This window comes from Choloepus didactylus, chromosome 14 (genome assembly GCF_015220235.1).
Source record: "Choloepus didactylus isolate mChoDid1 chromosome 14, mChoDid1.pri, whole genome shotgun sequence".
In the NCBI taxonomy this organism is placed as follows: Eukaryota; Metazoa; Chordata; class Mammalia; order Pilosa; family Megalonychidae; genus Choloepus; species Choloepus didactylus.
In genome coordinates, this window is record NC_051320.1 from 66,390,675 (window position 1) to 66,534,853 (window position 144,179).

The window sequence follows — 144,179 nt, forward strand, 5'->3', positions numbered from 1 at the left end:
CTCTAAGAATGTATAACTCAGGTTTTAAAAATTTCTTTACATGTCTATTAATTGATATATTGACCACAATTATGGCTTGTCTACATGTTTATAATTAAACATAGACTTCAATAAACAGAAACTCCTGAAATTCAAAAAGAAAAATATAAGAAATCCAATGAGAAAATATACAAGAGATATAAATTGGCAAGTAAAGGAAGGAGACATTTGTATGATTAACCAGTATATGATAAAATTAATATTAAGTCTCATACACAGAATTGAAAATGAAAAAGTAATAAACCCAAATAAAGAAACAGAAGATTAACTTTTCTGGGGGTGGGTGGGGGTGGGTGGGAGGGGAGTGTAGGGCAAAAACTATGACTTTTGCTAGTTCAATTGAAATGCTCTACCCTGGCGCTTGCACTTACTAGGATCGATAATTTTTTTAAAGGCATATTGGTTGTTCTCACTCTGAATCAGAAAGAAGTAGCCCCATTTTTTCTTTGCTGTTTTCATGTCAACTTTTCTTTTTCTTAACTTTAAACATTCCTCTCCTATTTTGCCTGTTACTATAAACTGGTTTCTGTAAATGGCTGCATCCTGGGGGGTATATTTTTCTCATAGAGTCTCAACTTTAGAACTGTTGAAGAAGGAAACCTCAGTCTAGCCCATTACTATTAGCCATTGCAACACATGGCTCAATATCTCATGGGCAAGTTTTGGAATTTAAATGGTGTTGATCTCCAAAGCCAGTTTGACTCAATACACATTAATAGATATTGTGCTATAATTTCTCATAATTTTCTCCTTTAATCATAACAATAGCCCTTAAAATATCTATTGTTTTCTCTGATTTGCAACTCCTGAACTAAGTCTCAGAAATGTTTTGGTTTGAGAAATGAATTGAAATTAATTCAATTAATTAATTAAATTTTAGAAGAACACTGATATCGTCAACAACTCAACACAAAGTATGAGCTGAAATCTTCCTTACATTTACTATATGAGAAGAGAGTAACATTGATCTGTATCTTCTCTTGGGGTTTACTTGCTTTGCTTTTCTTAAAATTCGGTGCATCTCTTGAAACCATTTCCTAATAGATTGATTTAATGCAGCACCTTTTTTTAAATATAGGATTTTATTGGTCCATGTATTCTGTGAATGTTCAACAAAACATTTACCTACCTGTAATTTAGTATGAATATCATGTATAATAATTACATGTCCAGCTGGCTCCATTTAGGACTAGAAAATAGATTCATTCTTCTCACAATTTTATGTAATATGCAAAACCAGTAAATAAAAGGACTAAACTTCTACACTCAAGAAAATATCCCTATATGATTAACTTAAATTGACAAAAATTAATGGTGATATTATTCTGGCTGCCACTCTATCCTTATTACAACTTATGGCTAGCAAGATTAGAGAAACAGGTTATGTTACATAAAATTTCTAATACAATCCTCAGGAATGTTAAAAACTAGCCTAGATGAAACATTACAAAGTATATTGAAGAGAATAATTTTACAGAGGCAGGAAGATTTATTTAGATCTAATTCATCTTTTTTTTTCCTACCACTGCTCCTGGCTTTTAAAAGGCAATTTTACAAATCATAATGTGCCTATCCTTTTCATAATTTACATGTTTTCTAGTTATCCGGAACTGCATATTTATAGGAGTGAGAGAAGGGTGGTGTGGGATACATACTCTGAGAATGGACTACTTATTTCCAAAATAGTTTCCTTAACAATTCTTAGCTCTCGACCTTATACCCTCTGCTCTCTGCCCTCTCCCCAACCCAACCCATCCAAACAGAACCTAAAGGGAAGTGGGTACTTTCTAACCCAAGAAGTAAGGTCTACATTACTAAGGGAGTTTATGTGGAAGATGCAAAGGAGGGAGACACACAGCAGACTCTTAAAAGTGCATACTGGGTTTCCTTGCTTTGTGTGGTGGTCCAGAACCATGAACACGACTGTGGAAGCTGAAACAGTGTGAAACAATCTTAATAATTACTGAGAAAAATTTTGAGTGTCCACTACTTTTTTTTTATTGAGATTGTTCACAAACCATACAATTATTGAGATTGTTCACAAACCATACAATTATCCAAAGATGCCCGTGGTACCATCATACAGCTGTGCATCCATAACCACAATTAATTTTTTTTCATTACTCCAGAAAAGAAATAAAGACAAAAAAGGAAACTCAAATACTCCCATACCCCTAACCACATACCCTCCATTATTGATTCATAGGATTGGTATTGTACATTTGTTACTGTTGATGAAGGAATGTTAAAATACTACTAACTGTAATATATAGTTTGCAATAGGTATATATTTTTTCCTATATGCCCCTCTATTATTAACTTCTAGTTGAAGTGTCATACATTTGCTCTAGTTCATGAGAGAGATTTCTAATAGTTGTACAGTTAATCTCAGATATTGTGCACCACAAGATTCACTGTTTTATATATTCCCATATTTAACCTCTAACTTTCCTTCTGGTGACATATGTGACTCTGAGCTTCCCATTTCTATGACATTCACATACTATTCAGCACTGTTAGTTATTTTCACAATGTGCTCCCATCAACTCTGTCCACTTCCAGGCATTTAAGTTCACCCTAGTTGAACATTTGCTCATAACAAGCAATGGCTCCCCATTCTTTAGCCTCGTTCTATATTCTGGTAACATATTTCATGTCTATGAGTTTACATATTATAACTAGTTCATATCAGTGAGACCCTGCAATATTTGTCCTTATGTGTCTGTCTTATTTCACTCAATATAGTGCCCAATTTCTTCATCAACCCATTTTTTTAAGACGTTTTGGTTCACACACTGTACATTCCATCCTAAGTAAATAATCAATGGTTCCCTGTATAGTCACGTATTTATGTATTCAACACCATCATCATTATCTATATAAGAATGTCTCCATTTCTTCCACAAAGGAGGAGGAGGAGTCAAAGAAGGTATAGAGAAAAAAGAAAAAAAAGAAAGAGAAAAAAAACCACACACACACGACATCTAGGAAGCGACAAAAGGAAAGATAGCATTAAACCAAACTAGAATAAAGAGTCAGACAACATCACCAATGCCAAGAGTCCCATACCCTACCCCTGTGTTGCCTCCCCCCCCATATGTGTTTAACTTTGGTGTATTGCCTTTGTTACATTAAAGGAAAGATAATACAATGTTTCTGTTAATTATAGTCTCTAGTTTGCATTGATTGTATTTTCCCCCCAATCCCACCCTATTTTTAACACCTTGCAATGTTGGCATTCATTTGTTCTCCCTCATGTAAAAACATATTTGTACCTTTTATCACAATTGTTGAGCACTCTAGGTTTCACTGAGTTATACAGTCCCAGTCTTAATCCTTTGTCTTTTGTTCTGGTGTCCCACATGGTCCTAACCTTCCTCTTTCAGCCATACTCACAGTCATCTTTGTTCAGAGTACTTACATTGTTGTGCTATTATCTTCCAAAATTGTTTTCCAAACCTCTCACTCCTGTCTTTTCCTTTCTGTCGGTAGTGCTCCCTTCAGTGTTCCCGTAGAGCAGGTATCTTGTTCACAAACTCTGTCATTGTCTGTTTGTCAGAGAATATTTTAAGCTCTCCCTCATATTTGAAGGACAGTTTTGCTGGATATAGGATTCTTGGTTGGTGGTTTTTCTTTTTCAGTATCTTAACTATATCTCCCCACTTCCTTCTTGCCTCCATGGTTTCTGCTGAGAAATCCGCACATAGTCTTATCAAGCTTCCTTTGTATGTGATGGATCACTTTTCTCTTGCTGCTTTCAGGATTCTCTCTTTATCTTTGAGGTTTGATAATCTGATTATTAAGTGTCTTGGCATAGGCCTATTCAGATCTGTTCTGTTTGGGGTACCCTGTGCTTCTTGGATCTGTAATTTTATGTCTTTCATAAGAGATGGGAAATTTTCATTGATTATTTCCTCTATTATTGCTTCTGCCCCCTTTCCCTTCTCTTCTACTTCTGGGACATCTATGACACATACATTCCTGTGTTTCATGTTGTCATTCAATTCCTGGAGACGTTGCTCATATTTTTCCGTTCTTTTCTTTATCTGTTCTTTTGTGTGTAGGCTTTCAGGTGCCTTCTTCTCTAGTTCCTGAGTGTATTATTCTGCCTATTGAGATCTGCTGCTGTATGTCTCTATTGTGTCTTTCATCTCTTGTGTTGTGCCTTTCATTTCCTTAGATTCTGCCAGTTGTTTTTTCGAACTTTCGATTTCTACCTATGTACACCCAGTGTTTTCATTATACGCTTTATCTCTTTTGCCATATCTTCCCTAAACTTTTTGAATTGATTTAGAATTAGTTGCTTAAATTCCTGTATCTCAGTTGAAGTGTAAGTTTGTTCCTTTGACTCTGCCATAACTTCATTTTTCTTAGTGAGTTCCTTTAATATGAAGTTTTTTTGCCAGTGTCACTATCTCTTGGACATCATCCTTTTCGTCTCAATCAGTTTTCTCATTTATGTTGACAAGTTGGCCTTCACTGTAGGCACTGTAGGCTCTCTGGCTTCATTTATGAAGTCTTTTGAATGGCAGCAATGTCAGCATTCCCAAGGTCAGCTGTTTCTTTGGTAACTATGTTTATGTTTGATTTCATATTTTACTTTTGGTGTTATCAATTTTTGTTTCCTTACTGCACTTTCGTCTTTGTTGACCAATTCCCTCTTTGGACTTTATTTTTGTGTAATGTCATGTGGGTTTATCTCTAGGAGACAAGGAGCTAACACATCTATACACTTTATTGTCTGTGCATGGTATGAATAACAGCTATATAGTGACCATGACCAACAGATGCTGAAAGAAGTGATGTGATTGGTCACTGATCATTCTGCACATATATTATTTGTGTGGTGATTTGTGGACTAAAGAGCTAGCAGTGAAGTTTGTATTTTATGCAGTTACTCACAGTTATTATACTATGGGTGATAGAAAAGTATGTTGCTGAGGAACAGTGTTATTTAGCTAAACAGTGGTAATGGAAGTTCATACATATTAGAGCTATGAACATCAAGGGAACTATCAAGTGTGCTGCTTCTAGGCTTGATATTACCACTGCTACCTTTATTCTTGCCACTCTTAACTGCCTTTTATTGATTGCCTATTATGTGCTAGACATTGCTTGGCTCTATCCAAAATTTATTCCTGTTAGTCCTCATGTGAAACCTAAGTGATATTATCATCTCTATTTTGCTGATGAGGAAACTAAGATATGATTACTTAAGAGACTTTTCCAATGCTACCTCAATAAGTGGCACAGCCAGAACCAAGATGATCAGATACCAAAGCCTATAGTAGTCTTGGATTTCACTTTATTAACTCTTTTTAATTGGGTCCTATAAACAAAGATTTCTTAAAACTGTCTATACTTCCGATCAGGGCTAATGAGATAATTCTTGGGATAAGAAGCTTCATGTATTTACAACTTGTCTTGTGAAGAAGTATAGGAGAACACATCATAACTGATATCATTTATTAAGGTGCAATTATAACTACATTTTATTTAATACTGCTCATTTTGATACTCCAGATCAATGCTACGAAGAAACTTTATATTGTATTTTATTTCACAAAACATCTAACTTGAACTTCTAAAAATAACTCTCTAGGATTTGGAGTCCATTGATGTTAAATTATTTTATTCTGTGCACTGCCAGTGTAGTACATAGAATAGTACTGAATTTTGTGAAGTCAGACGAGCTTTGTTTTAATCAAAGTGCAGAGTCACAATGATGATTCTGTCCTAAAAAAAGCTTTCCCAGACAGGATTTTTAATAATAGTCTTACTAATTTGGCCAAGGAAATAGAGGATCAGAATTAATAATTATCACACTTCTACTTCCTTTCCCACTGTTTGTCTTTTTGCTTTGGTTCAACATTTAGAAACTATATATTTGTGTGTGTGTTTTGTTTTTTGTTTTTTTTTTTACAATTCTGAATTAAACTAGAAGTAGCTAGAATAAGCATTTTTGTATCTCATGGGATGCTTAATTTAGATTATTTATATGGTTTTTTTTAGTAAATTCTGTTTCAATTTTAATTTTCTTTTGAAATGATAAGAAAATGCTAAATATATGATGATCTGAGAGCAATCTGGGATTTTTTTCCTGAAATCTAAGATTTAAAAAAATCCATCTTCCCTTAGTGCAGTTGCTTTTTCTAGTAGTGAATTGATTTTTTTGTGGCTTAATTTGACTCACTGAAGCTGGAAGCCCCCAGAACACTGTGGGACCTAACGAGCATCCTTGTCTTCCAGCCAGTCCCTCAGGACACTGAGTGTGTTATGGTTAATGACAGTCCCAGAGAGAGCTGCCTCAGATTAAGTTTATGGAGTTGGTAGATGGATTTTGTTTCCAGGGTCATTGTCCTTGATGAGGTTATTTTTGCAGGTCTTGTATAGGAAGTAAGATTCAGCAAAGAGAAAACATGGGAATGCTTTAAAATACTCAAAATCTCTTAGCAATTTAAGAGAAAACTAATCAATGTCTATAAAATGATTATATCACTGTGTGGGGATTAATTTGCCCTTAATATTCTCAGTTTTGTACTTATGGTATTATGTTCAACTCTTTGCTAACACCTATCTTTTAGTATTTACCATCTCATTTATAGAACAACGTAGTCATATGTTACCAAACTGATGTGATCTTTGATTATATGTTCTATCATTTCAGAAGTCCCATATATTATATGTTCTTGTGATAAAACTGGTTTCTTTAATATAATTATACTTATTTTTAGTTTTATTATAAGCCAACTTATTTTGAAACACCATGCTTACAAGGAATGAGGTGCTAGAGTTGTTGGTTTGAGTCCTTAATAGAGTCTCTTTATCTGGGTGTACATGAATGGAGAGGTCTGTAGTTGCATTTCAGGGCAGCTGTGATCTCCCTGAGACTGAATACAAAATTGTCCGTGGCTGTATGCATGTTTTCTGGGGAGAGCTTTCACCTAGTTACCAAAAAAACTAAGAAAGACTGTTTCTACCAGGTCTCGATTTTATTCTTTACCTTATCATATTTTTTTACTTTAAGTAGGGTAGTTCCCTACCCTACTTTAGTAGTTCCCAACTGCCTCGGTTGGTTTTCCATAATCAGCGCTATCCACCACAGTCCACCATGGACCTATTCCATCAGTGAACATTTGCAGACTCTGCCCCACAAGTGCTGGCTCATTCTTGCCTGTGTTCAGTAGCTGTCAAACTGGATCTGTTTCTACCTCTCTCTCCACATTTGGCAGATTTTTCCTTGCATGTAGCTTGCCCTAACCTGGATCTAGGCATCAGTTCTGCCTTGGTACAGGTAAATAAAAAGATAGGAACTTTGCTATGTCAGCCTTAAGTTTTACCTAGTTTGGCTACCTTTAGTGTTTTTTTTTTTACCAACAGTTTATTTTGTATTTATATTTTAAACTCCTCAAAATACTCAAGCTCTTTAAAGGAAAATTTAAAAGAAGAAATCTAAAAAGGGAGAAAATAGAAATCTTCAAGCTTGAACAAAAGTATGTGCGGTATATTCTACAGGGGAAATACTCCTACTGGATATAATAGGTATTTCTATTCTTCTATTGTGACACCAAGATAAAACTATAAATCCTACCCAGGTACCCTATTCCCTACAACAAAAAACCCAGCATAGTGGATTCTTGTTACTTATCTCTTCAGCACCCCTCAATTTCCAAGAAGAAACTCTCCTTCCCTACTCTTCATCCACATGACTTGAGTGAGGTAAGCCCATCAGTATACCCACCTCTCGTCACAATGTGACTCAATTTAGGACAAAACAAGGACTTTTTTTCACTTACTAGAAGGTAGAAACTCTCTCTATCCAAGGCAAGGAGATGTGGTCTGGAACTGCTACTCACATGTTGAAACTTGAGGAGGGAAAAGTTGATTTGAGAAAGTAACCAACACATGGGAAGATCAGGTCTAAGTAGAGAGAAAAAGCCTCTATATCAAAGCACACTTGAACCTAGAGTTATTCATGGCTTAGTGAGTTAGGTGATCCAGATATATCTTGCTTTGATTCTTCAGCCAATTTAAGGTGAGTTTATTGTGTACTGTAGATGAATCCTAGCTGATGTACAAGGTCTGGATTTAGGTCAGATGTGACCTGAGAGATTCTTGCATGGTAGTGCCTCACTCTTGCACTCCTTCACTGCCCCCTCAGCACCCCTGCTCTCAGGTTGCCCCCCAAAATCCAGAGCCCACATAGTGTTGACTTTATGGGCCTGCTTTTCAGGCTATGTTGAAGTATCCAGAACTTACTTGAGCCTCTTGTCTGTAACCTCTCTGTTAACCAGTACCTTTATGTCACATCCTTACTTGCTGACTAGATCATGTGACACATTAATTTATGTCACAGGGTTAATAGTGGATAATATCTTAATATAGTCTCTTATGCAAAAATCATTTTACGCTTCAAAAGGAGGCCCTGTGTCTTAATCCAAAATATGTGAGCTCTCTAGTCTTTGTGGTAAATAAACAATGGAAAAATCTATTTGATTTAGAAAGTCTTTTCGGTTTCCAGTCATTCTACTTACATGACTGCTAACGTGACTGAAAGAATTTTGAGGAATGTGCCCCTGATTTATTTGTCTTTACTGCTCAGTACTGATATTTCACAGCAATGGAATAAAATTTGAACTACAGACATCTCTCTAATTTTAAGATATTTGAGTAAATTACTGTTTTTTCAGTGCTATTTGAGAACGTACCTCAGCCTGACTTAGGGAATTCAATCCAAAATGGAGTGAGCCAGAGTCAGAAAACCTACAACTGTGGTCCAATTGCATAGTCTATCTCTTATTCTCCAGAGCTGGTATTGGTCTGTGGTAGAAACCAAGGCATAGACATGGAAGAAAGAAACTTCTTGTCAGCTGGGGACAGACCTGGGCACTGCTCCAGGTGTCTCTGCATGATCCTGCCCCTTGCAGAATCTGAGCAAGCACCGGTGGGATGCTCATTCTCTGTTATTTCATGTGAATAAAACTGGTCCTTCTATTGATCAGCAGACATGTGAATGAAACTGGTCCTTTCTTCTATTGATCAGCAGAGAGGGCAAGTTATGAGTTAGTGATGGAGAGGAGACGGGAACCGTCAAATCTTTTCTGTTTAAATGCCTCTTCCTGAAGCTGAAGCTAGAACTGGTAAGAACTCTTTACATTTCTTTCCCTGGTAGTAGCTTTTCTCTCAGAGCATTAGATATTTTCTTCAATCACTTTCTTTAACTATGTTACATATTCAAAATCTCAGGCTGCAAATTTTCAAAACTGCTCTCCCCACTGAGTTGCTCTCTGTGTAAAGGCCTAGTCCTTTGCATTTTCAAGAATGCAATTGTTTTGCAGTCAGATTGGTCAAAGTGAAGTGATTTCAGTTTGCTAAATTACCTTTGTTGATTGGCTTCTTGTTTGAACATAACTTCTCATTCCTTTGGAAACAATGGGCCCCGACTAGAGTCCTTGTTCAGCCTCTCAGCTATCTGAGAGAAACTGCTGTGTTCTTCTAGATAACCAATCAGTGGGATGTCACTGCTATATCCTAGCACGGGAAATTAGTTGATCTATTCTGCCCTTTTCATTTTACAGTTTGTGGAATATTTGGAAGGATCAAATAAATTAATTTTCTAGTTCAAACAAGAAATTTCAAAGCTACCTTGTTGAGAAATAAAAGAAGGTATTTTAAAATGTCATTATCAAGCCCATCAAAATCGAACATTCAGAACAAATTAATAGCTGTTTTCTCCATCTTTAAAAGCCTACAACCTTACAGAGAGAAAGCCATCTATTTTTAACATAGGTATTTGTCTTGGTTATTCTCCCAGTATTGTGAACTGTGTGCCTTTGAAAATGTTGATCCTTCTCTGTGAGTAGGTGATTTTTAAATGTAAATTTTCCTTCCATCCAATTGTGCCATTTTCTTACTTAAGGAAAAGAAAGAAGTTCCATCCCTTAACTATACTGACTTGTTGATTCTATTATTGTTTTATTAATGGGAAAACTGCAATTATTTGGTTAACTACCATAATATTTGTGTCTAGAGTTTTATGTAATACTTAATGGAGAAGAAAAAATGAAGTAGAAACATGATACTGGGTCTTTTGGCCATTTTTTTGTAAATGATAAATTATTCTAATGGCTACCATTTTATTTGGGACTATAGAGTAATAAATAACATTATCTGTTTTTAAAGTTTTCCCACTTGCCAGAAGGGACTTTCTAATAGTATCTTTCAGCCATCTTCTTTAACACAGCTTGTTGTAGGCTGAATTATGCACCCCCCCCCCCAAAAAAAAAACACATGTTCTTGGTCTTAGTCTGTATTCCTGTGGGCTGAGCCCACTGTAAATGGGATCATTGAAGATGTTGTTTTAGTTAGGGTGTGGCCCAACTCAGTGAGGATGAGCCTTAATCAGATTACTGTAGCCCTTTATAAGCAGAAGAAATTCAGACATAGTTGTAGAAAGCTATGGGGGGGAGCCAGAAGCCAGTAGTCAATGGAAAACCATGTGAAGAGAAAGCCAGGGAACCCAAGGGTTGCCAATCAGTCAGAATGCTACCACCCCTGTGAGGAAGCAAGCATTCTAGCCTCTGTAAGTGTGAGTCAATAAATTCCTGCTGTTTAAGCCAACCCATTGCGTATTTGTCATAGCAGCCTGGAAAACTGAGACAGCTGTTTTTACTCTGCTAGGCTGCCAAAATGCAATATACCAGAAATGGGCTGGCTTTTAACAATGGGGATTTATTAGTTTACAAGCGTACAGTTCTGAGGCCTTGAAAATGTTTAAATCTAGGCATCATCAAGGCAATACCTTCTTCCTGAAGACTGGATGCCGACAATCTTGGACTCCTCTGTCACGTGGCAAGGCACATGGTGGCATCTGCTGGTCTCTCCTTTTTCTTTCAGATTTCATTGCTTTCAGCTTCTGGTTTCCATGGCCTTCTCTCTCAACTTCTCTGGTTTTCTTTTTCAGCTTCTGTGTCTTTCTCTGTAGTTCATCCTCTTGAATAGGATTCCAGTAAGAGGATTAACACCCACCCTGAATGAGGTAGGTCACATCTTAAGATCCTACTCACCAAAGATCCTACTTACAATGGGTCCACATCCACAGGAATGGATTAATGTTGAGAACATGCCTTTCTGGGGGTACATACAGCCTCAAACCTTTACAACAGCTTTAAGGTTTTCATTATTGGGAAAGGCAGTAGAGTTATAGAATTGAATTCTCATATTTTACTATTATTCTTTTTAAATCTTAAATTTGCAGTGTAAATAGTGGGTGTTTAAATGTTTGGGTTTGGGGTAGTTGCAGAAACTTTATCAACATTGCTTTACATGGAACCTAGTAAGCCAAATGTTTCCTAGCTTTTATCATCTTTTTAAATAGACTCATGGAGTTCAAACCAAAAGTGACTTTAAAGATCATCTCAATTTTTCTCACTTTAAAAATAGAAAAACCAAATTCCCATGAGGACATGGTCTATGCTGTATTGTTGAAAGTTAGCAATCTAACAGTAGCAGAACCAGTTAGGGTAATTTACACCAAACAGTTTTCGTTTTGACACAGATGCTTAATTTTAATACATGGGTATAACCCTGCTTCTAATAATTACAAAAAAAGTAATTTTGCTTGTAAAATGCTACTTAATATTGAAAACATCTACTTTTATGATAATAGTTATAAAACCACAGCTATTATGTTTAATAATTATTAAGCCCACATGGTATATCTGATGTTGTCTTCATCCCCTTTCATATAATCACTTACAGTTACTCTATGAAGCAGGTACTATTATTAAACCTGATTTACAGATGAGAAAACTGAGCAAGAGCAACTAACTTCCTCAAGGTCAATATGCTTAGGGAGGCTGATATAGGATTCAAACCTAAGGTAGTTATTAGAGCTCACTCTCTTAGCCACTATGATAATGAAGAGAGTTCATCGGTCCTTTGAGAACATCTGTGCAATCTTAAAAAATTGCCACTGTTTTGGCCTCATCTCTGGAGATTTTTCTCCATTTGGTCTGTTGTGGAGCCCAGGCATTAGTATTTTTAAAAACCTTTAGGTGAGTTTGATATACAGCCAGGATTGTGGACCCTTAATGGGAAAACTTTTCTTTTTTTAGTACTAAGCCCACCATAGTGTGTTTGCTTTCCAGTTTCCTTGTTTTGCGTTCTCTTACTTGATTCTGCACAACCAAATACATTCTATACTTGTGCTAATATATTTTTATTTTAACTCTGGTAGATATTTTGGAATCAAAGATTGTAACCAAATTATTGTTGCCTTGCCTTCCTAACATTTGTAAATTTGTAACCCTAAAACCAGTATTTGAGCATTCTTTTATAGTCTATACTTCCTGTGGTGGTTTGAATGTATTAGGTCCCCCAAAATGCCATGTTCTTTGATGCGGTCTTGTGTGGGCAGAGATATTTAGTCTTGATGAGGCTGGAACCTTTGATTAGATTATTTCCATGGAGGTGTGGACCCACTCATTCAGCATGGGTCTTGATTAGTTTACCAGAGCCCTATAAAAGCTTAGACAGAAGGAGCTCACTTCTGCAGCTTAGAGAGTCATTTTGAAGACTGCCATTGAAAGCTGATGCTGATGTTTTGGAAAATGCCATTTTGAAACACAACTTAGGAGCAAGCAGATGCCAGCCACGTGCCTTCCCAGCTAACAGGTTTTCCAGATGCCATTGGTGTTCTTCAGTGAAGGTACCCTATTGTTGATGCCTTACCTTGGACACTTTATGGCCTTAAGACTGTAATTTTGTAACCAAATAAACCCCCTTTATAAAAGCCAATCCATTTCTGGTGTTTTGCATAATGGCAGCATTAGCAAACTGGAGCACTTCCTGAGTACTTTTTGTTAAATGTCTTATGGCATAATAAAGCAAAATTAATGATGATATAAGGAAAATGCATGTTTGAAGTTAAACTCAGAAAATGAGAACAAGAACATTTTAAGTGTTTGAAAAATTTCATGAAAACAATTAGTACTATTCACCCCCTTTTCTAACTTCTTGAAGGCAATTCTGTCAATTGCTGTATAGTTCATTAATTTTGATTCTGTAGTAAATGTACAAATTTGCCCATTACTGGCTCATATAGAAAAAAGATTTTCTGCTCCTTTAAAATTTTTTTTTTCCAAAGGAAATAATACTGAGTGTTAAGATAAATGAGTCTGAGAACAGTTCCATGTCTGTAGTGCTATGATAATGTGCAGCTCAAAACCCCTTGCCAAATTTTGCTGCTGCTATTGTATAGTAGGAGCAAAGTGAAAATCATTTTGTTCTTTAAATATTTTCAAGCTCAAGCTCTTTCAAAAACTGAATCACTTTTCTACATGCAGCCAATAGTCACTTCATTTTACTTAGCACAGGAAATGAAACCATCTAATGATATTTGAAACCCCATAAAAAGAAACACATTTTTCTAAGAAACTTACTGTTTTGGCCATTATGAAAAAAATCCCTTTTTTTTCTATGGGAGAGAAAAAAAATACTCTTTTCTTTCCAGGGGGGATTGTTTGATGATTCTTGTTAATTCATAAGTTGGCTCAGAAATTTGTGGCTCTCTTTAAATTTTAGTGTTCATGTGCTTTTGATATTTCACAGGTATCTGAAACCTTTATGCAACATTTATAAAGGGATTTTTTCGTATATAAAATTTTCACAGATGACAAGAATATTTTTGCTATGCTGCTTCAGGGGAAAAATGGGGGTGCTACTTATTCTGTTGTATTTGGAGTACACTCTATATTGAAGAAAAAGTAGTTAATATTAAAACATCAAAATAAAAGCTGATTTGGTTTTCATTTTTAATTAATGCCTTTATTTCATTGGTGTAATCTGTGTTGCTTGCTCCAGGTTTGGTAATTTTCCAATTTAATGGCTACAATCATGGAAAAAATTAGTCCATGGTAGGTTTTTTTTTTTTTTTTCTCATGCATAATAAGGTCATGTAGTTTCAAAGGTATGTTCGTGGGTTGAGAGCAATTTAGGAAATGATTGTAGTTTGTTGAAATATGTAGCTTTTTGACAATATCTATGATGTTGGATAAAAGTTGGGTTTAATCCTCTCATCCCAATATATGCTAAATATAAAAGGAAACAGTAAAAAATTATTGAGAACCATCATTACCATATCAAGTGAAGTGTGAATCCTTTGAGTATACAGGTTTAGCCCACCATTTTATGGCTTATTATGGTGAATGATTGCTTTTGTGCAATCATCCATTGAGAATAAAATTCTCTTGTGATTTTTATTAGTGATTTATGGCTAGCAATTTGTTTATTTTATCAGTGATTTTTTTAATTAGTGATTGGTTTATATCTATATAGTTATATTTACTTGATTATTGCAGGGAGAGAGTGTTCCAAACTGACAAGTAGTGAATTCAGTGAATATATAGACCACATTCTTTACTTGGGACTGTTTTACCACATTCTTTACTTGTGATATTTGGTAAATTGAAAGAATTCTTCATTTCCCATACAGTTGTTTTAGAGAAAGTATGACATAAAGGTAATAGTGAATAGTGAACATTTGATTGTACAACCTACTTATTGAATCATTTGATTTATTTCCGAGGAGTTGAGTGAACAATGGCACTCCTTCCTTGCCTGAAATATAATTTTAAGCAGCCATTAGGTAATATGTATTGGTACAATGTGTTAAAACTTATAATGTTAGTTATATGTTAATTATATAATATATATTATAACATTAGTTATGTAATATATTATTATGTTAATTATAATATATGAGTATATTAATATTTATCAATCATCCTAAATAATTAGCATTTACTTTGAGGTATAATACCCACTTTAATAGCTTTAAAAATTTATGTAAATTGTAAGCAAAATGAATAAAATAAATTGTATTTTGAAATGGTTGATTCATAATACTGGTTCTTTTAATAATATTTCTCAAATCTATTTAGAGTGTTAGATTAGCAGTTCTCAAGAATGAAGTCTTCTACTGTTACTAGAAAATGAATGAAATCTACCAGGGAGTATGGCACTTACATCAAGGTTTTCTCTGAGGTCACCGAGGTGAGATTTAAAATTATAGGAGTTTGTTCAGTTTTTATCAGCTCTGAAAAATCTGATCTCTAATTGTGTGGTTTGGACCTCTGATCCCACCTGAATCTAAATACCAGCAAGAATATATGAGATAACTAGTAGCAATTCATTTTTCTTGTCTGAGAGAAAATGACTAATTGTTAGTATGGATAGAATACTTATTGTAATCTTTACTCAATATAAAATTTATGATCATCTAAAAATTTTTAAAATTGATTTACTTTTAATTAAATAATTTTAAATTCACATCTCTATCATTTGTTTTACTTCATATTTAAATTTGTTTTCTTGATATTTTTATTATTTCCTGCCATTTCTTTTAATACAAAAGAAACCAGTCAAAAAGTTAAAAAAAATTATTGAGACTAATGCCTTTCATTTTTCTAATGTGGGCAGAGTAAACAGTGGGAACTTTAATTTTACAAATCTGTTTTTAGGGACATATGCAATTAAGTAGTTCCAAAGATGCAAAAGATGTGATGATCTACTGCCACAGACCATCAGAGTTATAATGCAAACATGTCAGTTTGTCTTTACCCTATTTATTTAATCTTTATATGCTGTTTCACATAGAATTGGAACTTGACAATATAGATATGAGGAATTACATCTTTTTAAACGCAGTAGTTTTTCTTGAAACATGAATATCCCACCGATTAGAACTCACTTGTCTATAAAATGTATCCAGTGATGGATTTTATGTTTCCTAAGGTTGGCCACATAGATGGTTGGCTCTGCAGAGTTTGCCTGCATCTCTTTTCTTCTCCTGTTTGTTATTTGTTGTTGTTCATGTTGTTTCTGTATTTTTAGTCCTTGTCTATTGATCATTCTTAAATCCATTCAAGGTCTCAGAGGCAAAGGCCATGTGTTATTTCTCCTTATTCCTTTATTGTCAGGAATGGTAAATACTTGATACATCCTTTGTGAAGGCATGGGGAATATATTATCTTAGGAATTTATTAGTAATGTTATTATTATTTATGGTAAATGGGTACAAATCCAATGTCAGTGAAGAAACTGTTTTTGTACAAGTATCCTTTTTTATTGTTAGGAAACAAAAGGTCTGAGTGACGTAATCTAATTAAGAGTATATTGTAGATAGAAAGGGTATTATGGTAAACTAACTCCCAAGTAATTTATAGTCAAGTTGCATGTGTCTGCTGTTTCTGTGCATGCTTATAATCTAAGGTTTATGACAGGGGCACTCCAAATCAACTTATCTTGACATTAAAACAAATGGCTGAGATCCAAAATAATAAATAATAGTAACCAGAAAAAGAATAATAGTAAATATTAATCAGTACTCACACAAGATGAGAAGATGATATTAATATCACATGACTAAATTTGTAGCCAATAAGTTAGAATCAGAGGTAGAGGGCATTTAGAAATTATTGGTCTCTTTTTATAGAACAAAAAACCAAGTTTAAGTGCTTGCTGATGTTCATTTGTGGTAGATCTATGACTGATCTTCTAGATCTCTCATCACACCATCTTGTTAACATCCCACACATTTCCCTTAAGTGATTATGTTTGTTAACTTTGTGTAGAACAAATACATGTTACTGCACATTATGAAAAAAACATGCTTTGTTGCGCAGTAGTGTGTGTGTGTGTGTGTGTAAATGTAGCAAATATTACAGTATTGTCAATAATATAGTTTGGTGAGTTATTTTTACTGTGGTAGTCATATATTTTATTTTCCCATTCAGGTTTCCTTAGTTAGTATTCAATATCCCCAATAGCCAATTTACAATATGGATGGCCAGAATTAGGAGTACAATGCCAGTTTACGTCACAGAACTAATTCATCTGGTCCATAAAGCAAAGATGTCAGTAATATTGAAGTCATTAGCACCAGATTGTAACTGGCTAAATTGACCAGGTTTGGAAATACCAGAAAAGGCCAGCACTAGTGGATTTAAATTCTTTCCCATTGAATAATTTGTGGCTGTGACTCTTATAGACAGAAACTGGGTGGGAGCAAAGTAAGTGGAAGGGGGAAAGCTACTTGAACTTTGCACCTTACTGAGTGCCTATATTCAACTTTTGAAAAGGACAAGTTATTCAAATGTGTAGCATATATCAAAATTAAAGGGAAATATGCATAATTAAGGGCAGAATTTGTTTCTAATTGTGCAAATTATAAAGAAGTCTGGCACACAATTTTGCATAATTTAAAAAGTTGATGAGGAAAATACCCATTAGGGTACATCATCAATTCACTTAATTTTGTAGGATTATTACCTAAGGTATATTCTTGAGTGTTTTAATTTGTCTAATTTTACATCACCCAAATGACTATTTTTTTTTAGTGATTTCAAACAACACTGAAGATTACCTAATACTTCTTTCCTTTCTTGGCTTCCCTGTATTTCATGTCCTCTGGCACTCAACAGCTATAATTAAAGTGAAGTTAGAGAGGACTCTTCAGCTCTCCATTGTTATCTGCCCTTATTTAGAGTCCTATTACCCGTTATGAGGCTGATAGGAGGGAGGGATTGGGCTGTGACTTTTCAAGCTGTGAGAGCAAGAGTGTTGCTTCTTTTTATATCAGTTTGTTACATTAGACCATCAAATTTAAAGAGTATGACTTGATTATAGTCCTTCTCATATATATTTGGGTTAATTTTCTAATATAGATGAAAAGCATGAAGAAGGTGGTACACAGACAATAAAGAGCTGAAACGTTATTGTCACACAATGCTGCATATTGGAAATCAAATTTTGTCACCCAGGTATCCATTTGAGATTTTCATTAGAAGAAATGAAAGTAACTGTAATTAAAGCTGAGGTATCTTAAAAACATCACACCCTGCAGAACATCAAACTGAAAACATATCAAAGAAAGGACATTGAGGAAAGGAGCCTTCCAACATGGCTCTCATTAACTAATGAAAATTAATTACTTTAAATGAAGCTCAATCTTAAAATGCCCCATGTCACTGACAGTATGAAATCATATTCTTTTTTTTTAATTTTGTTAATGTTTTATATTTTTATTGCTCTTTAAGAAACCAAAAGTTGGAGATGATGACCCATGCTTTTGAGGCATGGTAGCTGCAAAAGAGTAGTGCACAATTCAAAACAGGGAATTCACTCTCAAAGAATAGGCCTTCAGTCTGCATCAAAGGAGGTGAAACAATGTGCAGTTATATAATTTAAGTGTAAAAAAAAAAAACCACAAACTTAACCCACCAACTGCTACACTTGGATCACCTCGATTAAGGGGCTTCTACTATGTGGATAGGGTTTTCTTTCTTTCTTTTTTTTTTTTTAGTGGCTTAAAACAACACAAATTTTATTATCTTATAGCTTTGGAAGTCAGAAGTCTGAAATGGGTCTCAATGGGCTAAAATCAAAGTGTTGGCAAGGCTGCACATCTTTCTGGAGGCTCTGAGGGAGAATCTATTTCTTTGTGTTTTCTGGCTTCCAGAAGCTGATTGCATTCCTTGGCTCATGGCAACTTCTTCATCTTCAAAGACAGCAATGCCAGGTCAAGTCCTTCTTGTGCTGCCACCTCTTTGCTTCTCCCTCTTCCATTTATAAGAAACTTTGTGATTACGTTGGGCCCCCTAAAGTACTCCAGGACAAGCTCCCTATTTTAAGGTCAGTTGGTTAGCAACCTTGTGAAATCATATTCTTTTAGCATTTCCCCAGTTGTTTAGAATTTAATCCTCATAAGTGCATTCTACTAACCTGATCCACCTTTACTCATATTTTCAATACGTATTAGGTAAACTTGATACAATGGGTTTACCTCAAACAAACAAACAAACAAATAAATAAATACAAACTCTGTTCTAAAATTACACTACTCAGGATTAATTTAAGCAAAGTTTTGATGTGAAATCAATAACTTGATCGTGGTCTTTATCTGAGGTTGGGAGGGACCATAGGGAGATGAATTTTGTAGAAGAGAAAACAGCTATCAAATAGGTAAATATTAGGATAATTAGAAATCTTATTCATTTTCTTTTTATCTGAATCCTATCTCTACTTCATTGTTCTGGCTCTTTGGCATAGAAACTGGTCTTCCCAAATGAAAAAATGACTCATTTTGTTTGTTTTTTAATTGTCTAATATTTTGGAAAATCTTTCCTGGACCTTATAGTCACATAATGTAAAAATCTGAGTTGATCCTATGGCTTTACATCCTTATTTCTTCAAATGAGTATTCCATCCTACCACTACTATTCATATGTAAAGGATTTCTACAACATCATGTGAATAACTTTTCATAGAAATTCCAGAACCACAGGTTGATTTAATGATTTGGAGAAAGACCCAGGGTTTATTTTTCTTCCATCAGTAAGCACACCTACCACGTAAAAAATTTGTCACTATTCCATGTGAGAAATGATAAATTTCCTTTATTTGAGGAACAACATTTAAATGACTTTCATTAATTTAAAGGAACTGTTGTTAGGTCATAAAATATAAAAATAAGGAAATAAAGATAGCAATGTTTGTTAATTCTGTATTTCTACCCTTAGACCTTTCTTAAGGATGGACAAGGACACTCTACCAGTAAACAGAAATTTAAATACAGGTGGTTTTAACTCATAAACTGTGTAGGTTCTAAGGTTTAACCCTACTTATAACAAGTCAGTCTGCTACAACTTATATACAGTATGAATATATATGAATATATACATATATGTGAATACACACATACCCTCTCTGGCAGGGAACACATGGCCTTTGGGTCAGGGAAAAAGACAGTTAATTACAGTAAAAGCAGGAGCGAGAATATGTGTTGTATCAGTTCCCAGAGTTCCAATTCACACAAGGTGAGGTGGTTAAGAGTCAGAAGAACCTGCACGTAAAGTGGGGTACATTATAGGAGAGGAACCCAGAAATTTAAAAAAATGAAAAAAGAACAGAAACAATTCCTTCTGATTTTATTTAGCGCTGCTGGTGACCTGCCCGTCTTCCTCTCCCCAAAGAATGTGTGTTTGTGTGTGTGTGTGTGTTTGTGTGTGTGTGTTTACTTGGTGGTGAGTGTGGGTGTGGGTGTGGGGGTTGATGTTGCTGAGCTTTACTATCCTGGAATGTTGCTTTATATAAACATTTGTTAATGGGTTGTAAATGCCTTTGCTCACAGGACTCAGTCTGTCTACAGAAATGTGAGATGTCCATGGAGAATTGTCTGTATCTCTCAACAGCTGGTCTTGGTGTTTTCTAAGTTCTTCATTAGTGTGTCTTTCTCTTCGGTGATGCTTCTGCTTTGGTTGGCATCTGTCAGAGGGTCCGGGAGCCTGATATTCAGATTAAATCCAGATCTGTGCTTGTTTCCCTTTCCAAATTCAAGACCCCAAAGTCTCTTAAGAGTGAATTTCTTTTTCTTTTCTCAGTGTCACTCATTTCGTGTTTGACTCTGTTGCTGAAAGAATGCCATGCTTAGGAGTAGATTGTCTCCCTTTCTAGTTCAGCAGGAGTTTTTTTTTTTAAACTTTGTGTCTTCTTTTTAATTAGCAAATGGACTATAATTTGAATCCAAAATAAATGCATTCCTTTTTTATTCACTTTTTTTTATTAGCAACCACTCTGTGCCAGGTATCATAGTTATTGCCATTGACAGCATGCAGGGTAATGTAATGAATACCTTACAATCTCTCCCTTAAAAAGGGTTATAGTCTAGTAGAAAAAGACAAACTTGCAAAATATTGAAATATGTTAAGCATATATGCTAAAAACTGTAAAAGTTTAATCAAGTGAGATGAATTCAATTCTACCATATGTGTTAGGAAGGCTTCAGAGTGGATATTAACCTTGAAAGATGAAAGGTGTTGGCTATTTGGAAGGAAGCTGAAAATGGTGAAGGGAAAAGTATTCCAGGCAGAGGAACAGTGTGAGCCAAAATATGGAGGCAAAACTAAATGCAACATTTGGAGAAGCTTGACTAACTGAACACACAGGAGAGTAGGGTTTGAAGGGAATTTAGGGAAGGGATAGTGCTAAAGACAAAGATATATATCAGATCTTGGAGGCTCCTAAGTGCCATACTAAGGAGTATCTATTTTGTTCATTGGCCAATAGTTATTTAACATATTTTCTCAACAGGAAAATTCTTCTGTGTAGATTGTTACAATTAAAGATTTAAAACTACTGCTGAAGATAATACGATGCTGAAAGTGATGGTGGTGGGGAGCATTTAAAAAGTTTAGTCTAAGTACAAAGTATAGATTGAAGGAGTGTAAAACTGGAGGGAGAGGCACTAGTTAGGAGACAATTGGAGTAGTTCAGGTTAGAAATGGAGAGGGGCTGGCTTAAGGCAATATTTGTGGGGATAGAAAATATGAATATAAAAAGTATTAAGGATAACTAATTGGATATGGGGGGACAGACATTAGGGGACTACATGACTGTTAATACTATCCACTGAGACAAGTTTGATTCTGGATTTACTGAAATGACTGTGGTAGACATAAAAATCATACCTATCTCTCAGAGTTCTGATGAAGATTAACTAACACATGGTTAAGTAATACATGATTAGTAGCTATCATTGTTGTGATGATGCTGTAATTATATTCAAATAGAGATCTACATTTGGTAAATGAATAACTGTGTCTGGGACTGAAAGAGTGATTTTGTTTGTCCATAAGAATTTGAAATAATCTACATATGTTGAATATGGTCTTCCCAATTCCCTCTAACTAGATCTTATTGCTTCTTTTTATTTCCTATAGCAACTACTTCTCTAAGTCATTCATCTTAAGTTATTTTTGAATGAAACTCTTTGCTAGCAATGGTTGTGGCTAACTCACTTGTACACATATGTGCATTGCATAAATTGCACATCTTATTATACAGTTGAAAACATTTTAAGGTAGTTTGTTGAAGGATGGGAAAGGGAAAGAATTTTGTAATTGGTAGGAACATGTTGTGGTACAAAGAGCTCAGAGTCAGGCATAAACATACCTAGATTCCACCCCAGCTTAGTTACTAACCAGCAAATAATGGTCATAGGATGATGTTTGTTGACACTTTTTTTTTTAATTTTTATTTTTTTTTACCATTTTAAGGGAGGTAGACCATATCATGTTTAAGGTTTCTTCCAACACAATCTAAAAAGCATAGTAGGAGGATTAATCCTTTTATAAATTGAGGTATGCAAGAGTAATGGTTTAAGGGTAAGTGGAATGATGAATGACATGTCAGAATAGTAGAGGGGAATGGGCTGATTGCAACATATTCAAGTAAGGACACTGGGTGAGCACCTCCACAACAGTGACTTCGACTCTAAAGTTGAAGTTAATACAAGAAGGATCAAGTTTACAATGTGTAGAACATTCCCAAAATTTAACATAGACACTAGGCTTTCTTTAATTTCGGGGGACAGTTAAGGCCTTGCAGAATGAATGGGACTGTGGAGTTTTTTTTTGGTATTTTCTCAACAGACTCTTAAGGACACTGAAGCCTTAGAAACATCTTGTTTTTGAAAAGTGATTTTTTTTCTTGAATTTGAGTATTAACAAGTCATAGCAAGGAGGATTACACTCTAATGCTCTGATTTGAAAAGTAAAGTCAGAACTAGGGTAAAGACATGAGTTGATTTAGTGAAAATGGAAGGAGATAAGAAACATCAACCATATGTTTTTGGAAATCAAATCAAAACACTTTAGGTAAAGGACCTTTCATTTCTATCTCTTCTGCTGCTTTTTATAGGAGATGCAGATTGAGATACAATACTTAGCTCTTTCTTAAAAATGCTGATAAAAGAAAATAATTTTCTTTCTTTAAATATACTAATTTAATTTTTTTATAATTAAAATTTTAATTATCATTTTTATAATTTTTTAATATAAAGTCATGTTCAATTTTTGGAACTTCATAATGGAAACTCATTTGTTTTTCATTGAAAAGCATTTGGGATTCCTTTCTTGTGCCTTTTTGTTATTTCATAATGCCCTAAAATATATTTGTTTTTTAGTGTTTGGTAAGTTTTTGTCAATTTCAATAAAAAATGTCAATTTAGAAATTTGAGTTTCTCTATCTTATCTTGTTGCTCTGATCTCTCTTAGGATGACAGTGCTCTCAAGAAACCAAGCCATTTGAGCACATTTGGAACTTCTCCTGGCCTCAAAACTGTGAGCCAATAAATTACCATTGTTTAAGGCAACCCATGGCATGGCATTTACTTTTGCAGCCAGGAAACTAAAACAGACTCCTAAACTGTATCATTTGGGCTTTTTGGAATGTCTTCTTTTGAATTCACTTTTCCTCTTTGAATTGCTTCTCTGTTCTAGAGTTCTATGTAAACTAAGAATGTTTTAGGTTTCCCTTGCCATTAGGTAGAGTAAGGCATAAATGCACATTATACAGTTCACTTTGATGTCAAGTCTATGTAAAAGACATCCTCACAGCCTGCTCACCAGAAGATGACAGGGGGTTTGGAGTCAAAGGACAAATGAATAATGTTTGTTTTATGTGCAGTGTTTCATTCTACTGCCTATGTCTGCCTGTAGCAGCAACAGGTGGCTGGTTATGGATTCAAAGTTTAGGGATGCCAACTAACCAGTTTTCTGCCTCATCATAATTAATTTACAATGTTTACAGACCATAAAATATTTATAGAAATATAGTATGTTTAAGTGTAATAAGAGATCTTGATGCTTACACTGGTCCCGATGCCAGGATAAACCAAGTTTTCACATTTTGATCCTTAATCCAATTTACTCAACACCTCCATACTAGATGGATACTGTGCATCAGGTATAATACTGCTGCTGCAGCTGCTCTTGCAACTGCTACTGAATTTAATGCAGACTTCCCATGTGCTGGGCATAGCTTTATGCACGTTATCTCCTTTATGGCTTCAACCAACTGTATGAGGTAGGTCTTATTGTTTCCTTTTTGTCGACCAGAAATCTGAGGCCCAGAAACATTAACCAACATGCCTTACCACACAGCCAATAAGTTGCAGAATCAAAAATTTAAATCAGGGCCTCCGAAGATCAGAGATCAGGTTCTTGACTAGAATGCTCTACTCCTGGGTTTTGGAGAGAAAAATAAAAATATTATAGAGGTCCTGTCCTCAAGAAGTGTATGTTCAAGTGAAGAGAGACTTACATAAATACCTATGTTTGATAAAGTATTATATATGATTTGATTAAAATCTGTTTGAGTATATTAGCAACACTAAATAAGTGTTAAGGAATTGACATATTGGAACATTTGGACAGGGGCTTATCTAATTCACCATTACTCCTTTTGTCACTGTCTGGCAGTGCAGCTTTGTTTTCTGTATATGTAGAATAGACATGTATAATACTTAATGGTGCATCAGGCTTTTAAGAGTTTCTGGAAATAACTTAGTTTTGTATAACAAATCCCTGGATGAGCTAAATATATTATACTTAGAACTGAAATGTCTAAAAACCAGAGTCATATGTGGGATATATAAGACAAATTCTCTGTTTTATCATTATTGATTTCAGCTATCATGCAAATGTTAATCTGTCTTTGCATTTAAGCTAGATATTTACAAATAAGATGAACAAATCATCACAACATATTGAATTTATGCAGCATTTTTCTTTCGAGGGGCTTATGCATGGACTTACCTAATCCAACTGGGTAGGCAATTTTCAGATGGTTTGTTTCTTACAGATAAATGAGTTTCAGTGCTTTTCCCCCAGATAGAGAAATTGGAGTTAGCAAGATAGTAATTGCCAACAGGATTAAGTTAGTTCAGAAGATACTACTTTCTGTAGATGGTGGGCCCACACAGTGTAATTTTTTAGGACACTGATAAACAATAATTTTTGGAAGAAAATATAGGACTTTGTCCAATTTTCCCATCTATTTTATGAAAACTGTTTTATCCATACCTCTCCAGTCGTTCCCCAGAATTGCCCCAAGTTGTTCTCTTTGGTCATTTGGCCAAAAAGAGCAGGAGAAAATATTCTGCTGGCCACATGAATCTGCCAGTTCATAGGACTGTCAAATGATTTTCAAAGTGTTTTTAAAAATGCATGTTCCTAAGTTCTTCCTGGACATATGAAATCAGAATTTCTGTAGGTAATTCAAGAGAATTTTCATTTTAAATAAACACCACAATTAATTATATACGGTACCCCAAATGTTGAGAATGAATGATGCTGTGATTTAGTTCTGCTGTTCGTGCTCTCTCTGCATGTAGTCGTTTGATGGCTGAGCTGCCCTTCTGCTGCAATAAAATCAGGTTAACTAGAAGAACATGACTATTTCCTCACCTAGTTTTGGCTGTTTTGTGCTTTTAATATATATTCCATATCCTGGGACAGGTATTTTTGTGTTCCCTGGCCTCCTCATGCCTAGGTTTTTTTAAGTTATTTGGGTTTGTTTTTTTTTTCCCCATGACGCCTGACCCCAAGGCACTGACAACAGAGGTTTCATTTGCTCTGACCATAATCTTCTTTCTCATGCCAGTCCTATCAACCCAGTGTTCTAGAAGTTGTGTACTGTGATATTGTTGGAGGGGTTATCCTTGGTTATGAATCAACCATGAGTCAGGCATTTGGAGAATGAAAACCTATGTTTTTATTTAAAAAGCTGAGGTAGACAATGAAGTTTAAATATACAGCCAAGTGGGCTTCTGCATATTATACCTGAGAGTTAAAACTACTCACTCGGTCAAAGGGTGGAAATGGGCAGCCCTCTCCTTGGAGGGCCAACCCTGTGATAGAGACCATATATTCTTCCTACTGGAAGGCTGGCTTCCCAACAAAGAAAGGAGGTGAATGGACTATTCCAGTATATTTTTACAGACTCCTCAGTCAATAAGACCATCTTGCTCTCACAGGTAGGAATGATTAGATAGGGTGGGGAGAGAAGCCAACAATGTTACATTAGGGCAGTCTATCCATTTCAAAACACGAAGAGCAGAAAATGAATGTAACTCCTTACGTGTTGTTCTGAGTTCCCCAGTCTGGTTGTGAGTCAGTTGTCTTTTTGTCCCTCATTTCTAAAGTCACATTCCATGCTGTCTCTTGATTGAAAGTCCTTAGGTAGCTCTTGTTTAACTAGTTATTGAGTGCCTCCTGTGTTCCAGGACCTGTTCTAAACACTTTACATCTATTTTCTCATTTACTTCTCACAGAAAATCCATAATATTGGAATTGTACACAAATAATGTTACTTTACAGATTTTCCAGACATGGAACTGGCACATAAAATTGTTAAACAATTTGCTTAAGGCCAAAATCTAGTCCATATCAGAGTCAAAGTTTAAACCTCAGCAGTCTGACTCTTGCATTTCATTCTTAAACACTATTGAAAATGTTAATCATCCCCTATTTGTACTTTATCTATTTTTGTGATTGTCTGACCCTTTCTAGTGCTACACTTTTGCATATTTTTCCCAATATTCCCATTAACTCCCCCTACTCCCTCTTTACATACCCTTTTGACTCTCAGTATGCTATATGACAAGGGTTCCATGGTTGTTATTAGAAAACTCTTGACCAAAACAAAAACAAATATCAATAACAACAATAAAAACCCTTGAAGAGAATGAATTTAACAAACGAAGTTTAAGAATTATACACTGAAAATTACGAACCCCTGATGAGAGAAATTGAGGATCTAAATAAAAGGAGACAGTTCCATGTTTGTATAAAATACTTGATACTGTAAAGATGACAATTCTCCCCAAATTGATCTTTAAATTCAACACACTCCCTGTAAAAATTCCAGCAGTTTTGTTGTGGTGGTGTTTTAGTTTGTTTGTTTTTTGCAAAAATTGACAAGCAGATCCTAAAATTTATGTGGAAATGCAAAACACCTTTGCAGTTGTTGCCAAAACCATTTCAGAAAACAAAAACAGAATTGGAGTAACTTGACTACTCAATTTCGAAACTTACAATAAAGTTAAGCATTTTCAGGACAAGCGTAGTATCAGCATAAGCCATATATAGCAATCAATGGAACAGAATTGAGAGTATAAAAATAAATCCTTATAATTATAGTCAACTGATTTTTAACAAAGATACCATTTGAGTAAGGATAGTCTGGTAAATGGTACAGGAAGAATTGGTTATTCACATTCAAAAAAGATGAATTTAGACCCTCATCTCCCATCCTGTGCATAAGTTAATCCAAAATTGATCATAGTCTTAATTATAAAAGGTAAAACAATAAAACTTTAAGAAGCAAAAATAGGAGACCTTTAGGACTTCGGGTTAAGGAAACCTTTTATGGATACAGCACAGAAAGTACAGCCCATAAAAGATAAAAGTGATGAATTGGACCTCATCAAAATTAAAAACTTTTGTCCTTCAAAAGTACCATCAAAAATTGAAAGGATAAGCAACAAACAAAGAGATAATAGTTGTAAAACACATATCAGATAAAGGACTTGTATCCAGGATTTCCAAAGATTTCTCACAATTCAATAATATGATGAATAGCCCAACCAACAAATGGGCAAGAGATAGGAATAGACAATCACCTGAGAAAATACATGAATTGCTAAAAAGCACATGAAAAGATGCTCAACAGCATTAGTAATTAGGAATATGCAAATTAAAACCACAATGAAATACCATTCCAGTCCCACTAGAATGTCTGTAATCAATAAGATGGGTAAAAACAAATGTTGGCAAGGATGTGGGAATCCTCATTTATTGCTGATGAGGACACAAAATGTTGAAAATGCTTTGGAAAGGAGGTTAGTAATTTCTCAAAAAGTTAAGTATAAAACTACCATATGACCCAGAAATTCAACTTTTAGGTATCATTCAAGGGAAATAAACCATATGTCCACACAAAGACTTGCATATAAATGTTCATAGCAACATTGTATTCATAATAGCCCTAAACTAGAATCAACTTAATTGGACACCAGCTGCTGAATGGATAGACTGAATGTGGTCCCCATAATTAGTATATTATTCAGCAACGAAAAAGCAATGAAAATGACATCCTACCTCATGGATGAAACTCAAAAACATTATGCTAAGTGAAATAAGCCAAACACAAGAGACAACATATTTTATGGTTCTAATTATATGCAGTGTGCCGAAAGGTAGGTTTGTAGAGTTAGAAAGTAGATTAGCAGTTACCTGAGATTGGGGATGGAATGAAGATTACCTGTAAATAAGTATGAGGATCTTCCTGGTGTGAATGAAAATATTTTAAAATTTAGTTAGGGTGCTGGTTGTACCACTCAGTAAACTTACTAAAAATCCTTGAATTGTACACTTGAAATGGGTGAATTTTATAATATATAAAGTATACTTTAATAAGGCAGTTAAAAAAATAAAAACAAAAACTGACAAAACTATGAGGAATTCTACCTTAGATTGTAGGAAGCTTGCTCTCTGGCTTGTGCCCATGATAATTAGGTTGTTTTAACCTCCCTTGAGTGTGACTAAGTTTGATTACATATAGTTCAGATTTGCTAAAGAGTAACTTAATGTCACATCTGAGATAAGACTGGTATTTCAGGGTTCTGACCAAATTACTCTGCCTTATTAATGATTTTGTCAATTGAGAATATCAGACTTTCAGATTTTCTCTAGGGATCTACTTCACTTTGTAAATCTGAATTTGTATAACTTTTTTTCCCCAGTTGGTTTATTTATATGCATTCTCTATTTGAATAAAGGTATTTGAAAATTTTAAAATAAACTTTAGATATTTGTAAAATAAGTAGCTTTACAATATAATCTAAAGTGGGTCCCTTGGGAGGAAACCCAATAATGATAATATATTATTGTCATTCACTTACTACTGGATCTCCGGCTAATGAACGAGGTCATTTTTACTAAAAGGAGATTTGGGAAATTTTGTGTTTCTAGGAACATGCATAAAATTGATTGTGTGAAAAGATACTGGAAATCCTCAAAAACAATGTGGCCTGTTTTCTTTCCTTTTTGGTATAGTAAGTGATAATAACATTTTGGTGCTACATGAGTTTCTTTTACCCCTCTATAGTCTGTACTAGATATCAATTTGTTAATTATTTCGAGAGGTTAAATAATAATACTCAATTTTCCAGTTGACTTTTCCTGAATAAATGAAAACTGTGATTCTTTATATCTCATTCTTTCAACATAATTTTTGTGGAGAGAATCTCAAGAGAATAATACATGGAAATAATCAGAATGGAAAGAAAATCATCTAACTCATATCAAATAAAAATGAAAGTGAGGCAAAAGTAGTGTATAACATACAACAATCAGCATACTTGGAACATGTAAGGTGATTTCTGGAAAAGATATCTTAAAAGAGATAGGTTTCCTCTCTTCACAGATCTTCTCTCTGTGTTTCTGAGGCATAGTTATGTGACCCAGTGGTATGGTGATAGAATGGCTGTCAAGCTGCCTGTAATTACTGGGTTACTAGGGTTTTAGCAGGCTCTGGGGATTAGAAAGTTCCAGTAGGACACTCAGTTGCAGATGACGGAACTGTTGAGATACCAAGGCTAAGAGGGATGTGTCATAGAATAGCTTCATAGCTATTGTGAAGTGTATAAAGTACCTTTCAACAATCCTTTATTACGAAAGATCTGCTTGACTTCCTCCTCAGCCCCTCGTGCCAGAATCCGACAGCCTGGAACCCTCCTAAAGCATCTGCCAGGGATTACATAGTTCCTAACCAGAGAAGGCTAAAACATATGAATAGTGAATTTCAGTAGCCAAAGGAAAGTACAGGAATGACATAAATATAAATTTAGCAGCTGTCTGAAAGGAAATATCCCTGTGTATCTCCTTAGTTGTAGAGGGAGAAAGAGAGTGAAAAAGAATTTTATTGTTTCTTTATTTACAACTCTTAGTGAAGAAACATTGAATTTGATTGAAGTAGCCATACTACAAATATAATTGAAAGGAAAATCAAACCAGCAGAGTAATAACACAGTAAAATGAAAGTAAATGATGATATGGGTGAGCAATATAAATTAGGCTCATATAGTACTCCTTTGGCCTCCTAAACCTTCTGTACCTCAATTTGTTAATCTGAGAAATAAGGATATCTTAATTTGACAATTCAGATGATTGCCTATGTTGGTAATCATTTGTCATTTTTCATTTTACATTTAAATTTGTAAAATATGTACATACTTAATTCATATTTTATGCACAGAGGATATTGCGGAGGAAATGTTCAGAACAATGAAAAAATGTCAGAGATACATTAGTTTTCTATTGGGTAGCATGAAGTATATTTTACAGAATTCTCACTTTTTTTCCCTTTAGTTAGCAGACATTTATGTCCCTTTACTAGATATTTGGAGAAAATAAAGAACTGTTAAAGAGTATAACTGAAATCCTGGAGTAAAATATTTATTTCGTGAGAGTAGAGATGTGACAAATTCAAGTGGTAAGTGTTTGTTGGTTCTGAGGCCAAAGGCTAAAAGCCCTGAGGTCTTGAGGATAAAAGCCAAAGACAATAAAAATATAACATCATTGCATAGTATTTTTTCAGCATCTATAGACTAAAATGAGATAATCTAAGTCTGGTTCATCAATGGTGTTCAGGAAATGGTAATTCCCTTCCATCAAAAGACAGCTTTAAAGTTATTTTTGGTATTTATTGGTTACAGGGACCAAGAAACAGCTACTAATGTGACTCATCTATCCTCTTCCCATCTTTCTGCCCTTCTTCCCCTGACAAGATGGAAGGAGGAGGAGGAAATGGAGGTCAGGAGACTTTGGGTTTTAGCCTTGCTTCATCTATTAGGCATGATGTGATACCTTTAAACCACAGATTCTTTCTTTCTTAACCAAAGACCCAAGATGTTAATAAGTTATACAGTGTTTTTTTTTGCTTCGCATACTTTAAGCACCAGTTTGAATGTACCTTGTGAAACCTTCCTTGTCTCCTTCCTCACAGATCTAATCACTCCCATCTTTGTGGTCTTCCTGAGTTTTGTTCATTCCAATAGACTAGCAGGGATCATGAAACTAGTTGTTGCTTTCTCCTCCAGCCCAGAGAAAATGACTTCTTTATTTCTGTATTCTCAGACTTTTCTGTGCTATTCCTATACTATCCTAAAAATATTTGGTAGGCTGCATGGATGTATAGGAAAAGGAATTTATTCCTATGTAAATAAACTTCATTAACCTTGTTTCCAAGTTCCTGTTCTTATCTTCCCCCCTTCTGGAGTAAGGATGAGAATCAAAAAATGATGGATGTAATAGAGAGTCACAGATTTTCTTGTTGACAAGGGCTCTTAAAGCAAGGAAATGTGGCATAGAGAGGTAATTATCTTGCCATTTCAGGTTAATTCAACTTATTATTCTCTATTTTTTGTCTGAATTTTTGAGTTGGGTATCTTCAGGATCCTACTATAACATCAAACAAGTCAAAACACACAGTACTTGCATTCCACCTTTCACTTCAGTATGAAGCAATGGCTTTAAAACATTCCAATGTAACAAATGGGATTGCTGTGGTGTGTGGTTTTAGTTGTTTTTACCAAGTATTCTCTTTTTCTAGGTTTTAAGCAGACATCAATTTTTTTTTAAATCTTCATTTTATTGAGATATATTCACATACCACGCAGTCATACAAAACAAATCGTACATTTGATTGTTCACAGTACCATTACATAGTTGTACATTCATCACCTAAATCAATCCCTGACACCTTCATTAGCACACACACAAAAATAACAAGAATAATAATTAAAGTGAAAAAGAGCAATTGAAGTAAAAAAGAACACTGGGTACCTTTGTCTGTTTGTTTATTTGTTTCCTTCCCCTATTTTTCTACTCACCCATCCATAAACTAGACAAAGTGCAGTGTGGTCCTTATGGCTTTCCCAATCCCATTGTCACCCCTCATAAGCTACATTTTTATACAATTGTCTTCGAGATTCATGGGTTCTGGGTTGTAGTTTGATAGTTTCAGGTATCCACCAGCAGCTACCCCAATTCTTTAGAACCTAAAAAGGGTTGTCTAAAGTGTGCGTTAAGAGTGCCCGCCAGAGTGACCTCTCGGCTCCTTTTGGAATCTCTCTGCTACTGAAGCTTATTTCATTTCCTTTCACATCCCCCTTTTGGTCTAGAAGATGTTCTCCGTCCCACGATGCCAGGTCTACATTCCTCCCCGGGAGTCATATTCCACGTTGGCAGGGAGATTCACTCCCCTGGGGCAGACATCAATTTTTGTTTGCTATAAATCCAACATGGGAAATCCAAAACAAATAAGTAATTCTGTTTCCCTCCCTCCCTCCCTTCTTCTTTCCTTTCCCTCCCTCCCTCCCTCCCTCCCTTCCTTCCCTCCTTCCTTCCTTCCTTCCTTCCTTCCTTCCTTCCCTATTTTCTTATACTAGTCATTCATTAAACATTTATATGTCTGGCAGGAAAAAGGCATTTCTCATATATTTGTTAAATGAATAAAGGAATAAGTTTAATCCTTAAGACAATCTTAAATGATAGGTATTAATATCTCCATTTTGTAGGCATAGAAACCAGGGCATTTATAAGTTAAGTAAGCCAAAATTCACAAAGCTATCAGAGACAGAATCTGCATTTAAATCCAGCTCTTATCACTCTCTTAAACCTGCGCTCTTTCCAGTTTGTTCCATCATATCACTATCTCCTCCAAAGATGCATAAAACAAGTTGTTTTTGCCTTCAAAGAAGTCACTTTCTAGAGGATTTCATTGTCATTATTTCCTGGTTAACAGTCTGCAATTTTCTTATCCTAAGTGATATTAGTAGACATTTGACTTTAAGACTTTGAAATCTAAATTTACAACTACTAAGACAGTTTGAAAATTATAATTTCAACTTGGGTGTGTAGTACCACACAAACACACACAGGCACAAACACACCCCTGCTGGTTGATTTTGGTCTTCTTAATATGCAGTGTTGGCCTCTAGATCCCAATCTACCAATCTTAAGTGTCCTTTCTGAGAAAAAGGAGGACAAACTTATGCACCCCAAAATAAAGTGTCCTTGGTTACCTTCTGAAGTGACTCTAGCAAAAGAAGAAGGTAACATGGGCTGATGAGTCACTCTTATAGTTTTGAGAAGTTCTAGTTCATTGTTAAATAAGTCTTATAAATATACAAATGTTTATTAGAGAATGAGTTAGAAATAACAAATTGTGAAATTTAATTTAAATATGCTATGTTTAAATGATTATTTTAAAATTCTTATATTTTATGCAGAATTATCATAGGAAGACTGTTTACCTCATGTGTTCATTCTAGGCATCACAATCTTGACTCGAGTTGTTATTTGGAATCATGGGCTCACATCAATAACCACTGAAGGAATTAGTTTTATTGAGAATTTATGTCAAGAAAAGATTTTTTAATAATGATTCAACTCATCAAATGAAATATCTTTTATACAGAAGCAGTTAATATTAAAGTAGTATATAGAGAGCAATGTACAAGTTTGGGTTTATTAGCATATTGTTGAAATTCTTAGCCAGTACATTAATTAGAACTCTTGGTTGCAAACTTCATAAACCTATCTCTATTACCATAAACAAAACATGGAGAAAAAACAAAAAATTGAACAAAACCATGATATATTGGAACCTAAGGAGGAATATAGATAGGCACTAAGAACAACTGAAATTAACTTGAATATAGTCAAGATTCTCTTTGTCCTTCTTTCACCTGAACTCACTTACTAATATCTTCTTCCTTCTCTCTCTGCTCTTGCCCTTATGCTCCTTCCAGGCTAGCTAGCCTACTTATTTGCTCCTTGCAGTAGTGGAATAGTGGCCAAGAATTGCTGACACCCCTGTTTTATCTCTATCAGTTTTGGTTTCAAATTAGGGAAGAGTTTTGTTGCTTAGATCTTGGTCATGCACTCACCCTTGGACTAAACTGTGCCCACAGTCACATTGTTAATATTCATTTTGTTATCACCCACATCAATTTTCAATATAGAGCAACTTGGAGAGTGTGTGTGTGTGTGTGTGTGTGTGTGTGTGTGTGTGTGCATGTGTGGAGGGTGAATTCCTAAGTCTCCAAAAATATAGATAGGAGCCAGGTACGCTTGGCAGACAAAAAAGAAAGGATGTCCACTATATCCGGGACTTGTTAGATAAATGTTTCTTTACTGGAAAATCATTGTCCAGTTTTGCTTTTGGTATTTTTTGTTGTTACTATTTGAAAAATAATGTTATTATTGTGAGAAAATGACTTTATTTTACTTCCTGTGTTGCACTATCCTCATTCTCTGGCATCCCCATTCTTAATCTCATCAGAGTTGCTAATACTTGAGCTTTTACTTCCTCACAGTATCATGTCCAGTACATCTAGACACTTCATTCTCTTGGTCTTCCTAAAAATCTTAGATAGCAAATTGTTTCAATAGGGGCATTGATTCAGTTGAACATTTGTGTGTCTGTTAAACTCTTTTCTCAGATATTTATATTCTCTTTGCTCAAATAATATGATATTCACTTGAGTATGCAGGTGAATATCTTATATGGCTCACTGAAGTTGTTTCCCCTAGGGTCTGACTCTTACTTCCTAGAAAATTGACCCCTCTTATTTCACTGCTGGGAGCGCTATTAGCAGTGACTCTAGCAGGTGGGTGGCAGGTGGTTGCTCTAATGTTTGCCAGCTCTAATTGTGGCCAGCTGTGGTAAGAGCGGCCCAGGTGCCCGCACAGCTGGTATATGCCAACCGTGACACAATGGATATTTATACCATTTATACAACAATGGATATACATATCTCCAAATCTCTCTCTCTCTCCCCTCCTCCCTTCCTCCCTCCCCCACCCCCACATATATGTATCTCCAAATATACAGTAACTGCTTTATATCAATTTAGGCATAATAGAAGAGTTACTCAGAAATTCTGCACTAGGTGTTATGTGACAGATACATGTTTACCATTTTAAGAAAGGCGTACATTTTAGCTTTTTTTAAGACATTGATCTAGGTGGCAGAGGCTGATTATATAGCAACTAGGCTTATTCTCTCCAAAGAAAGCTAATCTGACAGAACTTTTCATATTGTGTTCTGGATCAGCACACACAGTGAACAAGTTTCCTAGCTCCCTTCCTTTTCTCACCAAAATGACATCAACTGTAAGATAAATGTGTCAGTGGAAATTACGGTGGTTTTATAGAAACCTCAGGAAACTACTCCCATGAATATTGAATCTGATGGTGGAAGCCTAAACCTCTATTTCTTAATAGAAAGAGGAATTGTTTGAAAATAAGTGCTATTTGATGCTTTGTAAATTGTGGGCACTTAAAATGGCAAATCTCCTCAGAAGCTCTTTTCCTGAGGCTATCACATAAAACTTTCTTTCTTTTTGATAACAGGCAGAGCTGAATTCCAGGCTTTAATTTTACATGATCATGTTGGCTTATATGATGCAATGTTGCAAATAAAATATCTCTCAATTTGGCAGCACTTAGGCAATCAGTTCTAGAAAGATTTGTTATTTTCATTTCTACTGTGACTCTAAAAAGAGTAAAAATGAGCTAGAACTTCATCTGTAATTATGTGAATAAAATAATTGGTATAAAAACATGTTTCACTTTGGAAAGATAAAAGAAAGGCTTTCTCAGAGATGTTAATAGGCAAAATACATATGGAAGAAAACCCTGCTATTAACCGTAGGAAAACAGAAGGTGAAACATTGGCAGTAAGAAAAATAGTAATTACGTATTTTATAATGCAAGCAGTTCCTTCCTTTGATCACAGGAGAGCACTGTTCATCTATGAAACATTTTGTTTAAAGGGGATAACTGGAGACTTTATGATCCAGAGAAAGTTTGATGTGGCAAATTATATAGCCCTTACTATTGAATCATTGCTATAAAAAAGAATACATTCCTCTCATGGACAAATAGATATATATGTACAAGATTTTGTGAGCTGTCAGTGTGCTAGTCTTGAAAATCAATTGGCAAAAACATATATATATATATATATACACACACGTTTTATATGAATCTTTCTAGTGTAAAGATGGAGAAATCTGGAAACCCATAACATGCAAGATATATTTCCTCCAAGAAAGAAAGTTAAGTCATGTTTTGTAATTTAAGTGTTTCATTTAAGAATGAATCTCAACTAAGGTCAAACTAGTAACATTTAACATAAATATTCAATTAATAATATAAGTACCCAGAACAACCTATGAAACTCTCTGTGGATGTGGTGTGCATAGGTTTTAGTCAAGTATCATATTATGAGAGTGGTATTTCAAACTATATTTTTCCTTTACAAGAGTCAGGGAGATTTAGAAAGATGTGGTTATTTCATATGAGGCTATTTAATAAGTGATTTGGTCATTTCTCATAAGAACCATGAACAGGGAATATTATCCTGAGGATTATGTACATCAGTTATATAAGGAAGTTATAGTATTTCTAAATCATTTAACTTGCAGAATGGCAATTCAAGCGGGGGTTTCTTTTACTGCTTTAAACTTACAGTATCAAAACTTCTAGGCAGAAGTTAAGTTGGAGAGTTTGAACTGTTTTACTTAATCAGTTGAAGAGTTTAAGCTGTTTTACTTTATCAGTTTCTAAATTTAAATCTGAAGTTATCCTTTGTGATTGGAAGCTTCAGAGCCACATAATCAGAAGATGGTCTGAAGAGTAGCTTGGTATTACTTATTCCATCTTTCCTTCTCCACTTATTAGTCTTTGACCTCCCTCTATGCTTCCTATACTCCCTAGTCTAGATTTCAAGCATTCCATAGTTGCACAGTTGGATTTTTCTGTACTTAAAATACAGTCACTGATACTTTGGCTGATGAGAGTCCATTCTGCTCCATCTCTGTGAGTAGCTGCCCAGGAGCATGAGAAGAGTATTTCCTAGAATTCTCTGGAGTACACCCTGCTTTATTTTGAAAAATAAAACTTTGAAGGATAAAATACCCTTACTAAAATTCTCAGTTTCAGTAAGTAGAAAAAAATTTATATTTAATGAGATAGTTCTAGGTTCTAAGTTAAGTTTACTTTAAATCTAAGCCTTAAACATGCATAAAGAGTAGTTTTTTTTAATGTATGATTTGTGATATTTAAATGTTCCTTCACCGAGGCCTATAGCAATATAGACTAGAAACAAAAATAACAAATTGTACGATAGGGTGACTAATCAATATATATATATATTTTTTAGGGGTTACAGTTCCACAGTTTCAGTTATTTCCTTATTGTGAATTATAACATATATACAAAAAAATACTATCTTTCAAAGTATGATTTGACGAGTAGTTATATAGGAAATTTCCAAGGTTGGTATGAGTTACAGTACCATAGTTTCAGTTATTTCCATATTGTGAAATATAACCTATATACCAAAAGGTAATAGCTTTCAAATTACAATTTAATAAGTAGCTATAGATCAAATTTCAAAGGATGCTATGGGTTTGGTCATAAGCTGTTAAATAAACCATTATTGAAAATGACTTCAGCTTTTATAAAGCACAATATTGAATTAAATTGGAGAGATTTGGATGGTAACATATATGTCTCCTCGTGAGACATGCTTTGTTGCTGAGTTGAGATAGTCCTTCACATAAGGGAATAGTTATTACTGGAAATTGTGAACTGAGGAGCACTAGGAAGGCTGCAATTCTTGAAAATTATCTCTCCTACCCAGTGCCTCAGTTATTCAGAAATCACTGCTCCCAAATTCTTTTTTTTTTTTTTTTGGTATGCATTATTCTTTCCTGTCAGTTGACAAAGAAATAAAAGCCTTCGGCAAAGAATAATATTGTGACTCACTAATTCAGTAGATTGGATTAGTTTATCAGACAGTATTTCTCCTGAAAGGAAGCAATAAGATTAATATGAATGGTTGATGGATGTTGGGCAGTGGGAGACAGTAGGAAAAAAAAAAAAAAAGCAAAGAAGGTAAAGGGATTATAGTAAACTTGGAGTCTATTAAACTTTTGCTTACTAATGACCCTGATGATGCCATCTGGAATTCAGCTTTTACTGCAAATAGTTTCAACTTGTCATGTCATATCATTAATGCCTCAGGAGTAAATCCATTGCTTTTTTCACCATTGGCATCTCATCAATGACATGGCAGTCATTGTGGTTGCTGTTGATACCCATTCTACCATATGCTATAGGAATAGCATCCCCAGTTTTTGACTGGGCTCATGGCTGCTCATTCATGATTCACACTGTAGCTACGAGTGGCCACGTAGTTAAGTGCTGGCCAAGTAGATAAGAGCAGATATATACCCTCCTTCTTCTTTTCTCTTTCTCACTGGCTGGGATATTGATATAGTAGTATGAGCTATCTCAAACCATGAAAGCTAGCACGACACTCTGGTGGAACAAAAAGATAAAAGGATGCTGGATACCTAGTACCACTGATGACCATATTAGCCATGGACTCCCTACACCCTGAGGGAAACCTATCCTGTCTTGTTTAAACCACTGATATTCTAGGTATCTATTATAGTAGTCACTATATTGTGACTTAAGTCATCTTCCTTTTTAGCTATTGATTTTCTGTTTTGGCATAAGCATGGCTTGCTTTAAGGAGTCTGTGATCTTTTCAATTTGCTAATGCTAATTTCTGGTTCCAATTCACCAAACATTCCCTTTCTAAAGTGAAATCAGGAATATGTATATGAGAGAGAGAGAGAGAGAGAGAGAGAGGAGAGAGAGATACTCATTTGCTATGGAAATGGCTTAAAATTGTCATTATGCCATTATCCAAGAGATGCAGAAAGTGGAATTTATTTATGTGTTGCCATCATTCAAATTAAGTGACAAGTACACAGAAACAGATGGTCTGGATGCTAAAATAAAAAATGCATCCTTTAAGTCCATATATTTTATGGTCTTAATAAAAAAGTTAATGTTAATAACATAAATAAAGAAATGGCATCCTAAATTTTATTGCTGCTTCTCAGAACTATTTCCTCAGATGCTTACATGATGTTTCACCAGGAGAATAGAAAATGCATTAATCAGCACATTTTCTTCCTAGTTTTAAATCATGTGCTAATAGTTGGTTAGAAAATGAAAAAATAGCAATATCTCTAGAACTAAAATATCTTTATTCCTAATCTAGATTCTTTTCTGAAAGTGCTAGGGTTTAGAGACAGTAATATGCCTTTGAGGAATATTTAATTTTCTTCATGTTTTCCCATACTAGCTTTGTGACACCTGATGACTTTAAGTGCTTTGTAGCTGCTCTGAAATCACTTTTTAAATATTGAATTAGACAGTTTGGGGGTGAATTAGTAAGATTTAAACATCAAGATTTTTAAAAATTTAATATTTGTATGTGATTTAATTAAAATTTACTCATTCATTCAATTATCTATGGAGTACCAATGACTTACAGCTTGATCCTATGAATAAAGAGCTCATATTTTCCAAGTCCTTGTGAAACTGCTTCAGAATTCTGCAATGGCTCTTCCATCACTCTAAATAAAAATGTTGACTGCTGGGCATAGCATAGCATTGTCCCTGCCTATATGTGCAGTCTTTTCTTTAGGCACCTCCTCTGATGTTTTACGTTTCAGAAATATCATACCAATTTTAGTTTCTTAGAGATGAAATGGTTCCTCTTGCCTTTGTACCTTTGTACATAGTGCTCCTCACTTACACTGGCTGCAGGGTCACTTTTTCTCTGGTCTTCTGTAACTCTCACAGAGGACTTAGGAACTCTGAGCTTCCTATTGCCACTTCACCTTCCAGTTATTAAAATGCTCATTACAGCATCTTGTAATTGTCTGTTTGTACACATTTGTCTCTCCAATAAGTGGTAAGTTCTGTGAGGGGAGGGGTCATACTTTCACATACATTTTCATTATTTTAATCATTTGCATCAAAAAGACTAATTTGCATTAACTTTATAAAGCTTGTCCAACATGGTCAACATACCATTAATTTGATGCATTAAATAATGAAATACGTTTTGTTAATAATGTTCAAATGGTGTTTTATCTTAAGATTTAACTATGGATTCTAATACCCTACCAACTAAAAAAAATTAAAAAATAAAAAATGTTATATAAAGAAAAAAAAGATTTAACTATGGAGCATAAAACGAAATAAGGAATCTTTTATTATGAGTCTGTTTAATTAAACAAAATTTTTGAAAAGTTTAAAAATAACTTCTTTTCATTAAGTGCCCATGTTGCTAGGCATCAAGCTACAGCGTTATGTTTCCTGGGTCATGGGCTCCAGTAACGTCTGGCCAATCTGAGTCTCCACTGAAGTTTAAATTCTCATTGGATTATTGGTTCAACTTAGCCTGGGTCAGGCAAGTATCTATGGACACTAGGGTAGGGGTGAAAACACTCTTGAGTTACCACCTGTCCTCTCTTAGAGAAGAGGAAATCTCTATGAGCCAGGAAGCCACCTTAATTGGTTTCTATTCTCCCAATATATAATGTACTTTTCAGTTGAACTGAAATAAGGAGCTTAGCTGAACCACATAGAAATGAAAAGAAATTGCCAGGTGTCTCACTCCTCACTCCCCTCTCCTTAATTTTACTTGCTTACGTTTTAAAGCAGCGTCTAGTGACATATTCAAGAGAAATGAGACCCGTGTGATGCAGATGAAATTCTTAGTTTTGACGGTGAACAATCAGATTAACTAAACTTCTCAGTTCCATATAGGATATCCACTATGTGACACTTGTTCAAAATTATGAGGTGAACTAAATTAGAAAACTAATTTATTCCCTTGGCTTGGGTATTTCACAATCATGTCATTGGTCACCAATGCCAGAAAGTTCATCACTAGATAGTAAGTGAAGAGAAATATTTCCGTTTATAAAAGCAAGTTGAAAGTTAAGTATATACTGCTGAAAAACACTCAGGAATTTTATGCATTTGCTAATCATTGTGAGGAAAACAATGGATCATCTCCAAGGTTGAAGATTTGTTTTCTTATTTTGAAGAAGAACTATAGTGGCATCTTACTAATGCCACAAGTAATGGAAATCATTTTCAAACTTGGGGGAGGTCAAATGTAGTTTGTAGTAAGTAAACTGCATTTGCTGAATCAAGCTTTTCAATTTAATTAGTTTAAAGGATCTGAGTACACCTTATGACCTTTGGAACAGTTATCTGTTTGAAAAGTTTTTTCCCTCTAGACCTCTGTGAACTCTCTTCAGTACCTGACAAATTTAATATATAAAATCTTTCCAGACTTGGTTTTTTATTAAAGTTCTGGCCAAAAAAAAAAAAAAAAAATAACACTTAGGTTTGGAAGACAATAGTTAACCTGAGAAAGCAGCCTGAGTTTTGCACATATTACTGCATTTTAAAATTTATTACCTAATGAGCAAAAGCAAGTCAAGATCATGGATCAGACATTGGAAAAGAGACTCAAAAATCTGTATTTCCAAGCTCCATGTGCTCCAGAATTTCTGTTCTGCCAAACCTTTTCTACAAAACTGCCGAGTATAAAAACTGATAAAGCATCAGAAATGCCATTCCATCATTTTCTCTCAGAATCTAACATATTCCAGTGCTTTGAACCAATGCTCTGGAGAAGAACTATGAATTTATAATTTTACTCTGGGCAGAATTATGTGTAAATTCTTTGACTTTATAAATTTGGTGGAGTAGAGTGTATCAGTCAACTATTTAAAACTCTTGACAATAATCAGAAAACTGTTTGAAATGAAGTGATTTATGGTGAAAAAACCTAATGTTGTCTTGGCCTCATTGGAAGTGACTACATAAAGAAAATATATTGTTATATCTGCTTCCAGTCATTGTATGTGTGTGTGTGTGTGCATGTTTGCATGTGCGTGTGCATGTAGATGCTTCAAATGTGTGACTTTCCTTGCTACAAGAGACAAGGATAAAAATTACAGCTATGTGACCATGGCAAATTTGGTTATAACCAAGTGACATAGTCATATATGTCTACATATATGTAGACACAATAACATTTAATATGTGTGAAATTTATGAAGCATTACACATTTCACCCTAGTCTTTTCCCTCTAATATTATTTCATCATATTCTAAACTATACTTATTATTTACCACTCCTTCCTTGTAACCCTTCCAAATTTTTTTTCTTCCTGTGTCTGAAATCTTGGTGAATGATTCTGTCACCTATCAAGTAACCCAATTAGAAAATCTCAATCACTGAGATTAAAATCACAAAGACATCTAAACAAAACCCAGCTACTAGAGGAGCTTCACCTTCTGGCAATAATATAGGTTAGTGCTCCTGAAAACAACGTCTTTGAAATATGGACAAAATATAAAAGCAACTGATGGAAACATAGCAGCCAAGGCAGCCAGAACTGAGGGACTAAAATCAAGGGTAAAGGAAAGCACATTGAGGTAAGGCTCACATGTGCCACCACTTTCCCCACAGGGTATTTACTTATATTTGGTACAGACAAAAGAAGCTAAAGCAAGCAGCCTGAAACTTTCAGCAATATAATTGGGCAAGATATTCAGGATTTGAAGTGTTGACCTAGAGAATAGGGAACTGGAGATAAGTGAGCCCAACCTTTCTCTCACAATTTCCCTCCAAGGTCAACTCCTTAGGTACTCTTACATGGGCAAGACTCCAAGAAGCAAAGTAGAAGGTAGATATTGAGAAGCTTAAGAACTAAGCAGAGTTTTCAGCAATTATGAGATGTTGAGGAGATGGAGGCTCAGTGTTCACAAAATGGCTTTCAATAGAAATCGCTGAAAAACTGTACCCTATGTAGCAAGGTAAGGATATTCCAACTAAGAATGGGTAGATTTCCATGTTTTTTTTAACAATGTGGGGATATCTTAGTTCCTGTTCATTCTCAACTCAAGTGTGTCAATTTTCATCAATTCTGTGAGTCTCTAATAACCTTCCAATAATTGTCTCTATTATTTCTAAATTCAGTCATAATTTTTTATTGTTGTTGTTGTTGTTTTATGGAATCAGGAAGCCCACTGAAAAATAAATTGGTCCCAGAGCATGGATCTTTGGTCAAAGACCCTCAGACAAATTTGGGTAATTTCTGATTCGTTACGCTGTTGAGGTGAAGCATAGGATGGTGAAACTACCATTTGTATTTTGGATAAGATTCTGACAGCTTCTTTCTCTGTGGGTAAAAAAATAAATGTGTTATCACTTCTGATCACCTATAGCTGTTTCCATTGAAGGTAGATCTCTCTGGTAGCACATGGCTTCCATTGACAATGTTTTGAATGCTATGGAGAATTCAGGAACTGGAGGGTGTGTGGCAGCCTCTGATGGCACTGAATGGACCAAAGGAAGACACTAATAAACTTTGAACTCTAAATTTGTACAGTACACACAGACTGAAGAAAGATACTTTTACTAACTCTGCTTAAAGAATCCCTATTTGTTTTGAGTCACAGTACTAAAGATAGTATAAAACCAAAGTCAGTGCTAGGAAGAGAAGGATAAGCTTGTTTTTAGTTTTATTGGAGATAATTTCACTTTGTCAGGTGGGAGCATATTTGAAAGTAGGGAGTATAAGGAAGGATTCTGGGAAGCAAAAGAGTTAGGGCTGTAGTGAATGTTTGTAATATTTGGTGTCTTAGCATCCATGTCTACTTAGTAATAGCACATTGATTTCTGTTTGGTGAAATCACTCCTTCTCTTTCCCAATAGTGTATAATCTTGGTGGAAAGGTCCATCCTTTATGCATCTCCCACAAGAGAAGAAGAAGGGGGTAAGAAACTTCCTCAGTTTCTCCAGTACTGCCTTGGAGAGGGTGCATGGCTTGTGATTGGCCAATCGGATAGTCTATTCTGAGACTGTTAGTCCTTGGGGGAGTGATGTATGGATGAAGGGAATTATTGGAGGTCATTTGCTGCAGCAGTAGTAGTGGCAAAATGATGTCCTTAGCAGACTTTTCTGAACATGTAAAAATTTCTAGCTTTCTGCCTTCTCAGACCCAAGTACCCTTGGTTTCTTTCTGCTGCCAGTCTTGGTGGTCCTCCAGGCTCCTGATAAATCTGAGAGGATCCCAAAGCCTTTTATTGTATATCTTTTTGCTTAATTAGGCAGAGTTAGTTTTTATTGCTTGTGTCCAAGATACCTAATTGATACTGTATACTTTATGGTGTTGTGAGGATAATCATGTGAAATATTACACAAAAATTCTTAGCACATGGAAAGCACTCACTGAATGTGAGTTATCAATTTTGAAGGTAAATAGATAATTAGATCTTTCTTATGTTCAGGACAATTTATGTATTTTCACATAGTAGAAACATAAATCATTATCTTTAAACCCAGTTAGTGTTCCAACATATACTTAATTCAAGAAGTCTAATTTGATTTAGTCTTTCAGTGACTTTTCCATTGTCCAATAAACCCTTTTCAAATTGGCACTAGACCAGAAGGATATAAGCCTAAAAACTTGTGAGTATGTGAAGGAATACAATCTATCCTTAAGTAACTGACAGCTGCGTATGCTGACTGAGTTATTCTTATTAGTCAGCCACACTGCTGAACTTGTCTCCATCTTTCGAGTTTGAAACTAAAAGGCAACTCTGGTAGATGAACTGCTTTCTTGTAAACCATGAGAACTTTGAGTCAATTGGAAACCCTTTTAAGATAGTTTGGGTTCTACTTTTGTTCACTATTGCCTCTTCTCTTTAGATATGTCTCAGCTTGCCCAAAACATTACCAGTTCTGATTGAATATTTCTCACTATTCCCAGGGAAGTGGGACTCTCCAATATAATCTGTAGTTTAGGATATTCTGGACACCTGTGGTTTAAAAACCTTATACCCATTATGATTGAGCATAATTTTATAATGCTTTTTGAAAAAGTATTTCCAATGCATGTCTCATTTCCTATTAATGAGATTTTAATATTCTGGAAGGTGGGGAGCATCATTTATATTCTTAAATGAAAACTAACCATATTTCTCCACCTTTCAAAGAAATATACATTTTCAATGTACACTACCTCCCCAGTACCTTTTCCAGCCCCATCTAAATCTCTATCGTCTTGCTAAAGGAGAGGAATTGGATTCCTGCAGAATGAAATGTTAGAGAAGTAAAATGGGGGCTTATCAAGTAAATCACAGCCCCTGCTCTGAAGTATTTAATATGCTAATATGAGTGACACTCATATAAACCAATCATTAAGAATAATAAGTACAAAGTATAGGTATGTCCAAAGTGTTATAAAAGAACAAAGGAGAAAGTGATCAGTTCTTTCTGGGAGGGGGCTAGAAGGAAAAGCCTTTCTAGAGAGTTGAAGTCTCAGCTGGGCCTTGATAATTAATAGGTGATTGCTTAGATGAGGGTGATTCCAAGTCTTAAAAGCAGCACATTAAACAGCATGAGGTCATGAAAGGGAATGAATAATGTGGTTATGGAACTAGTCAAGTATAGCTGAAGTGGTCAGGGTTCAATGGTGGGGCAGGCTGTGATGTGGATAAAGATAATAAAGAGATGGAGAGGATTCTTAAGTCATGGTAAAGAATTTAAGCTTGTCTTAAAGGTAGAGTTGTACAAGTAAGGTAGCAACATTCTTACTGCCCTCCAGAATTGCACAATAAGTCAACCCTGCTTTAAGATAACTGAGAATCTATTCTATAGTATTAATACAGGGAATGATACAATTCAATTTGTATCTTTAAAAGATGGTTCCAGCAACAAAATAGAGGAGAATTGGAACTGTGCTGTCTAGTAGAAATAGAATGTGGGCCACACGTGTACTTTAAACAGTTTTTTAAAGGTAAAAAGAAACAAATAGACTTAATGTTTTATTTAATCCAATAATGTTAATGTTTTTATTTAACCCCAGATTTTTGACGTTACCAATATAAAAATTATCAATGTATTACTTTATAATTTTTTTCATACTACATCTTCAAAATCCAGTATGTATGTTACCAATTGCAGAATATCTTTGGACTAACATGAAATTTCAAGTGCTCAATAGCCACATGCAGTTAGTGGCTTCTATTCTGGTTAGTGTGGGAAAAGTGATTAAAGGCTTGAGTGATGAGGGTTAAACTAGAGTGGTGTCAGTGGAAAGAGAAGTGAACCAATTTGAGAGATAATCAGAAAAATCAACAGAACTTGGTCATGGTTTGGATATTGAGGGTGAAGAAGTGTTATAAAACAAATATCTGAGGTTTTACTTTGGATGACTGTTACAAAGCATTAGGTTTGGTAGAAAAGACAATGAGTTTTGTTTGGCATACTGAAATGAAGACCATTTAAGAATTTGCAAATAATATATGTGCAACTATTGATTTGAAAGAGGAGGTTAATCCACATGAATAAATCAAGTCATTCAGTAACACAGAGGAACACCAAGGCTGGAGCACTTGGGAATATGCACATATCTAATATTTAAGGATTTTTTTCATAAGAAGAGCAAACAAAAAGAAACAAAGAAAGTATTGTCGGGGATGTAGAATGAGAAACAGAAGGGAATGTACATAAAGGAAGAAGCAATTTTATAGAAAGAAATGGGGTTAAAGGGGAAATTGAATTTAGTGATTAGGAGATCATTGGTTGTGTTTTCAAAAGATACTTATACTTAAGATTTGCATATGTGTATTCCCATTGAAAAGGAAGGGATCTACATTAAGGAGGCCCTAGTGTATGTGAAGTGGTGAGCTAGACTCTCCAATCCTGGCACATTTAACCTTCCCAGCAAATCGGTGAGGGCATCGTTGGCCACTTTAATGATGAGGCTTAATGAGGTCCAGTGGCCTGCAGAGGTCACACTGCCATTAAATGTCAGAGCTGGGATAAAGCCCATTTCTGTCCTCAAAAATCCTGTGTTTTTCCTCTGACACCAAGTTGTATTCTGCAAATTGTGAGACTGCTGGGATTCATTCCCATAATTGCCCTTCTCTGTTATTACAATCTTTTATATCTTGTTATCTGAAGAAATTCTGAGCAATAGAAGCTGTGGGAAATAAGATTGCCACAGAATGGAACCCTTAATACTGAGCTGAGCAACAAAGGTTAAGGAAAATACACCTCTCTAGAATCCATCAGCAGGGTTACTTACTCACTGGCTCTATGTTTTGAATGCAGTATGCAAGGCTGCACCTTCCAACTTTCTTGAGGTCACCATGGTCTGCTAGTGCTTCCCTCTTGAATAATGTATGTTTATCCCAGAAAATGACCTTACCTGCTTGTTAGCATCTTTTATGTTGAAAAGTTTATAGTACTCAAGTCAATCTGAAGAATTTTTTTGTTAAACACTTGCTTTTCAGTTTTGTTTACTAAATGCCATGTTTATTCAAGCATATTTAATGTACCATTTTAATAGTTAGGATTGTGGAGATATTATCAACACGGGTCTAGATAGCTGATATGTTGTTTCAATTTTTGAATTGTATCAATTTAGTCTTGGATTTTTCAAAATATGTGGGTAAATATTTAATGGGATGTTGGACTTGTTGTCCCTGCTGTGTCAAGATCAGGGCTCCCTGCCAGTGCGGGTACAACCTGCTTAGGTTTCCAATGATAGTAAGTAAGTAGATGGTTCAATAATATCATTGATTTAATTTGAAGGAACCTCCTAAAGAGGAGATTGAGAGAGACAACCTGAACTCTGTTAACAACTCTAACCAGGTTTTTATTGGGAATTGAACAGTTACAGAGTGTATGGCTTTATGTTGCTAAAGAAAAGAAAGAGATTGTGACATCTGGCTGAAAACATGGAAAGGTGTTATAAATTGCATTTCTAGACGTTGAAATCCAACCCTTCTGTTATGTAGAGCATTAAATGCCATTACCTCCTTAAAACTGTCCCTTATCCCTCTGACTATATGTGATCTTTTCCTATTCCTCTGAATAGAAAATATTGAGAGCATTTTGTAATTATCTATGGCATTTATCATATTCAGTCTTTTATTGGAGAGCTTGGTGTTCTTCTGCTTTTATGTGCTCCCTTAGGTTAATTTCCTTAAAAGCTACCAACATTCTCTGTTTATTATGCAATGTGCTATGATGTCTAGCGTCTGTCTCTTACATACTCAGTGTATGCTTAATAAATGCTTTTGTTTATTTTTGAAAGAAAGGTATAAATTGGTGTTGCCTTGCTTTATAGGGGAATGCAGATCAATGAGTACTGAACTCTATATCTCTCCTTATGTTTATGTATGTGTTTGTGTGGCGGTGGGGTGGGAGGGGGACAGAGCATGCACAAGAACTCCTCTGTAGAGATGGAGGGAGATGAAAACTAAGATATGTAGCAAAAAAAAAAAAAAGGTTATTTTTATTCCAAGTGTCAACTTGGCTGGACCATGCCCAGTTGGTTGATCAAATACAAGTCTATATGTCACTGTGAAGGTTATTTTGTTGTTGGGATCAATATCTAAAATCAGTTGACTTTAAGTAAAGGAGAGTCCTTCAATAATGTGGATGGGTCACATCCAATCAATTGAAGGTCTTCACAGCAAAATCTGAAGTTTCCAAGAGAAGAAGAAACTCTGCCTTATGATTGCAGCATAAAAATCCTGCCTGAGTTTTCAGCCTGTGGTCCTGCCATAAAGATTTCCCCTTCCCAGCTCCCACAATCAAATGAGCCAATTCCTTAAAATAAATCTCTCTTTATGTATATATATATATATATATATATATATATATATATATATATATATATATCTCCTATTGGTTCTGTTTCTCTGGAGAACCATGTAAGTAATAATAGCTAAAAGTTATATAGTGCTGACCTTTTTCCTAATACCAAGTGCTTTAAAGGTGAACTTATTTGATTCTCATTGCAACCTGATGGCTTAGCTCCTATTTTTATTTCCATTTTATAGATAAAAAAATGAGGGCAGGGAAGTCAGCTAATTTCCCCTGGTTCATACTGCCTGAAGTAGCACTATGCAAGGCACACCCGTGCCAGAGTCCATCCCTGGCTGAAGGCTCATGCCCACTTAAGCTATGCCGACCCCTGAGATTCTGAGAAGGGTACTGGCTGGAATGAGTCCAATTTGACCCATATAGACAAAGCCTCATTCAATTTCACTCCATGTTTTCTTTTGTTCAAGACAGAAATCCTCTAAATTATGCAAACTTTTGACCAGGCCTGGCAAAAGTCTTTAGCTTTTGTTTGTGATAAAACAGTAAAATAAACAAACTGCATACATGGATATGTGAATGTTAACCAATTCTTTAACCTGCCGTAAGTATTTTTAGACAATTTCTTTATTAATCTATTATTTTTTTTAGAAAATTCTTTCTAAAACATCCAGCAAAGAAACTTTATATTCAGTTTTAAAATATGTAGACATCTTGACATCTATTTAGTAAAAAAATATTTCTAAGAATTTATATAAGTTTTTTGTTTGTTTGCTTTTATTTGTTTTGTTTTAGTATTAAGGGCATGCACTACTTGGTAAATATTTCCATAAGTCAGTTTCTTAAAGTATTAGAGAATTCTCAGGAAGAATCAGTCATTAAATAGCTGATAAAATTTATAAAAAATTTTAAACTGCCTACTTTAATACCTTTTCTAGGAAACCAAGCTGTCTTTAGCAGAACTAAAAATTTTATTTAGCTGATAGAATCAGGTAAAATACTTTGAAATATTTTATTCTACTTGTGAAAACTGATTTTGTCATTGCATAGATATCAGTGAAAGCACTTTTACTACCTTTTCAACAGCCTCACTGAATGTTTTGGCTTGGTAACTTTCTGAAATGTGTACATATTTCTTTTACATCTCTATTATGTACCCTTAATATGCCATCCATTTTTTAAAATAATGATAATGATTATAATAAAATATAAATAGATCAATTAATGTTTGGTGACTGAGAGATATCTAAATTACTCCTCTGCATCATGTGATTTGCTAATTCAGCTTATTCACTATATTTAGATTTGTTTTGAACTTTCCTAGATGCCAAAATCTCTATAAATTATTTTCAATTGAGTTAGAAACATTAGTTCTAGCTCAATTATTGTGATCAGTTATTTTCATGATTAAGTTTTCCTTAATTCTCTTGTTTCCCTGTAATTAATTTTTCATTGACTCCCAAGTGATCGGGTTTCTTCCTTACTCCAAAAATAAATAAATAAATAAATAAATAAATAAATAAATAAATAAATACCAATTCCCTCCAATTTTTAATCAAAATGTCCAAACTTCTTATTATAGTATACATTGTCTGGATCCCAATTTCCCGTCTAGCTTCAGCTCCCAACAGTTTTCCTTGTACTTGATTATTTGGCAGAATTAAATCACATTGTCTCTAAAAACTCTTTGTCTTTGTCTTTGCACGTGTTCCTGCTTCCTGTTATATCTTAATTCAGTTGGTTGTCGTGTTGAACATTACTTATTCTCTAAAGTCCGGATCAAAGGACCCCTCTTCAAAAACCCATTGCTAATTTCCTTAGAAACATTTAGACACTGTTATGGGTTGAATTGTGTCTCCAAAGAGATATATTGATGTCCTAACCCATGGTGCCTGAGAATGTGACCTTATGTGGAAATAGTCTTTGCAGATGTAATCAGTTGAAGACCAAGTGATACTGAATTAGGGTACGTCCGAATCCAACATGACCGATGTCTTTATAAGAAGAGAAGACAGAAACAGGCACAGGGAGAAGATGGGCATGTGACGACAGATTGGAGACTGAAGTTATGCCTCTACAAGCCATGGAAAACCCAGGATTGCCTGCCACCAACACAAGTGAGGAAGGGACAAAGAAGGTTATTCCCTAGACTCTTCAGAGAGGCTGCTGACACCTTGATCTTGGACTTGTAGCCTCCAGAACTGTAGGGAAAAAAGTTCTGGTGTTTAACCAACTGAGTTTGTGGTCCTTTGTTTTGGCAGCCCTAGGAAACTGGGCAGCCACTCCCTGCTCTTTCACTGCTCTGCCTTTTATAAACTTCTATTTTAGGAATTGCCACCTACTAGACAGCAAGCTTATTGTAGTATGGACCATATTTCATTCATTTCTAGTTTTTTAGGAATTAATATAGTTCCTGGTATGTCTTCCTCATTGTAATAATAAATAGTTCAAATTTAATAGCTCTTCCTGTAGGCCAGTAAATATACTATGCTGTTTATATGATTGATTTCATTTAAATAGCTGCATTATGAAATGAGTATTATGACTTCCATTTTACTGATGAAAAAAAAAAAAAAAATGAGCCAGAGAGGTGTGCTGATTTGTCCGTGGTCATAGTCTAGTGAATTCATTTGAACCCAGATCTTATGGCTTTTGAGTCTGTCTCTTTACCCACCACGTCATAAGTCCTACCAAGAAAATAGTGGGTCATTGGGGTTATAAGGCAAACCACTAGAGATAAACCTAAGATCTAGTATATTAAAAATTAAGAAACTTACTGAACAGGTACAAAAATCAAGACTATAAGATTAAGGCAGTGAAAAGGAAAACAATTAGGTGTTTTTGTTGTTTATTTATAAACCTCTTAATATGGATAGTTGTTTGCCATTCTAAAAAATACCTATGCTTTATGTGATGTTGGATTTGGAGAATGAATGTTGTTGAATTTGATTCTCAAGGTATAGTAGCAAAAGAAAGGCCTTTGGAGTTTGATAGAATTGATTTGCGCTTAGTTCTGCAACTTAAGACTTGTTTGATCTGGAATGTGTTTTAGTGGCAATGCCTGTCTCAAATGTTCAGTAAGTACTCTCCACTAAGCACCCAGAAGCTTAACACCAGCCATTCTAAGTGCCTGAGCATGAAATCGGAGAAATTATTCCTTTCCTCAGTCCAAGGGAATTTGGAGAACATAGATGTGTTATTTACCTAAAATTCTTTGCTGTTTATCATTTTCAATATCTTTAATTCCTTGCCTTTTTGTGATACACATGGACATTGCCAATGACAGCAACCTATTCCCACCGTTTCCTGTATCCTGAATTGTAGGTTCTACCATCACCATCTTTTCTTGATAGCAATAGGTTGAGCATTTTATAAAATATTCATACTGACCAATGAAACAGTGTTCAGAGGTCATTGTGCATAAGTACGACGAGATTCTGTCGTGAAGGAGGTTGCTATATGGTGTGTTGTGAGCACATGTGCTCAGGCACAGCAAAGATGTTCCATAAATGACTGCTTTATTAGTTATACAGCAAAAAGGGTCCAGAAGAGCAGGGTAAGAGACCCCATCATGGCTGGTCTCCTGGGGAATCTAACTGTTGTGGTCAGGGTTTGTGGATGGCAGCTCTGCGTGTCCTGCTTATTATTGTGGAGGAGGACAGACAAATCTGTGCTGCCTGAGGGCAAGGTATTTATATAGCCAGGAGAGAGGCCCTGCCACTGAGCGTTCCCTGCCCTTATAAGCAGCTGGGATTGCTTGTTCTGTTTGGAGGTTTGAGGTAGAGTCAGGACTTTTCATTAGAACTTACATCTCCCCAGGGCTACGGGCTGCGGAATGAAAACACACTGAAACATCTGCACACAATAGAAAAGGAAAAGGTGGGGTGGGGAGGGCAGGGCTGCGAGATGGCTGCTAGGCTTGTCCATGACATCCCCTGCATCTGTAGATTCTATAAATCTGCCTCATAAAAAGAAACAGTTGTAGGTAACAATGTGGGGGATTATTAACTCTAAATTAATTCAAATGGCTGGAATATGTGACATAATTGAGACATTGATGATCTGACACAATCAGATGCTGGGATCCATAAAGTATTCCTGCTGTAATGAGTAACTAATTCATTAAATATAATAAATATCCTCTTGTTTAAGTAATAAGTGGCTGAGATGTTTATGGTTAATGCCAATAAGAGGAAAATTAAAACTTTGTGGAAAATAGAGGCAATATTATACAAATATTAAGATTTATCCTGATCTATGAGTTGAAGCATCAAAAAAAAGATGAGTCATTTCTTTGAATTTTAGATTACTCATCTTTAAAACTGGAACGGTAATACTTCTCTTTCAGAGTTGTAAAGAGTAAACTGAAAAATGCATAAAATGCTCCTTAGCACAGTTCCTATTACATTGCTGGAACTCAAAACTTCAGTCTCTTTTCCTCTTAATCAATTTAAGCAGTCAACATTGCAATGAAAGATGTTAACAGAAATTTTTTTTTCAGCTTTGGAAATTAGCTAAATGCCTTTAGCTGTGTTCTCTTAACAGGAAAATCTTTTGTTAAGTCCAGGACTTACCTTTGTAAGTCCTGCAAGTTCTTCTTCTATGTGTTTTTCCCAGGACTCAACAGAGTGTCTGATAAATAATGTACTCTAAAAGTAAATCCTTGAAATATGTAATCCTCTAATGCATAGGCTTTATTTTTCATTTATACTTTTGGTTTTCATAGTTATGGAAAATAACTAAATGAAATGATAGGAGTGTGAAGAGCAAAATATAAGTATTTCAGCTATATTATACCATAGGTAACTTGTATAATATTTTGTGAATTCATACTACTGCTTAAAGAGAAAGATATAATTGGCATGTAGCAATTCTTATTCTGTTCTCTGTATGTCATTAAAATATGTAATAAGAAAACTGTAAAGATAAAGAACAGCATTTTTCTTGCCAGGAATTAGGGATGGGAGGAATGAAGGGGAGGGTATGATTATAAAAGGGTAGCAGGAGACAGCCTTATGGTGATGGTTTAGTTAAGTATTGACTGTAGTGGTCATTACAGGGAGATTTACATGTGAATAAATTATATAAAGCTACATACATACACACACACACACACAGAGTACATATATAACTGAAAGAATCTGGATAAGATCTGTGAATTGTTCAAATATCAGTTTCCAGGTATTGATACTGTACTATAATGATATAAGATATTAACATCAGAGGAGGCTGGGTAAAGGATGCATGGAACTTGCCTATATTTCTTTGCAACTTCCTGTAGATCTATAATAATTTCAAACCAAAAAGTTAAAAAATCTAATAACTATAATATTGGGGGATTTATTATTTGTCAGGCATGTGGTAAGTACCATATAAGCATTATCATTTTTAATCTGCACAATTCCAATTTGCATTGGAAACTATTACTATATCCCTTTTACAAATGGGGAAAATAAGATGTAGAAAGGTTAACTTTCTGAGACCCATATAGCCAAAAAGAAGAACCAGCATAAGTATTTCTATTTTGTCCCACATTTTTAAGGAAATGAATATTTGTAGCTGAATATAGAATCCCAGAATAGATGCCAACCCTTGCTTCTCATAAATCAGCCATCCTGTCATACAGATGGCTAGTCTTATCAATGACCAATATGATATCTTTTGACATGTAGCAGTAGTTAATATAATGCAAAATCTCAACTGGTTTTATTTACTGCAGTTGATTCCTCAAAGGTTATTTGCTGAGCTTGATAGTGGGTTAGAGCTTTTTACATAAAGGTATTAAATGATATTTACCAACAGAAAGCATTAGTGTGGTTTTCTTTCAAATTAATATTTGTCTGATTCTGTTCTTATTAAATATGTAGGAAACATTCCATTGAAATAGGTAATGGTTATTAGAGCCTCCTGGACCCAACAGATCCAAAATTTGAGAAAAATGTTGACTGTAGGAAAGAGGAAAATAATTCCCAGTATGAAGAGATGATGAGCTATGTCAATGCAAATTATTATCTTTTTTTCCCATTTATGGCCAGTTCATTCTAGGTAATTTTACATGAGATAATTATTATGGTTTACATGAGAAAATAATTTATTCTTGGATATGTACCCAAAACACGGATTAAAAGATTTTGCTGGAAATAAAATAGGTTTATAAAAGGGGAAAACAGCTGTTCTTTCTTTGTATCCAGTCTGAACTGGGGGTGGGGGGTGGTGGGGTGGTCAGTGGCTAATTTAGCTTTGTGGGGTTTCCTCTATTGTCATTTACCTCTCAAAATTTGCTGTGCAGAGTGATGAATGTGATTGATAATTAAGATTCAACATAAATTTCTGTTAATTTTACCAAAAATATAGCAGCTCTTTTAATGATAAACTGTGGGTTGGTGAGCGAGGAGACATTGTGTAGAGTAGGCAGGGTGTCACTGTTAATTGTGGTCACCCTTATATACAAAGGAGTTTAAGTTAAAGTAAAATGACACTGGTTATAATAGAATCATTTTGGAATACTTACCATTTACCACAGACTATATTAAGTACTTTCCAGACATGAACTTAGTTAGTGCTCACAGAAACCTTAAGAGGTAGCTGCAATTATTGTCTCCATTTTAAACATGGAGAAACTATATAGGGGAATAATGTAAATTTTCCATTGTTACTGTGCTGGTTTGTATATTTATGTCCCCCAGAAAAAGCCGTATTCTTTAATGACATATTAGTGTGGATTGGGTTGGAACCTATTGGTTCAGTGTCCATGGAGATGTGACCCATCCAACTGTAGGTGATAACTCTGATTGGATAATTTCCATGGAGGCGTGGCCCCGCCCATTCAGCATGGGCCTTGTTTAGTTTACTGGAGCACCATATAAGCTCAGACAGAAGGAGCTCATAGCTTGCTGGAGCTGAGACAGACAGATTGAAGACAGCCGTTGGAAGCTGATGCAACATTTTGGAGAGCGCCATTTTGAAACGCCACCTGGGAGCAAGCAGATGCCAGCCACGTGCCTTCCCAGCTAACAGAGGTTTTCCGGATGCCAATGGCCTTTCTCCAGTGAAGGTACCCTTTGTTGATGGACACTTTATGGCCTTAACACTGTAACTGTGGAACCACTTCTGGTGTTTTGCATTCTGGCAGCATTAGCAGACTAGAACAGTTACTTTAATAATCAAGATACTGATGAGACTTATGTAACAAAAGCTATAATAACAAAAATCCAAGGCGGATGATGTAACAGTGCCCACAGTACAGTGGGCCCTACTTAAGGTTCTTTCTTTATACATCCAACCTGTAGTATAAAATAGTACCTTCAGCATCTACCACTGTGTTCAAATTTCATCAACGGGAAGAGGATAGAAGGGAATGGAATCACTCTCCTTTCTTTTTAAGGGCCTACCAGGCATTTTCTTACATTCAATTCACTCACACTTCATTGCCCAGAACTAGAAATATGGTCATGCCTAATTGCAAGGAAGGCTCGAAAAAAACTCTTTAGCTGGGTGGCTATGCTTTTGGCCAAAATGGTTAAGTTCATGTGTCAACTCGGCTAGGTTATGGTGTCCAGTTGTTTGGTGAAGTAAGCACTGGCCTGATTGTTATTGTGAGGATATTTTGTGGATGTAAAGTTGATTTACATTAAGTTGATTGCATCTGTGACTGATTGCATTTATAATCAACTGAGGAGGCTGCCTTCAACAATAGGAGAAGTGTCATCAAATCAGTTGAAAGCTTTAAAAGGAGAAGTGATGATTCTGACAGTCAGAAGAGAGAATCTCATCTCTACTTCAGCCAGCCAGCTTCTCTTGGGGAATTCATTGAAAACTTTCATCGGAGTTCCCAGCTTGTGGCCTGCCCTATGGAATGTGGACTTGCCCATCCCCACAGTCACATGAGACAATTCTTACAGAAATCTCATAATATTTACATTATAATTCTGTAGGCTCTGTTTCCCTAAAGAACTCAACTAATAGAAGTAGAATTGAAGAAGTGGATAACATATCCTGGGGGTGTCCGACCATCTCTTCTAAAGCAGACTGCTGTTACTGGCCAATTGCATAGGCACTTTTTTCCTCCAAACACAGAACATACTCACCCATTCTCCAAGAGACAATCCCAAATACTCTCATTATCATATCTAATTCAAAGCCCAGGAAGGAGATGTCATTCTTTCCATTATGTCTGGATATGGATCCTCATAGGCTGACTCCATGAAATAAAATATACATTATATGCTGTTCCCCTTCCACAACCAGCATACAGTCAGTTTAGAATGACAGAGTAAAAAGAGGACAGCTGCCATAAAACTGCCATTGAGAAGTGGAAAGAATGGGAAACAGACATTATTCACTAGTTCATAGTAGTCAATAAGTCCCAATGAACAGAACTTACGAAAATTCTCTGCCCTATCTGCTCAGGAAGTAGAGTTACAGCCTCATGTGCCTGCGTGGCTGTTCCTAGACCTGTATTCAGGGGGTTGGGAGAGGACTCCCTCATCTGTTGTCCTCCGGGCCTTGTTTCACACTCTGAAAGGTTGTTTTACAATCTCTTGTACATGTCCATTGGTGAGAATTCACTTCTTGGAGACTGTAGAGTTTTTACTTTGCTTCCTGTTGGTGCAGTTGTAGGACTGGGGTTGTTTGAAAATAGTCACAGGCTTGTGATTCCACTGACATTACAGTGACCTCCAAAAGTTGGTAGGCTTCTCAGGCATACATTTCTAGATAGTTCCATATGTACAAAAGTGTTCTTACCCATGAAACGTTCCCTAGAGCTCCTTCAAAATCCTCCTGCTCTTATGTAAAAACTGAGTGTGGGTACAGAAAAGCTGACAGCACACTCTGGAAGTGGGTGTGGTTCTTCCTTGATTGTGAAAGGCTAATGACTTTGTGATATCTTTATTTTCATCTCTTATCTACTTACTTCCCCAGTCTACAGTCTCTCTTAATTGATCCTAACCACTTTGTGTGATCTTCCTTAGACATTTTCTTCTTCAGGTCATTGAGAAAGTATCTGAGGCGCCTGTTACTCTCCTGGCACGGGGTTAACCACTCAGGATACAATGATGAAATGAAATGATTTCTACTCCTATGGAGCTTTTTGTTTGGTGAGGGAGGCAGACAGTAAACAAAAGACTATTCTGACTTCAAATATTATTTTAATACAGGCTACAATTAAAAAGTGTAGTGTATGCATGTACTTAAATCTTTTAACATGCTTCCACCTATGGTTTTTTTTTTTTTTTTGGTAATCTTTAACCTTTTAAAGAATCAATTCTCTACCTTTGTACTTTCTAGATTCCCCTGATAATGTAGCTGGTCTTGTTCATAATGTTCATGTGGTTAGTTTGGTGTGCTGTTAATTATTCTCAGTCAGTTTCTCTAGTTTCTCATGCATAGTAGGTCACTTGGGAGAGAATTTTAGATTCCTTAAAGGTGGAGGTTCATAATTATTTGAGGGACAAAAGGATATTGATAAGAATCTGGTTATAAAACTAAGGTGCTTTTAAACACCGTGTGAGTGCACTCACACTTGTGTGCCCAGAAGCACACTTTAAGGTTGGTATCGGAGACCGAGAAAATGAATTACAATAGATTTCACTGGGACCACTATGTAATCAATAATGCTGTTTGATTATTGATTAAAGACAGCAATATTTTTTAAAAGAAATTTAACAAATTAAGTTCTACATGCTTTCCATTAAAGTCCTACTACTATACTCAGAGACTACTATTTTCAGTAAAAAGACTTTTTCCCCCTTTAATCTTTGGGGCTACCCACTAAAATTTATACCTTCACCAGTTATCTCCCTAAGAACTAGGATTACTGTCAAACACTATTGTGAACCATATTCACACCTGTACTTCATTTTGACTATTACGAATATGTTTTTTGTTATGCACTGTATATTCACTTGGTGATTTTACATCTTAAGTGCATTTTTCTCTTCACTGCCACATGCAGTTTCTATGGTTACAAGCTCATTCTATTTCTATTTTTGCCTTTAAGAGGCCCTATCGCTCCACATGGAAACAAAAGCCAAGGAACAAGCAACTTAGCCCTAATGTTCCTTCTTCGGAATTTGTTTTTAATGTAACCATCCTTAGTACACAATTAACTTCATGTTAATGGATCTGTGAATTATTATGAAAAAAAATCCTTTGTACTGTAAGTGCAGAATACGTTCTTCCTGTTTTCTGTTTCAGTATGGCTTGAACACTGCTTTCATGGTAGGGCCTATTTAGTCAATAACCAAGTTTCTAGTGTCTTAGATAATAAATTTCCAGATAAACCATCATCTGAAAGCTAAGTATGATTTCTAATAGCACATTTCCTTTGTTCTGTCAATCTATTGCTTTCTACTTTCAGAAGAAAAATCAAAAGCCATTTTACCACATTATGTTCCTTCTAACCCCAACCATCCTATTCCCAAATAATTGGAAGCTATTATCTGAGGGACACAATTCTAGTTGCAGGGGATTAAAGTTAGTGAATACACTACAAATCCTGCTTTTGCAGGGCCTGTAGTTCAGATTAATAACAATTAAAGTGCGTCAAGTTGGTGACATGGATCCCATTCAAAAGAAATGACCAATTAGGGAGGAGGTCATTTTGGAAAACTTAGCAGAGGCAGTGGGATGGAAACACCTTTATAATTAAACAAAAGCTGCTGGTGACTAGATGTGGCAGCCTTATAATGGGGTTGATTTAATAGTTAAAACTGCATCTGGCCACGTGCAGAATAAATGGCCATGGAGGATAGATTGCTGCCAATGGGCTATCAGTTTAATTGAAGTGGTTTTCCCAAACTGGCCTCCCATTCTCTTCCATCTTTTGATTTATTTCATTATCTTAAAGAACTTAACATAATTTTAGTATTATAAATTTTTTATTTTGTATCTGTTTGATGTTAGATCATTTTTAATTGATGCAAAATTATTCCTTGAGTACATATTCTGTCCTGGGCACCCTCTTAAGAGCCAGGGCTACAATAATACACATTCCAGTTATGTTTTTTTGTTGTCCCTTATGTGTAAAATAAATATTATAATTCCTGCCTTTGCCTCCTTTTAAGGCTGTTGTAACTTGCATGTGAGAGAGCTTAGTGTTATCTAAATACCTTCATTTTTATCATACCTTCATTCAAACTGTATTATTATTTATAAAAGTTTACTTTAAATCAATTTATTTCAGCAAGAAAATTTGTATCATTACTGTTATACTGCATATCTATATATTTATGCAAAATATATAACTTTTAAAGTTTTTCTAAATTTCTAGTTTTATGTTTTCTAAATTATCTTGAAGACCGGTGGAACACCCATCACACTTCAGGCAACTAAATCATAGCATATTCAGAACATACATTAGCACAAAGCTGCTGTAGTTAGAGTATTTTCTCTTTTTTCATTTGGTAATCCTTTCTGAACATGAACTGATTTTGAAGCTGGGGAAAATGTTTTATAATTTGATTGCCAGAAATGAAGAAATGTTAGGAAACCTAGCACATATTAACTTTTAATGGATGGCTATAGGATTTTGGCTAAGAAAATATTATCAATATTTAGTAAACTGTGGTCAAGATAGATAAATATTCTAGGAACAAAAGCCATGTTCCTTAAGGCAATCTTGTCAGGGGCAATCTTATTAGTTTTTTTTATTAGGGTGGAACCTTTTGATTGTTTCCATGGAGATGTGACTCATCTAACTGTGGGTGAGATCTTTGATTAAATTATTTCCATGGAGATGTGAGCCCACCCATTCTGGGTGGGTTTTATTTAGATCACTGGAGTCCTTTAAAGAGAGCTCACACAGAGAGCAGAGAAGACAAAACACTTGCAAGAACAAGCACAGATGCCGAGAAGCTAAGACAGACATTTCAGAGAGAAGCTAAGATGTGTAATCCAGAGTTTGCCTCCAGGAGAAGCTAAGAGCCAACACAGAGCCAGATGCTTGGAAATGCTGGGAGATACAGACAGAAGGATGTTTGGAGATGCTAAGCTAAGAGACAATGCCTAGAGTTTGCCCCAAAGAAGATAAGAGAGGACCCCTAGACACCTAGAGAGAAATGCCCTGGGAGAACAAGCAAGGGTGAAGGATGCACAGAGGCTGGGAAACAGAGGCTAAGAGAGACAGAAGCCCAGAGACATTTTGAGAAAACCATTTTGATACCAGACTCTGGGGGCAAAGGACAAGCAGATGCCAGCCATGTGCTTTCCCAGCTGACAGAGGTGTTCCAGATGCCATTGGCCTTTCTTTAGTGAAGGTGTCCTCTTGTTGATACCTTAGTTTGGACACTTTTATGGCCTTAGAACTGTAAATTTGTAACCTAATAAATTCCTTTTACACTGGAACAGAAGTATAGAAGATTTGGGGGAACAATTTAGAAGAATCATTAAAACCAAACAGATGATTAATAATCTGCTTGGTAACCTCAAATTCTCTCAATCCCAAGACTCAGTTTCAAAGTGAAAATGGCATGATGCTCAAAAATTTTCTCAGGAAATATTTAGAACAATATAGACTTTATATTTTATTTTGGACTGACATGTTTGGATGACAGTCTGTAGAGGAGAATCTCAGTGGAAAAGTTCATAATAACTTCCTATGTCATAACAAGGTTTCTTGGAAGAAGTGTGTCCTATTAGAAACAGCCATATTTTCTTGTAAAAACAAACATACAATTCAAATTCAAAGGAGAGGTTGTTTATATTTTTCATGTACAAACAGCATTTGCAGAAGTCCTGCAGCAGGAAAGAAGCTGGCACTTTTGAGGCACTGAGAGGAAGCTGAGGTGGCTGGAGCACAGTGTATGAGGTAGAGAGTAGCACAAAATGAAGCTAGAGAGATCAGTAAGGCCAGCTGTTTTTAGGTCCTAATAAATCATGGTAAAGAGGTTGCATTTTATTGTATGTGCAATAGGAAGCCATTGAAGGTTTTATTCAGGGGAATAACATAATATAATGATATTCTAATAATCTTTTAGTGATGAATTCAAAAAGGCAGGATATGAAATTTTTATTTAGAGTACAAACTTAACCAAGTTAATGCATGCTAAGATTAAGATTACTCTTTCTTTTAAATTTTTCTGCTAGTCTGACTGATATGAGAAGAATAGCAGGGAGAGGGTAAGTATGGAGTTAAGAAGACATGGTATAAGACTGTAGCAGATGCTAGAATAGGGATATAGATATCTTGGACTTGGATGGCTTTAGTGGGCATGGAGGCACAAGCTCGGACCTGAGCTACATTGTGCAAGTAGAGACAACAGGCTTGCTGGTAGTTTAATTGGGGGATTTGATGAAGAGGGTTTCTAACCTGAGCAACTGAGTAGGTAGTTCAGAAATGAGAAAGAGTTTGGGAACAACAAAATATTTTAGTTCGTTCTGTTTTGAATGTGTTAGGGTCCTGGTGCCTTTGAAACATCCAAGCTGTAAAATCAGGAAGGCAGCTAAATCTAAGAACTGGATACCTGAAGAGTGATCATATAAATATGGGATTCTTCAGAGTATGTAGAATGGGTCTGGAGTCCCAAAGGAATGTGGAATTACAATTTTAGGTGGGTAGATAAGTAGGTAAGCCATGCACAATAGCTATGATCAGACTGCATGAATGTATTCAATTCTAAGATAAATTGTGACTACAGTTGGAAGGTGATGGGGGGTTATTGAATGTTTTTTGTAGGAACTATCTTATAAAAGCAATAATTAATAAATACTAATCACAGAATGCTGGAGAGGTTGAAAGGGAATACTGAAGTGAGGGATATGAAATATAAAACAGTTTTATTATTATTGAATTAATAAAGATTAAAAAGAAGGTGCCACCCAGTACATGTGAGAGTAAAGCAAAATGCATATGGCTGCTGAGAATGGATATTGCTGCAAACTTTTTGGGAAGAAATTTACTAAAAATGTGTATAATATGCAAGCACTTTTTCTTTGTCTCTGAAATACCAATTCAGGGAATTTTTGTTAAGGAAACAAAAAAGCTTCAAAAATCCTCCAAACAGAAAAACTCTTGTGCACAATTATTGCAGTATTCTTTAAATAATTAAAACAGAAGAATTGGTTAAATAAAATTCTAGTGTGTGCTCATAAAACAGTACTATAAAGCCATCAGAACAATGTTTATTCAGTTATTTAATAATGAGGAAAATGCCATAATTATATTGCTAAGTAAAAATGTAGATTATATAATGCAATTTACAGTAAAACTAAACTATGTAAAATATGCATAGAAAAATGATATTCATGTACTTTCTTTTCCTTTTCTACATTTTCCATTGTTGAGATAATGATCATGGGGAAGAAAGAAATTAGTGTAAAGAAAAAACAATTGCAGATATTTAGACTTGAGGTAATAAAGGGATGAATCAGTGCGTTGATTGAAATGGAAATTAAAGAACAAGGCTTAGGAAAACTTATTACAAATTCCAATATTCAGTACTTATTGTGACTGACATTTTGTTAAGAAGGACTTCATTATTAATGCATACTTGCTTGGAACCTAATCCCATTGCTCCCCAGTGAAGGAGTTTTGGTCAAACCATCTGTTTAACTTCTCTTGACACTGTGCCCAGCACTGATGCCATTCCTTTACCTTGTGTGGTTCCCTCTTTCTGAGATGCCCCTTTACCCTGGGAACCCAGCTGAGTTTTAACACCTCTCTGATCCCTTGGCTTGAAGATTTCCCAGGAAACATTAGTGCATATTGGTTTAAACTTGGTGTTCTTAAGAGGCTGTGATGTGGAGTTAATAGTCAAGATAATTCTAGCTTAGATGTATGTAATTCTAACACTACTGAGCAGTTAGACTGGGATTCAATCAATCCATGAAATGGAAAGGGAAAATTTGGTTGCATACATAACCAAAACTCTTCTGTTCAAGGTCCTTGCTGTGAAGGACCCTGAGCAGAAAAAGAAAAAAAAAAAACACAAAAAAACAGAAGTATACTCTTGTGATATATTTATTAGATGCCAAATTGAAAAGCAGAGATACTACTAATTAATAAAATGCACTGATTTCCAAATCTTTCAATCAGTCAGGTTTTTCCATGTTGCATTAACTTTGGGAGAGAAAAATGGAATCTTTTTTACCATTCTCAGTTTACATGACATGTTGGTTTTTGGCATTTACTTTTCAGGTTAAACTCTTCCAGCTTGAGTCTCTTCAGCGTAAATACACTGAACAGCAGAAGTTAGGAAACACTGTTAAAAAGTCACTGTCCTGTGATGTTCAGAGCATCCCCTCCTTCATTCACCAGCCATTACTTAAGGCCAACTAGAATATCTATGTCCTTGATCAGTAATGAAAAAACTCCCTTAACCAGGATTCATCTGAAAGGGCAGAATTAATTGCCACAGGTATTACTTACTTATGTTATGTGAGGCAGATGTGCCCATTTTATTAGCCACTGAATCGAAAAGCAGAGACACTAATAATAAAGTGCATTGATTTCCAAATCTTTTAAATGCTAGTGAGCATATCATGAAACCTTTCATTTCCAAACTTTGTTCTGCTGTTAATTAAGCTTGGACAAATAAGAAGGTTTGTAAATGTAATTGGATAATAAGTTCTAGACTCACCAGATATATGTATGCTTTTTATGGATATAACTTGCTTGTTAGGGACTTGATCTATTAAAAGTTGAGATATACCATAGACAGAGAGCATTTAAAAATATATAATAGACTTGGAGGGAAGATGGCGGCATAGAGAGGAGTGGAAGCTAAGTAGTCCCCCTGGAACAACTGAAAAAAACCAGAAACAACTAATGAATGATTCAGAATAACTGCGGGGCAGCAAACGAGACCATCCACTCATCATACACCAACCTGAATTGGGAGGAATGCCCGAGATCACAGCATAAAATCTGTAAGTAAAACCTGCAGATCCAAGTCATGAGATCCCCCTCCCCTGTAGCCTGAGCTGCAAAGCCTTGTGCTGCCAGAGAGAAGCTCTCTCCCAGCAAGCGAATAGAGCTCAGCTGAGCTCCAACTGGGGTTTTAAGTAGCAAGTGTGAACTGCTCACTAACGGTATGAATCCCCAAAAAATAGACAGAGGTTCTGGGTGACGACTGACTTTGGAGAGCCAAAGGGTCGCCTTGGACTAGGTCTGAAGGGGACTACCAGTTTCTTTTTCGGCTCAGTGGAGAAAGCCCCAGCCATTTTCAGTTCCCAGTGCTGTGACTCAGAGAAGGGTGGAGATAGCACAAGCAGAGAGAGACACCATTGAAATGCTAATGACCTCCCCCTAGGGGGTCTATCTTCTTCAAGAGGAAAGGGGTGGGGCCCTTTCCTTTCAGAACCAGACCCCAGAGCCTGGGGGAACACGGCCATAAAAAGGAGAAAAAAAACGCATGACTTGCAGCCATCTCCCCAGCTGGCGTGGGCACTCCTGCCCAGGGCCGAACCCATAGCACAGAGCTGCACTAAGAAACCCAGTGTGACAGGGAGTCTTTCCCACAGCACTGCTCACACACCACAATATCGGCCATGGACAGTGGCCTTGAATACACCCACAGCTGATTGTCCTGGAGCTGGGAGGGTGGAGCTGTGGAAAATGGGGAAGTTAATGTGTCCCATTCAACCATCTTTGAAGTGGGCTGGGAATGCCCCTGCACAGCCCAGCATCCCAGGGCTTCGATGGAGGCTGGCACACACTTGTGACGTGGCACGGCCCTCCCTTCCTCAGCAGAGGTCCTGAAGAGCACAGCAGGGAAGAGGGAACCACTCAGAAATCCCAGGGAACCTGCACCAATACTAAGGACTTTTGGATCAGCGGCAGAGAACAGCCTTAAATCTCCAGGAACACCTGGGAGGTTTGATTATTAAAGCTGCCCTTCCTCCCTAACCACTCAGATGCACGCCCCTCATTCGGGGTGGACGGCACACCCAAATTAAGTGCACCGAGTGGACCCCACGGGGGTCAGATCCCCACACACCACAAAGACAGGGTTGGGGAGAGCTGACTTGAGGGGAATTGGTGACTCATGGACGCCATCTGCAGGTTGGTTGGAGAGAGTGTACACCACCAAGCTGCAGTTCTGACAAATTAAAGATCAAGTAAAGCAAATGCCAAGAGGCCAAAAACAACAGAAAATCTTAAAGCTTATGATATAACAAGACGATATGGAGAACCCAATCTCAAACACTCAAATCAAAAGATCAGAAGACACAGAGTACTTGGCACAATTAATCAAAGAACTACAGTCAGGCAATGAGAGCATGGCACAGGATATAAAGGGCATGAAGAAGAGCATGGCACAGGATATGAAAGACATAAAGAAGACCCTAAAAGACCATAAAGAAGATATTGCAAGAGTAAATAAAAAAATAGCAGATCTTATGGAAATTAAAGAAACTATAGGCCAAATTAAAAAGACTCTGGATACTCATAATACAAGATTAGAGGAAGTTGAACAACAACTCAGCCTCCTTGAGGACCACAGAACAGAAAATGAAAGAACAAAAGAAAGAATGGGGGAAAAATTGAAAAAATTGAAATGGATCTCAGGGATGTGATAGATAAAATATAACATCCAAATTTAAGACTCATTGGTGTCCCAGAAGGGGAAGAGAAGGGTAAAAGTCTAGAAAGAGTATTCAAAGAAATTGGTGAGGAAAACTTCCCAAACCTTCTACACAATATAAATACACAAAGCATAAATGCCCAGTGAACTCCAAGTAGAATAAATCCAAATAAACCCACTCCAAGACATATTCTGATCAGACTGTCAAATACTGAAGAGGAGGAGCAAGTTCTGAAAGCAGCAAGAGAAAAGCAATTTGCCACATACAAAGGAAACAACATAAGACTAAGTAGTGACTACTCAGCGGCCACCATGGAGGTGAGAAGGCAGTGGCATGACATATTTAAAATTCTGAGAGAGAAAAATTTCCAACCAAGAATACTTTATCCAGCAAAACTCTCCTTCAAATTTCAGAGAGAGCTTAAATTTTTCACAGACAAACAAATGCTGAGAGATTTTGCTAATAAAAGACCTGCCCTACTTCAGATACTAAAGGGAGCCATACCAACAGAGAAACAAAGAAAGGACAGAGAGATACAGAGAATTTTAACAGACATGTATAGAATATTACATCCCAGGTCCCTGGGACACACATTCTTCTCTAGTGATTACAGATCTTTCTCTAGAATGGACTGTATGCTGGGACATAAAAACAAGCCTCAGTTAAAAAAAAAAAATGAATTTGTTCAAAGCACATTCTCTGACCACAATTGAATACAAATAGAAGTCACTAACCATTCAGAGACTTGGAGAATTCACAAACACCTGGAGGATAAAAATGAGGGGGAGATGAAAACATTCCCGGATAATCAAAAGTTGAGGGATTTCATCACCAGTAATCAGTCCTATAAGAAACGTTACTGGGAGTTGAGCAGACTGAAAGGAAGGGACACTAAACAATTGACTGAAACCACATGAAGAAATAAAGATTTGCAGTAAAGATCACATGGTAAATATAAATACCAATACTACTGTATTTTTGATTTATAACTCCACTATTTACTTTCTACAGGATCTAAAATACATAAACTGTAATGATAAATCAGTGGTTTTGGACTCAATGTAGAATATGTAATTTTTGACAAGAACTACATAAAGGTGGGGGAATGATGGAGTATGGGAACATAGTTTATGTGTCATATTGAAGTTAAGTTGGTATCAAAGAGAAAACAAGATTGTTATAGATTTAAGATGTTAAATTTAAGCCCCATGGTAAACACAAAGAAAGTATCAGAGAATATGACCATAGAGATGAAAAGTAGAGTAGAGGTTCTGAGAAGTGGGGGAAGGGGCAATGGGGAGTTAAGTAATGAGTGTAGGGTTTCTGTTTGGGGTGAAGGGAAACTTCTAGAAATGGATGGTGGGAAGGTGATAGCATTGCAACATTCTAAATGTGATTAATCCCACTAATGGAATGCTAGGGAGGGGGTGAAATGGGAAGATTTAGGCTATATATATGTTTCCACAATTGAAAAAAAAAAAGAAGTCTAAATAGATGACAATTAAATGCCAAGGATGATCCTGGATGGGATCTGAGGATGGAGGAGAGGAGACTCAAAGGGACGCAGATGGGACACAAGAAAAAAAAAAAAGGAAATACAGAATGTAAGCTTTATATCAATGTTGAATTTCTTGAACTTCTTAGCTGTGCTTAATGAGATTGCATAAAAGAATGTTCTTGTCCATGGGAAAGGTATATGTTAATTATATTGTTTGTTCAAAGATATGTGCAGCTTGCTCTCATATGTTCAGAGGACAGAGCAATAGATGATGGATGATAGATAAGGAGGGAGGGAGAGGGGGAGGGAAAGATAGAAATGGTGGTGTGACAGGATGTTAAAGGTGGTGGATCGGGACATTGGGGAGGGGGGAGGGGTATGATGGAGTTCTATGTATGGGGTTTGTACTGTTTTTGCAACTGTACCTGTAAGATTGAATTTATTTCAAAATAAACTTTATTAAATAAAAAATATGATAATTATATATAGCTTTCTGTTTACTGCAGCCCCTTTCTGGGATGTCCCTAGGTGGAACTTCGGAGAGTGCACTCGGTTGTTCATTTTTCTTGGAAGGAGAACTGGCCAGAGATGCATTTGTATACTGATTCATGGGCTGTTGCTGATGGTTTGGCTGGATAATCAGGGACTTGGAAGGAACATGATTGGAAAATTGGCAACCAAGTGGTAGGGAAGAGGTATGTGGACAGACCTTTCTTAGTGGACAAAAAACAAGAAGATATTTGTGTCCCATGTGAATGCTCATCAAACGGTGTTTTCATCAGAGGAAGATTTTAGTAATCAAGTGAACAAGATGACCCATTCTGTGGATACCAGTCAGCCTCTTTCCCCAGCCACTCCTGTCATTGCCCAGTGTGCTCAGGAACAAAGTGGTCATGGTGGTAGGGATGGAGGTTGTGCATGGGCTCAGCAGATGGACTTCAGCTCACCAAGACCAGCCTGGCTACAGCCACTGCTGAGTCCCCAGTCTGCCAGAAGCAGAGACTCACAATCAGTCCCAGATATGGCACCATTCCCCAAAGTGATCAGCCTGTTACCTGGTGGCAGGTTGATCACACTGGACCACTTTCATCATGGAAGGGACAGCAATTTGTTCTTACTGAAATAGCCACATACTCCGGATGTGGGTTTGCCTTCACTGCATGCAATGCTTCTGCCAAAACTACCATCCGTGGACTTACAGAATGCCTTATCCTCCATCATGGTATTCCACACACCATTGCTTCTGCTCAACAAACCCACTTCACAGCAAATGAAGTGAGGGAATGGACACATGCTCATGGGATTCTCTGGTCTTACCATATTCCCCATCATCCTGAAGCATGTGGATTGATAGAACCGTGGATTGGCCTCTGGAGACTCAGTTATGGCGCTAACTAGGTGGCAATACTTTGCAGGGCTGGGGCACTGTCCTCCAGGAGTCTGTGTATGCTCTGAATCAGTGCCCACTCTATGTTGCTGTTTCTCTCATAGCCAGGATTCACGGGTCCAGAAATCAAGGGGTGGAAACAGGAGTGGCACCACTCACTATTACCCCTAGTGATCCACTAGAAAAAATTTTGCTTCCTGTCCTTGCAATCTGAGGCTCTGCTGGTCTACAGGTCTTAGTTCCAAAAGGAGGAGTGCTTCCATCAGGAGACACAACAATGAGTCCATTGAACTGGGAGTTAAGACTGCCACCTGGCCCCTTTGGGCTTCTCATGCTTCTGAATCAATAGGCAAGGAAGGGGATTACTGTTCTGGCTAGGGTGATTGATCCTGACTATCAAGGGGAAATAGCACTGCAACTACACAATGGAAGAAGAGTTTTCCTGGAATACAGGAGATCCCCTAGGGTGTCTCTTAGTACTGCCATGCCCTGTGATTAAAGTCAATGGAAAACTGCAACAACCGAAACCAGGCAGGACTACTAATGGCCCAGAAACTTGAGGAATGAAGGTTTGGGTCACCCCACCTGGCAAGAACCACGGCCAGCTGAGGTGCTTTGCTGAGGGTAAAGGGAACATGGAATGGGTAGTGGAAGAAGGTAGTGATAAATGTGAACTACGACCATGTGACCAGTTACAGAAATGAGGACTAAAATGGTATGAATATTTCTTCCTTGTTTTGTTGTTAGTATGTTTGTATTTGTACATAAAGCAAGTATCTTTATTTCCTTCTCTATCTCATCCCCTTATCATATGACGTAAGTTGTATTTTTCATTTCATAGTATTTAAGTTATAGGATATCAAGTTTAAGAGTGAATATTACCCAAGGATTTGTACCCTATTCTGGAGAGATTTAGTGAGTTTCCAGTTGTATGCAGGACAATTGAATATTGTTAGGTGAAAAATATGTCTGTTATTGTTCTTTTATTTAGAGATTAAGTATGGTTTAAGATGATGTGTACAGCTGTCAAACTGAAAAGGAGTGGACTGTGATGGTTAGGTTCATGTGTCAACTTGGCCAGGTGATGGTGCCTAGGTGTCTGGTCAAGCAAGCACTAGTCTGTTACAGCAAGGACAATTTTGTGGACTTAAATCATCAGTAAGTTAATTGTATGTATAGCTGATTACAACTACAATTAACTAATGAGAGTGTCTTCAGTAATCAAAGACATTTAATCCAATCAGTTGAAGGCTTGAAAAGAAAGTGATGACTTCAGCAGTCAGAAGAGTGAACTTTTATCTCTACTTCAGCCACCCAGCCTTTCCTGGGAATTCATCAAAAACCTTCTTTGGAGTTGCCAACTTGCAGCCTGCCCTATGGAATTTGGACTCATGCAGCCCCACAGTTGCATGAGACACTTTTATAAAATCTCATATTTATGGCTATCTCCTGTTGGTTTTGTTTCCCTAGAGAACCCTGACTAGTAGAGGGGTTGATCTTGAGGTCAGCACACACAGGATGCGTATGCCAGCAACTCACCCCTCTGCTGGCCATGGATGTTCTCACTAGTTGGCGATGGCATTCTTTCTCTCCAAAACCACAGCCAGTGTCACTATCTTCTTCAGCACAGTGCTCTTGGCAACCACAATGTCAATCAGAGTTTTGTCACATATGTCGAAATGTGTTTGCTATCCTTGGAATACATTAGCTAATGTCCTTCCGGGCTCTAAATTCTACCTTTCTGCTCAAAATCTAATATTAACAATAATAAAATACTACTTCTGTGTTAAATTTATGATTCATTTTAACTATATATCATACCTATTTAATATCTGTACCTTCAGACTTTTAACTTTATATTATACTTGTTAGATACTCACACTAAGAATCTGGTAATCAGGACATAAACTTTTAGGACATGAAAGATATTTGTTGCTGTTTTAATTAAAGAGCAATTGAATTATCATCTGGATTTTGAGATACAGCTTTATCTCTGATTTATTGAAGGCTAACCCTGTCACTGATTTCCAATCTACCATTATTCCTTTGGGAAATACAGTTCATTAAAAAACAAATTTGTTTTATCATTTCCTTTTCAAAGTTCATGACCTACATTTTTCTTGGTTAATATTTGACCCTTTTTAAACCCTTTCTTCATAGACTTAACCCTTCAAGGGTTACCTAAACGACCCTGATAGTTGTACTACTTTCCTAGGACCACTGTAAAAAATTACCACGATGTTGGTGGCTTAAAACAACACATATTTGATCTCTTACAATTCTGCATGTCAGAAGTCCAAAATCAGTTTCCTTGGGAAATCAAGATGTCACATGGCTGTGCTCCCTTGGATGCTTCAGGAGAGAATTCATTTCATTGCTTTTTCCTGATTCTACAACTACATTCCTTGCATCCTTTGACTTGTGGCCCCTTCCTCCATCTTAAGGCCTGCAGCACAGCATCTTCACTTCTTTCACATTGCATTCTCTTCTGTAGTAATATTTCCCCCTGTCTTCCTCTAATTAGGAGACTTATGATTTTATTTAGGCCCAGAAGAATAGTCAAGGATAATCTCTGCATCTCAAATTCTTAACTGAATCACGTCTGTAAAGTCTCGTTGACCATATAAGGTAACATTCACACACTACAGGTATAAGGATCTGGATATCTTTGTGGGTCATTATCAGCCTACTGCAATGCTTCAGGATGCACAGTTTATTTTATTCAAAATAAGGAAAACAGCATTCAGCCAGATTCCTGGGCATATTTAAGGTAACTTGAATTCTGATGTCAGGAAACATCATGGCTTCTCTGGTTACATACAGATAAAACTACAAAGTTACTATGGCTCCAGTGTTGGTTTGAGGATTTTTCTTTTAGTGTGATGATGTATTTTTATTGATTAAATCACTTATGCAACCTGAGGCCTATATACCTGCTCAATTTACATTTAACACATATTATGATAGGTCTTCCTCATACTTCCTGTTATGCAAGAGAGAGAAAATTCAATTATGAAAAGTATGATGAAATTTTATTTGTTCATTCAACAAATATTTATTGTATACCTTCTGTTTGTCAGACACTGTTCTTGGAACTGTTGCTATATATGTAAACAAAAAAGTCAAACCTCCCTGCCCCTATTATGCTTACATTCTAGTTGGGGGACCATGAAATATAATATTATTCCACTGGTTCTGGAATGGCATGAAAATCAACTTTTTGTTTCAGATAGAACATGAAAGCAAAGAATATTTGTTTATTAGATTATCCCCAGATTTATCTCCTCCCTCTCCTTCTTTCTTTACTTACCATGCAGAAAAAAACAGAAAACCTTTTAGTTCCTCTGCACCTCCAGAGGATTTCAAAGCCAAATGTCTGAGCAGTTTGAGCCCATAAGGTCAGCCTCATTCACTGTACTGATAATCTAACTGATAAATATGGTTTCCTCAGAATGTAAGATGGCTTTTGAAATTCTGAAAAATATGCCATAGTTTCTATATGTGCTATATATAATTGGACATAATCTTTGTCCGTCTTATGGGCAGTTTACTGTGGCCACCTATCAAATACTTAAGGCTTTGGAGAATACGTGCTTCCAAAAAAAGGAACAATGGGCCATCTGTTCAAATGAATGTAAAAGAGCTTTTACCCCCAAGTACTGCGTATTTGGGGTTGTCAGCATGGTATATATAGAAATTTGATGAGGTTAGAAGTCAGTAGCATTATAATGTGGGCCCTCAGGAGGCTATGAAGTGGACTTCAATCATGCGATATTTTCCCCATTTAGATTTCTTTATTTATTTACAAAACGGGCAATAAACAAGAGATAAGTAAACTCAAAAATATGACTACATCATTCTTTGAGGAGATAATGTGTTCCCTAGAATATATTCTTTTCATGTGTAAAATTGGTTTAAAGATTCTATAGAAATTATTTTTTAGCATTCTAATTATTATACATATTAGAATGTCAAGTGGCATATAATGGCCAATGGGACTAAATTTCATTTAGCTAAGGCAAATATTTGACATCTCTTCTTAACATCCTGGTAGCTCAAATAAATTATCATGGATACTCGGTTAAAACCTTTGTAAATGTTTGCGTGGGCTGGAAACCCAAGAATAGTTTTAGATCATCAAATACTGAGAAATAAATCTGCCTTAATTTATATGACTCCCTGAAGATTAAATTGCATTTGACTATGTCTTTATTCATGGCTAGTGCTATGAATATACATAAAAGAGGGTTATAATCTATAGTTTTCTCTGTTCAGCATGTCAAAGGTTAATTGTGGGCTTGGGTATCAGGTATATCTCCATAGTGAGAAATGGGGTATTGCTGTCTATGAAGCTGTGTTTCTAGTTTCTTATAATAGAATCACACTCTTAGGACTTTACTGCACTGCAAACCTTCTGAGACCCAAATGTGAGAAAATATCTTTGTTCTGTTGTTCTTATAGTACCACATTTAAATGACATTTTCATAGATTTAAGGTTTACTTATATTAATTTTGATATTTTCTATTTTTCTTATTACCTATATAAAATAAATCATGTAATGAGGAACAGGGAATTTGATGGTGGTTTACAGAGAAATTAAGGAGCTATGTAAATAGGAAAATTTCATTGTGCCTCTAGAGAAATGACAACTACTCTACAATTCCCTGTAGGACCCAATGGTGTTGTACAGTACAGGTGCTCAATAAATGTTTACTAAATGATCAAAATGAATGGGTTTCATGTTTATATATCTGTTATGAAGTCCAAATACTACAATAGGACTTTTTCACATATTGATTCTCAACACTAACCTTTTAAAAAAATCTATAAAGTTTCAAGGTGAGACAAAGGGCTTTCTATAGACCTCAGAACTGTTAAAATTCTATAGAAATCCATGCTTAACTGAAGGGTATTTTCTTTATTGAGCCTTTGATACAGCAAATAAAAGCATCTTCCAAGAGAAAACCAAGTCATAGAGTTAGGAAATTAAATTGAAAAGCCTCATTAAATCAACTGAGTATTTCTCCTTGTGCATTCCTGCCAAGCTTTAGAATTCCCACTATTTGAAGATGTTGACAGTATAGAAAAGTGGCAGAATCAAGCCTACATATTATGGTTCTGGAGAATCATTAACTAACACTTCAATTATTATCAACAAGGGCTTGCCCTTGATAGTGACTCCAATTTGTTTTTGGATCCTTTCCAGGACCCTATCAACCCTGGTCTTAAAATTCCTCTGAAATCCACTCCACCTCCTTCTTTTTCCTAAATGGCAGTCAATTGATCCCTTTACAGATGTTAACTGAAATCACTTAGGATGTTGCATCTCCTAGGCAGTAGTTTAAATAGGTAATTCTTACTGGGCACGTATGTGCTAGTCAAGCTAAATGTTTTACACATATAATCCAACTTAATTTTTACAGAATTTGTATGAGATAGATGCCACTAGCCCTTTTATTTAATAGATGAGTAAACTCATATTAAGAAAAATTTAGTAACTTGCCCAGAGACTTCTATGTTTAGATCCTTCAGGGAACATTGCAGAGGTGGCTCTTTCCATTGAGGACTCAACTTAGTTCCAACATGCATTTGTGAAACTTCACATTTATTATTTCTTCCTTCCAGTTTTTATTGACTTAACGCAGATTTTGTTTTCTTTTCTTTTTTTTTTTTTTTTTTGATCTTGGAGATTGTTAGGTAGGGATTACTTCTGACTTGTCCCCCACTGACTTTTTCTTACCCAATCCTTTGCTTGCTTCTGCAGGTTAGAAAGACTCAGCTACTCCCCATGTCAGATTGGAAACAGATCATCCTGATTTCTGGGTCTTTGAAGTTGCCTTAGAAAAGTGAATTACCAATTAAATAAGAAGGATGTGGCTATATTATCCCCCTCCCTTCCCTTCTTTCTCTACCCTTCCCTACCCTACCCATTCTTCCTTTTCCTTTTCTGTCGGGGATGAGGTAGATGAAAACTACCTCTATGTTATAATTGGATATTGTTTTCTAGATGCAAGCTCATTTCTCATAAACTTTACCTTAAAGAAGCTCACTAGCACAATTGTTCATTAACATTATGATCATGGGGTTAATGTAAAATTCAAATTGGTTTAAATAAAATATCTTTGTTAATTTAATATCAATTCATGTACTATTAATGCTCAGGTGAAACAGCATCAAGTCCAGAGGATTCTTATTGATATTCTGAGATTTATTGACAACAAAAGACAACACATACTGATCTAAAGTTTGGTATAAAAATATTCTATATAGCAATATTTAAATATGTTGGTAAAACCTAAGAATGAATGATGAAGCTTGCCTCAATTTTAATAGTGTTTTAGTATCAGTTAATATTAAAATTCTTTACTTTTCTGAAGGTTTATTATTTAAACATCTCTTTCATTAGCTTCCGTTATGCTTATATGAATTGGCCTTCTTTGCAGTAAATGTCCAATTACTCAGTAATATTTGGAACTATTATTGCATGAAAAACCACTACAATATTTAAGTTGTAAAAATACTGTTTTTGAAATTTGTTTAAAATGTTTAAGTTTCCATATCCCTGATTTATAATTAAGAAACATATGGTAGAGAGGGAGTGAAAGGAATGTGCCCACCAGCAGCCTCTTTCAGTGTGTGTGTGCATGTGTCTTATTTCTGCACCTTTATAAGAGCACTCCAGATGCAAGGTCATGTCCTCATATTTTTAGGTTCAGAATATTCAGGGCAACAGAAAACTCTACTTAATAATACAAAATTATCAATTATTTATTGTTTATTTGCCTTGGACCAATAGAAATGACTTGGGTATCATTTATACTCAGAGCGAAGGGATATGGTAGTCATCACAGATATCTGATGCATCCTTCTCTACAACCTACTTATCTGGAAAGAGTTATGCTATGCATGTCTTGCTACTCAGTCATCATCTTAGATCTAGTGAAATAATTGTAGTCTCTTTCAAGTATTTGACTAAGGTAAATTTAGCTCTTTTCTCTAATTGTCTTTCTTTTATATCCTTCTGTTTCTCCAGTTCTCTCTTGCTCATACTTAAAGGTTATGCAATTTATATTCTGGATTATGTTGAATAAATTCTAATTTATTGGCTACTCCCTTTTAGCCTTTATATAAAATGTTGCCTTATCCTTATATCAGTGAAGCAGATCATCTCCCCTCATAGTTACTGTTTGTCTTTTAGATGGTAATTTGGAAATTGCTTCATTTCAAGTTACTTGATTTGGGGATTTAGGAGACTTCTTAATCTTACTCATAGGCTCTTTCTTGGGATTAGTTGGCTGAATTAATGTTTTTCTTAGTTTTATTTTCAGTTATGCTAGTTCCTAAGTTTGTCTTCAAATTTTGGGGGTAGTACTGTATTGAGAGCTTGCAACTACATTTTACTACTACATTGAATGGCAGGATAACATTTGTAAAATAATAAGTTCAGCACTATATGAGCATAAACATTAGTTCTTAATGAACGGACAAAATTTGCCCAAGAAGCATTTCACCTAAAAGTCCTTCAAATCTGTTTGCTTTTCAATAAGGAGGGGGGGGATCGAGATAAGATCAATGAACTGAGTGATATTTCTGCCTCTTGACTGCTTGTGCTTTGAAAAACTCAGAATCAGGCATGATGTCAGTGATATATTGTAGTTAGAAATGACATTCTCTACTCAGTCAATGTCTTACCTTCTCCTTTCTTTACAGACAAATTTTTCTTTAATTCCAAGAGAAAAAAACCATAATAATTAGAAACAATTCCTAAATGTATCTTCAAGAACATGTGGATGTATTCAAATAACCATGCCTATCCACAGTTACAAATCATTACAACTTGAGCCCTTTGCATGTAATTGGTGAGTAAGTGGTTGTCATGGAAACCTTTGCCATGAGAACTTTGAAAATCTCTATACTAAGAATAATAGAATAGAAAATAATAAAAATCAGGAACTTTAGCCATCATAATGGTGAATTGCTTTAAACCTAGTGTAGAAAGTTACACCCAGAGAAAAATAGTTGTGGCACGAATATCTTGGCTACTTTGCCATCTTTCTTAGACAGTGATCTAATTATGGCTCTCTAGAGAATTTTACTAAATTTATACAACTGGAAGGTTTCCTTTATTTCTCATTTTTGGTAATATTTTTGAAACTATATTTCATAGTCACATTTTAGTAAATAATCTTCATGGTTCAGTTGTTTTATTATCATGATCCTCAGAAGTTTACCTTTAATGATTTTCAAATTATAAGCTAGATTTACCTTCCACCTCCAATTATCATGTCTGTCTGGGTCACCTTTGAAAGGAGAGCAGAATTAATGGAGTGATGTAGGAGAGTTATGGTGGACATCTGATTTTGCTGGCAACAATTCCTGCTGACATCAGCGCCCCTTTTTTCTTTCCAGGAAATGACCCTCCAGCAATATCAGTACCCATAGCTCTTGGTGTGGACATATGACCCATGCGTTGTAAATCAGAGTCCAAAGTGATTGATTCAGAAATGGGCACTAGATCCAATCTAGTCCAACCAAATCTAACCTGGAGATTTTGCTGGAAACTGTTGGGAACGATGTGCTCTTTTCATTCATGATTGCATGCAAAAAGGATGTCTAGATTTTTTTCCATGTATGAAGATGTATTATATATTGTTATGTAACAATATTACTACAAACTTTGTGGCTTAAAACAGCACATATTTCTTATCTCACAGTTTCTGTGGGTCAGAAGTTTGGGCATGCCTTAACAGCACCCTCTGCTTCAGGGTCTCACAAAGCTGCAATCAAAGTGTTCGCCAGAGCAGCACTTTCATCTGAGGTTCAGCTGGGGAAGGATCCACTTCCGAACTCAAAGAAATTCCAAAGTAGCAGCCTTCAGTTCCTGGTAGGATGCAAAATTGGGGCCCTCACCTTCTGTTGACTGGAGGCTACTCTTAGTTCCTTGCTTTATGACAGCTCACAGTATGTAGGTTTTCTTCAAGGCAAGCGAGGGAGAGCAACTTAGCAAGACAAGTTACAATCTTAAGTATTGTAATCATAGACCCATAACCACATATATCCCATCACTTTTGTTGTATTCTATTGATTTCATCTTGCTCACCCCACTTCTCAAATCACAATGGAAAGTAATGGGAAATAGGAAATGGTCGATGTGCCTGGTCAAGTTGGCAAGCCCAGTTCCTGAAGGTCCTTGAATGCCATACTTAAGAGCATACTCTTTAAAAGATGAGAAACCATTAAAGTAATTCATTAGTGGAATGAGTGTTCTAAGGTGCTAAGGTTACAAAGATCAATAAGCTGCCCATAAGAAGTGCACGATCTACTAGCTAGAAAAGCTGGTAAATAACTATACTACAGTGAAATAAGTATCCCAGATCTCTTCTATTTCTAGCTAGACTCCTTGAACAAGCTCTCTGTTTTAGCTGTCTTCATTTTCTCTCCATCATTCTTCACCCTACTCCATGTGACAATGTCATCACTCCACCAAATGGAATCCCCTCATGATCACTAATGCTGTGACTAAATCTGGTGCAAATGCCCACGTACTTAGCTATTAAATCTTGGCTGCATTCAAAACTTTATTACTCCATCTTTTTAAATTTTCTCTAACCCTTTCTGATTTTTCTGCTGCCTCTCCGATCACTCCTTCTTTCTTTCCTTTTTGGGTCATCCTCTTTGACTTAGTCTTTAATTGTTGAAGTTATGAAAACCCTAGCCAAAGTCCTCCTTTTTTTTTTTTTTCTATTATCCTTTCTCCCAAGGACATTTGATAGAATGTGTATGCTAAAGACTCTCAATATATTTCTCATGTAATTCTTACTTTTGAGCCACAGACTTATTTACACAGCAGTCCTCTTGATTTTTTCTTGGCTGTCTCAAAGTAATTTCAAACTCAGTTTATCTAAAACTAAATTCAGTACTGTTCTCCTTCAACCCATCCTCCCCCCATTGCCTAGTTCCCACCTAGTTACCTCCAATCACAGTTCAAAAGTAACTTCCTCAGGAAACTCCCTATAGCTGAGGACATGATGTTTTGTTCTTAATCGTATGTCCAATGCTTTGCACATTGTCTATATCATAACAAGGAATCAACACATACTTTATTTGAAGGAACCAAGCACAAAATCTGTGAGTGGATGAGCAAACACTCTATGGAAGCATAGAGGAGGGGCATCAATTTCACCTAGAACCCTGTTTAATGTAAGCATTGACTCTTAAAGGATGAAAAAGATTTTGTCAGGATATAGAGGGAGGAAGGGGAGGCAATAGAGGCAAAACAGTGTAGGTATTCAATGTTTCAGGAGAAAGAAACAAGGACTGCAGAGCAGAGGTCATGGTCAAGCAGGGACTTGAAGTTAGGAGGTGGGGCAGGGGAGTGGTGAGGGAGGGGATGGAGGATTGGGGAAAGAGCTGAAAATGTAGATTTTTTTTTTTTTTTTTTTTTTTACCAGGGTATGAGGAGTCTTGTTCTAATTTGCTAATGCTGCCATTATGCAAAATACCAGAAATGGATTGGCTTTTATAAAGAGGGTTTATTTGGTTACAAATTTACAGTTCTAAGGCCATTAAAGTGTCCAAACTAAGGCATCAGTAAGAGGATACCTTCACTGAAGAATGGCTGATGGCGTCCAGAACACCTCTGTCAGCTGGGAAGGCCCGTGGCTGGTGTCTGCTATTCCTTTGCTCCTGGGTTGCATTTCAAAATGGCATTCTCCAAAATGTCTCTGGGTCTTTCTTAGCTTAGCATTTCCAAATGTCTTTTTGTCTGCATCTCCAAGCATCTTTAAGTGTCAGCAAACATCTCCGTCAGCAACTAGCACCTAACATCTGTGTGTCCTGGCTTAGCATATTCCAGGGCATTTTCATCTCTCTGTTCTCTGTGTGAGGTCTCTTTAAAGGGCTCCAGTAATCTAATCAAGACCTACCCTGAATGGGTGGGGTCAAATCCCCATGGAAACATTCAATCAACAGGTCACACCCTAATCAAAATATTAATAAGTCTGCCCCCACAAGATTGCCTTAAAGAACATGGATTTTTCTGGGAGACATAATATATCCAAGCCAGCACAAGTCTGAACTTTATCCCGTAGGCAATAAGGAACCACTGAATGTTTCCAAGAGGAGGAAGAGAGATGATTTGTATTTTGGCAAGCATACCATACTAATTATTAAGCTATTGGTTCTTACCTTCAAATCCACTTTTTTAATACCCTGTTCTGGGATGCTGGCTCTGGGACTCTTGAAATCACTTCTCTTTTTGCCTGCTGGTTCTCTGCTAGATTCTGTCAAGAGGGGAATCTAGAGGGGAATGAAAGGCTGGTAGAAGGGGAAAGAGACTCCCTTCTATTTGCTTCATTTTTTGTCAGCATTCCCCAGCATGCCACTTGAGCTGCTTCTGGCACTCCTGCTACCCACCTCATCAGGCCCCATGGAGGGACCAGAAGCATCCAGACAGCACACCCTCCTCCAAGGTCCGACTGCCAGGTTTGTAGGGCCTTTCCTTTAACTTTGCAGTCTCTGGTCACCCCAGCCTCTTCCTTCTGTTCCCTTGGCCCTTGAGGTGGTAGTAGCTTCTACTTTGGTTACTTCAAGTTCCTTTTTCCTTTTCAGTCCTCTCACAGCATTTTATTCAATATTTTCTTCAGTTTTCTCTACTGAATCTTCTAATGTGGTTTCTGTTGTGCCAGCTGGAACCTGACAAATGTAAGTACTTAGCTGTGGATTAGAAAATGGAGTGGGAAGAACCAGAGTTAGAAGGCCAGCTGAAAGACTGCTTCAGGATTTCAGGTAAGAGATGAAGTAAGTCAGTGGGTGTGCCAGTTTGAATGTATTGTGCCCCCCAAACGCCATTATCTTTGATGTAGTCTTGTGGGGCAGACATTTTGGTGCTGATTAGATTTGCTTCAACGTGCCCCACCCAGCTGTGGGTGATGACTCTGATGAGATATTCCCATGGAGGCATGGCCCCACCCATTCAGGGTGGGCCTTGATCAGTGGAGCCATATAAATGAGCTGACTCAAAGAGAAGGAACGCAGTGCAGCTGTGAGTGATATTTTGAAGAGGAGCAAGCTTGCTAGAGAGGAAAGTCCTGGAAGAAAGCCATTTTGAAACCAGAACTTTGGAGCAGAGGCCAGCCATGTGACTTCCCAGCTAACAGAGGTTTTCCGGACGCCATTGGCCATCCTCCAGTGAAGGTACCCGATTACTGATGTGTTACCTTGGACACTTTATGGCCTTAAGACTGTAACTGTGTAGCCAAATAAACCCCCTTTTTATAAAAGCCAATCCATCTCTGGTGTTTTGCATTCCACAGCATTAGCAAACTAGAACAGTGGGTATATGAGTGATGATGATAATGATAAAAACAGTAAGAGGTAACATTTTTGGAGCTCTTGCAATGTACCAGGCACTGTTCTAAGTCCATAACCCCTATGATATAGGAACTATGCATCTTTCCATTTTTAAGATAAGGAAACAGAGGCCCAGAAATGTGTTAGGTAATGGGTCCCAAGTCATACAGCTAGTGGCGGAGGAGAGAGGATCTGAACCCCAGGCTTCTGTTCCAAAGTCCTTCCCCAAATAACTACAAAGGGGTTGAATAGTGTCTGGATGCTAACTCAACAGTGAGGATCATGGAGAGAAAGGAGTCAAAAAACACACATGAAAACTCAGAGACTGTTGGTTTTGATAATTGGGTGGATACTAAAGGCTATTAACTAAGATAGAAAACATAACTAATTCAGTTTTGAATATTCTGAATTACAGGTAGTTTGTACGACATTTGAAGAGTGATGGCAGTTGAAAATTGGATCTGAGTTGGGTCCTTTAGAAAGGCTGATATTGGAGACAAAGATTTAGGTGCTCCCAGAAAAAAGATGATAGATAAAGCCAGCTCTGAAATGAAGGCTGGGGCAAGAAACTGAGTACAGTTTTCAAGCTATGAAATATAAATGTTTTTTGGTTCTTTTATCTACTCAAGGGCTAGCAAATAAGTTTTCAGAAGAAACTCTATATTAAGCAGTGAAATAGAGACACTGGGGATGAAAGGAAATGTGGTATGATACACAAGAAAAGTCTGAAACTATTCAAGAGCTTTTCTTTTTTTTTAATTGAAGGAAACAAAAATGAAGGGAGAATGGGAGATAAAGAGAGTTTTGGAATAAAATGCTTTAGTTCCTAAAGTGAAATGCAGGAAACTGGTAGATTGATTATTATACTCTTCAGAAGGGTTTAGCAGTGGAAACAGGAATGATATCAGCAAACCAATCTTTAGCCCAGTGGAATGGATCACATTTTCATCTGTTTTCACTTGATTAAAATATTTTACATTTGTTGAATTTGACTAATGATAAAAAAGACCAGGAAGCCATTGAAAGTGGAAAATTGAAAAGCCAAATATGATGAATATCTGACTCATTGGAACTGCAGCATTGGTAGAAACCAATAACTTTGATTTAAAGAGCTATTTTAAACAATCTGTTCAAGATATAGTTCCTCAAATCACACAAAAATGCATTCTATACTTTCTTAAACTTTTAACTTAATACCAAACAGAAGAAACCCTGAAAAAGGATGCTCTTCTATGATATTTTTTAAAAAAATACAAAGATCTTCTGAGCTGCAGAAATTGTTGGTAATATTTGAGCATTATCTGGTCTTTATTCAGATTAGTATGAACTGCTGGTTTTGATGGTTCAAATATGTCTAAACATTTGCTATTTTGAAACAGTGCAAGCAGGAAAAAGCATAATAAAGGGGTGGAGACGGAAGGTTTGCTTCTTTATAGATATGCCAAGTAATCTGCAAACAATTCATTTCCTGGCAAACCCTATATTCACGTGTGTGGGGACAAACTACCAATAACATCATACCTGCGAGGTATGGGTAGCTATGCAAGAGAAAGCCAAGGGAGGCAAAGAGCATGTGATGGATTTGAGAAAGGACAAGACAACCCCAAAATACCTGCCAGCAAGAATTCACTGTAATTCTCAGTAGGCCAATTTAAGATTAATTGCTTAGAGAGGGAGGTGACTCATCGATAATGATCCATTCAGGTGGGGAGGAGTATTTTACCACTGATTTTGTTTGGAATTGCTGCTGCAGGATGATAATAAAAAGCAGACTGACTTTTAGTTGCTTTTTAAATTATTTTTTAATTCTCTAAGACGATGTGTCCCCCTTCTTGCCCATACTTTGGTGAACTGTTTCCACTGCCACCCCTACTCCTTTTAGGAGTTCAGGAAAATCAAATTCATGTTAAAAATAAGTAAGAACAGTATCAAGGTTAAATTCTGTGCAAATTTATTGTAACACAAAGAGAATATGGAGCTAAATAATACCTCTGCAGACACTGAAAGTAAGCCAGAAAGTCAAGCTCAAAAAGCTGATCAAAAATATAATATACTATTTTGAAATAAAATGAAAGGCATTAGCAAAACGATACAGACATTGAGAAACACTGACCAACCCAGTAGTAATGAGGATCTCTGACAGCCCAGATTGTGGTACTGAATATCACTTCTTGTTAAAAGAAACCAGGAATTGGAAACTAGCTGATGCCAGGTCTGGGGCAAGAAATAAAAAGATGAAGCTGGGAGAAAAATGTTTCTTATTTTTTTTTCTTTTTTTTAATGTGAATTAATTAGAGAGCTTTCTGGGGTTCAAGCCAATTGCTTGACAATGAAATATTAATAAAGGTGTTTAAAAAACATTTAAAAAATACTTTCAGAAGTGCTGATCCTCTCAGCTTTTTCGTATTACTTGAGAACTACCCTTTCCTCTTACAATTAGAAAGAGAGGACACGGTCAAAATGCAGCTTATATTCTTGTTAGGAGGTTTGTGGCTATGCCTGAAGGCCCAAACAATTGTTTAGTTTCTTAGGGCTTCTCTCACTTGCAAGTGACAAAAGCAAGTCTATATTGGTTTAGGCAAGTAAAGGGAATTACTTGGCTTATGTACCTGAAAAAACCCAGCATTAGGAAAGGTATATCAATGTGAATACTTTTGAATATATTGAGGAGAAAATCCAACCGAAAATAATGAATGGAACTAAATAATTCGTTAGCTCATTTAATTAAAAAACCCATCAGTATGCAGGTTTCAGATACAGATTTACTGGGGCTCTCACACCCTTTCTCTGGGATTCTCTTTTCTCTGTGCTCCCCCCACCCCATGTGTCAGCTTCATCCTGAAGTTGAGATTTCTCATGGTGGCCAAATGTCTGCAGCAGATCCAAGCCTTTTGATGATATAGCAAATGTCTAAGAGGAAGAGAGAACTTCCCTTCTCCCAAACTTTATCCTAATTCCTAGGCTCTAATCTTGTTATTGCCCCAAGTTATAACATTTTATTAATCCTGAACTGGTCACTAAGGAGTGGGGGAATGCTTTCTGCTGATTGACTTAATTCTGGGTTAAATATGCATCTATGAACCAATCATTATGGCTTGCAGAATATGATTAAGGATAGTGTAATGGGACAATCAGGACTTATTTGTCAATGTCACCCAAATGACATAGTTGTTATACAGTGGAGAAGAGGTGATAAAGACACTGGGAAAATATGTAGATGGGGCACTCCCAAATCCGGGTTCATGACTTTATGTGGCCAACGAAGTCACACTGAAAAGGGCTGAGGAGGAAAAAAGGTTTATTTACACTGACAGGAGAGCAGGGACATTTTCCCAAATCTGTCTCCCTGTAGTGATTTTTCAATTGGCTTTTATACCCGTTAGAGACTTAGAAAGATAATCATCTTGGGTAACTGGTAACAGAGGTCTGGAAAACTTCATTTTTTTGTTTTTTTTAATCTCAGTTATTTGCTACTTCCTTTAGGATTTACATTCTCTGTGACACCTGGGGCACAGTGCCTCCAAGTCTGGGGTGAGAGATGAAAGCTTATTCATATCTGGGTGCAGACTTTACATTTGTATACTGCTTCTTTGTGAGACTGAGAGCTTTACATTCACAGCATGCTTAAAGTTTTAGAATTACATTTAAAAGGTTACCGCTACAAATATCCAACAATGTTCACATCTTGCTTCAGGTACACTGGACCCAGGTCATCAGAAATCTATTACTTTTCCTCTTATCTCTGCTTTCCTTGGTATCTGCTTCATTCTTAATCAGGGTCTCCCCAAATGGTGGCAAGATAATCATTATTTTCTCAAGGCTCACAAATATTCTACCAGCTTAAAAACCCCAGAGCAAGAATTCCGTTTTCTCAATAGTTCCAACAAATGTCAAGGGTGAATCTTCATTAAACCAACTTGGATCACATGTCCAGACTGAAACTGATTCCTCTGCCCAGAGTATGAATGCTCTGATTTATTAGTCATAGGCCACGTGGTATTCTTGGATGTAGGAGGAAGGTCAGCTCTGTTCAAACCATGTGAACTTAGTTTGGGGGTCAGGTAGATCCCCTGCAAAAAGGCAGGAGATACATATTAAAATAGGGAAATAGACTGTAGGCAAAACAACAATATAATAATAACTGTCCAATGTAAAAATAAAAATTTCAGTCAAATGTTTTCTATCAATAAAATTCAAATAATGTATGTGTTTAATTGACTTAATTAATGTTTCTTTACTGTTTGCAACAAAATTAAAAGGCTGTTTACCATTTTGATACAGTCAAATATTTAACCTGAATGTTAGCTCTAGTGGCTTTGTCGTAGATTTTTTTGGGACTTTATATATATTGGCTCAGATCATCTGGAAACAGTGAAAGCTTTACTTCTTTCTTTCCAATTTGGATGCCTTTAATTTCTTTCTCTTGCCTAATTGCTCTGGCCAGAAATTCTAGCACAGTGTTGAGTAACAGTGGTGACACTGGGCATTCTTATCTTGTTCCAGATTTTGGGGGGAAAGCTTTCAGTCATTCACCATTGAGTACGATGCAGGTTTGGCTTTTTCACATACATCATTTATAGTACTGAGGAATAGTCCTTCTATTCCTATCTTTTGAATTATTTTTATCAAGAAAGGCCGCTAGATTTTGTCAAATACCTTTTCTGCATCAATTGAGATGATCATGTGGTTTCCCCTCCCCCATCATTTTGTTAATATGGCGTATTATATTAATTGATTTTCTTGTGTTGAATCACCCTTGCATACCTTTGATAAAATCCACTTGACAATGGTGTGTAATTCTTTTAATATGCTGAAAGATTCAATTTGCAAGTATTTTTTGAGGATTTTTGCATCTAGACTGAGAAGAGACATTGGTCTGTAATTTTCTTTTCTTTTCTTCTAGTGTTTTTATCTGGCTTTAGTATCAGGGTGGTGGGGGCTTCCTAGAATGAGTTAGGCAATGTTCCCTCCTTTTCAATTATTTGGAAGAATTTGAGCAGGATTTGTAGTAACTCTTCTGGGTATGATTGTTAGAATTTAACTGTGAAGTCATCTGTTCCTGGGCTTTTCTTTTTTGGGAGATTTTTGATAACTAATTAAATCTCATTACTTGTAACTGGTTTGCTGTGTCCATCTGTTTCTTCCAGGGTCACTGTATGTCATTCATGTGTTTATAAAAATTCGTCCATTTCATCTTTGTTGTCTAATTTGCTGGCATACAATTGTTCATAATATCCTCTTACGATCCTTTTTATTTCTGGGGGTTCTGTAGTAATGTTGACCCTTGCATTTCTGATTTTATTTATTTGCACTTTCTCTGTTTTTTTCTTTGTCAGTCTAGCTAAGGGTTTGCCAATTTTATTGATCTTAAAAAACAAACTTTTGATTTTGTTAATTCGCTCTATTGTTTTTTTAATTCTCAATTTCAGTCTTTGTTATTTCTTTCTTTCAGCTTGCTCTGAGATTAGTTTGCTATTCTTTTTCTTGTTCCTCCTGGTACAGAGTTAGTCTCTGATTTTAGCTCTTTCTTCTTTTTTAATGTAGGCATTTAGGGCTATAACTTTCCCTCTCAGCACTGCCTTTACCACATCCCGTAAGTTTTGATATGTTGTGCTCTCCTTTACATTCTTTTAAAGATATTTACTGAAATTCCTTGCAATTTATTTTTTGACCCTCTGATTGTTTAAGAGTGTGTTGTTTAACCTCCATATATTTGTGAATTTCCCACTTTTCTGCCTGTTCCTGATGCCTAGCTTCATTCCATTGTGGTCAGAGAAAGTGCTTTGCATGATATCAAACTTTTAAAATTTATTGAGATTTGTTTTTTGACCCAACAGGTGGTCTATCCTGGAGAATGATCCACAAGTACTTGAGAAGAATGTATATCCCGCTCTTCTGGGGTGCAATGTTCCGTATGTGTCTGTTAGGTCTTGTTCATTTATCATATTATTCACATTCTCTCTTTTCTTATTGATATTCTATCTAGAGGTTCTAGACATCTAGAGTGATGAGAGTGGTGCGTTGAAGTCTCCAACTATTAATGTAGGGACCTCTATTTTTCCCCTCAGTTTTGCCTGTGTTTTCTTCATGTATTTTGGGGTGCACTGGTTAGGTGCAGAAATATTTATGATTGTTCTTTCTTCTTGGTGGATTTCTCCTTTTAGTAATAATTAATGTCCTTCTTTGTCTCTTATAACAGTTTTGCATTTAAATTCAATTTTGTCTGATAGTAGTTTAGTGACCCTCAACTCTTTTTTGGTTAATATTTGCATGGAGGATCTTTTTCCAACCTTTCACTTTCAAGCTATTTGTGTCTTTGGTTCTAAGGTAAATTTCTTGTAGACACTATATAGATGGGAAATACTTTTTTATTCATTCTGTCAATCTGTGTCTTTTGATTGGGGAGTTTAATCCATTAACATTCCAAATTATTATTCTAAAGGTGGTACTTACTTCAGCCATTTTACCCTTTGATTTTTAGGTGTCATATCTTTCCCTGTTTCTCTTTTTGCCCTTTTACTTACCCTTACAGATAATTTTCATTTCTACCCTCTCCTCTAAGCCTCTTTCTCCTGTCTTATCCTTTCAGCCTGCTATTCTCTTTAGTATTTCTTGTAGGACAGATCTCTTGTTAATGAACTTCCTCAGTTTCTGTTTATCTGTGAATATTTTAAACTTTCCTTCATTTTTGAAGGACAGTTTTGCTGGTTAAAGAATTCTCGGCTTGCAGTTTTTCTCTATCAGTACCTTAAATATTTCATACCACTGCCTTCTCACCTACATAGTTTCTGATAAGAAATTGGCATTTTATGTTATTGCAGTTCCCTTGTATTTGATGAATCACTTTTCTTTTGTCACTTCCAAGATTCTCTCTTATCTTTGGCATTTGACATTCTGATTGATATGTGCCTCGGAGTAGGTATATTAGGATTTATTCTGTTTGGAGTACATGGTGGTTCTTGGACATGTATATTTATGTCTTTCATAAGAATTTTTCAGCCATTATTTCCTCACATTTTCTTTCTCCCCCTTTTCCCTTCTCTTCTCCTTCTGGGACACCCATGTCATGTATTTTTGCATGCTTCATGCTGTCAGTCACTTCCCTGATACCCTGCTCATTCTTTTCTACTCTTTTCTCTATCTGTTCTTCTGTCTGTAAGATTTTGATTGTTCTGTCTTCTACTTTGCTGATGTTTTCTTCTGTCTGTTGAAATATGCTGTATGCCTCTAGTGTATTTTAATCTCTTTTATTTTGCCTGTCATTCCCATCATTTCTGTTACCCTTCTTTTCATACTTTTGAGTTCTTCTTTATGCTCATCCATTGTATTTTTAATATCCTTTATCTCTAGCCATATTCTCCATCATTTTGTTTAATTGATTTAGGAGATTTGTTTGAACATTTTTCATTGTTCCAAATTCTGTCTTGTCCAAAGTTTTAATTTGTTCTTTTGACTGGATCACATCTTCCTGTTTCCTAGTATGGCTTTGTAATTTTTTGCTGATGTTTATCCACCTGATGATTTTGATGAGTTTATTCTGAAGGTCTGTTTATCTCTCTTTCTTAGGGCTTTATTATTGATCAGCTTTGTGTTAAGGCTCTTCTTTGACACTTGGTTCAAATTTTTCTAGACCTTTAGAATTGCCCTTATTTCACCGATCAGAATTTTTTTTTTTTCAGTTCTTCTTCATCTGATTCTTGCCCTAGGTATGCAGTACAATTTTTAAGATATCACTATTTGTGCTATTGTTTCACCCCAGAAGGATGCTTCATTTTCTCTATTCCTTCCGTGGGAATCTTGATCTGTTCTGTTTGTTTTTGTCTTGCTGCTCTATATTTTTTACTCTTTTTATTAATTTATTTATTTAGCCTCTAGCTGCTTTTACCTGGAGGGGAAATTCTGGCAGGAGGGTCACCCCAAGAGAACTGTCCCAGGTCAGTATTTTCCAACCAAAGCAGGGCTGGGGACCTGCAAAGAGGCTGCAGACCTGAGGAGAGGGTGAGGAATGATACCAAAAAGCCTTTTGTACATCGCACTGAAGTTTGTTTTCCTGACCTGCCCAGCAGATGGCCTCTTCAGCAAACTTTTCCCTACAGCCCTATGAGGCCCTGCGTCTTTAAACTTCCACCATCATTGCCACTGTTGGGGGTGGTATTGACACAATGACCACAGCAGTCCCTGTCTGGGGTGGACTAAAACATCAGTTCAGATCTGACACTTAAGGATCTAAATTTGCCAATCGAAAGCCATGATCAGTACTCAGCTGTGACTCCCTGTGCTCTTGGGCAGAGGGCTTCCATGTCCCTCTCTATCCGCATCAGTCAGCCAGGGCCTGGGGGATGCGTGTCAGCAGCTGATGTGGAGTGAGTTACTCACATTTCTTTATTGCTGTTTCTCAGCCTTCTTGTTCCACTCTTACCTGGATGCTGTTCAGTGCTCCCCTGGCTTCTGAAAGCCAGAACCATTGTTTCAGACAGTTTCTGCTAGCTGTTTTTGTAGGAGGAATGAGTTCTGTAGTTCCCTACTCTGCCACCTTCCAAAGAAGTTCTTTTCAATGTTTTTCCTTTAAGGGATAGATGCTATAACTGCAGAAAGGTGTCTTAGCCACATAAAGCCATCAAAAAAAAAAATGTCATTTGCCAAATGCCAAGTTCCAGCCTTGAAGTCCAGGAAAAGATCACTAGACATGGAATCAGATGACCTGGCTTCACCAACCTCTGAGCAGTCTTGGTTTTCTGTATGTAAAATCAGTAATTCACATTTTTATTTTTTTTTAATTTTATTGAGATTGCTCACATACCATACAATTATCCAAAGATTTAAAGTACACAATCAGTTGCCCACGGTACCATCATACAGCTGTGCATCCATCACCATGATTAATTTTTTTTCCAATGTTTAGAACATTTTCATCACTCCAGAAAAGAAATAAAAGACAAAAAAGAAAACTCAGTTTCTTCCCTACCCCTAACCACCCCACCCTCCATTATTGACTCATAGTATTGGTATAGTACATTTGTTACTATTGATAAAAGAATGTTAAAATACTGTTAACTGTAGTACATAGTTTGCAATAGGTATATTTTTTCCCTATATACCCCTCTATTATTAGCTTCTAGTTATAGTGTCATGTATTTGTGCTAGTTCATGAAAGAGATTTCTAATATTTGTACAGGTAATCACAGAGATGTCCACCACAAGATTCACTGTTTTGTACATTCCCATCTTTTAACTTCCAACTTTCCTTCTGGTGACATACGTAATTCTAAACTTCCCCTTTCCACCACCTTCACACACCATTCAGCACTGTTAGTTATTCTTACAATAACGTACTACCATCACCTCTGTCCACTTCAAAACACTTAGGTTCAACCTAGTTGAACATTTTGTCCATAGTAAGCAACTGCTCCCCATTCTTTAGCCTTGTTCTATAGCCTGTTAACTTATATTTCATGTCTATGTGTTTACATATTATAATTAGTTCATATCAGTGAAACATGCAATATTTGTCCTTATGTGTCTGACTTATTTCACTCAATGTAGTGCCCTCAAGATTTCTTCAACCCATTTTTTAAAGACAGTTTTGTTCACCCACCTTATTTTCCATTCAAAATAAACAATTGATGGTTCCTGTATAGTCACATATTTATGTATTCACCACCATCACCACTATCTATATAAGGACATCTCCATTTCTTCCACAAAGAAGGAGGAAGAGTCAAAGAAGGTAGAGAGACAAAAGAAAAAGAAAAAGAAAGGAAAAAAAAACATAACAGCTAAAAAGCAACAAAAGGAAAGATAGAATTAAACTAAAGTAGAATAAAAGAGTCAGACAATATCACCAGTGCCAAGAGTCCCATACCCCTCCATTATGTCTCCCTCTTATAGGCATTTAGCTTTGGTATATTGCCTTTCTTACATTAAAGGGAAGCATAATACCAAGTTTCTGTTACCTGTAGTATCTGGTTTGTACTGATTGTATTTTTTTCTCAAATCCCACCCTATTTTTAGCACCTTGCAAGGTTTGACATTGATTTGTTCTCCCTCATGTAAAAACATATTTGTACATTTTATCACAATTGTTGCACACTCTAGGTTTCACTGAATTATACAGTCCTGGTCTTTATCTTTCCTCTTTCCTTCTGGTGTCCCACATGCTCCTAACCTTCCTCTTTCAACCATACTCACAATCATCTTTGTTCAGTGTACTTACATTGCTGTGCTACCGTCACCGAAAACTGTGTTCTAAACCTCTCACTCCTTTCTTTTCCTATCTGTCTGTAGTGCTCCCTTTAGTATTTCCTGTAGCACAGGTATCTTGTTCACAAATTCTCTCATTGTCTGTCAGAGAATATTTTAAACTCTCCCTCATATTTTAAGGACAGTTTTGCCAGATATAGGGTTCTTGGTTGGTGGTTTTTCTCTTTCAGTATCTTAAATATATCACACCACTCCCTTCTTGCCTCCATAGTTTCTACTGAGAAATTCGCACATAGTCTTATCAAGCTTCCTTTGTATGTGATGTATTGCTTTTCTCTTGCTGCTTTCAGGATTCTCTCTTTGTCTTTGAGGTTTGATAATCTGATTATTAAGTGTCTTGGCATAGGTCTATTCAGATCTATTCTGTTTGGGGTTTGCTGTGCTTCTTGGATCTATAATTTTATGTCTTTCATAAGAGATGGGAAATTTTCATTGATTATTTCCTCTATTATTGCTTCTGCCCCTTTTCCGTTCTCTTCTCCTTCTTGGACACCCATGACACAAAGATTTGTGTGTTTCATATTGGCATTCAATTCTCTGAGATGTTGCTCACATTTTTCCATTTTTTTCCCTTTCTGTTTTTTTGTGTGTAGGATTTCAGGTGTCTTGTTCTCCAGTTCCTGAGTGTTTTCTTCTGTCTCTTGAGATCTGCTGTTGTATGTTTCCATTGTGTTTTTCATCTCTTGTGTTGTGCTTTTCATTTCCATAGATTTTGGCAGTTGGTTTTTCAAACTTTAAATTTCTACCTATGTTCACCCAGTGTTTTCTTTATAGCCTTTGTCTCTTTTGTTATATCTTTCCTGAACTCATTGATTTGTTTTTTTTATTTGATTTAATAGATCTCTTTGAAAATCTTTAATAGATTGTTACATTAAAGTAAAACAATATCTCAACTGTATCTTGATTGAGGTGTAAGCTGTTCCTTTGACTGGGCTGTATCTTCATTTTTCCTAGTATAGATTGTAGTTTTCTGTTGTCTAGGCATCTGGTTTCCTTGGTTTCCCCAGCCAGATTTTCCCAGGCCAGAACGGGTTCAGGTCTCAGTATGGGGTTATATTCAGGGTGTGTCTTAGAGGAATGACAGACTTTCCTGTAAGGTTTCCAGCCACTGTGCTTTTCCTAACCTGCCCAGCAGGTGACACCTGTCAGCCTGTCACTCCCGACCAGTGTAAGGAGATGTGGCCCCTTCAAGTTTCTGTTTTGGCTGTTTTCCTCCAGGCTCTGGGGTCTGGTTCTGAAGGGAAAGCTTGGCCCCACCTCCTTCCTCTTCAGGAAGATACCCCCCTAGGGAGTTATCATCTGCATTTGATTAGTCTCTCTGACTCTGTTATCTCCACCCCTGTCTGGGTCGGAGCACTGTGAACTGAAAATGGCTGCAACTGTCTTCCCTGAGGCCCTGTTGAGAGAGAGAACAAGGGACAGAAAGCCCCCTTTTGGAGCCAGTAGAAGGCCCCCCAGTTTCACTCATTGACCAGAGGTAACACCCGGTCTTCTGGGCTCCCCCTCCCAGTACAGGTGAGTCTTCTGGTTCTTTAAGGTCAGTTGTCACTAAAAGCCTCCGTCTGCTTGTTGGGGGTTTGTAGCTTGTATTCAGCAGTCTCCATGTGTTAATTAAAACCCCAGTTGGAGCTTAGCTGAGCTATATTTGCTTGCTTGGAGAGTGCTACTAATTTCTATCAGAGAGGCTTTGCAGCAAAGCCTGCCATGTGGGGAGAGGGCTCTCAGCATGGTTGCACAGCTTTTACTTATAGATTTTATGCTGTGATCTCAGGCATTCCTCCCAAACCTGGTTGGTGTATGATGTGTGGACAGTCATGGTTGTTGCCCAGGAATTATTCCAGATTATTTACTAGCTGTTCCTTGTTGTTTATTAGTTGTTCCAGGGGACTAACTAACTTCCACTCCTCTCTATGCTGCCATCTTGCCCCTCTTCTAGTAATTCACTTTTAATGATAGTACCACTAACATTATACACAGAAGCTATTAAAATTCTTTTTTAAATCCCACCTAGGGACAGCATAACTTTCCTCAAATCAAATACAAGAATTATATTAATTGTGTATTTGAACATGATTCAAGTCTTCCACCTGTCTGGTATTGTTCTAATTAGATTATATCAAAGAGTCTTTGTATAGAAAGATGGCCATCTGTTCTAGTTTGCTGATGCTGCTGGAATGCAAAACACCAGAAATGGATTGGCTTTTATAAAAGGGGGTTTATTTGGTTACAAAGTTACAGTCTTAAGGCCATAAAGTGTCCAACATAAGTTATCAACAATCAGGTACCTTCACTGGAGGATGGCCAGTGGTGTCTGGAAAACCTATGGCTTTCTCCCAGGACATTTATCTCTAGGCTGCAGTTCCTCAAAAATGCCTCTCTTAGTTGCTTTTGGAGCATTTTTCCTCTCTTAACTTCTCCAGAGCAAAAGTCTGCTTTGAATGGTCTTCTTCAAACTGTCTCTTATCTGCAGCTCCTCTCTTCTCAGCTCTTATGTATTCTTCAGTGTCCTTCTTGGTTGTAGCAAGCTCACTCCTTCTGTCTGAGCTTATATAGTGCTCTAGTAAACTCATCAAGGCCCATGCTGAATGGTTGGGGCCACACCTCCACAGAAACTATCCAATCAGAGTCATCACCCACAGTTGGGTGGGGCACATCTCCATGGAAACACTCAAAGAATTATAATCTAATCAACACTGATACATCTGCCCACACAAGGTTACATCAAAGATAATGGCATTTTGGGGGACATAATACATTCAAACTGGCACACCATGCTAGAAGTATTGGCTACTATAACGATGGCACCTGTGATTCCCACTGTCCTTGGCTTTACAGTACACTTAGACTGAATTCTATTATTAGTTCTAACACAGGAGTTAAGGGAACTGTCTCTTCTAATGTGTTGGTTTTCTAACTCCTTATCTCTTAGTTCAGGGGTGGGATGCTATATATATAGCACAAGTTGATTATGTAACTGACTTTCCAAGAGGCTTCTGTCCTCTACATTATTTTATCTGTGCCCTTTATAAGTAGCCCTGTAAATGATGGAACTCTGCCTAATTCAAGGAGTAATATAACCACATTTATTGCATGGCTTTAAGGAGTCCTGTTGAAAGGAATTAAATATTTTTTTCTGCCATCAAGAACTTTTAATGTGAGTCAGGAAAATATATGTGTGTGTATAATGGGCAAATAAAGAATAGATGCAGTCAAATATAGGATGGTTATTTTATTATTATTTTTCATTATAATAATTATTACTTCATGCTAAGTTTTGCATGGAAAGAAAATGAAAGTTTTAGAAATCACTAAAATAATATCCAGTAGCAGGTCATTGTGCACATAAGGGGAAAAATCAGAAAAAAAAAAAAAAATTACAGAAAGCACATGTTGCTGAGGTTGTAAACACTGAAATAAGTTTCCATATTTGTAAAATCTGCTGTAGGTCATACACAATCAAACCTAGTTACAAGTCAAATAATTGAAAAAGAGAATTTCCAAAGAAATCATAATGAGATTTGAATGTTTTAGTGGGCTAAATTGAGAGGAATGAATCACTACATAGCTGGGTATTTTACAAATAAGAATGTAACCAATCTGTACTTTTCTAAATATTCTAAGGGGGAGAAATAAAGGTTTAATAGAATATTGCCCTTTGGTCATTAATGTAATTCTTTAAAATGTACAGGTATTTGAGTTTCTAAGCAATTACTGAATATTTCAGCAGTAATTTAAGAATTTTGCCTCTGGGTAGCTCTCAACAATGTTTTGTGACATGATTGGCCATTGGCTTAGAAAATAGACAAAGAATATCACAAGAACATTGAGGATATATTTCAGCCCAGTTGGCTTTCAGGCTTTATTCTAAATGAAGCTGATTTCAAAGGTCTTTGAGAAAGAAGAAAAAAAAAACCACAAAGCCAGAGCCAGTAAGGTTTAGCTATAGTTAAGACTTCACATGGTATGTTCTGTTCTTTTAGCTCTAATCCTTTGATCGTGCTGAGAAAAGAAGAGACTGAATTTTATGGGGTGGCAAATTGCAATGATCTTTTTTAATATTATTGCTTTCTAGGATTTTTTTCTTTTAACAAAGTCCTGTAAATTTTCATTCTGTTGCAAGCAGCAATACACCACTACAATATATCTATTTTGCTTATTTCATGTATACAAGGAACTATATAGGTTTAGTATCTTAAGAGTGTCTGGTGTTACAACAACATGGGATTTACCTTTGGTATAGACCCTCTGCAGAGAGATTCCACTTTCACTTTAGCTCACCGCACCTAAGCCCTAGAATTTTCAGGTCACCTCTCCATCTCCTCTTAAACTCTTCCCCAAATTTATCTTTGAGACTCAATTTGAAATATGCTTTATGCAACATGGAAACAAGCTGGGTTGCCTTAGATGAAGTGAAATAACACCAGTGATAAGGATTGGGCTTGGACCTTGGAGTTCTAATGTCCCCCTTTAGGTGTGGCCTTGGATAAATCTATAAGGAAAGTTTTCCTCAACAAAGGGAGATAACAGTGGCACCCACGTCACGGAGTTGTGAGGAATCCATAAGTTAATGTAAATACAGGAGTAGTCACTGTTAATAATGGAGGCTGGCTGAGGCCCTTTTAATCTTTATTTTCTTTCTTATGATGTATCATTTGGAGAAAAAAAATGTTCTTGTGGTCCAACTGCTTATTCATAGAAACCCTGCATTGCCAGATGAATTTTGACAATCAAAATTATTTGAGCTGCCTTCAGTGCCTCCCAGAAGACAATCCTCACCAAAAGATGGTATTAGAATTGGGAACAATGACTGTTCTCCCTTGTGTGCCTCATGTTCTAGTTTCACACAGAATAAAAAAAAACAAAACACCACATTCTATATTGAGCAGCATTTCTTTAGCTACCTCAATCAAAATAAGCACTGTCACAAGAAGCAAGAGAGCTAAAGATAATATTATATTTCATGAAATGAAGTCACTTTTAGGAGTGATTTTTTAAGCTCTAAAAATCAGTGAGTTTCTTTTTGTGTGGTCTCATGGGTTTGCTAAAAACTTTGTGAAATGTCAAGACTTGATACTGCAGTTGAATGGATTTCCAAATCAGCAAGCACCAAATATACTGCACCTTTGAACTTTTCCATTTCTAAAGCATTTTTTTTTGTGAATAAATGCACAAAAAGCACAACTGAGAAGTATAAAATAATGACAAAGTTCTTTAAAGAGTAGTTTTGAAGATCATATGATTATCAAGTCCCATATAACTAATTTTATTACATTGGCTAAATTCATGACATTTAGCAAATTTTGTAATATTTATGAGTTATGAGAAAAATAAAACTTGAATTTTGTCATTCTTGTTATTACTTACAATTGCCTCCCCCAGAATATTCTCACTTGATATTGTTCCTTGTAACTCCCTTTATCCAATTGTAATTGTAATTTGGAGCAGCAAAGCTGAAAAATATTTTGACAAACTCGAAAGTTTGCCTTGACTGGGCAAAGTCAGAGTCCAGGAAGAATATGTTTTCCAGAAGTGTTAAAGTCCTACTTTAAATGCTCACATTATGTGTATTTTTGAGAGATTTCTGGTGAAATCTTCTTAGGGATCAAAATTGTGAGAATGTTTATCTTCCTATTCAGACTCAAGAATTGAAAATGCCCAGATGGTGGCACTCAGGAAAATCTGCACACCCTTTCAGAAATAGGGCTCACCTGTAAAGTAAATGAAAACACAAAAGCAGGAATCAAGAAAATACTTCTTATTTCAGGGAGTGAGATCCACTTGCAAAGCCTCAGGGACTACTGCTGCAGTCAGACATTTAGTTCAGTGGGAAGCAGGTGAAAATGAAGTTATTAACTAGATAGGGAAGTGAGTTGCCGATATTCACACATAGGTAAAGAACATACTACTCATTTAATTTTAAAAGGTCAGACCTCACATAATGGGCCTTTCCCCCCCTCAAGTATCATTTTTCTTCTACAACAGCGACTAATTTGCATATGTTGTTCTCTACTCCACTCCCTTCAATATGTCTGTTAAAAAATCTTCAGACCATTTGACTCGTTTATTTCTATTCTATGATCTTGGACTCCAAGAATGGAAAGAGATGAAAGAATGCATGATGATGTATGGGTTTCCACTCTCCATTTCCATTTCCATGGTATGGTATCAATAACCGATTGTACTGATTAGGAGAAAGAGTTTTCTTAATGGGCACTTGGTTTTTAGTAAGGACATCTGTTGTAGTCCTTGGTATCAGCTGTGGGGTAGCCAGCTCTCCTTTATTCCACAGTAGGTAACCTCCATCCATCCCTGGCTTCTGGGAAATGTGGCTTCTATAAGGATAGCCCATGGTAATTCATGGCCTAGGTGTTATAGTAATTCCCATATCAAGACGGAGAGCTCACATATAAAGTTAAGAATTCTAAATAGAAGTCAATTAAGATAATTTTAGTTATTAAAAAAGTAAAAGTAAAGTGGAAAAAATCCCACTAAAACAGTAGTAAGCAAAAAATCCATGGGGAGTTCAGGCTTTGAGCATGGTTTGATGAGAACTCTGACTTCATGTTTTTTTAGTTTTTTTTTTTTTTCCTGTTCTTTTCTATGCCTTGGCTTCATCTGCTCAGTTCCTACACAGCGTCCAATTGTAACAGTTTGTTCCATGCCTCACATCCATACAATGTACCATCCATAAATAGATCTTCCTTTATCCTGATAGTTGAACAAAAGTTCTGGGATTTATTATGATTGGATAAAATCTTGTCAACTGACCATCCCTAAACTAACCATGGTAGCAAGAAAAATCAGCTGAGGAAGGCTGGACAGGGGATTCTCCTTGAAGCTGGGAGTGGCTTTGGATCCACCTTAACCATAAAGCTATTATGCACTTGGGGAGGAATATAATTGCAATGTCCACTACAACCTGACTTCTTTGTTTCACAGAGCTTCAAAGCCTTGAGCAAGTCTGGATGTGACATAAAGCACAAGGTTTCACTGGAATGGAGGTTATGGAAATGGTAATGCCCATTGCTCACTGTTTGCTCATTGGTTTGCAAAGGTCATTAAAAAGATGCCCCAGCCTGCTTTACCTGCTTTTACATGGTAGACTCATATTTTTGTATCATAGCGATCATATTACCATTTTTGGGAAGATGCTATTGCCCCTCAAAATTCTGAGGATACTTTCTATAATAACAACCTTATCATAAATATTATAATACATGCCATAAATATAACTTATGATTAAGTAATATATATCACTTTCTTGTGATTAGATAAAACAAAAAATGACCTTCCTTTATATATTTTATTTCCTATTCAATATTCTAATAAATTAAATATTCTTATATTAATTACTATGTAGTACTTGACACATTTATTTACTAAATAAATATGTGCTAATTATCTAGCATTTGTCAGGCACTGCTTAAAGTGCCAAAAGGAGAAGATGAATGTGTCTACGTTACCAATCAACTACTCCTCCACAACCTACCACCTCAGCAAACCAATCATGAAAGTAAATACATAATTACTACATGGAATAATTAAGGACCAAATGCAGGTATACCAAGGAGGTTATGGAACTTCAGTTGATTTAGAAATTAATTTTCCCCAGGTTGCTCAGATTTAACTTGAATCTTAAAGAATGAATAGGGATTTGTCAGGTGAAGAGAAGGTAGAGGAGATTCATACAGAGGATATTGCCTATGGCCAGGCTTAGAAATATGAAAGAGCTCAATGGGGGTGTAGAACTATATAATTTGTCATCTAAACTGGAATGCATTTGAGAGTAAAAGGAGGCACTAGCAATTAAATTTACATTATTTTTTGAAATGTTTATTGACCCACAAATTGACTTTAATATATTGGTAGACATACAATAATTCTATTAAAACCTACTTCAAAAGTAATTTTCGTAAAAAAGAAGTAGATGTATATATTAAAGAAAATTTTTAAATCTTTTAAATATTGATTATCTGAATACTAAATTCAATGGAAACGGAATTATTACTTTTGTTTCATATTTATATACTTAGAATAATTTCTTTGCTGTGTCTCTTTCTTAGTATGTCACTGAATATTTTCAGTAAGTTCTTATTTTAATTTTTTCATAAAATTGCCTACATCCCTCACTGATTGCATTTTATAGTTAATACATGTGAAATTGGTAACATCAATTGGCTTCTCTGTAGGACATAATATACAGTTAATGTCTTTAAATTAACTTTTTTTGGTGTACAGTGCTTTAATTTTTTGTAATTTTTATTTTGAAATGATTTCAAACATATAGGACAGTTGCAAATACAATACAAACCCCATACAGAGAACTCCAACACCCCCCACCCCCAGATACCCGTATCTACCAATTTTACATTTTGCTACCTTTGCAGTACCTTTCTTTCTCCTTTCTCCCTCTCTCCCTCCCTTTCTTCCTTCCTTCCTTCATCCTTCTCTCCCTCCCTTCCCCCCTTTCTTTCAACTGTATCTGTTATCTTTCTATCAATTATCTATCTACCCATTTATCATCTTCTGAACGTTTGAGAGCAGGTTGCATATATCATACTCCTTGAACTCATAACACTTCCATGTACATTTCCTATAAACAAGGATATTCACTTATGTCATTAACTTAACTGCAGATAATTCAAGAAAATTAATATGAATATAAAGCTTAAATTCTATATTCCAATTTTTCCTTACGCCCCCTTTGGGCTTTTCTTCTCCATTCTTAGATCCACTCCAGTATCATATATTGCATTGATTGTCATTAACTCTTAATTAACTCTTTTTCTTTAAATTAGCTATATCAAAAAAAAAATATTTTTTAAAGATACACAATAAAAAAACATTTCAAACAAACCATAACAAGGGAGTAAGAAAAAGACAACTGACCTAAAATAACTACTTTACTTCCAACATGTTCCTACTCTACCCCAAGAAAATAACCTAATATAGCAACATTTCTGTGAACTTGTTCCTACCATACCCATCAGAAGTTAGCAAACCATAGTCATTTCTGGGCATTCCCAGAACGTTAAATTTACCCATGATAGCTTATCCATTCTTATTGGGTTACCGTTCCCCCTTCATTAATTGCTGTCTATCGCTAGTTCCCCTACATTCTACATTATAAACCATTTATTTTAGGAGTGTGTTGTTTAACCTCCAGGTGTTTGTGAATTTTCTAAGTCTCTGATGGTTATTGACTTCTAATTGTATTCCATTGTGGTCAGAGAATGTGCTTTGAATAATTTCAATTTTTTAAAATTTATTGAGGCTTGTTTTATGTCCCAGCATGTGGTCTATTCTGGAGAAAGTTCCATGATCACTAGAGAAGAATGTGTATCCTAGTCATTTGGGATGTGATGTTCTATATATGTCTGTTAAATCAAATTCATTTATCAGATTGTTTAGGTTTTCAGTTTCCTTATTGGTCTTCTGTCTGGTTGATCTATCTATAGGAGAGAGTGATGTGTTGAAGTCTCCCACAATTATTGTGGAAACATCAATTGCTTCCTTTAGTTTTGCCAGTGTTTGTCTCATATATTTTGTGGCACCATGATTGGGTGCATAAACATTTATGATTGTTATTTCTTCTTGTTGAATTGCCCCTTTTATTAGTATGTAGTGGCCTTCTTTGTCTCTCCTAACATCCTTGCATTTAAAGTCTGTTTTATCTGAGATTAATATTGCTACTCCTGCTTTCTTTTGGCTATAGCTTGCATGAAATATTTTTTTCCATCCTTTCACTTTCAATTTCTTTGTGTCCCTGTGTCTGAGTCTCTTGTATGCAACATATTGATGGTTCATATTTTTTGATCCATTCTGCCAATCTATATCTTTTAATTGGGGAGTTTAATCCCTTTACATTCAATTTGTTACTGTGAAGGCATTTCTTGAATCAGCCATCCTATCCTTTGGTTTATGTTAGTCAGATACATTTTTTCCCTCTTTCTCTTAATGTCCTTTAATGAACTAATATTGAATATCTTTAGTACTGAACCTTTCTCCATCTCTCTCTCTCCTTTCTTTGTTTCTCTGTCAGTACGGCTCTCTTTAGTATCTGAAGTAGGGCAGGACTTTTATTAGCAAAATCTCTCAGCATTTGTTTGTGAAAAATTTAAGCTCTCCCTCAAATTTGAAGGAGAGCTTTGCTGGATAAAGTATTCTTGGTTGGAAATTTTTCTCTCTCAGGATTTTAAATATGTCGTGCCACTGACTTCTCACCTCCATTGTGGCCACTGAGTAGTCACTACTTAGTCTTATGTTGTTTCCTTTGTATGTGGTGAATTGCTTTTCTCTTGCTGCTTTCGGAACTTGCTCCTTCTCTTCAGTATTTGACAGTCTGATCAGAATATGTCTTGGGATGGGTTTATTTGGATTTATTCTATTTGGAGTTTGCTTGGCATTTATGATTTGTGTATTTATATTGTGTAGAAGGTTTGGGAAGTTTTCCCCAACAATTTCTTTGAATACACTTTCTAGACCATTACCCTTCCCTTCCCCTTCTGGGACACCAATGAGTCTTATATTTGGACATTTTATTTTATCTATCATATCCCTGAGATCCATTTCAATTTTTTCAATTTTTTTCCCCATTCTTTCTTTTGTTCTTTCATTTTCTGTTCTCTGGTCCTCGAGGTCACTGATTCATTGTTCAGCTTCCACTAATCTTGTACTATGAGTATCCAGAATCTTTTTAATTTGGTTAACAGTTTCTTTTATTTCCCTAAGATCATCTATTTTTTTATTTACTCTTACAATTTCTTCTTTATGCTCTTCTAGGGTCTTCTTCATGTCCTTTATATCCTGTGCCATGCTCTCACTATTTGTCTTTAGTTTTTTGAATAATTGCTCCAAGTACTGTGTCTCTTCTGATCTTTTGATTTGGGCATTTGGGTTTGGGTTATCCATATCGTCTGGTTTTATCATATGCTTTAAAATTTTCTGTTGTTTTTGGCCTCTTGGCATTTGCTTTACTTGATAGGGTTCTTTTAGGATATGTAGGATTATTCAAAGGCGAATAGCTAATTTGTCAGATCTACAACTTGGTGGTGTACACTTTCTCTAACTAACCAGCAGACGGTGTCCACGAGTCACCTATTCCTCTCAAGTCAGTTCTCCCCAACTTTGTCTCTGTGGTGTGTGGGGGTCTGATTCTTGTGGGGTCCAATTGGTGCACCAAGTTTGGGTGTGTTATTGGTACTGTCTGCCCTGAATGTGGGGCATGTGTCTGAGCAGTTAGGGAAGGAGGGCAGCTTTAACAATCAAACCTCCCAGGTGTTCCTGGAGATTTAAGGCTGTTGCAAGAGTCTAAACCTTCATTTCAGTCTCGCCACAGATTGTCTCTGCCACTGACCCACAAGTCATTGGTATTGGTGTATGGTCCCTGGGATTTCCAAGTGGGTCACTCTTTGAAGCTGTGCCCTTCTAGGCCTCTGCTGAGGGAAGGCTGTGCTACGTCACAAGTGTGTGCCATCCCTCAAGGGAAGTTCTGGGCCACCGGGCTGTGTAGGGGCATTCCCAGCCTGCTAAAAGGATGGCTGAATGGGGTGTGTTAATTTTCCCCTTTTTGCACAGCTCTGCCTTCCCAACTCTGGGACAATTAGCTGCGGGTGCACGAAAGGCTATTGTCCATGCTGGATATTGTGGCATGTACATGTGGTGCTAGAAACACTTCTGTCACACTGGGTTTTTTGGCATGGCTCTTGGGCTGTAGTGCTGGCGCCGGGCAGGAGTGTTCCCAGCCCACTGGGAAGATGGCTGCAAGGGGCATGGTTTTTTCAGTGCTTGAATCTTAACATATGTATATATTCATGTAACCACCACCACCATCAAGGTACAGATTAGTTCTGTACCCCCCTATGCTGCTTCTTTATAATCATAGCCTCTTCCCCCACCCACCAACACCTGGCACACATTGTTTTGTTCTCTATCACTGCAGTTCTGTATTTTTTGAAAAATTTTTCTAACCAAGGATGTTCTCAATTCTAAATTTTCATTATTAAATGTATAAATATTCTACCAAATGTTTTCAGTCATGGTCTTTTTTTTTTTTTTCTTCATTTCATTTTTCTACGAAAAATATTTTGATATGTCTTTATTTATTATTCTCTTAGTGATTCTAGAAATCTGGATGTGGCAACAGTTGTAGGCGTTTGTAATGCCATTCCATTCTGGAGTAGAATATGAAAGTATCCAACAGAATATAGGAGCCCCATCAAGAAATTCTTTCTACAATTTCAGATATCCCAAAGCACAATTATAAATATCAAAATTAAATATTGTATATTATTTGAACTCTTTCATTTAATTTTCTCAGTTTCTCCCTTGTTTTGATAGGTGTAAATTTCAAAGTTTTCCCGTTACCAGGAATTGCTTTGAATAATTGTAGCTGGATAAAATCTTCAGAAGCTGACATTTTTGATATACTAGCTGAAGAATATTGTCAAAGAAGATTTTCAGCAGATTTTGAACAAAATGCAACCAAAATTTACAGGACTGACATAAAAAAGTTTAATACTAAGGTAGGACATGTAGATCGATTTGCATAATAGTTTGACAAAGGCTCAAATATTTCTAAAATCCTAATGATACAAAGAGAGAAAGCATAATTTGACATGACTTTCTTCTTTTTTAAAATTCTTTTTCTTTTTAGATTTTACATTAGTTTTATCACTAACCTTTTGTAGTAATTTTACATGATTTATTTTTTGAAAAAATTTTAAAGGGTAAAATTTGGCTTTTTTCCCTTCTATTTCAATTGGTAGAGTATATAAGCTTGTTTGAATATACTTATGAATTATGCACACTTCACAACCAATTCCTAGTACATTTACTCCACTGCTATCTACTGAAAAATATAAAGCATTACTAAGATATATAAATACTTGTATTTCATACATGCAATAAATGATTTAATCACTTTAGTGAGAACATTCTCAATAGGCTTTATGAAAGGATGGACTGCTCAGACTCTATTTTCAAAACAGATTTCATTTATGCATAAACTATAATTTTTCATACTAGCGAATGATCTGTGACCTGGTGGATTCAAGCAGTTCAATGCATAGGCCATGGCACATCTGTTTGGAACAAAAAGTGGCCTGATAGGGGCAGCATCCTTGAAAACTTTTCCACCACTTCCAGTATGGGAAGGGCTTACTGTTTTTAGACTCTCATATCCTAGCACACTAAATCCTTCATCCCCAACCTCTGTAATGTGTCTTTGTGGAACAATTAAAAGGTAGAGTATATATCCCCATTTTATAGCCTTTAGAATTGGCTATGTGACTTCCTTTGACTAAATGAGTATGGGCATAATTGGACTACATTTTTCAAACCAAGACCTAAGAGGACCAGGTGCTTCCACTTGTCCTCTTGCACGCCTCAATCTTCCATCAGAAGACACCAGAGGGTATCAGGTGCTTCCACTTGCCTGCAGGCACTCCATGGCCCTCCACCAGAAGGCGCCTAAGGTATCAGGTGCTTCCACTTGCCCTCTTGTACTCTTTGATCCTACATCATAAGGCAGCTGGTGGCTTCTTAACCCAGAAAAATGCCGAGGTATGCAGTTGAACTGCAGCCAAGTTCAGCCATCCTGCAACCTGAAGCAGAGCTGCCTAAACTGACCTGCAGACCTGTGGGTAAGAAAAATAATTTATTTTGTGATTCTCAGATATTTTGGGGTGTTCTGTTACATAGCAAAAGTTGACTAATGCAGACCACAGCCCCTTCTCTAAAAATGTCTCCTACTCCCTTCATTTTTACTACCAAACTTGCTCTCTCCCCTCACTGGGATTTTCTGACATTCCTATTTCATCCATATGTTAGGTCCCTGTTAACTAAATTCCCATTATTTAATTATTTAAAAGCTATTTTTTTTTTTTTTTTGGAAAATTCTGGCCTTTCTCACACCCATAAAACTACAGTAAAACTTTTAAGTACTGACAAAATATTCCAAGTGAAACATTCTTTTTACTATGCTGACTTAGTATGCATCAACAAAGAGTCAAATATACTAAGATATAATGTGTGCAAATTAGTATAGATTCCAGGAGGATGATGTGGTCATGCTCCTCTATTTTTTTCTATTCTGTTAAATTATATCTGTAGATTTAAGTCTGTTTCTAAGAGAGTGTCAATTAACTATGTGGACTAGAGGAAAGAAGCCATAGTCTTAAACAGAAATAAAAGTCATATATAAAATCTACTAAAATAATAATGTTTGTGTGTTTGTAAGAGTGAGAAAGAAAAAGTGTTAATATTCTTAAGAAATGAAAACAGAGATGCAATTTTGTCTTCAAATATTTTAAGCAAAGTCCTGTAGATGAGGGATATACTTGGTTTGTGTGATGGATGCAGCAAGAACAAGGAACAATGGCTGGAAATTTCTCCTCTGGTTTGCAGAGATCTTGCTATCATTAGAAGTGGCTGAATACGGAGTGTGCTACCTTAAGAAGTATAAGCGTGCTTTCCTTGGTGCTGTCAACAGAGAAGGGACACTCCTTTCTGAAACATGATATGGGGGATTCATGTCCAACATGAAAGCTAAGAATACCAGTTAATGTTTATACTGTGCTGATTCTGTGGTGTACTCTGTGCATATTCTATTTCATTGTCATGCTATTCTTCCATCCTTCCATCCTATTCCCTTAGCAAAACTGTGTCGATCCTCAACCGTGTGCTGGGTTTGTGCTCAAAATGGGGTTGCAGTGGTAAACCAGACAAATGTAGTTCTGAGGCTAATGCGGCTTTTAGCTTCATGGGGAAGAATGACAAAGTAAGCAAACAAGTTAATTCAATATTATTATACATGCAAAAATTGAAGAGGGTGAAGCTAGAGGGAATAATTGAAATAAGTGTTCTATAAGTTAATTGGGGGAATACCTATTTCTAATTACAGACAAACTGAGCCTCAGAGAGGTTGAGGCTCCACAGTTATGTGTTGGAGTTGGAATTCAAACCTAGGTCTAATTTCAACATTTGCATTTCCACTGCACTTCAATAAGTGGTTGGACCAAATGCTCAACGAGGCCCCTTCAGACCCTAACATGCTTGTATTCACGTGGAATAATCTGTTTTCATGGATATCAGTGACTCAGTAGTAAAACTGCTTCCATAGCAATTTCTTAATTGTTTTTCGTATTGTTAGAAATATTTTCCTATTTGAAACTGGTAGGAAATGATAATAAGAGATGGTAAGGTCTAAGCTATGTGGAGTGGGGGAGTATGTTTAAAGATATCGATCTGCATTTTCGTCATCTGTGTTGCAGTATATATAAGATTTCTCTCCACATTCTATTGAGAAGCTGCACAAGATTTTCAAACACTGTTATTAAAGTTGGTGTTATCTCATGAATGTGGATATGATTAAAGAGGAGTTACTTGCTGAGATACTTGTTGCAAAATCATATAAAGGGTAATTTTGACTGAAGAATAGCCCTGTTTGTCATCCTGCAAATGAATAATCTTTGGCATGTTCCTCCTAGATTGTTTTGACATTCTGCTAAAGAACAATCAGGCTTTCAATTGCAAGATACCAAAAAGAAACAGCTGTGGCTAGTACACATGCTATGTTTGCACTAATGAGCTGAGTTCAAGTTCCAGCTCTGAGCCCCAGTTTCCTTTCTGTCTGTAAAATGGGCATACCATTGCAGAGTTCACAGGGTTGAGTGTTGAGGACTGAAAGACAAATACCTTTAAAGAAAGAAATGTCTTCTTAAAGCACAAATCAATAAGGAATAATGCCTGCTTTCTCTGATCACTCAGTGTTCTAGAATTATTTCTTTAATAATTTCTGACTGTTGAATTTTTCTATTATCTAAGCATGAATGTTTTAAAATTACCTTAAGTATATCCTTTATTTTAACAGTGAAGTCATTTATGGCTAATGGAGTTGTCTGTGCCCTGATGTTTTTCAGCAATTCTTTTCCCTTTGTTACCCTGCTGATATTCTGTGGCCCGTGCCATTCCCATCTCATAATTGTCACATCAAAATTGACACATCTTTGTTTCAGGGCTTATCCTACTTCTAGGGAGCCCTTCATTTCTCTATCTGCATTTCCTTAAATGGCACCCTCTTCATTTTTGGATTTCTGTAGCTCTGATTCTCACTGTTACTAATTTGGCTCTGAATAGATTTGCGGGAGGCTACAACTTTAAGAATGTTGTCTCTTCTTTAATATGTACTCTGAAAAATGCTTACCTGTAAGCCAGCGGTGACATCCTCCTCCAGCAGGGGATGGGTCTTCTGGGTTGTTTTGGATTTGACTGTAAGAGAATAGCTTTCAGGTTGGTCACACGCTGTAAAGAAGGCATTGACTTTCGAACATTCACTGTGCTGCCACATTCTTGAACGTTTCTCTAAGATGCTACAGCCTGAGAATTATCATTTAACTGCTTAGAGCCCAGTGGGTGCAGGCCATGAAACTGTTTTATAACCTTCAAAATTATCTGTATACAAATGTAAAGTATTATTACTATCATTGTCATTATCATTGTAGGCACTTTGAGTTTCACCCAATTTGGGCTGGATTTGTAATCGACAGGACAGATAACTATTGGAAAGGCCCCTTGATATCAACATACAGCCCTAATCTTACAATAACTAGTCTAGAAATAAGAATATTTTATTTCTTTTGCATTCAGATGGATTCAATAACAATTTCTTTAATTCCAGATTCTGGGAGATAGTCATTAATATTTAATGATACTATCTCCTGTTATACACAAATAACACATCAGGCCCTGGAGGCTGTTACTATTCCAATTTAATGGCTAAATATTAATATTATAAAGTTTTAAATGCCTTATAGCAGTGGTTCTCAAATGGTGGTCCCCCGCACCCCAACCAACATCACTTGGGAACGTGTTGAAAATGCCCTACTGAATCAAATTCTGCAGGTGGCTTCCAGCAATGTGTGTTTTAACAAGCTTTCCAGATGATTCTGATCATCAGAGTTTAAGACCCACTGATTTACAGTATGCGTGCTATAGAGAAGATTTGAGGGGGTTCAGGTGGGGACTAGGAGCAGGAGATATAAGTTTTGATAAAGGAAAGAGAGAATAAAAATATAATTTCCACCATGGAAAAGACTTGGCATGAACACTTCAGTTAAGGGACATGAACAACCTGGATTTTAGCACCTGGACAGAGGGTGTCCAGATGGTGAGAGAGATAACAATGGAAAGAATGTGTTGCAAAGATACTGAAAAATAACTTCAGATTCCTCATTTGGTCCAGAGACAGTTGGCTCAGCAGTGAACACTGTTGATGCTTGTGCCTCAGTCTGTCCTTGCAAAACATTGCCATGTCCACTGTATTGTGAAATCCTTAGTGTAATACACATTCTAGCAGATGCTTTGGTGTCTTGCAGTCCTTTATCCTGCTGTAACTGACATGTCTTCCCCATTGGCTTTTTTCCTGGCTCTTTTCCTGAGTTTTCTTTTGTTGGTAACTTGTCTCACTGAAGGTGTCATCTGTGGCAATTCACATATCACAACTATAAATATATGGGAAGACATAACTGCCAAGGAGAACTTTAACTTGGTTGATATAATTATTCTTTGTAGGTCTCTTGAAAGGCATTCTGGTTTTCTTGTGTATATATATCTTTTGCCAATGATCTGCTCAGGGAGGAAAAGTCAGTGTAAGTTTTATTTCATTGCCAGTGATGGAAAATTTTGTGTGAAGGGTTTCTTCATTGCAGTTGTTAAAGATCTGTGTTATATTCCTCTTTTGGTCAGTTCACGGTGCTTGCATTTCCAGCATATACTGTTTAGGAGTTCTCTTCTGAAATTCTCATAAACTCATATCAGTGGCCAACCCATTAAATTTGGATTCAGAATATCAAGAGAAAATATACCAATGCTTTGCTTCATTTTTGATTATGTATCATCCGGATCTTTCCCTCCTGGAGGTGAGGACTGGCATGGTTGTTAAAACTTTCATTCTTCTTTAATAACTAATGATAGGAGCTTCCAGCTACACTTACAGATTAAATTATGTCATATTCTAGTAAATGAAAAACAAATCATTCTTCATTTAGTAAATGAATGCTCCTTAGGGATTCTCAATAAATATTAATTAAATTTAATTTCATGTAGTTATGATTCTCTTTGGATTACATGGTCTGTGTCTAGACAGAACAAATGGTTTTGAAAAAATGACAGGTTTTCTTCGGTAGAAGTGTGGAGTGTGTGCTTGGATATAGTAAAAATGAGGGTGGAATAGAAGTGGCAGGAGCCAAGGGAAAAACATTGTGAATCTCCAAATCACAAATATGAATTTGGTTGAGACAACAAAAATTATAATGTTGCTCCAATTACTCAGAGGCCAGCATAGATAAATTGTAACTGAATTGAATATATTTTTTCTTCCTCTACTCTTTCCCTTCTTCTCCCTTCCCTCCACATTTATTTACTTTTAATACACACACATCAATTATGAAAAAGCACTGTAGAACAAGTGCTTTGTGAAATTAGAATTAAAAATAAACAAATCTTGAGTTCTCTAGTTGCTGGCTTTGTAGTCTCAGATAAGTTTCTTAACATCTAGAAGTTTAATTTTCCCTTTAGTAAAAATTATGTGAAATTTATTTATATAAATTTAGTGGTTCATCTGTTCATTCATCATTCAATATTTATAGATTGTCTGCTACGTTGCAGACACTCTATGTGCATTCGTGGTGGCTTTGATCCCCTAATATGTACACTTTGCTAGAAACAAAGAAGAAAATAAATATGAAGGAGAATAATATCTGAGATTTAAAGTAAACAAATGCTTTATAGTTATTCATTTAAATCTCACCACAATGTTGTGAAGTAGGAACAATAATAAACCAATGTTAAAAACCATGAAATTGAAGCATAGAAATATTAAGTGACTTGTCCTGGGCAACACAGTTCTGAGGTAGTGGAGATGGAACATAAACCCAGAAAGTCTTCTTCTAGAGTTTGAACTCTTAGACATTTCGCCAACTGTCTAACTCTGGATAGATGATACATAAGTGGATGTGTAAATGTCATATGTATATCTATGTCATTTAGACATCCAAGGGTGGTTTCAGGAGATCCAAATATAAAAAATTAATAGTTCTAACCCTTAAGGATATTAGAGATCCATACAATGTGCTATGGGAATGCTCAGTAGGATGAAATCAACTGCCTAGGAAACTCAAAGTATGGCAGAGGAATGAACATTTGAGATAAGTTTGGAAAAACACATAAGCACTTACTAAGAAGGGAAGGAGGGAAAGAATTCCAGGCACATTGTAGCTTGTGGAAAGGCACAAACCTTAAAGCTGGTGAAAAGGCATAAACCTTAAAGCTGGTGCAAAAGGCACAAACCTTGAAGCTTAAGTGTGATAGGTGAAAGGACAACACTTATTGGAGTATGAGACTCACTTAGATGAAAGGAGGTAGAATATTGAGTAAGAGAGTGGCATTAAAATGTGTCAGTGCCCAAGCAAGAAACTGATACTATCTTCAATTTACAGATAAGGAAATTGACATTTGTGGGCAATACTATTCAATTTCTTAGAGCAAATGATGAAAACTTCTACACAGGTAGTTGTCTACCACTCCAAAATTATAATCAATTATGGAAAAATTGAATTGATCAACACTCAAAGGCAATGGAGGGCAACTCTGAGAAAGCTGGGAAAGAAGTGATAATGAGCACATAGTGAAAAATCTTATTGCAGAGCAGTTATGTTGAGACAACATACCCTTTGGATGACATGAACTGGGATACTGTCTTGGAAGCTTAGCAGTAGAAAAGATTTCAGAATAGCTGCTACTGAATCAATTAGAGATTCACGCAACATTGAGGATAGACAGCAAACAATTTTAATAGAATAAAGGAGTAAAGGATTGTAAAATGATACAGAAATAATTGAATGGGCAAGCTCAGGTTTCAGGTTGATCTGGAGGCAAATGGAATTAGGAGGACTATGAGTTACTATACCCAGTGATATTAGAGATGTGATATATCTGGAATCCAGCAAGGCATTTGACACTATTTCTCTTGTATACTCTGCTCACAAAATAAAGAAACATGGACTAGGTGACAGTGAGCTTAAATGAATATGTAAGTACTTGCATGGTCATATTCAAGAAATGCTGAGTAATAGATTGATTCATCCCTGGCATCATTCTGATTCAGCCACACTGGCTTTCTTGCTGTTCTTTGAGTAGACCAAGCATACCTTTTCCCCAGAGCCTTGCTGCCCATCCTTGCTGAGATATTTTCGTGATTTTCTTTCACTTCATTTCAGTCTCTGCTCACATGTTACCTTAGAAAAAGGTCTTCTCTAACCACTTATTTAGAATATATCTTTTCATGAACAATTCATATTACCATACTTTATTTTTCTGCATAGCTCTTAACAGTACCTAACACTATATGTTATATATTAATTTTTCTCCCCCATTAGGGGGTAAGGATTTCTTTAAAAATTTAAACTTGGCCCTATAATAGCTTCTCATTAAACATTTATTTAATAAATGGACATCTGAGTCAATAACTGGGATGGGATTTCTTATGGAATTGTGCAGAAATCTCCTTTTTAAATCAGTTACATAAAGATATAGATGGCAGCTTATCAAAAGCATGGGAGGAACTTCTGGGAAGATGACAAGGAAGTAGATGTGTTAGGAACAACTCTTATGTAAAATTTTAACACAATATCTGGAATATAGATACAAAAAACAAGCATTCTCTTTACCATGTCATAATTTGAATGAAACAAGTGGATAATAGAAAGCTGGGAAAGAAGCCCTAACATGAAGCAGTACAGCCTTATGACTTAGAACAATTTTGACAAGGTGGAATGATGAGCTGCATCAAAAAAGAAAAAAAAGTAACAGGAAAACTCTAAGAACTATACATGGATTAAAAATATACATTGGGAGTAGGCAATTAGGTAGATGGGCAAAATCAGAATTAAACTATTTCATAAATAAATCCAGCCTAGCCGAAGCCTGGAGAGTTGAGTAAACCACAAACTCTGTAAAAATTGTGTTATAAGGCTATTATTAAATTAATTCAAAATTTGACTTAAATATAGCACATCTGGAATATAACCTTCAGTTTGTTCATTCGTTTATTGAACATCTACAATGTGTTAAGCACTATTCTAAGCACTGATGACACAACAGTAAATACCTCTCCATGTCTCTTTTCTGTTTGGGATGGTCTGCATTTTTGAAGCATTGGGAGGCTACTCCTCGGCACCATGTTTCAATGGAAGCATTGACAAATCATCAAGCATTTAGAAGGAATAAATATGAAGAGGATGAAAAAGATGAATCAGATAAAGAGAATATTTGAGATGCATTTTTTGCTTTGAAGTTGAGAACTAAGATAAAGAGATAAATTTAAGTGTGAAATAGGATTTAAATCTCTACAAGCCAAATTAACCACCTCAACATAATTCTTCACAAACTATTAATCTCACCATCCCTGAATGTGTTAAGTAGAGTCTAGATGGTCATCTTTGGAGTAATTTAGACATTCTTAATCAAAGGTTGGATGAGGCATTTCCAGTTCTGAATTTTTATGAAAAGGAGTTACAATCTCTAGGGCAGATTCTAGAAGAATGAGAAAAGTGTGGTAAGTGGGTGGCTGTCAAAGTGTGTTTAGAAAGGAAAGTTTTAGTCTGTGGTCCTGGAGTTGAAAACATTCTGAATGATTGGCAAAATCTGTGTTGACACTGTGCTTGTTGTTTTATAAAGCCAAGGAGAGATGCAGCAGAGTCCTGAAATCAAAGATGTTAAAGAAATATGAGATCAGGCTTGGATAACAGAGAGTGGGGATGGAATAGAGAAGAAAATTGTGACTCAGTTTCTGAAGCCATTAAACTTTTCCTGGTAAATCATGTCACTAGTGGCTGAAATGAGTATAGGTAAAGAGTTGTTGATATGACTGATGTGGAAATTTTAAAAAGAAAGTGGCAGCAGAATATCTGTCACCTTCATTATCCCACTTTCTCTTTGAGAAATAGGAAACAGTACAATTGGTCCTGGAGATGATTTAAAGAAAGTGAAATCATCAGAATGAACATGGGTTTCTTGGAAACAAGGAAGTAGGTGGAGCTGTTGTGAAGACAGTCAGAGAGGCAAGATGATTTTATCAAAATGCAGTAGGTATATCAAAATGACTATGGATGGAAAAAATTGGGGGATATTATTCTGAGTTATATGGACACCAAGTTATAGAAAATAATAGCGAGAGAAGTTTGTAAAAAGGTAGTAATTAGGGATATCAGGATCAAGGAGGCAGTGGGCTGGTAGGAAGTTTAGAGGGACTTGCTAGAAATGTGTCTCTTAAAGGTTGATGTGGAAATTGCTGAGCAGGCTGATTTTTTGCAATTAGGAGAGAATCTCTCTTCAAATTCTTTTGTTATGCCAATATTTTTTTGAGTGACCAGAAGGGATAACAAAAATAATATTGTTTTGACCAGGAAGAAGAATAACTAGTCACAGAAGTCAGAGTGACACCACAGGCTTGAAAAACAGATATAGTTAACTTGAAGACAGATTGAAGTTGTAAGTGAAAGAGACAAAAGTCATATAACTCAAAATTGCATATTGTGTCCATCAATGTGTTTCAAGATATCTTTGCACTGTGTTAAAAACGCAGACAGTAGGGTATAGCGATTAAGAGCACTGACTATGGCGTCAGATCTGAGTTTGAATCCAAGCTCCCTCACTTACCATCTCTTCTAGTTTGCTAATGCTGCTGGGATGCAAAACACAAGAAATGGATTGGCTTTTATAAAGGGGGTTTATTTGGTTACACAGTTGCAGTCTCAAGGCCATAAAGTGTCCAAGGTAATGCATCAACAATTGGGTACCTTCACTGGAGGATGGCCAATGGTGTCTGGAAAACCTCTGTTAGCTGGGAAGGCATGTGGCTGGTGTCTGCTCTAAGTTCTGGTTTCAAAATGGCTTTCTCCCAGGACGTTCCTCTCTAGACTGCAGTTCCTCACAAATATCCCTCTTAGTTGCTCTTGGGGCATTTGTCCTCTCTTGGCTTCTCCAGAACAAAAGGCTTTCAAAGGCCTTCTCCAAAATGTCTCTGTAAGCTGCAGCTTCTCTCTCAGCTCCTGTGCTTTCTTCAAAGTGTCCCTCTTGGCTGTAGCAAGCTCTCTCCTTCTGTCTGAGCTTATACAGTTCTCTAGTAAACTAATCAAGGACCATGCTGAATGAGCGGGGCCACACCTCCATGGAAATTATCCAATGAAAGTTCTTGCCCACAGATCTCCACGGAAACATCCAATCAAAAGTCTCCAACCCAATCAACACCAATATATTTCCTGCCCACACAGGACTGCTTCAAAGAGAATGGTGTTTTGGGGGACATAATACATCCAAACCAGTGCACCATTTAATCCTGGACAAGATAGTTAAAATTTATATGATACAGTTTCTTCATTTGTAAAATGAATATAATACCTCTGAAAGTTGTTGTGAAGATTACAGTGAGTTGATATGCATAAAATGTAAACAATAAAAAATTAGTTCCTGTCACATAATAAATGCTATATATGAGTTGTTAATATTCTAAACAAATCACTCTCTAGACTCCAGGTAGTACTGTAGGGAAAGGTGTCGTAGCAGAAAGAAACGGAAAAGGTGGTTGTGAAAAATAGGTTACCTAGTGGACAGTAGGATTTTCCATTGCTGTGAATCTTAACCTAGATCTTGGCAAAGTTTAAGAAAAGCAAATCTAGAATCTCTTGTTTAAGGATTTCTCTGGGGGTTTTGTCATAGATATTTTCTTGAAAGGGCAAAAATTGCAGGATTTATCTTTTATTTACCTGCCCTGATAAGAGTGGCAGAAAGAATAATCATTGTAAAAAGTGGTTTTATATATCTTCCTTTTTGGAAATGTCTGTATACTCTATCACAGATTTTAAATGTTGGAGTGTCTTGTTTTCTTACATTATTAAAGTTCTCTATGGCATCTAAAATACCCTTTTACTCTAATTTGATCATTCTCAGCATCAGTCCCCAGTAACTTGGGAATCCATATTTCCATAAATGCAATCAAATTGTCTCCTTCTTCAGAATTCACTGATCCTGGAGTCTCACAATACACAGTCAAATTTGTTTTTTTAGTCACTCAATCTTGTTTAGCAAAACTTGATTAGATTCTATCACCCTATGCATTAAATATTCCATCTGCTTCAAACTTCTTTTGTGTTTATAAGAAAATGTCTTTCTTATTCTTTGTGTTTTTTGTTTGTTTGTTTTTGTCATCATTGTTGTTTTGGTTGGGATTTTTTTTGGCCCACTCTTCAAATTTTGTAGTAAAAAGAAATATTGGCAACATATTTTCTTTTCTTTCTTTCTTTTTTTTTTTTTTTTTTTAATTATTTTCTTCCTGTAGTAAGTGGACAATTTTCAATCTATAAATCAAGAATTCCAAACAGGCTGTCATACTTGGCACAATATAAGGCTGGGCTAAAATGAAATCTAGGGGATGCAAAGCACTAGGAGTAAACAGGTTCTATCAATATTCCAAGAGGCAGAAAGATGGGAAGATTGTGAACATTTACACCAAAAATTTAGGGTAGACTCTAAATATTTCAGTGGAACATTTATATAGAGAAAAGATTTAAGGGTAGATCATATAGGAGAAGCAAAATATTGTAGTCCTTAAAGGAAGCCATGATCAAGAACTGAGAAACAAGACTAAGTATGTTAATATAGTGGGAAGAGTATGGGACCTTGAGTCAGAAACCCTTGTTTTCAAATTCCAACTCCAGTGATTAGCTCTTCCATCAAGATATTCAGTCTCTGAATTTCAAATTCTTTATCTATGGAATAGGGAGAATAGTGTCTACCACTGAGTGTTAACTTAGGTAATGTGGCATTCCTGATTCATGGATATAAAGTCATACTTCACTTGAGACCCTTACATTCATTTTTGAATGTGATCTGCAACTGCTCTTAGAGAATTGAACTTCATCTTGAAGACAAGTGCCCTTACTTTACCTCTTGTGCTTTAATTGAATGAAACAAATTTGCAGTGATATTTCGTGCTCTATGAAATAGTAAAGACGCGGCAATTGAAAAGAATGTTTTGGGTAGCTAATAAAATTAAAATTAGTAAATATGTATTTTGATCACCAATTATATGAAAGACCTATAGAATATCTATGTCCCTGTCTACAAACAGTTATGATATAGAAAAGAAAGTAAGCAAACACAAATAATCTTAAATATATAGGTGTATAGAAAAATGTTTAATAATAAAACAAATCATAAGCACTTTTCCATTTTTTGTTTTTCATAATGAGAAAATTCAATTGTTTAGCACATAATAATGGCAGAGAGGTTGACTGGTAGAGAATTGTTGAGGACTTACTGACTACCCACGAAAGTGGGAACTGAAAGAAATATATAGATTCTGTGAGTTAGCCAAATAAATGGGATTTTCTCTCTTGGGTGCAAATGGATTATAGTAGACTTCTCTAGCTCACTAAAATATTTTGATAAGTTGTAGAATTTTCTGTAGTTCATTGAAAATGAATGTAAACAGAAGCTTGGCTCCCCCGATCACATTTTGGGATCTGGATCTCAAAATCAGAGTGTTAAAAACAATTGTATAGCAACTCATGGATGATCTATTCAATTCTCTTATCTTATACTCAAAACCGAGATACAAGTTGGTAAACCAACTTGCCCAAATTAGTTGCAGAGCTGGAGAGCTAGATATTTTGAGCTGCTATCTAATATAATTTCATGGCATCACATTGCTATAAAATGCAGATTCTATTGAAGTAGAAACGTATCAGAATTTTCCTAATGTAAAGGACAAGGATCTCAGGTATAGCCAACAAAATTCTGTGTATATGTGGTGTGTATGTTCATGTGTGTTTTTTCTGGGGACAGAGACCATAGTATTTAGCAGATTCTCAGTAGAGCTGATGTGCCTCAGGACAGATGATAAATTATTAAATTAGGTCTTGAAGAATTTAGAGAGGCTGATGGTTGCGTTGGTATTCTTGTCAGGCAGGAATGCTTATGGCTGGCTCAGGGAATATTGAGTTGATTCAGTTCTACTTGAACATAGAATTCATTTAAGGGAGGAGTTGGAGAGTAAAGAGAAATCTTGTAAAATCTTGAATGCCGTGAATTATTTACTGGAAAATGAGCATGCATTAAAGGGTTTGAAACTTGTAGGGCATGAGAAAACATGGATGATACTAACTTATTTTTCTTTTGTTTTATCTAATTGTTTTAACAGAGTACGTTTGTGAGTCCTCATGATGTAATGACCAGAAGAGAAGTGTGTTCTGATAGGATAGAAATAAGGCCTACAGTGTATTTAGTGAAATAAACTATTTTACAAAAAACATGGTAAATATATATATAGGGAGATTGTGGAAAGAAAAGGAAATACATTATTGTTTATATAAAATATTAAAATTCATTTAACTACAAAATTCCTTTAAAAATCTTATTTAATTAGTACATGCTTTTCTTTTAAAATTTATGCTGAAAATAATTTATATCTATATATTTAAGATTTTTTATGGCATTGATATCTTTTAACATTTGGGTCAAAAATGATATTGAGACTGCCAGACAAGACCGTATAAATTATGATTTATTTGATAAGTCAGTGAAATATGGCTCTTCCCTTTGTTTCCTTTAAAATCCAATGTATCTTAGAAATAGGGGTGCATAATATCAATAGTGTTAATTTGTTCACAACATTATTTTTCTTTTTTAAAGAAGGACTCAAAGTATGAAAGAATCTGTGATGTAAGGATTTTATACATTGGAGATGCATTGCAGAAGGGATAGAGATATAAATAACTACATAATTTGCATGAAACAAGCATTGCTCCAGTGTCCACTTAGCTGAAAGATGGTTATGCTTTTTCCAGAAATGGTGATGGATTTTTAATGCTTTTTTATGCCTGGTTCCCTGGGCAGTGGTGAGACACTTGGACAAAAAGTCTGCTATCAAAGATCATAGACTAGGCATTATTGAACTTGTTGGTTTCCAAAGGGAGGAGGGATACAATGATTACCAAAGAGGCTGATTGGGACAATAAAATTCTATAGTAACAGAAGGAAGGTCTACGTAAATTACGTATCAAAGAAAATCCCTTGTAGTTATTGTGCAAAATTAATTTTAAAGAATCCTAATTTGGGGATCTAATGCAAGTAGAAAAAAATGCAACTTTTCTTCATTGAAATACCTGTATAGTAAATCAGAATATGAGACAGGGAAAAGTGCTAATTATATTGTATGGAGGAGACCAGATTGCAATGAGACTTGGTGCTTACTTTAGGATGGAGAAGTTATGAGGACAAACCCAGAAACAGATGAGGCAGATTTTATACAGACATAATAAAATGCTCTAAGAGTAGAATGGCAGGAAATAGGTGGTAAGCCTGGCAAGAATTTTGCATAAGAGAATTAAGCAATAGCTAGATGTAAATCCTGGACAGGCAGAACAGACCAACAAAGAGATGAGATATTTATAGATCAGTGTACTATGCAATTGGCATTAGATTTAAACCAACCCTGGGATTTATGTAAAGGATTTCTCACTGGACTTGGGATGGAAAATAGAGCTGCAGATCTAAAGAAATGAAAGTACTGGGTTGGTTATTAAGACTTAAGTATGAGGAAGGATGAAAGGACTCAACCACTAGGCTGGGGTACACTTAGTGCTTTTTCTTAGGAACAGTACAGTTAGTTTTCCCACTAGAGGAACTTCAGGTCGAGGTGAAAGTTAGATGAACAGCAGAGTGAGGGAAAAAGGAATTCCCCCCCTCCCCCCAAGAATTAAATACTACATACCTCAAGCTAGGTGTGTTCCCTTAACTAGATCCAAGGGAACAGCAAATTCAGCAAGTTTGAGTCAGATAATTGAGGAAGGGTGTGGATATTTAAGTCATTGCTCTCAGGAGAGAAAAACACCAATTTTTCTGTTTTTCTTAACTTTTAAGTATTCTACTTTGAATTTATTTTAAAAATGTACATGATAGATTGGTAGTACATGCATACAATTTACACATAATGTGTATACAAACATTTGTGGTATAGATTAAAAATTTTCTTGCTGAAATGGGTACAGGATCACAAAGTCTTGGATACATGAGAACAATGGGAAAAGATTGAAGGTATCTAGGTCAGACAGCCTTTTATTCACATTCTAAGCCAATTGTGAGAACTTGGAAATTTCTATTATTTCTCTAAAACTTAGTGTTCTTACCTGTAGAATGGGAATAATGAAAACATCCTCATAGTTTGAATTAGGTGTGTGCATCACACAGTGAACATTCAATTTATGGTAGTCACTAATATATTAATATTAATTAATAAAAACCCTAGTTTAAAAGCAGCAGTGGGAGGAAAATGATGACCAATATCGAGAAAATTATGCACTGTGAGGTATCAGATCAGTACCTAATGACTTTACTACAGAGTAGTTTGTTGCAAAGTTTTATAAATGATTTTGTTAAAAATTACCTGTCACCATAAAATTTTCCTAAGCTTTAGGTCTTAAATCTACTTTGGGAAATTTATTTTACACAACTAATTTAAGTGAGGGAGGAGAAATATATGCATACTGATGTTCACTGTTATATTAATTATTATAGTTAAATGAGAAATGATTTGAAAATCCATCAGAAGAAAGTTTAAGTAATTCTGAAGACTAAAACATGGAAGAGAGACTATGCTGTAAAGTTAAATGAAAAAATAATCTATAGTTGTACAATGATTGCCCAGGGTAAAATTATGTATGTGTTTGGAAAGGGAATGGACAAAAATGCAAACAGTTTTATTAAGGCAAGGGACATATGGGGAAATTTCTTTAATTTTTCCAAATATTTTACCATTTAATTCTATTTTTTATAGGACATACTTTTGAAATTAAGATATAGGAGACATCTGCTACTGTTCTTTTCCTGCCCAGTAGTACTTTCTTTGGGAAATAGGTCTTACGCCATGTTGGTGATTCAATCATATCCCCCATAAAAGGCATGCTCAGGTCCCAACCTCTAGTACTGTGGGTATGAACCCATTTGTAGATAAGAACATTGAAGATGTTATTAGCTACGGTGAGCCCAAATTGAATGAAGGTGGGTCTTCATCCAATATAGCTGAAGTCCTCACAAGCAAAGGAAGTTGGATAATGAAGAAGCCATGAGAGCAGCTAGAAGCTGGAAGCCAGTGGAATTTGGAAGAGAAAGAAGACCCTGCCAGGTGCATTGAAAAGCCAAGAACTCTGAATCTTGCTGGCCAGTCAGAAGATACTGACCTGGGGAGGAAGCAAGCCTTTTAGCTCTGAAACTGTAAGCCAATAAATTCCGGTTGTAAAACAATCTGTTGTATTTGTTTTAGCAACTGGGAAACAAATCATGCCACTTCATGTGATTCTGGTGGGCTTATTAATCATCAGGTTTTCTTTGCATATGAGAATTGTGTGTCAATCACAATATTCCATCCCCCTGGAAAAAATGAGTGATACCAGGAGCAATTCAAGCATTGATATTGGGGATCTATTTAGGGATTTTTTATGAATGGGGGGCAGGAAAGGTCACTCTCTTTCCAATTATTTTGTCAATAGAGTGAATCTTGGGCCATCAGACTAACCACTAAGAAAAAATCAATCAGAGACATGGAGAGAGACAGGCTCTTTATTATAAAATTCAAGTCCTTGCAGCTAGGCATTTCTGAAGTTATTTAAGTCTGAATTTCTCCCTTGTCCAAGTCAAGGGATTTCTGTTTGTCTTGTTTATTTTTGGTTTCTCCCAATGAGATAAAATTTTGATCAGTACATGAGACACAGACATCAACTACTAGTTTAAGACATCTAAACATTTGAAATTCCAAAGACTGAGTTTCTATTACCTGTGTTTTACCTGAATAATATGAATTATCTATTAAGAAATAAGACAAATATACTCTATCTTGCACTGTTTAACAGTGGTATTATGAATTTTATGTCATTCTAAACTCAGTTATTTGTGTTTATGGAGTATGTGGCTGTTTGGAGCTATGTATCCCAGAAAACATGTTCTGAAACTCAGTCCATTCTGTGGGTGTGAACCCATTGTATGTAGACCTTTTGATGTGGCTACTTCAGTAATGATGTGGCCTGACTCAATCAGGATGGGTCTGAATCATATTACCAGAGACCTTTATAATCAGAATGAAATTCAGACAGGGGGAAAGCCACAGGAGATAAGAAGCTGAAGGTCAATGGAAACTGGAAGAGAAGGGAGAGGCCAGTAGAGGCTCTACTGTGGCAGAGGAGCCAAGGACCAAGGATCACCAGCAGCCAGCCCCAGAATGCCAAACTGTCAGAGAAAGCATCACCTTCATGATGCCTTGATTTGGACTTCTCCTAGACTCAAAACCATGAACCAATAAATTCCCCGAGTTTAAGCCAACCCATTGCATGGTATTTCCTTTAGCAATAAGGAAACTAAAACAGAATAGATTGATTATTGCAATCTCTCTTCAGCACAGCCACTTGTTTGTATTCATTTCCCAAGAATTACAGAATTCCTGCTTTCTATTTCAACTTCTCTTGGGACAGAATGCAAAGTGAATTCCATAACCATTGAAGTCAACTGCTATTAATCTATTTTAGGTGACAGATTCTGGGACATTATGATACGTGTACATAGATGACACCTTTAGATAATCCTGGAAGAACAATTTGCAGACCTATCAAATAACTTTATTGATCCGAGCCAAAAAAAGATCACAGAACAAGAATGTTTGCAAAGACGTGAACCAAAAAAAGGAATTTATGGAAGTCATTTTTAGAATGTTCCCTTATGAATCCTGACACGGCAAAAAAAAAGGTGTTGGAGTACATAACACCTTTTTGTATTTTTTTGTGCTTTGTTGGCAGGCACCTCTCACTTGGGGGAACTTTATTCTATTAAACAGCTATCAGGAAAGAAAAGGATCTGCATTATCACATCTTTCAGGAAGGGTAATCTGGTGCAACAGCTGTTAGCTTTTGTATATTATTTGAATTCTGTCTCTTCCAAGGTATGCTATGAGGCTTGATTTTGATTTACAGGATTTTATTGCAAATGTAAAATAGATAACTGTCAGTATGTAGAAAGGAAGGCTAGTTTTCATACAGTAACCATTTTGTTTGGGAGAATATATAGATCCCAGGATTGTCACACTTTCTGTAGTCATTTAATAAAACTTTTAAAAACTATATTTTTGAAAGATATTTTTGTATGTAAAGCTTATCTCAGTGGCTTTTCATAAATAGTGCCTGGCTTTGAATTACCTATTTCTTCCCTAATATGTCATGTGGCATTGTAATTGTCTTTTTAAATGTCTCTTCTCCCCACTCCCCAGCAGCTCAGCCCACTAGAAGGGTGATTCTTGGGTGCAGCAATTGTGTCTTATTAATTTTATTTATATTTGGGAACTTAACACCTTAACATAGCCTCTGACTTATGGTATTCAATAACTGTTTTCTGATTGGCTGACAATAGAGAAACTTATTTTTCCAAAGGTAATCCCTTGTTACCAGTGGTAGGCCATAATGTCTGCAGTCACACATGGTTTTACTTTATATCCTGACAACTACATCTTCTAATAGAGGATATTTAAAACTAGACTGGGTTTAGGCAAGCCAAAACTTGACTAATAATATCCAAATGTCTTTTACTTTTTATGGCTCCACTTTATATTCCTTTTCCGTAATTCAGCATTTCTTAAAGCATTTAACACACAAATCTTGACTAATGATGTGCTCTGATTAAATTCCATATTCATGTAAATTTGTAAATATTGACTATATTTTATATTGTTTTCTGGGGAATTCATATAGACAGCATGAAAAAATTCTCAAGGCATTTATTTTTTTGTTTCATTTTGTTTTATGGCAAATTATTTCACACTTAAAAGCTACTGTTTACCAAACTTATTTGTACATGGAATACTTTTTCTTTGTAACACTTACTACCACTCCATATCAATTATGAAGAAACACATTGGAGTGTGATAACTGTGGTGATATGAAACTGTATGTACTCCAGAAAAGCATGTTCTTAAAGTTAATCCATTCCTATGGCTGAGGACCCATTACAAGTAGGACCTAATGAGGCTACTTCAGTTAAGGGGTGATCCACCTCATTCAGCATGGGTCTTAATTCTATTACTAGAGTCCTTTATAAATGGAGTGAATGCAGAGAGAGAGCCAGCCTTGGAAGCAAGAAGCTGAAAGCAACAAAACCCAGATGAGAAGGGAGGAGACCAGCAGATGCTGCCATACGGCAGAGGAGCCAAGGATCGTCGGCAGCCAGTCTTCAGGAAGACAGTATCATCTTGATGATGTCTTGATTTGGACATTTTCTTAGCCTCAAACTGTGGGTTAATAAATTCCCATTGCTTTAAGCCAACCCATTTTATGGTATCTGCATTAAGCAGCCTAGGAAACTAAAACAATGACCAATACATTTTGAGGTTGTACAAACACTTTGTACACTTCATTTTGGTCAATGTTTCTGCTCACCCCAATTGCCCCAAAAACCTATTATATGGATACCTAGGTCTTTTGTACAAACAAAAAATAAAGAACTCTCCCACCTTCTAATCTTCTATTGTATTGACCTAAGATCTCCATGTTGACGTGACTTGTTTACTGTGACTTTACAGTCTCCTTTCTACTTAATCTCCAGAAGAAAAATCATTATTAAAGGGTCTTTAAGTCAACAGTTTCCTTATCCATAGAATCTGGCCAGTCTAAATATTACCAAGAAAAAATAACAAAGTTATTTTTATTTTCATTCCACACTTCTGTAAAAATAACAAAAAAGATGTTTGAAGAATAAATCAAGATTTCAATTACATTAGTCTCCCATGAGAAACAAAACCATTAGGATGGTTTTAAAATATAAACAGTAAATTCTGCTTTTTGTATTTATTGGTTATTTGGTATTACATCTATACTATGTCCATTTCTCCACCTTTGCGTGGCTTTTTTTGTATCTTAATTTCTTTCTTGAAAACAGTGATCCATGATTTTGATACCACCGCAAGTGATTGCCATTTGTTTTTTGGGTAAACTTTATACCCCTTTCTCTTGGCAGAGATGAGGAGCAGAGGACCTTTTAGAGTAGAATAACACATTATAAGCAAGAAACTGATTGACATGTGGAACATAAATTTTGTTTTGCTTTTAAGTAGATAGGAAGCAATGAGCTATTGAGATCACACACTCTCCTGGACACACAGAGCTGTATTTTGAAAAGGTATTTTGAGAGCATTGCCTCTCTAACTGGGAGATAGCATCACTTTTCTCTCCCCTGGAAACCTATGCTCACAATTGGTGTCATTTGTTCCATAACGTTCTCAAATGAGATTACCAAACTTTAAAGACAAAGCTCTGAACTATTTTGGCAGCCACCTAGAGAAATCTGTTATTAATTTGGAAGCCACGACTTCCTGAGTTAGAAAGAAGTAGGAGTGAACATGTTTGCATTCATTTCTTCTAAACTATTTATACGGAATGCAAAAAAATTAAGTGATTAATTTTCAATAATGTTTTCTCATGAGTTGAGCCCTTCATTTAATCTGATTTATTTTGTACCCATTTACTGAACGTGACACTCTTATTTTCATTAAACTAAATACAGTTTTCCCTGAAATTTTATACAATTGTAGTCATGTTTTATTTCAACCCAATGACTTGCTGATCTGCAATTGAATATAACTTGCAGTTAGCGTCCAAGGCCATTATTTTCTCAATAGCTCAGTTTTAACGTTTGCTCAGTTGGAGAAAGTATTGGAAAAATAATATCATTATCTTCAGTTTTCTAATTATATGTCATAGGATTTAACTAAGACTAACAAATATACTTTCATGGTATTTTGGTAAATGTGTACTTTGCATTTGTAATGAAATACAAGGACAGTAAACTCCCTAATTACTTGTATCAGTTATCCATCCAATTCCCATTCCTCTTACCTACTGAATTATCATAAATGTTCCAGTCTCAAACAAGTAAATAAAATGGAATTAATCTAAGGTCTTTGAAGATCTGCCTAAACAAATTGAATATTCTGACCAAATTCTCCAAGCTGTTTTCTTTGTTTCAATTTTATTCTCTGGACTTCTCAGTCTCATGACTGAAGAATATTTCCTCCTGCCCCTTTTTAGGAAAATAGTTTTCAAGTTTTATGATACCAAATCCCATAATTATTCAGTAATTTGTATATATGTTTTCATTTTAGTTTTGATGTTGATATTGGCCAGACAATTCCAAAAAACATCAATCCTATTTAGTGTTTAGATACTTTTTATCACATAAATAATCCAAGGTGTTTATGAAGTTCAGTTTATTAACTACACTGGTGAAATATGGTGCATGTCCTAGGGTCTCCATTCAGATATATACAACACTGCTAACTGACAGAGGGATAGTTGAGATTATTTCAATATTCAAAAGGCCTTAATTTGGACATTTTGTAAGGGATATTGGACTGTGGGCTATTATACCTTGAAAGGGTACCCAGGGCAGCGTTGATGCATCTGTACCTTGTCTGTACCCTAGGCACTGAATCTAGGCACATTGAGTGGTATACTAAGACTGCTACAGTAATGAATGAATTACATACACTTACTTTCCTAAGTCCTTTCCTCAAGAGGACTTTCAACTCATATTTTGAAAGAGCTAGCCAATGAAGAATTCTTATCTGAGTGCTTAAATATGAGCTGCTTTCCAGAAGTGGTATTAAGGAATAATCAAAAGCAGATCACTTTGATAAGGATTTACAAGATCTTAGGATAGTTGGTAAGCTGACCTGATTGAATTACACTAGGTAATAAGAAAAGGATAATGAGAAAATTTGTTGGAAGCAATTCCAGTAATTGAAGTCAACCATTCTGAGAAATGGAGAATGTTATATTCATGTGAAGTAAGGACTCTGGCCTTCCTCAAAGAAAGGTCTGGCCTTTGTTCTGGTTCTGGGGAGTAACCTCTAGTCCCTTGGAATTTCCCTGGTGTTGAGAGTGTCCTGTGATGTGTCCACACAGCTGATAATTTATGCTGAGACGACTTATGGAGGTCCCTCAGACTACACCTGATAGCCTTAGGGTAGGGACTGGCCAAGTAAGAAAAAAGACCAACCATGTGATTTAGGGTGGAGGCTTTGAGCCAAGTGATAACAGCCCAGTTTCTGGGGAGGTGGGGTGCTGGAAAATGATTTTAACCACATGGGTGATTTATGAATCAGTTATGCCTCTGAAATGAAGCCTCAATAAAATCTCTGAGATGAGCTTCTCAGGTTGGCAATACTCCATGGTCATTGCCACATATTGATACTGGAAAAATAATGTGTCCTGAGGATAAAGAAAGCTTCATTTTTGGAACCCTTCTAGATTCTGCCCTATGCATCTTTTTGTTGGTTAATTTTAATGTAGCTCTTTCCTATAATAGATGTAACCATGAATATAATAGATTTCAGGAGTTCCATGAGCCTTTCTAGTGAATTATTGGCCTGAGGATGGTTTTGAAAAATCCCATAAGTTTCAATTGGTGTCAGAAGTGAGTGTGGTTTTGTGTGGACACTTCCCTCTAAAGGTGTAGTTGGACCTAACTCCATGCAATTGGAATGAGAAGTCTTGGGCAGTCTTGATAGTGTAGAGGACTATACTCTTAACCTTGCAGTTTGGCTAACTCTGGGTAGCTGGGGATACTGTATTGCGTGGGAGCATACAATTCACATAATGTTGAATATCTATCAAGCTTCTCAAATTCTATGGATAATATTCACTTCTAGAGGCTTCCATATTTTCCTTGTAGCAGCATTGCCATATTGATTATCATACTATTTTGAAGGTTGTTACTTCTCTTTATTCACATGTTTAGATCAGTGATGGGTAGTAAATATTTAGTAAATATTTTTTCTGTGAGAGAGTGAATGAAGGCAAGCATGATTGAAAAAAATAGTTGAATAAGAGACATTTCATCAATTCTTTTGCTATTCAAAAACAGAGATTTCAAACAGCCATACAATGAAGATTTTTCCGTGCCCGAGTCCTGGGGATTCTACTTCAATAATTCTATGATGGGTCTTGTGCCAGTTTGGATAGATTATGTTCCCCAAAAGCCATGTTATTTAATGTAATCTTGTGAGGGCAAGCATTGATCTTTTGATTGAGTGTTTCCATGGAAATGTGGCCCAGTTAACTGTGGATGAGACTTTTGAATAAATTATTTCCTTGGAGATATGGACCTGTCCATTCAGGGTGGGTCTTAATTAAATCACTGGAGTCCTATAAGAGAACTCACAGACAGAAGGAGTTCAGAGCAGCTGAGAGAGACTATTGGAGAGATGTTTGGGGGCTGACAGAGATGTTCAGAGATGCTTGGAACTGCAGACAGAAGGATGTTTGGAGATGCTAAGTTAAGGATGCACAGGAGCTGAGAGAGGAGCTGAAACACAACCTAGGACCAGCAAATCACAGCCACATACCTTCCCAGCTGACAGAGATATTCCGGAAGCCATCGCCATTCTTCAGTGAAGGTATCCTCTTGTTGATGCCTTAGTTTGGACACTTTTATGGCCTCAGAACTATAAAATTGTAACCAACTAAATTCCCTTTATAGAAGTGAATCCATTTCTGGTATTTAGCATAATGGCAGCTCTAGCATACTGGAAAAGATTTTGGTACCAGAGAAGTGGGGTGCTGCTGAGTTTGCAAATACCAAACATGTTGGAACTGATTTTTAAATGGATAAGGTGAAAATGTTGGAAGAATTTCAAGGAGCTTGTTAGAAAAGGCCTAGATTGCTTTGAAGAGATTGTTAGGAGAAATACGGACTCTAAAGATACTTCTGATAAGCCCTTAAACAGAAATGTTGAATGTGTCATTGCAAACTGGAAGAAAGGCAATCCATGTTTTAAAGTGGCAGAGAATTTGGCAAAATTGAGTCCTGGTGTTGGATGGAAGGCAGAATTTGAAAGCAAAAAGTTGGAATACTTAGCTGAAGAGATTTTGAAACTAAATGTCAAAAATGCAGCCTGGCTTCTCCTTGCAGCTTATGGTAAAATGTGAAAGGAAAGAGAAAAGCTAAAAACAGAACTCTTGGGTAGAAAGAAACCAGAAAAATATGGTTTGGAAGATTCTGGGCTTTCAGAAAGTGAGATCCAGGGGCTGCACATGAGGATTTAACCAAGCATAGAACTTGACCACCATTTCAGTATAAACCAGGATAGAAAAGGAGTTATCCAGAAAGGATTTTTGGAAGGGCCTATTGTCTAATGGTTTTGACCCCTGAAAGCTTCATGCCAAGTCAACAAATTTTTTGTGAGATCTGTATAAATGGAACCACTGCCAGTCTGGACTGGAGGGGATGGAGAAGGAACAAATTGAAGGAAAAATTGATTCAAAGAATCATAGAAGTTGAGGTCTGGAGTCAAGAAATCTCAGGCAAGGAGAGTAGACAAACCCATTTACGTGAAAAGGGTGAGTTTGCCCTGGAGGCAGAGGGCAGCCTCGATGCTCAGGAAGAGTGCTGCTGCTCTAGGCCTCAGAGAGGGTGGAGCACAGTCCTTGGGGCTTGGGAAGAGCCTGGCCGCCACCCCACTGTTTGGAGAGGGGAGAGACTTTGCCCTGGAGATGCAGAGTCCAGGTGGTGCCCTGATGCTTTAGAAGGGTAGGGCCAAGAAGAAGGGGGTCTCCCCAATGCATGATATGTTGAGCACTCACTGCCATGTTTGGAGAGAAAAGGGCTGCTGTGAAGGCTCTTGGAAAGAGTTGGACTCCTGCTCTCTCAAACCCCAAGCAATCTAATGGAGTTTGCCCTGTGGGTTTTCAGAATTGTTTTGGTCCCATGAACCCTGCTTTCCTTTCAATTTCTCCTGATGTCAGTGGGAACATTTATCCTATGACTGTATCTCCTTTGCATAGTGGAAGCAGATAACTTGTTCTAAGTTTCACAGGTACACAGCTGGAGGGGAGTTTTGCCTTAGGACAGACCACACCTGAAACTGATTTTGATAAATTCTTGTACTTAACCCATTGTTACTGAAATTATTTAGGATTTTGTGATATTGTGTTGGAATGAATGCATTTTATATATGGAAAGAACTTGTCTTTTTGGGGTCTAGGGGATGGAATGTGCCAGTTTGGATATATTTTGTACCCCAAAAGCCATGTTCTTTAATGCAATCTTGTGCGGGTAAACATTAATCTTTTGATTGAGTGTTTCCATGGAGATGTGACTCAATCAAATGTGGGTAAGATCTTTGAATAAATTATTTCCATGGAGATATGGACCTGCCCATTCAGGGTGGGTCTTAGAGTTCTATAAGAGAGCTCACAGACAAAAAGAGCTCAGAGTAGCTGAGAGAGACTTTTGGAGAGATGCTTGGGAGCTGACAGAGATGCTCAGAGATGCTTAGAGTTGTGGACAGAAGGATGTTTGGAGATGCTAAGCTAAGGATGCACAGGAGCTGAGAGAGGAGGTTAAACACAACCCGAGACCAGCAGAGGTCAGCCACGTACCTTCGCTGCTGACAGAGGTGTTCTGGACGACCTCAGCTCTTCTTCAGTGAAGGTATCCTGTTGTTTATGCCTTAGTTTGGACACTTTTATGGCCTCAGAACTGTAAATTTGTAATCAAATAACCCCCCTTTTTAAAAGCCAATCCATTTCTCGTATTTTGCATAACAGCAGCTCTAGCAAACTGGAACAGATCCTATAAAGTTTTATTTTAAAAAATTCTCCAGGTTTGAAAATCATGCCTTAATCTTAAACAGGTTTTAAGTCTATGAAGTTTCTCACTGTCTTGGCCAGTGTTGGTACCTTGAAGTTAAAGGTCTTTTTTAGAGTTCGTGTCTTAATTGGATAAGCAGATAATAGGTGAGGTTGAGCATTTGGGTCCTGTATGTCCATCTCCCTAGATGCTCCTTGCAGCCATTCCTTTCTGTATTCTTGGCCTCACTCCAGGACCCTGTCAGAGACAGTTCCTGAATCTCATTTTCCTGAAATGCAAGAACTTCTTTTCTAACCTGACTTCTGACAGAAAATATCTTTTTAGTCCAGCAGAAAACACTTGCTTCATTTTCCCCAATACTTTGCCTCTTTCTTCAAATATTCCTTCCTTAATAGACTCAAGTTTTTTTGGAAAAAAAAAAAAAAAAAGCCAGGAATTTCTTCAGGCTATTTTCATTCCACTCCAGATCTTCCTTACTCTGAAGTAATGAAACCAAGCCTGCTAACTTTCTTAAAGTTTGTGTGTGCATGTGTTGGGGTGGGAGTGAGGAATTGTAAAAAAATAAAGGCAGGCCAAAAGCAGTGTCTGAAAATATTGCTCAACCATAAACAAATTTATTTTTATTATTTGGATAGTGTGACCTGTGCACTTAGTCAGGTTTATCTTTTTCAAGTTGGTCACTAGAAAGCTTAAAATTATATTGGACTCATCTTTAAATAATGATAAAATAATCATAATCATAACAATAATGATACTCGGTAGCAGGAAGTTCTTACATGTCAAGCTACATTCAAAATGTTCTATGTCTTATTTAACTTGATGCCATGAGGTAGGTACAACCAACACCACATTTTAAGGACTAGCACATGCAGAATTTAACCTTTATCAATCGATAGCACTATATGCAGTCACCCAAATGTCACTCACGTGTCAAAACCTGACACTTCACACCCAATTAGCTAGAAGAGAGGCAATATAAATAAAGGATTTAAAAAAAGGAAGAAACTATTACAATATGAATAGAGACTAGAAGTAATAAAACAATATTAATAATTATACATATCTTCATTTGACAACCAAGATGAAATGGAGTAATTTTGGGAAATATATAAATTATTAAGTTTTGTAGAGAATTTAAATGTGGACTCAAAGTACAAAAAACATATATGTAAAAGATAATATATAAAAACAAGAAAAAGGAAGGTGAATATTTTTTGTCAATTTGAGGTAGGAAAGATTGCAAACACATATATTGAACTACTCTATACCAAAATTTAAACTTTTTATATAATGTAGATCAACTTAACAGATGGGTGATAAGTTGAGAGAAGATATTTGCAATATCTGAAATTGACAGAAGATTAATTTCTAAAACATAATACATGAAACCCAGTAGAAAATGGGGCAAAGGACATGAACAGATAATTCACAGAGGGGGACACCCAAAGACTAACTGGTATATGAAGAATTATTCAACCCACTACTAATAAAAGTAATGAAAATTGTCCCTTACACAATAGAAGGGAAGTAACTAGAAATATAGCTTATTACCGTGTTGGTTAAGTGCATGTGCAGACTTGGCTAGGTTATGGTGTCCATTTGTTTGGTCAAGCAACCACTGGCCTGACTGTTACTGTGAGGATGTTTTGTGGAATTAAATCAATCAGTTGACTGCATCTGTGGCTGATTACAATCAACAAAGGAAATTGTCTTTGTTGTGTTGAAGGCCTTAAAAGGAAAACTGATGATTTCAGCAGTCAGAAGAATTTCTCTATTTCAGCCAACCAGCTTCTCCTGGGGAATCCAAGGAAACCATTGGAATTTCCAGCTTGTAGCCTGCCCTACAGAATTCAGACTTGCCAAACCCGAGTCTTATGAGCCAATTCCTATGATAAATCTCATAATATTTATAACATATATACACATATATTATAGGTATACATATCTACTATCGGTTCTGTTTCCTTGGAGAACCCTGACTGAAATATTAAATGAGCTCACCGAAGTGCTGTTGAGACTTGTGGACTTGGAACTTCCATGAATGATGCTGGGAATATACATGTTCAACTGAATTTACAAGATATAAGGAATATATAAAAGCAGCTGAAAGTAATCTGCAATATTTAAGGCATATATACAGCAATCCTATTCCTCAGTAGTGTAAAGTGAAAGCCAACTTCCATGATTATAGGTAAGGTGAACACATTGATGTACTGGTCCCTCTCCAATCAAGAACTTGTTGTTTCACATGCCTGGAGTACTTTCAGTAGACAGCCTTCAGCTCTCAGCCCCTTGAGGGCATCCCAAGGCCTCAGCTGCAAAAGCTACCAGCCCAAGACCTTCCCTGGACAAACCACATCCAGTGACTGGTTGATACAGATGTGTAAAGCTCTGGACATTTATGTCCAATTGAGGACAACTCCGAAGTACCAGTTTAGCTCCAGAGCTTCCCATGGGGTTGCCCAAGATTGTTCGCAGGCCTGCCTCATGGCTCAACTTTCTCTCTGCTCCCTCTTACTTACTTCCACTTATTCTTGAATAAACCATCTGCATGCTAAACTCCATGTTAGTATATGCTTCCAAGGAAACCCAACCTGCAATAGTTGGCACAAAGAGTTGTTTGAGAAAGCAGGTGCTAAGATGAATTTAGAAGCTAAATCATTTGCTACCCAGTTGACAGTGAGGAATTCATCGTAGGTGGAAGGTGAAGCACAGACATCTCCCTGGCACAAAATGGTTAATTAGGATGATGCACCAGTGGAATGCAATACAATGGCTGGTCTGATGTATTAGGTATATGAGAAGTAATGGTGAACTAGCAACTATAACGAAAGCACAGGCCAATGGCTATTGTTAACCACTATTGATATTCTAGGAAAAGGATAAAAAGCTGAACCACTAGTGGAATTCGTACTTCAGGTTCTTGTAACTCTAGGCTCTGCTAGTTTAGAGATCCTGTTCTCAAATGGGGGTTCCTTCTTTCAGGGACACAGTAAGCGATCCATTGAATCATAAACTGTTATTGCTGCCCAGGGACTGCAGATTCCTTGTACCAAGGGAGTGGAAGGCAAAAAGAGGAGTCACCATATTGTTTGGAGTAAATGACCTTGATTAGAAAGAGTTAGGGCAGCTGTTACACAATGGGGAAAGGGAGGAATATGTTCATCAGCCAGATAATCCAATTAAGTATATTTTGATGGCAGACAGACAATTTCATCAACCCGTGCCTTGAAAAGGCAGGATGTCCAGGGGCTCAGAACCTTTGGAAATGAGAGTCTGGGTAATGCCACTTGGTAAGCCACCAAGATCAGCTGAGGATGTGAAATGGATAGTGGATAAGGGTATTAGTTGTGGCTCTGAGACTAGCTGCCACTATGGGGGCAGTAACTTTTTCTATGATTCCCCAAGGAAGAGAGTCCACCAAAATCCTGGAGGAGTGCTCCCAAAGCATATATGAAGAAGGGTACCAAACAGCTGAAGAGATGAACCGTGGTGGACACTAAGCCACCCCATCTCCCTCAAGGAAGGACTTGTTGATCCACCTTCTGGGGGTGCTCTTTGCAGACAGCCCTCAGCTGTCAGCCCCTTCAGGGATTGCCCAAGGTCACGCCCCTTCGTGTGATGTTTCACATTCATTGAATTATAGATGTGAAAGCATAAAAGCCTGGTTATCTTGGCCAGAGGAAGATGTTTAAATGCTGATGAAACGAAGCCAGTGGACAGGGAGAAACTTCTGTGAAAAGCAGAAGGCAGCAGGGTGAGGGGAGGGCTAGGGGATTCAGATGATGGGTGATTTACCAAAAGGTCACCTCTTATTAATATTAAATAAGAGTAGGTCTCAAACATAATATGTTCCTTAAAAAGCATTGCTATTACACTCATTGACTTTCTAAAAATCACAAACTTATGATATAGTGTAATGATTAAATTTGAATTATTTAATGTCTTAATTTGAATTTTCTACACATTGTAGCAATTTTATATTGTCAAAAAATTAATAATATAATAGTATTAACCCCCCAATTAAGGTATTTATAATATAATACATGATGGGAACTATGCTATATTTTTCTTTTAACATTTTTTTTTCCTTCCCTATGAATTTTGACTGAATTAAGCCCTGGTTGCTGGCCAAAAAAATAAGACAAAAAAAACCTTGTCTTGTCTTGTCTCTGGGCTTCTTACCAAATACTGTGTTCTTGCATAGAAATAAAACAAAACTTCTTTTATCTGGATCACTGGAGAATGGGGCTGATTTGGATATGTGGGAATCCTGAAATCCTGGCTCTCTTTCCAGCCATGTGGCTACTTATTCTCCTCCCTTCTGGTTAGCCCCAACCTTGCTTTGGGAACTGATCCCACTACTGTTTTATGCCAGTTCTTGCTTGGATCCATTTGGCCCTAACTCTGCTGCTGGCTCTAGCTGTTCCATGTTTTCATGCCAGATTATCTTCTGTTTCCAACATGGCTGCCCCATCTTCATTTCTAGTCTCAGGCCAGACTCCAGTTCATCCAGAGAAACTGGAAATTTGGGTGTGGATAAACACAGTTGGGGTGGATATTTGGGTTTGTCGTGTAATCCATCAGATTTTGTAAAGCATTGGTCACATGATGGGAAATATTGTCTTCAAAGGGAAATTCTTTCCTGCTATTTATTCTCTTTTCTCAATGCTTCTGTTTCCCATTGGCTGTGAAACCTGGGTGTGAGAGATCCTGGGCATTCTTTTGAGATAGAATATAACATCCCCATCACTCTCATATATTTTGTTGAAATCTAAATTTATCACAAAGTATCAGTCACTAGCCACTTCTATAAAGCAGCTACAATACTCCAGGCTTGCTTCAAACCTCAGACAGTCTCAAGCCAAGTAAGAATGTCAGTAAGCAATGCAGAAGGAATCTCTACCATCTGTACTTTTGGGAATCTTATTCCTAACATCCAGCAGATAATTAGGCAACTTGTGTGCAATGAAAAGCAAAGTAGTAACCACGAAAACTCCCAAATTCCCCTCTTCTTATCCTGCCAGTATTGAAACTGTTTAATAAAAATAAATCAAATTTGGAAATATGGGGGGTAATATTTCAATAGAATACAATGACCATGCTAATGCAGGTTGTTATTTAATCTATTTTTATACTTGCAGATATAAATATATTCCTCATCTGTATTATAAATCTAGTTTAAGAAACATAATGCATATGTAAATTAAATCAAATTAGTTTAAAGATACTGTAATGATTTATAAAAAACAGTGGTTTCAGAACCTATAGAGACTAAAATAGGTTAAATGTTATTGCATATACACATTTGTGAAATAAGAGCATTTACCCCTTCCTTAAAGCCAGGTTTAAAAAAGCCAGAATTTCTGCCATCTGTTCCTAAAGTGCACAGATGGTGGCAAATTTAAGTCTCTGTAAAGACGTATTGCTTACTGTGCTGTCCACAGTATTCTCTGATAGGTGTCAAATCAATTGACAGTTTATGGAGGCAGTAACTTTGCAGCTACCTTAGAAGTGGTATTAGAACCCATTATCTCGTTTTTTTTTTTCCTGAACTCACTCCCTGATATTTCCTTCCCAGCTAATTTTTTTTTCCTAGATTCAAAAAATTCTGCCAAATTTCCATGTGTCCCATTACCCCAGTCAAATGTATACAATATTAAAATGGTGGTGTAGCAGACATGATTGGTTTGACATGAAATTTAAATACATACAAGTGCCTACAATTGTTTACTGTGAAAAGCAACACTTTCTCATTTACAAATATGAATTGACCTATGACAATTTGTTCATGCACAGCTATTTTGGAATGTTTGTTGGTTTTTTTTGGTTTGGTTTGGTAGTAATAGTTGGAGGAGAAAATTAGCTACCCCATAACTCGGTAGTAATGAAAAAAGCCACAGACCAAATTCTGCCATACTAATAGGTGCCACAAAAATATAACAAAGCAGAAAATAATGTCATATAATTTCTTCTCTAAGCTTGAAGGAGTCTTGGCTTTTTTTCTCTTTCTCTTTTTAAGTCCTTTACAAACATCTCAAGTTTCACATGAAGAAAATGCAGCAACATTCCAGTTTTGAGAATTGAGCTGAATATCCACCTGAGTCCTAAGACTAAATATCCTCTAAAATTGGCAGGAAACATAAAGTCATTTACCATTTAAGTATAGAGAACCATCCTAAATTTAGAGACTATAGGCCTTGCTAGATTGTTATAGTGTATTTAGGCAAGTGTGAGGAATGTCCTGATATTTTTTCAAGCTCGCTTTTCTTGAATATCTTTTATTGTTTTTTTTCACCAATTAGAACCCATTTTAATATATGTTATCCTAATAAGCCATCAATCTCCTTCGTGAAAGCCTGCTTTTAGCATTCACTGTGCTGATAGCAGAGCCCGTGGAATTTATCTCCGTTTGAGAGTTGCCCTCCTCATTCCGATGCTACTTTACCACCTCTAGACTAAATTTCTGATTAAAGCAACTCTCCACCACGGATATAGCATAAAGCATCTAACCATAATTTATAAACTGTTTCTGGTGACCCCCGTGCACAGGTAGACTAGGTTGCCTCTGACTAGTGTGTAAAGGTTCATTTACCCTCAACCCCTTATTAGCTCATTAGTTTTCCTGAAATTCTTTCTTCTTGCCTAGTGTGAAAGATGTTGAAGAAGTGAAAAATTGCTACTGATCTTAGCAAAATCTTAACCCCCAACCTGGTCCTGTGAACCTATTTTCCTAATCCCTAATCAAACAATTAATGACTTCAGCCCCAGTCTTGGGTCCCACAAACTGTCCTGCAATTAATATCACCTCTGTTTCCCCGACTTCTGAGAATTTGAATAGTTAACAATTGTAGAAACAAAACTGGACTTTGATTGATCTTCCTCAGTCTGCTCCATAAAATATTTACTCATCCTGCTTCTCTCCAGAGCATTATTAATAAATGCTTGAGCTAATGGTTTTTGGTTGATTTTCTTTCTTCCCAAATAGCGAACATTTTCAGATTTTTAGTGGTCACTGGCCAAATTACCCTATTCATCACAATTGGTGTAAAGAGATTTGCTGCCTTTGAATTCTTTATAATTTATTTATCAATAAAATTTATATAGTGCTTACTACATACTAAGCACTGTTCTAAGAGCCTTATAATTATTAACTAATATAATCCTCATCCATCCTATGAGCTAGATACTGATATCTGCATTTTAAATAGAAGGAAATGGAGGCACAGATAAACTAAAAATTTTGCTCATGGTCCCATAACTAGTAAGAGGCAGAGCTAGAATTCAAAACCAAGTGATCTGACTACAGAGACTGTATTCTCCTGCAGCCCAGTTGGGAATATATAGCAACCCTGGACCATTGTTGAAAACAAACTTTTTTTTTTTTTTTAACAGTTAGCCATTCACTAAGTTGCAAGTTACAATTTTAAAAGGCTTTCCCTCATAGAGATGTAAAGTTGAATAAAAATGTACTTTACAGCTAATCGAGTCAGAGATCAAAAACAATTTTTTTTAAATAGTCTTATAATTAACTGGATTTATCTGGAATTTCCAATTATTTTACTATTTTTGTGGATAATTATACACATACATATCTAGTATGGCTCAATCGATAAAACAGTAATTTCTTGGCTATTTATCTCATTTTCTTCTCCAAATGATTACCAAAAAAGAGAGGTTTTTTTTGTCTTCACTCACCTACTGTCTAAAGAACTACCAAAATTTCGAGTCCTACAGGCCTGAATTCACTTGCGTTAGGTGATTATTAAAGGAACTTCATTGTCAATCTAAAGGATGGGATTCCAGTGTGAATATAACTGCTTTACCTAGAAGTGATGGTAAATCCAGAGTGTAGAGAGAGAAAGGAGTCACCACAAGACATTCCAGAAAGAATAGAAATTCCATGGAGTTTGGGGGTGAAACTCTTGAGAAGCCAGAATCTTTTGGTGTCAGTTCAGGATGTTTGCGGTCAGCAAGTTTGTCCTGAAGTGGTGGGAAAGCTGAAACATCCAAGGTCCGATTGGGCATAATGGAGTAGTTCCTGTGGACAGCAGAGCTGTGGAATTTTGAATAATCCTATATATAGTGCGACTTAGGTCCAAAGAGGATTTGCTAATAATGACTGATATTGGGGTATCTCCCAAATCAAGGCCAATGGAGGCTTGGGATTTAAGGCTGGGTTTAATTTGGTCTGATAAAATATGTTTCTTTAAATATATTTGTATATTTGTCTATGTATTTGTGAATGAAAATGTTAAAACATAAAAATGTGGTCATAATGTGCACATGATTTTGTAAGCTGAGATTTAACTTCTCATCTTTCCCTGTCATGAATTATTTTTCTAAAACATATCTTTGATTCTTTTGGGGCAGTGCATTGCAAGGATGTGTCATTGTTTATTCAACAAAACCTTTTGCTGCATATTAAACTTTGTAAATTTTTGTTATTCATAACATGTCAATGAATATTGTAACGTAAAGTCTTTTTATTTCTAAGATTATTTTCTAAACTTAATTTTTTTTTAGAAATTCAGTTGCTAGGTCAAGCAATTCAATTGCTAGGTCAAGTCATGTATCATTTGTAACTTTTGATAGGAATAGCTAATTTGGTCTTTAGAAACCTATCGATTTCCTTTCTTACTGGTTAAGTGTGTATGTGTCCATTTTTTTCAAATCTTTGACATGTCAGTAACTCCAAGCCGAATCTGAATATATTGGTATTCTTTTCAATCTTTGATAATTTTACAGGGGAAAATATTTCATCAGTGATTATTTATTTATTTATTTATTTATTTTGCATTTCTTTGATTACCAGTGAGCCTTCACAGTTTTGTTTGTTTATGAGCCAATAGTTTTCCTCTCTGGAGAACTGCCTACTTTGTATCCCTTCCCATTTTGAAAATTAGTACAATGTAAACTTCTTCAAATGCCAAAGAACTAATTTTATTTTAAGGACATTAAATCTTTGTAATTTTTTGCAAGTATTTTCCTCATTTCTTGAGTACCTGTGAAGTCTCTTTTTGGTACTTTTTTGATTTAATGGGAAGTAGAAACCTAAACATTTTGGATCAGATAAGTTCAGAATTTTTCAGATTTTAGAAAGTTATTGCCATGCATGTATTATATATTTTACAACCCACCAGTGAGGTCTAGGGAAGCATCCTATTATCTAACATTGATATTTCTGAAGCAAATAGTTGAACATTCACAGTATATAAGAAAATAACCTCATATCATTTGAGTACAGTATTTTTTGTCTTCAGTTCATGGGACCCCACATTTTGCTGCCAGATGGATTGTGAAAAACTGTCCATTTTTAGAGATTTTTGAATCATGGGATTTTGTCCTCGGTGTTAAGTACACAAAGTCTTCACATTATTCATGTGGATTGTCACTTATGTTTTACTTGTAGTATTTTATGGTTTCATTTTTATCCATCATTATTACTTGTTATGGCTTCAAACTGTACAATTGTTTATTGCCTTTAATTTGTTTTTGTGTATGGTCTGAGAGAACTCTAGTTTTGTTTCTCCCTTTTTTTTTTTTTTTTACATTTTTTCAAATGATTTGAAATGGTTCCTTTCTAATAAACATATACATTATCTAGTTATATATTGATAACAAATCAATACATAGTATATATGATCATACAGCGTGTGTGTGTGTGTGTGTGTGTGTGTGTGTATATATATATATATATATATATATATATATATATATGTATCTGCCTCTGAGTTTCCTATTCAATTCCATTAATTTATCTGTCTGCCTCTGATACAGTAGCAAAACAGTCACAGTTATTTTTTTCTTTCATTTTTCTTTTTGAGCCTTATGTAGCATCATAGCACATAGTTGACAGAAAGGACTCTGGAGATGAAGAAACTCACCTCCAGATGATTCAAATACCAGCACTACTAATTGCTTGCTGGGTAACATTGAGGGGGAAAAAAAAACTTAATTTGTTTTATCCTTAATATCCTCAATTATAAAATACATACCTCGTAGACTTATCTTGAAGAAAAAATATTTCTATACAATTCCTGATTTGTCCAGAAAATTCTCAGAATTCCAAAGAACTCCCATTAACATTTATCCAAAATATACAAAATGATTTAAGGAAAATTATTGTATTTTCAATATTTTTCACTCATCAGTAAGCTGTCTCTTCACTTAAGTTTGTTTCTTTCCATAGTCCAAGGAAAAGTTTGCCAGTTTTTTTATTGGTTTTGCATATTTCTAATTTGGTCAGTAAATAGATCACATTATTTGTCTTGCTATCATGAATAAGAGTTAAATGCCTCGCTTTATGCTAAACTCTTAAACCAGAATGCAATATTATATATTTTAAATATATTGAACAGTCAAAAATGCTTGTGTAATATAAATCTGCCCTCTTTCAGGAACATATTTTAAAACTCAGATGCTATGCACAGTTTCTGAGCATGTTTTGTAGATTTGCTAAAATGTGATAATGGAGACATCTCTCTTCAATAGCAGTTTTCTTTGGCTCAAGAATTATCCATAAGTTGTCTCAACTGTTTCCTCAACCTTTTTTGTGTTCTTTGGACAGACCTAGTGTATTGATTTATACTAAATTTCCCAAATTAAAGTAAGTATTCTGGACTACCAGGGAACATTATAGAAGGAAAAAAGAAATCACATCTTGATATAATGACATGATCTACTTTCTTTTATAATGGTAAACATTGTATTCTGGTAAAATTTTGTGCTCAGCATCTTGATGTATAAAAATAACCTCACTAACAATTGTCATCTTACAATATTGAAATATCGAACTTACTCTGAAGTTATTATTTCCATCTTATTTCTTTCCTTGTGAGTAACTTATGGAATAAACATACATGAATATGAAATCAGTTAAAATAAATCACAGAGGTAAACATTTCATACAAGAAAGTTGCTAAGACCAAGTATAAAAAGTAGCTTTGCTACCCCTAAAGATTTTACTATAAGGATTTGATAGACATGGCCTGAATAAAATATTTTCCTCATGGGTGCCCTGAGATTGGTTAAATCATAATTACAAAGCTTGTCTGGTAGGCTTGCCGAAGTGTATGCAGGACTATATGTCATGAAGAATTCATATCAGGTGTTAAAAGTGATTTGAGAATCCCATTAAAAGAAATAACCTTAATCATCCACAATAACATTGCATTAATTATTGATAAATCTAATCGGTAGTCTGAAATTGCTCACATCTAATATTAATCAGAAAGGCAGATGAATTCCTAGCATTGTGACATGTTCTTTGTGCCCCTAGTTGTCTTTATACTGTTATTATTTACATGCTCCTCAGTTGGCAAAAATTTTATCAAAGTGAGAGCCAGAAAGATTAGATTCTTCAAAGGATTGACATTATGGAATTAACTTCCACTCTCAAAACTGGCATATCCAATATTAAGGCTAAGTGCATAAGACACTGTAACTTCAGTGTTTTGTGTTTTAAACTGGTTCTCATAAAATCAAATTTTGAGTCCATTTTTAAGAAAATCATCCCCTAGAGTTAAACTCACAGCCAGCCACACATTCAAAAATGTCTTCTTAATATATTTATATATTTTAGCTTTAACATGAAATAATTTTATAAAGCAATATATATATATATATATATACACACTGAATGAAAATATGCAAAATACCTACTATTCAGCTTAAGATATAAAATATTTCAATCTGAGAACCTTTCTATAACCCTTCTGGATCACATTTTCCAACCTCCTCTTCTGCATTAATTATCATTCTGAATTTGATTAGTGTAGTGCTTATAAATTTCATGTATTCCTTTATAATTTACAATATGTGTATACAAATTACATTTAACAATATATAGTATTGTTTTCTGTGTTTTAATATTTATAGATATTGCATGATGATTTTCAGGGTATAGTATAAGGAAGTAATGATTTCCTAATGCTAGTTATGACAGGACATTGTTTCTTTGACATTTGATTAGTATTGCCTTCTAATCAAATAAGTAGACAACACTGCTGTCTTTTCCACTAATATTTAAAAACTGCATATCATCTAATTGTTGACTATAGGTTATATGTGTCAATTAAAAAATCTGTAATCATTTTTCAAATTTTCCTTAGTCTTGTAATTTTTAGTCTTGACTCATCAATTTTGAAAGTTGTGTTACATTATATTTTATTATGATTATGGGTGTACCCATTACTTTTTTTTTAACAATTATGTACATTTTTGCATTCTACTTTTTTTAGGCTATGATAGCCTCATTTTTGCATTAGTTTACATGCAAACTGTCTGTGGTCTTATGTCTTTTATGTTGACTTTAAATTGCAAGTAATTGGATTGTATTCTACCCAGTCAAATCATCCTTTCTTTAACTGATGATTTTAATCAATTTATATTCATTATTATTGATAGATTTGTTATTTACATCACCTTATTCTATGCTTTTTAGATATGACTTATTGTATGCTTCTTTTGTTCTTTCTTAATGTCTTTTAAAAATTGATAGTTTTATTTCAATTTCTGTCCCCAACACCCCTGCCACTGGGTTGAAATTTATACGTTCTGTATTTATTTGGTAGTTACTTAAAAATTTTAGCCCACATACTTGATTTAAAAATGATTAATGCCAATTAATCATTTTACTTTTCTTACCTCATAATATTAAGTTCTGTGTAACAGTTTGAACCTGATCACTGTCATCTTTACTTACATCTGAAGTTATTGTAGGTCAAGTCTGTTGGTTTTGTATTTTTTCCACCTGCAAACTCTTCCTACTATTGATTAACTTCTATTAATTTCCTAAAAACATTTTTGTCATTTTTTTGTGCTTTAAATTTTTTCACAGTATTTTTTTACAAACTAGAAAATTTTAATTTTAAAATCAAATCATTATTATCAACTTTATATATAGCATAATTTATAGATTCAGTATATGAATTAAATAAGAAATAACATTGTCTTTTGAAGGTAAAGTATGAGCTTTTATAGAAATAAGGCACATAGGAATGAATGATGCAATTAATTCATTTTAAGGTTAATACTAAAAATTATTTTTCTACAGCTAAAACTAAATGATTAAATATATATTTGATTGTTATTTTAAACTACTGTGAAATTAAGATAGCGAACCTTATACTTCAACATTCCTTAAGCATCCAGTTTTATTATTGTATCCATATTTTCCTAAATTTCTTTGTGTTTTTCTTGTTTTTAATTTTAATACAGGAACATGACTTTAATATTTTTAACATGCACACAGTGGAAAAGAGCTATTTTGTACATTAGATTTTCATTAATATTTTTCTTTTATGGAATGATGTCTTCAATATTTTGATTCCTATTTTAATGTTCCATAATAAATACAAAATTAGAATTAAAAATTATAGACCAAGGATATAGACAAAAAAATGCAGCTATTTCTCAGATACTGTATTTTTTCCTATTGCAATGCAATTTATTAAATGGGTATATGAGTCTGAAGTTAGTAGTAATATTATCATACATAAAAAATGAAAATTATGAACTCACTGTAAAGTTTAAGAATTTGAATTTCTGTCCCTTTGCATCTCTGACCATCTGACCTATGACCAGAGGTTCAAGAAAGAACAATGTAGCTCTTTGTATATACAAGACTCTGCATCAACATCAAGGATCTGCAATTAGTTACCGTTCTAGTTTGCTAATGTTGCTGGAATGCAAAACACAAGAAATGGGATTGGCTTATACTGAAAGGGGGTTTATTTGGTTACACAGTTACAGTCTTAAGGCCATAAGGTCCAAGGTAACACATCAGCAATTGGGTACCTTCACTGGAGGATGGCCAACAGTGTCCAGAAAACCTCTGTTAGCTGGGAAGGCACATGGCTGGCATCTGCTCTAAAGTTCTGGTTTCA